Genomic DNA, 121201 nt, shown 5'->3' with positions numbered 1-121201 from the left:
TTAACATCTATCCACTTACAGAAGTCAGAAGGCTAGGAATCATCCCTATCTCCTTTTTCCTCCCTCCCATATCCAATCCATCAACAAATTCAGTTACTTTTATCCCCCCAAAATATCTCTAATCTGTCTTTCCAAGACAATCACTCCAACCCTGCAAAACAATTCTAACAGATCTTACCTCTTCTACTCTCACCAGCCTCATTCATTCTCCACATAAAAGCCAGGGCAATCTTTAAGTGATGTAAGTCAGATTGTATCACTCTCTGCTTAAAAGACCTCCACAACTTTCCATGACATTGAATAAAATCTAAGTTTTTTTTATCACTCTGTATCTTTGTATCCATTAGGTACTCATGGCTCACTGCCTAGAGGTTGAGATCTTGTCGTGGACCTAATAAAAAACAAGAGGAAAAAAAGAAGTAGCTCCAAAAAACTTTTTTTTTTCTGTCCAGTCTTTTAATGGAGAAGGCAATGGCACCCCACTCCAGTACTCTTGCCTGGAAAATCCCATGGGCAGAGGAGCCTGGTAGGTATCTGCAGTCCATGGGATCGCTAAGAGTCGGACACGACTGAGTGACTTCACTTTCACTTTTCACTTTCATGCTTTGGAGAAGGAAATGGCAACCCATTCCAGTGTTCTCGCCTGGAGAATCCCAGGGACAGAGGAGCCTGGTGGGCTGCCATCTCTGGGATTGCACAGAGTCGGACACAACTAAAGTGACTTAGCAGTAGCAGTAGCAGTCTTTTAATTCACTTATATATTTAAAATGTATGTGTGTAAATATATATATACATATATATATAAACAGAATATTTAAATTTGGAATCATATCATAACTATCTTAAAACTTAATTTTATATCCTATGTCATTTTTCAATGAAAAATCTTTAATGAAAATTTTTTAATCTTTGAAAGGATATTATTAATAATGGACAAAGTTGTAGTGTGAAGAGGCATAATTTATTTAGTCATTCTCATATGATGAATGTTTGCAGAGTTTTCGCTGAGTCTTGGGGTTACCATTCTCATGTGTAAACCTTTTATAGCATAGGCTGCAGTCCATGGGGTCGCCAAGAGTCGGACACGACTGAGCAACTTCACTTTCACTTTCCACTTTCATGCATTGGAGAAGGAAATGGCAACCCACTCCAGTGTTCTTGCCTGGAGAATCCCATGGATGGAGAAGCCTGGTAGGCTGCAGTCCATGGGGTCGCACAGAGTCGGACACGACTGAAGCGACTTAGCAGCAGCAGCAGCAGCTGATTTTTCTTATAAAAGGTTTCTAGAAGTGGAATTATTGGGTAAATAAGTATGAATATTTTTGTGGTTCTTGATGGATCTTGCAAAACTACTTTTCAAAAGTGCTCATTTGCTTGACAACTGACCCTCTGGACTGTCTGGAGATTTGGCAGTGTGTTCATCACGTTGCAGAACAAACACCTGTCTTTCTACCTGGCTTACGGTGGATACTGTGAGCCCACGGCCACCTTCTCCTGTGTGGCCCTCCTAACAGACCCCTACAAGCACAGTTCACACAGTACTTGTTTCTCAGAGCCAGCAATCTAAAGGGCTAGGTGCTCTCAAAAGAAATGCAGCCGCATGAGGTGACTTGGTCCCGGTCAGTTCCATGAAGGGCTCCAGAGAAGACTGCAGAACCAAGAACCAGGAGGTGCTCCAAAGAGCTCAAATTTGAATAAACACTGCATGCTCAGTCCCTCAGTGGTGTCCAACTCTTTGCAACCCCATGGCCTGTAGGCCACCAGGCTCCTCTGTCCATGGGATTTCCTAGGCAAGGATACTGGAGTGGGTTGCCATTTCCTTCTCCACAAAATACTTTGTAAGTCAAAATTAATGAATCTCTGTGACTACATGATATATGTCAATTAATCCTAAATTTCATCTCAACCTTTATGAAGTTACTTATATATTCTATTTTACTGAGGAATGTAGGTACATCTTAATTTCTTGCTTATAATGTGGAGTGGGTCTGCAAAGACAGGAGTTTGTGTTGTGTCTGACTCTTAGCCCGCCAGACTCCTCTGTTCACGGAGATGCTTCAGAAAAGAATACTGGAGTGTGTAGCCTATCCCTTCTCCAAGGGATCTTCTGACCCAGGAATCAAACCAGAGTCTCCTACATTGCAGGGAGATTCTTTACCAGCTGAGTTACCAGGAAGAGCCTACTGTGTTCTAAGTTGGCTCTCATTTAGGGCCTTTATATGAAGTCCTGCACATCCACATCTGTGGATGCTGCCTGGAGAGGATGCTGCCTCTCCAGGATCTCCATAGAGTCACTCCTAGTTGCTTGCTAAACTCTGCCAGCCAGGCTTGCAAATACCTAGAACATACCAAAATCTACACTGCTGTTCCCTTTTCTCCCATCCCCTCTCCTGACTGGCTCCTTCTCCTCCATTAGTTCTCAAATTAAATGTAACCTCTTCAAAGGGATCTTTCAAACCAGTCCATCTAAAATAGGTACACGCTCCCTGCCTCCAACTTTCATATTTTCTGTTTGCCTTATTTCCTCCATAACACTGCTATCTGCAGTTTATTTTGTCTGCTCATTCTATATTTCCCATTAGACTAATGAGCTCCAGTAAGGCAGAACACATATGACTTGTTTTCTGTGGTATCTTTAGGACCTGATCCTGTGACTGGCCCAAAGCAGATTTCAATAAATTGCCAATGAATGAATAAATGAATGAGAACTTATTCTTCAAGGGAGGAGGAGGACCAAGCAAGGAAGATTTGTCTTGGACTCCAACTTGAGATGCTGGAGGCACTCATCCTTCTTTGTTCTAGGCACACCCAGATAGGTTTAAAAAGGAACATTGGGGGTTTTCCCCAAAAGAAGTTTTCATGAAAGCTCTTGTAACTTAGTAACTTAAGCTCTTGGCTTGGCGTTGGGGGGGGGGGGGGGGGGGGGTGGTATGGTGCGGGGCGGGGTGAGGGGGAGTGAAAGTGGCTCAGTGGAGTCCGACTCTTTGTGATCCCATGGACTAGCCTGCCAGGTCCCTCTGTCCATGGAATTCTCCAGGCCAGAATACAGGAGTGCGTAACCGTTCCCTTCTCCAGGGGATCTCCCCACGGCATCAAATCCAGGTCTCCTGCATTGCAGCCGAATTCTTTACCGTCTGAACCACCAGGGGGTGGGGGGCGTGGATTTAAAACCCGGCTTAAAACTAGGTTAAAAGGAAAGGAAATCGTTTGGAACAGATGTGCGGTTCACCAGATTGGGGCTCTTCATTTTGCATCCTCCCCTCCCGTTTCTGGGCTTCCCAGATGGCGCTAGTGTTACCACTAGCCGAACGCCAATGCAGGAGACTTGAGAGACGCCAGTTCGATCCCTGGTTCGTGAAGATCACCTGGAAAGGTAAATGGCAACCCACTCCAGTATTCTTGCCTGGAGAATTCCATGAACAGAGGAGCCTGGCGAGCCACAGAGCATGGGGTCGCAGAGTCTGACGCGACTTAGCACGCACGCACTCCCGTTTCTAACGGCTCCACCCCTTCCTGTGGCAACGAGTGGCTTTGGCTTAGGGTCTGGCACCAAAGACCCACTTCGTCCTCGTTGATTATTCATGAAGTGGGTGGATCTGTGTGTGTGTTGGGGGGGGGGTCCTTAATATTTATAAGGGGGCGGAGTCTCCTTTCTGAGGGAGCTCAGGGAGGGTTCTAAAATATTCCTCACGGAGGACGGCACTATGGGGTCCGGGGGCGGGGCCTTCTTCCCGCTGGGGCTCCTGGGAGGATTCTAAAATATTCTCGAGGCCAAGGGGGCGCCTGCGAGACTGGAACGCAGCTTCGGAGCCGACGGGAGCTGGACGTTCCCTCTTTCTGGCGACAAAACCTTGAGGAAATTTTCTTTTCTAAATATTAAGAAATTTGAGGAGGTGGGGCAGAACGACCAAGTCCCATTTTCCTGTGATCCTTTAGCCGGAAAACTGTCAAAATCTGTGGTAAAAAAAATTTTTTTCCCCAATAATTTCTAGAGATAAGTTTCATCTTTCCATGGACTGGAGACAGTCAAAAATGCATCCCAGTGTGGTTTGACTCTTAAATTGGAAAGTTTTTCTTTTATGGCCTCTCTGGTTTACCTCTTTGAAGATATTTTGAGCTTATTCCGGAGCACGGGGGGATGGGTCTCTTCAAAGGGTTTTCTTATGTTAAAACAAAATAGAAATCCTGCTGAATTGCTATTGGAAGGTTTTCTCAGAGAAGAGGGAGAAAAGTTCATCCAAGAGGTACTTAAAGCCTTTCAAACGTGGGCAAAAGTAGTGAGACGGAACAGGGCATTGAAACGTCATCGTATTACGATTATTTGGGTTCGTGATTCTCATTCTCTAGAGGGCTGAGAGGAAACCAGAAATTATTTGGGATTACACCTTTAGGATTATCAGGAAGTCTTGTTATCTACCCTGGAACGTTCAGGTCTGACTGAGAAAAAGAAGGAATTGTAAGAGGAGACTTTAGTTTTAGCAGGATTTAGATCACTGTATTTTAACTTCTCTCAGAGGTTTAAAAATATATAGTGTGTGGTTGACACACTAAAGCCCCCCAGGTTTTAGGTGTCAGTGAGTTTCTGAAGAGCCCGCAGGCTCCCACCCAAGTCCCAGGTTACACAGTGCTCAGAGAAACAGAACAAAACCTAGGCCAGGTGTATATTTTACTATAATGAAAAATGTTCTTAAATGCCTACTGTGAGAAGTTAAAAACAATCTTATGGGGAGGAGGGAGGATGGTTCAGGATGGGGAACACATGTATACCTTTGGCGGATTCATTTTGATATTTGGCAGAACTAATACAATTATGTAAAGTTTAAAAATAAAATTATTAAAATAAAAAAAAAGTACCTCCATCCTCCCCCCCAAAAAAAAATAATCTTATGGATTGAATAAATTAATATTCTTTCATTTGGTGAAATCCCATGCAGTCCTTTTAAAAATATATGCTTGTAGAAATATAACTATTGGTATGGAAAGAAATGACAATTTTAATTACAACTGAAAAGGATTACAAAATAGTGTGAACAGTGATTTCCTCTGTTTTTGTAAAAAAGAAACATGGAAAACTCTAGAATGTTATGAGCCAAAGGGCTTGATTTTGTGCTAAAAACCAAATGAATTTAATTTTCTTCTTTTTGTTTTGCTGTATTTTGTAAAAATTTTTGACAGTGCATGTTACTTGTGTAATTTTAATGATTATTTAAAAATATCTACTAGCAAAGCACTATGTAGGGTATAGTTTTAAGGGAAATTCACAATATACTTTTCACTAAGCACTAAATTTCTTGGCCACATTTTCAATTATACAGCTGATTTTAAATTGATGTAAATTGACACGAAACCTTTTAGATGAATAAGTAGCAATGTGATTTTTTAGCAATTTTGTGCCAAAAGGAGAAAATGCATTTTGGTCAGATATATTTGTAACTCTTTGATGAAATGTCTTAGTTGTTTCTTCAGAAATAAGGAGCCCTAGATTGGAGTTATAGTTATGCATGTGTACATATGCATGTACATATTTACATATTTACAAAAGAGTGTTTTCTGAATAGGAAAAGGAAAGACACAAAGTCACTGTGTGTGATAACATTTTTTAAAAAGAATTATTGTTTAGTGTAAGTGAATTACTAGTAACTTCAATAAAATTCTTTCTATGAAATGTTTAGTTTGAAATAAGTTATGTAGATCCTTCCTAAGACTTGTCAGTTCAGTCGCTTAGTCGTGTCCAATCTTTGCAACGCCATGGACTGCAGCACGCCAGGCTTCCCTGTCCATCACCAACTCCTAGAGCTTACTCAAACACGTGTCCATCGGGTCAATGATGCTATCCAACCATCTCATCTTCTGTCATCCCCTTCTCCCACCTTCAATCTTTCCCAGCATCAGGGTCTTTTCCAATGAGTCAGTTCTTCGCATCAGGTGGCCAAAGTATTGAAGTTTCATTATAAGCTGCTATTAAACAAAAGTGGAATTGAGGGAAAATTATTAATTTATTCTAGTCTTATTAATTTTATAAAACTTTGATTTCATCACACATAGTGAATCATAATGAAACCATCTTAATCTGTTAGAGCTAGTCAGTTTTAAAAAGCTACAAACTAAAGTCTGTTTTTTAATCTGTCTTTATTGTTTCCAACAAAAGAACATGTCAGTATTGTTTTTAAAAAATAGAAAAAGTTTTAATTCTACATTAATACTTTGAATTTTTTAAGAATTAAAGTAAAAACAACATACTAATTGACAAATATTGAATGGATTGAAATTATAATTTTTGTGTTAATTTTTTTGCTTTTTGAAAATGTCACATTTCTTTTCTTAGAATACATTTCATCTAAATACATATCTCATTTTCTACTAAAACTCTGTCTGAAATATCTGGCTAAGAGGGAAAAGATTTTTAAATATTTCATATTATGCTGGAATGAATAAATAGACTCTACTGGTTGGAATGCCCTATATTGGGCATCACATAAAAAGTTCTGTAACTATAGAGAGATAACTATTACCCATCAAAATATGAATCTTTCTATTTAAAGAAACAACATCGCTTCATCAATATAATTTCCTTTTTTCTTTGTCTCTTGTGCTTTTGTTTTCTAATCAGAGTAAATTCATGAGATAAGGAAGAGGATGACGTCTAGAGTAAATACCAGTTTCACTTTGATTCCTAACCAGAAATATAGACGTAGTAGTCGTCGATCCAGCTGTTTTTCCAACACCTTTGACTCAGATTCTCAGCCCTTATCAACGCTTGGAAATTTTAAAGCCTTGCCATTGGAAATATTCCAAATAATTCTAAAATATTTGTCAGGTGAGGTTTGGCGACTATAAGTAGGCAACATGGACACTGGAATATTTTATTTTCCCCAAGAAGTAGTTTTGTCATCTTAGACCCCGCTAGAATGTTAATGGTGTTCAGTTCAGTCTCTCAGTCATGTCCAACTCTCTGCAATCCCATGGACTGCAGCATACCAGGCCTCCCTGTCCGTGTTCACATTTAGTTTACTTTTTAAAATTTCATCATTGTTAGGTAAGTGGTACTCGGATAAAATATGACACTCAAACTCCTTAAAGTATGCTTCTAATTATGACATGGTAATTTGAGTGTTACATCCCCAAATGTTTCTAATTCATTGAGAACTAGATTTCAAACAATTTTAAGATTTTTCCCTTTTCCCCACTTTAATTATTTATTTTTAGTAGTATTATTAATAGTAGTATTATTTAGTAGTATTATTAATGAGCTAACTTGTAAGTTCATAGACTGCTAATAGTGATGTTCTTGTATTTAAGCCATTTACATATATGTATATGTGTATATTTCTTTTGATAGTGAAGGATATCAGCATGCTAAGCATGGTGTCCAAAACAGTCAGCCAGCACATTATTAATTATATCTCAACCTCATCAGGAAGCAAAAGACTTTTACTACAGGATTTTCATGACCTTGAGCTGCCTGACAGAGAAGACACCGCTATAGTGGAACACTACAGATCTCTAGGTAATTTATGTAATATAATGAGAATTGTAACAGATAAAGAACTATACTTAATTAAGGGGGTTTTAATCATGCAATTCTGTAAGGCCTGTGGGAAATGGAATACTTCCTATTTCCATGACACTTTTACTCTTCCAGTGTGAGGACTTTCCCTTAGCAGCAATCCTTTTGTTTATTGTTTAGTCGCTCAGTTGTGTCCAACTCTTTGCGACCCTGTGGACACCAGGGGTCCTGTCTTTCAGAATCTCCCGGAGTTTTCTCAAAGTCTTGTTGATGCCATCCAACCATCTCATCCTCTGTCACCCTCTTCTCCTGCTGCCCTAAGTCTTTCCCAGCCTCAGGGTCTTTTCCAGTGAGTCGGCTCTTCACATCAGGTGGCCAAAGGATTGGAGCTTCAGCTTCAGTGTCAGTCCTTCCAATGAATATTCTGGGTTGATTTCCTTTAGGATTGACTGGTTTGATCTCCTTGCTGTCCAAGGAACTCTCGGTAGTCTTCTCCAGCACCACAAATTCAAAGCATCATTTCTTTGGTGCTCAGACTTCTTTATGGTCCAGTCTCACATCCCTGCGTGACTACTGGAGAAACCATAGTTTTGACTGTACAGACCTTTGTTAGCAAAGTGATGTCTCTGATTTTTAATACACTGTCTAGATTTGTCATAACTTTTCTTCCAAGGAGCAAGCATCTCTTAATTTCATGACTGCAGTCATCATCCACAGTGATTTTGGAGCACAAGAAAAGAAAGTCTGTCACTGTTTGCACTTTTTCCCCATCTATTTGCCATGAAGTGATGGGACTGGATGCCGCGATCTTCATTTTTTGAATGTTGAGTTTTAAGTTAGCTTTTTCAATTTCCTTTTTCACCTTGATCAAGAAACTTGATCAATTCCTGTTCGCTTTCTGCCACTGGGGTGGTGTCATCTGCATATCTGAGATTATTGATATTTCTCCCAGCAGTCATGATTCCAGCATGGGGTTCATCCAGCCCAGCATTTCACATGATGCATATAAGTTAAATAAGCAGGTGATAGTATACAACCTTGTACTCCTTTTTGAATTTTGAACCATTCCGTTGTTTCATGTCCAGTTCTAACTGTTGCTTTTTTTCCTGCATACAGATTTCTCAGGAGATGGGTAAGGTGGTCTCGTATTCCCGTCTCTTTCAGAATTTTCCAGTTTGTTATGATCCACACAGTCAAAGGCTCTAGTGCAGTCAGTGCAGAAGCAGATGTTTTCCTGAATTCCCTTGTTTTCTCTATCATCCAGCAAATGATGACAATTTGATCTCTGGTGCCTCTGCCTTTTCTAAACCCAGCTTGTACATCTAGATGTTCTCGGTTCACATACTGTTGAAGCCTAGCTTGAAGGATTTTGAGCATAACCCTGCTAGCATGTGAAATGAGTGTGATTGTTAGGTAGTTTGAACATTCTTTGGCATTGCCCTTCTTTGGGACTGGAATGGAAACTGACCTTTTCCAGTCCAGTGGCCACTGTTGAGTTTCCAAATTTGCTGGCATATTGAGTGCAGCACTTTAACAGTATTATCTTTTAGGATTTGAAATAGCTCAACTGGAATTCCGTCACCTCCACTAGCTTTGTTTGTGGTAATGCTTCCTAAGGCCTACTTGACTTCACACTTCAGGATATCTGGCTCTAGGTGAATGGTCACACCATTGTGGTCATCCGAGTCTTTAAGACCTTTTTTGTACAGTTCTTCTGTGTATGCTTGCCACCTCTTCTGGATCTCTTCTTCTTCTTTTAGGTCCATACCGTTTCTGTCCTTTATTATGCCTTCTTTACATGAAATGTTCCCTTGGTATCTCTAGTTTGCTTGAAGAGACTAGTATTTCCCATTCTATTGTTTTCCTCTATTTCTTCACATTGTTCATTTAAGAAGACTTTCTTATCTCTCCTTGCTATTCTTTGGAACTCTGCATTCAGATGCGTGTATCTTTTCTTTTCTCCTTTGCCTTTCACTTCTCTTCTTTTTTCAGCTATTTGTAAGGCCTTCTCAGACCACAGTCCTTTACATTATCTTTAAAGATGAGAATGCACTTTAAAGTGTCTGTCCTTGTGACTTCATGTGGACACAATGTCATCGAAGCTTATCATCTGGTGGCTTACCAGTTTAGGAAATTGATGTATTTCTATGCTTTACTTTGTGTGGATATGATGAGTTTTATCTCTGTATTTCTTTTCCTTTTCAACCATAATCTAGTTCTTAAAACATAAAATAAATTTAAATATATTATTGTGGAAAATCACTTATTCTGTTATCAGAAACAATGGTTTCCTCTCTTAAGGATGCTATGCATTTACTAATAAATCATTATGCTATTATTAAATTAACTTTAGCAAAGGAAGTTGTGGACGGTTTCTTCCCTAGATTTGTAATCGTTTATATCTTTCATCCCATTCATTGATTTCATTCTTCCTGAGAATGAGAAGAAAATTCTAATTTTGACTTGACTTAATGACACCAGTTTAATTATGAAGCTACCTGTAGTTAATCAAAACATGGCAATGAAACAAAATATCTGATGTTGAGAGTAAGTTAAGTGAATATTACCTTTTAGTATCCCAAGGATGCCTAGTTTTCAAATAGTGAAATAAGACTGCATAGATGTGAAATACATCAAACTGTATTTGATAAGTATACTTAATAAGACTAAATGAAAAGTATGTGATCTAGTTACAATGTTATTGCTTTCAGTACTTATGATTAAGCTTAGTAAAGCTTGCAAATGAATACATCAATTACTTTTTGCCACTTATTGTAAATATCTTTTTTCAAACATCATCAGTTGTGGAGGAAGTGGTTCTTGGGAAAAGCTTATTCTTTAGTTTAATTAGAAAGAATTTTTTTCTCTCTGATCAGGCTCAATTGCATAAACAAACAAAAAGCATTAAGACAATTATGTGGATAATTCAGTTAAAAATACAGATATGTGTTGATCTTTAAAGGTAGCTTTTAAATGTGGTTTTATTCATGTAATGATTTCAACCTTCCATTTAAATTTGGTGCAGACAGCTAGCTTATGACTGATTCTTTAGATAAATGTTTGATGTACTTACCATTTCCTCACATTGCCATTCCTGTGTTCTTGTTTTCCGACATTAAAATAACATTTTCACAATTCTGCATTCTGAGGTTTATACATTTTAATTTGCTGCTTCATACAAAACAGAGCAGATGGCCAGTGTGAAAAGAACAGTACATCTGATCTATTTTAGTGAGAAGAAATTAAAGAAGTTGGTCTCTAAAGGATATAACAGAGCACCTGTGTTAAAAAATAAATAAGTCAACTGGCATTGGTTTTTATGAGAAATTGCAACCCTTAAAAATAGGCATTCTGCATTTAAAAAAGCAACCAGCATGCAATTAGAGTTTACAGTTCCCCGGCTATGATATGCCTTGAGACTGGATGCCAGAACATGAAAGGAAAAGAACTCAGCCCGAAAGCCAAACACTGAAAATGTCTTTTTATGTACAAAAATAAGAAGAGTTTATCTTTAAAATGCAATCCTGGTAATGTGTTGCCCAAACATAGCAACTTCTAAAAATAAGTTCAATTCCCATAGATTCTAAAGAATTATATAGTTTTTTGTATTATGTAAAAAAGTAAATGCAGAGAAGATGAAGACTAAAGAAAGTCATGATATTCAGGTATGCATTTTCTTACCATATGTCTTATTTTTAGTTTGAGGATATTTGCCCTTATAGGAATGTTAACAATATATTGCCATTTTAGGAGAACAGAACACTTAAAGTTTGAGAAAACAAATTATACACTTCCTGTCACTGTAGTTCAAGTTACATAGCTCACTGGGAAATTAAAGGCTTTTAAAAAAAATATGTAAACACAAAATTCTATACATTCTTAACATGTGAGCCCCATAAAAGGATATCTTTAAAGAAATAAATAAATATTTCATCCAAACTGGATACTTTCTGTGAGGGAAAAAAGCCTTCTAATCTCTGAAATTTCAAGTACTTATGACTAAGTTTTGTACAGTATTTGGAGAAAAGAATACAAAATCTCTTCTCTCACTCTTTCCATTAGCAATTCTTAAAACATTTTCCCTTGTGGACATGAGGCTAATTTTAAGAGATACCAGGAAAAAAAAAGAGATACTGGAAAATGTTTTCTATGGAATAAAGACAGTAGAGTTTCCCAATTGTGTTTTGTATTTGGTTATTGTTGTCTTTTGGGGGGCTTCCCTTGTAGCTCAGTGGGTAAAGAATCTGTCGGCAGTGCAAGAGACCTCCCTTGGAGAAGGAAATGGCAACCCACTCCAGTATTCTTTCCTGGAGAATCCCATGGACAGAGGAGTCTGGCAGGCTACAGTCCATGGAGTCCACCATTGTTATCTTTTTAAATTGAAATACTTTCTTAAATCTATTCTATAGCACCAATTTCACAGTTTTTTGTAAGATTTCATGTCATAGCCTCTTGGGTGAATACCAGAATCATCCTTGGTAAACACATGTATTACAAGCGTTGTGCACCCTTCCTCCCAAACTTCCCCTTAAAAACACTGGTATCAGCTCACAGTCCGTTAAGGTACATCTCACTTTCAGGAAACATTATGCTGTGAGTTATAGATATTCTTAAGTTAATTACATTGTTGTTGTTTTCTTTCATGTGTCTCTTTACTTTCTCAGGTCTACTATTTAAAAGATGTACATTGCTGCTACCCACAAAGGAAAGACTAAAGTACATTCACAAGATACTTGCAGATGTAAGATCATACTTCTAAAATAGTTCACAATCTTGATTTCCAGTAAAGATGTTTTATTATTAATGTCTTATACTTGTTTTAAATCTGTATTTATTTTTATGGAATTTCATGAATTAGTACTAAAAATTGATTGATGATAATTAATACTTTACCAAGTACTCAGATTATAAAACACCAAAATGTAGTATAGGAGTATTTTCACTCAAGTTTATTAGGTTTATCAAAGTAGTAAAAGTATTTTTACCTCGTGGGAATTCTGAAGATGTTTTAAAGTGATGATGTAGATATTTTATTAAAATGGAAATAATTTCCAAGTGTTAACATTTTACTGTTTAAATATTAAAAGCATTTTAAATATATAAAATGACAAACCTTTTATGACAATTTATGATTTGGAAATGTGTATTAATGTGTTAGGGCATAATCTCTGTTAGACATTGAGTTTTATTATATAAGTCCAAATATATATCTACTATTGCTGATTCAGTTTTACACTCAATAGTATGCAAACTGTTTCCACTGGCTTTTTTCATGTCAGTGTTTGCATTAAGTTCAGCCTCTAGGTTATTGCAGCAACTTCCAAGATGATCTTCCTACCATTCATTTCTTCACTCCCCAAGACATTCTGTATGCTGAATCACTTTCATCAATTTAATTTTCTTGCTTAAAAATCTTCCAGTGGTTACTCAATTTCATCACAATAAGGTCCAAAGTCCACAGGTGGTATTTAGGTTCTCCTTGACAGGGGCTTCCCTGGTGGCTTAGAGGGTAAAGCATCTGCCTGCAATGTGGGAGACCCGGGTTCAATCCCTGAGTTGGAAAGATCCTCTGGAGAAAGATCCTCTGGAGAAGGAAACGGCAACCCACTCCAGTACTCTCAGCCTCCTGGGAGGCTGCAGTCCATGGGGTGGCAAAGAGTCGGACACGACTGAGCGACTTCACTTTGACAGTGCAAGCTTAATTCCTACTATCTTGAGCCTGACTAAGCTGCTCATATCTTTCTTTCCAAATGAACCTTTTTTATTTTTATCTCTATACAATTTTCCCTTTATTGTTTCCTCACCAATACTATCTATTCATTATATTTGAATCCCACTCAAAGACATTACTTGTTTTACATCCTTCATAAGCTTTTTAAATCATTCTCAGAATGATCCTTTCCCTGATTTCATCATGTCTGATATGTGTATTTGGTCATTGCAGCACTTATACATATTCTAACCTGAAATGTAAAAATAACTTCAGGTATGTATATTGGCCTAAATAAATTGTGAGCTCCTTGAGGCAGAGACTTTGTTCTATACTTCTTTCATAATCCTCCACCTATGTAACGTGATACTAATCAGTTATATAGTGTTTTAGTTATTTTCAGTTAAGATTGAAAAAGGTCATTACATATTTCCACTTAATTTGAATGTCAGATCATTGTACAGTTGCACTGAAAAGGAGGAATTAATAGTTGTTCTCTTTATAGGTTTCCTGTTTTAAATTCAATGGATGTGCAGCTCCTTTGCAATGTGTAGGATTGCTATGTTATGGCATATTTTTACAGGTACATTTTTTATTTACTGAAAGAAGAAAAGGAATTCTTTTTGAACTGTTAATAAGTAGAGTATGTAATCTGTCTATAAAATAATAAAAGTGATAATAATCTAAAAAGAAAACAAAATAACATTGTAAAGGTTTGAGAATGTGTTAATATGTTTGCCACCTCAGGTTTTCTTCTTGGATTTCTCACTAGTAAGAAATGTTTAACATTTATATGCTCTATACCAATGTCCTTGAAGTTTCCAGCCAATTGTAATGACTGGAAATATTGTGGGGTACAGAGTGTGGATGTGTAATGAATTTTAAGTCTTGGGCTAGTTATTGGGATGTGATTTTAGAAATCAACTGTATTTTAAAAATTGTGACTATAGGAAATGATAGATACAACTGATTTTAGTATGGGGCTTCCCAAGTGGTGCTTGTGGTAAAGAACCTGCCTGCTGAAGCAGGAGACAAAAAAGACCCAGGTTCGATCCCTGGGTTGGGAAGTTCCCCTAGAGAAGGACATGATAATCTGCTCCAGTATTCTTGTGTGGAGAATACCATGGATAGAGATGCTTGGCAGGCTATAGTCCATGGGATTTCAGAGTCGGATATGGAGTGCAACACCTCAGGCTTCGTTGTCCTTCACTATCTCCTGGAGTTTGCTCAAATTTCTGTCCATTAAGACAGTGATGCTATCTAACCATCTCATCCTCTGCCACCCCCTTCTCCTTTTGCTTTCTCAGCATCAGGATCTTTTCCAATGAGTCGGCTCTTCGCATCAAGTAGTCAAAGTATTGGAGCTTCAACATCAGTCCTTCTGATGAATATTCAGGGTTGATTTCCTTTAGGATTTATTGGTTTGATCTCCTTGAAGTCCAGGGGACTCTCAAGAGTCTTTGCCAGCACCATAATTGAAAGCATCAATTCTTTGACGCTCAGCTTTCTTTCTGGTCCAACTCTCACATCCATACATGATTCTTGGAAAAACCATAGCTTTGACCATGTGGACCTTTGTCAGCAAAGTGATGTCACAGCTTTTTCATACGCTCTCTAGGTTTTTCATAGTTTTATTTCCAAGGAGCAAGCATCTTTTAATTTCATAGTTGCAGTCATTGTCCGCAGTGACTTCGGAAAAGAAAATCTGTCACTGTTTCCACTTTTCCTCATCTATTTGCCATGAAGTAATGGAACCGGATGTCATGATCTTCTTTTTTTACAATGTTGAGTTTCAGGCCAGCTTTTCACTCTCCTCTTTTGCCCTCATCAAAAGGCTCTTTAGTTCCTCTTCACTTTCTGCCATTAGAGTGGTATCATCTGCTTATCTGAGGATGTTGATATTTCTTCCAGCAATCTTAATTCCAGGTTGGGATTTATCCAGCCTGGTATTTCAAATGATGTACTCTGCATAGAAGTTAAATAAACAAGATAACAATATACAGTCTTTATATATATATATATATATATATATATATATATATATACAGGCTGTATATACAATATACAGTCATACTCCTTTCCCAATTTTGAAGCAGTCTGTTGTTTCATGTCTGGTTCTAACTGTTGGTTCTTGACCTGCATACAGTTTTCTCAGGAAGTAGGTAAGGTGATCTGGTATTCCCATTTCTTTCAGAATTTTCCACAGTTTGTTGTGATCCACTTAGTGTAGTTAGTGAAACAGAAGTAGATGTTTTTCTGGAATTTCCTTGTTTTCTCTGTGATCCAGCGAATGTTGGCAGTTTGGTCTCTGGTTCCTCTGCCTTTTCTAAACCCAGCCTGTATACCTGGAATTTCTCGGTTCACGTACTGCTGAAGCCTAGCTTGAAGGATTTGGAGCATAACCTTGCTAGCATGTGAAATGAGTACGATTGTTAGGTAGTTTGAACATTATTTGGCATTGCCCTTCTTTGGGACTGGAATGGAAACTGACCTTTTCCAGTCCTGTGGCCACTGCTCAGTTTTCCAAATTTGCTGGAATTTTGAATGCAGTACTTTAACAGCATCAACTTTTAGGATTTGAAATAGCTCAACTGGAATTCCATCACCTCCACTAGCTTTGTAGCAATGCTTCCTAAGGCCCACTTGACTTCACACTTCAGGATGTCTGGCTCTAGGTGAGTGACCACACCATCTGGTTATGTGAGTCATTTATACCTTTTTTGTATAGTTTTTTGTATTCTTGCCACCTCTTCTTAATCTCTTCTGCTTCTCTTCGATCCTTACCATTTCTGTCCTTTATTGTGCCTATCCTTGCATGAAATGTTCCTTGATATCTCCAATTTTCTTGAAGTGATATCTAGTCTTTCCAGTTCTACTGTTGTCCTTTATTACTTTGTACTGTTCACTTAAGAAGACTTTCTTATCTCTCCTGGCTATTCTCTGGAACTCTGCATTCATTTGGGTATATCTTTCCCCTTGTCCCATGCCTTTCGCTTCTCTTCTTTTCTCAGCTATTTGTAAAGCCACCTCAATCACTTTGCCTTCTTGCATTTCTTTTTCTTTGGAATGGTTTTGGTTACCACCCCCTGTACAATATTACAAACCTCTATCCATAGTTCTTCAGGAACTCTGTCTCCCAGATCTAATCCCTTGAATCTGTTCATCACCTCCACTGTATAGTCGTAAGGGATTGATTTAAATTCTACTGTAGTCTGAAACTAAGTCACGGTATGGTTGTGAGTCAGGTATCTAAAGTGCTCTAGGGTTTGGGCCTTTCTTTGTTATTTTCCTCATAACTGTCAGAGGTCAGGATTCAATACCATTTAGTTCTCTGAAAAGAGACTCTCAGTGCAACCACAAAGAAATTGGATTTTGGAGCATTTCTAGGTTTCGTTTAATATAAAATTTCCTATGAATTTTAACAGTCCCATACTGGATAAAAATTGCACATCACCCTGATTTTGTGCTGCAACAGCTGATGGTCATAAGGCAATAGTGACTTATGTTTTGATTTGATGGTTTGAATATCTGCAATGTTTCCTTTATTTTATCACTCTCAGACCTTAACCGCAGGTTGGGATGAACTCGAGTGCCATCGTGTTTATAATTTCTTATGTGAGCTGACTCATCTGTCCCGCAAGATGCAGACAGTGGTCTGCAGCAAACCAGGTAAAGAACTAAAATTCAGAGATGACATTATACGGAGATTAAAATAGAAAAAAATAACATAGTTCTAAAGTGTATTTTTTTTTGTTTGTTTGTTTTCAAGTAATTCCAGCAGAAAGCTTCCCTTTTTATTCCTATTATATAGCAATCTAAATCAACAAGAAAAGAACTTCCTAAAAAAATTATGAACACTAATTTAATTAAACAGTAACTTTTAAAAACCAAAGACAAACAATATGACACACACTGTTTTGGTAAAAAACTGAGAAACAGAATATTAACCAAGAATATTAAACAAAAACAACAACTTTTAGTCCCCCATCCCCTGTTCCTATATCAACTAAAGATTCTTAACTTAAAGCACTTGGATATTCTTGGAAAGTAATATTAAAATGCACAATAACATTTCTGCATTACATTTTCATAGTATTAGAAGAATAGTAAATGCATATTCTTTTATTCAAAATATGGAAATCTGAAATATTAAAACAAATTTGACAAAATTATAATTGGTTTGTGCTGGGTTTTACCTAGTTTTAACACAAATAGTGATTTTTATTACGTACCACATATATTTGAGGGCATAAGAAATATATTTTTCTTGATTGTACAAAATGCTTCACAGCAAAAAGCTTAAATACAACTCTCTAGGAACACTTCCATGTTCTTATCAATGACCATAAAGTGAAGAGAGGATATTTCAAGTTTCTGAGTGTCAGTGTAGGGGAAAGTGGGATGGAAGGTGACTGACATCCACAGTTAGGTGACTGGCAAGGTCATCTAATTAGGAGGCTGCAGAGTTGTGGATGGAACCCAGGATTTTCTTATCTAAAAATGCTGCAGATTCGTTTACTCAAGAAGAAGGGGCTGCTGCTGCTGCTGCTAAGTTGCTTCAGTCGTGTCCAACTCTGTGCAACCCCATTGACGGAAGCCCACCAGGCTCCCCCGTCCCCGGGATTCTCCAGGCAAGAACACTGGAGTGGGTTGCCATTTCCTTTTCCAATGCATGAAAGTGAAAAGTGAAAGGGAAGTCGCTCAGTAGTGTCCGACTCTTAGGACCACATGGACTGCAGCCCACCAGGCTCCTCCGTCCATGGGATTTTCCAGGCAAGAGTACTGGAGTGGGGTGCCATTGCCTTCTCCTAAAGTGTATTTTAAAATAAACTGCAGTGTTTACTTGTAGAAAGAGGACAAAGAGATGTAAGGGAATGATAAACACTAAATCAAATAGTGAGGCAGAAGTGGCCTGTAATTACAGAAAGAGATGAGCTCAGAGGGTCTTCAACCATATTAATAATATTTTATTCCTTAAACTGGTGGAGGATACAAAGGTGTTCATTATAATATTCTTTAAACCTTTATATATACCTGAAATATATCATTTTTAAAAATTAAAAGAAATCTATAATTTAGCACTGTCACTCTGAGAAACTCCCACAGTGTGCACAAGGCGACATGTATAAGAATGAGCATTACAGGGAAGACTGCCAACAACCTAATGCCTGTTGTCAAGAGAATGGATAAATGAATTGTGGCATATTTACACAATTAAAATGAGTTAACTAGAGCCATGTGTATTTTTAATATGGATAAATCTCAAAATATAATTTGAGAGAAAAGCCTACCAAACAATACTTTTAATATGGTACCATTTATATACATATTAAAAACATGTAAAATAGTTCTATATATTCTTTATGGTTATATACATATGTAAAAAAATATAAGAACATAGTTGGGAGGTATGATAGTTAATTTTGTGTGTCAACTTCAATAGTCCATGGTACCCAGATATTTAATCAAACATTATTCTAGATGTTTGAAATTATTCTTTAGATAAGATTGACATTTAACTCAGTAGACTTTGAGTAAAGCAGATTATCCTCCATAATGTGGGTGGGCCTCATCCAATCACTTGAAGGCTTTAATAGAAAATGACTCTTCTCCCCAAACAAGAAAGAATTCTGCCAGCAGACTGGACTTGAATTAGAAGTCCCCACCTTGTTGGAGCCTGCCAGCCTACCCTGTAGATTATGGACTTGACAAGCTTCAGTGATCTGCATAAGCAAGACAAATCCTATGTGTATATACACATCCTGCTACTTTTGTTTCTCTAGAAAGCACTGATTAATACAGCAGGAACAAAACCCAATTCAAGATGGTGATTATCTCTAGGGAAGAAGGGAATTGGGACTGATAAACAAGAAGTTTTAACTGTATGAATAATGTTTTTTTTTTAATTCTGAAGCAAATATAACAAAAAGATTTGACAAAACTAGATGGTCAGTATACAGTGTTTGTTATAGTATCTCTGTTTTTCTGTCAGCTTGAAATATTTCATTATGAAACAAATCATGGCAGAATTTTTTAAGGCAGATATAGAAGCCCAGTGAAACAATAGCAAAATTAATTTATCATGTCCTTCTCTTGATCAGAAAGCTTTATTAGTTCCTGAAATCTTCCCTGGTAGTTCAGCAGGTAAAGAATCTGTTTGCAGTGCAGGAGACTTCGGTTTGATTCCTGGGTCAGGAAGATCCCCTGGAGAAAGGGTAGCTGTTTCTCCAGTAGTGGGAATACTACCCACTCCAGTATTCTTGGGTTTCCCTGGTGGCTCAGTTGGTAAAGAGTCCTCCTGCAATGCGGGAGACCTGGGTTTAATCCCTGGGTTGGGAAGATCCCTTGGAGGAGGGCATGGCAACCCACTCCAGTATTCTTACCTGGAGAATCACCACGGACAGAGGAGCCTGGTGGGCTGCAGTCCAAGGGGTTGCAAAGAATCGGACACAACTGAGGAACTAAGCACACTAAGCAATTGATATCTTCAAAATAAAGTCCAAACTATCCTGCTCTTCATATACTAATCCCAACCTACCTTTCCAAACTTACTGCCTACTACTCTCTGTATCAGTTTGACACAGGGATATTGCTCTGTATCACAGATTCCTCTTACACATTTCTACCTCATACCTTTCATTCATTCTCTTTTTCCTGAAATGCCATGTCTCCTTTTCATCCTTTAAGACCCAGTTTACTTGATCTTCCCTGATCTCCTTAGACCTGCAGTAATCTCTCTCCTCTAAACTTCTGAGCTACTTGACACTTGACTTAACACATCAAGAAATACTTATTTACACATGGCCTTGGTGTGAGGGCTTCCCTGGTGGCTCAGAAGCGTCTGCCCGCAATGTGGGAGACCCTGGTTTGATCCCTGGGTCGGGAAGATCCCTTGGAGAAGGAAGTGATCCCCTAGAGAAGGAAATGGCAACCCACTCCAGTACTCTTGCCTGGAGAATCCCATGGAGGCAGGAGCCTGGTAGGCTACAGCCGACGGGGTCGCAAAGAGCCGGACACGACTGAGTGACTTCACTTTCACTTTTTTTTTTTTTGGTGTGTTGGTAGACTTACCATTTACACTTATGTCCAAGTAAGTAGATCATAAGTAGTATAAGAATATAAAATGTAAAGTGGTGTCACCACCATGGAAAACAGTTTGGTCATTCCTCAAAAAACTAAATGTAGAGTTATATATGGCCCAGTAATTCCACTCCTAGGCACCTAACTAAGGAAATTGAGAGCAGGAACTTGAACAAATACTTGTACAACAGAATTCACTGAAACATTATTTTCAATGGCCAAAACCAGGAAACAACCCAAGTGTTCATCAATAGATGAATGGATAGACAAAATGAGGCATATATATACAGTGGAATATTATTCAGTCATAAAAAGGAGTGAAGTTTATGGCCACACCATGTGGCTTGCAGGATCTTAGTTCCCTTACCAGAGATCGAACCTGGGCCCCAGCAGTGGAAGCACAGAATCCTAACCATTGGACCACCAGGGAATTCACAGGAGTGAAGTTTTGATATAGGCCACAACATGGATGACCTTTGAAAACACATGCTAAGTGAAATAAGTCAGACGCAAAAGGACAAATATTGTATGGTTCCACTTCTGTGAGGCACCTAGAACAGGCAAATTCATAATAACAGAAAGTAGACTAGAGGATACCTGGGACTGGGGGGAGAGAGGGGAATGGAGAGTGATTGCTTAATGGTCACAGAGTTTCTGTTTGAGGTGAGAATAAGTTTTAGATAGGGTAAGAGTGATAACAGTTGAACAACATTATGATTGTAATTGATGCCACTGAATTTTATACTTTAAAAATGGATAAAATAGCAAATTTTAGATTATATATATTTTACCACAATTTAAGAAAATAATGTAATATATCAAAAACTGTTGAATTATATATACTAAATTATATACATTAAAGTTATATGGTATGTAAATTATATGTATATTCCAATAAAGTTGTTTTTAAAAATACATGAGATACCATTTTATACCCATTTGGATGGCTAGAACCAAAACATCAGATAGCAATTGTTGGTAAGTGTGTGGGGCAATTGGAGCCCTGATACACTGCTGGCCAGAATGCAAAATGGTACAACCACTTTGGAAAACAACCTGGCAGTTCTTCAAATGATTAAGTATAGAGTTACCATATGACCAAGCAATCTTATTCCTAGGTATATCCTCTAGAGAAACATATTCATACAGAAGCTTGTAAATGAATGTTAATAGCAACATTATTCATAATAGCCAAAAGGTAGAGACAACCATCAATGGATGAATAAACAAAATGTGGCATATCTATACAATGGAATATTATCTGGCTATAACAAAGCATGAAGTATTGATACATGCTATAATGTGGATGAACCTTGGAAACATGCTTTGGAAAGAAGCCAGTCACAAAATACCATCTACTATATAACTTCATTCAAATCAAAGTTCAGAATAGGGAAATCTATAGAGACAGAAAGTAGTGGTTAGTGCTGTGGGTGATAAAGGACAGAGGGATGGGAGAGGTATAGTTAAAAGAGCAGGGCTTCTTTTTGAGGTAATGATGATGTTCTAAAATTAACTTGGTGATAGCTGCATATATCTATGAATATATTGAAAAATGGTTGAACTGTATATCCTTTAAATTGGTAAGTGTTATGGTATGTAAATTGTATCCCAGTAAAGTTGTTTTAAAAAGTAGTTCCTTGATAATCTAAAATTTTTAGAGTAAATGAAGTAACATTCTCAGTACAAAGCATGTTAATGATGTATGTCTTTGATCTATACAATTATGCATATCAATCTAAGAAGAATGCTTTACAATTTGTCTTCATAGGAAGCGCCCGAAAACTGGAATTAAGGATCAGACTATTCTGTAGGAATGTACTGCTTGATCACTGGACCCATCGAAGTGATTCTGCGTTTTGGTTGACATGTATATTGAAACCATGGCCAATGGTGAATCAGGCAAGATTACTGTATATCATCTTCGGACCTATATCTCCTCAAGATGGTGAGCATCTATTTCTTAGGGATGTATGTTTCAAAGCTGGTTAATTACTTTTACTTTAGGAAACATCATTTTATACCTGCTTAGTTTCATCATTCTTTTTTTTTTTGGATATCATTAGTTATTATAAAAGAGAACCATGGAAATTATTTACATGATGAAAGATTTCAGAACTTCAGTGGAATGGGCAGCTTCACATGATGCCATTTCAATTTCAGTCAACATATTTCCCAAGAATGTGACCACTGTAAATAAGAAATAGTCCTGGTTGTCTGGAACTACTTTGGTGCCTCCATATTCTGGGAAAACTTTTATCTCCAACTTTAATGCTAACTGGTTGAATCTGTCCACCCTTTCCCTTAGAGCCGGATCCAGCAGCTACCACCATTGCTTGCAATACTTTTCCTTGTGATTTTTCTGGAAGCATAATGCCTCCTTTGGTTATAGTTTCGGCTACACTTCTTTCAACTAATACATGACTCCAGCTGCCATAGTTCATACTGTGCTCTCACGCCGCAGCCACAAGGAGAGACCTCTCATCATTCTTAATAACGAAAGTGGATACAACTCTATACTACATTACACTACATTTGCTTGGATGAATATATTTCTTTTGTTCACACAGCATTATGTCAGGACTTAACCAGTTTAAAGTGTGTTGCGTAGCAGCGGGAAGCCAATCTGCAATCAAATTTTGTTTGTGTGTATAATTCAGAAAAAAAATTGGTCATAGGTAAACAATAAAAAATTGACTGGATTATTCAGTTTTGATATAAGTGTCTGGAAGATTCTGAAATACAGCATGCTCTCTTTTTGGAAGGTTATCACTAGGTTTTATTTCATTTTAGTAAGATTTTTGTCAATTGTGTAATTTCTGTTATGGATAACATTATCTTTGAACCATAAACAGTGTTTTGCTTGGTGAAACTACCTTTTCTTTACTTCATTTAGCTATTGTTGCTGTGCTTCATTGCATCAGTAAGAGACATTAAAATTTATACTGTTATCAGAATTTACCTTTCATTATGAAAGTAGCATGTATAAGTAATGGATTTCATTATGCAATCCAATTTCCTTTTTAAATAATCCATATAATCTTTATCAGAGAAGCAACTGTTCTGTCATAGCCTAGTTTTTGTTTCAATTATCATTCAGGACAGGTGGTTTGGCAGAAAATGATAGAAGGACCTACAGATGAATCCTGTCTGAAAGGTTTGGCTGAAGCCATTAAATTACTATATGACACAGGCACCAAAGAATGGACAGCAGATGATGTTATCAGTCTTGTAGATGAACTATCAGGTAAAAAAAAAAAAAATTTACCGCATAGAGTAATAGAAACATATTATTAGAATACAGTTATAAAATTGTAAGGACATAAAGCAATTAAAAAAATTTTTTTTAAGTTATACATACAACTCAATTGGAAACAAATGACTTATTATCAGAAATCACTTTTTGATTTTTGAAGAGAATGCATATAATCAATTTACTTTCCTTCGGTTTTCCTTGTCAATTTTATAGATATTATTCATTGTTGTTGTTATTTGAAAGTTTCATTATTTTATTAGCTTCAGTTCAGTTCAGTTCAGTCGCTCAGTCGTGTCCAACTCTTTGCGACCCCATGAATCGCAGCATGCCAGGCCTCCCTGTCCATCACCAACTCCTGGAGTTCACTCAGACTCACGTCCATCGAGTCAGTGATGCCATCCAGCCATCTCATCCTCTGTCGTCCCCTTCTCCTCCTGCCCCCAATCCCTCCCAGCATCAGAGGGATTTCTTTTCCAATTGACACTTTTCCAATGAGTCAACTCGTTGCATGAGGTGGCCAAAGTACTGGAGTTTCAGCTTCAGCATCATTCCCTCCAGAGAAATCCCAGAGCTGATCTCCTTCAGAATGGACTGGTTGGATCTTAGTTATTCCCATTTTGCAAGTTCTCAGAAACACCTCCTAATGTTGCATAAGAGGAAAGCCCTCAAGAAAAAAAAAAAAAAAGAGGAAAGCCCTCTCCATTTGGTACAGGAGAGATGAAACAATGTTTCCCATTCCTGCATCATCCTTTAGATTTTTAAAGTTCTCAAGATTTCTTTTCCCAAGATTAGACCACTTTGTCTGTTGACCTTTGTGGGAGAAATGCTTTGACTATATAACTAGTACATTTGTGAGAGTCACTGTGACTTGGCAATAATCTCTTTTGCCTCGTAAAGGCTGTAACTGGAAAACTAAAGCATTTTCTCCAAGATTCTCCTTTGACACTAACTGTATTTCCAATAAAGTGATATAATATTACATGTATTTAATGATCTTTACTATAGCTATTATGTAATATCTCATTAAATACTGTTTTTCCTTTAATAAAAGTGGTTCCTCGTGAGTGGCTTCTGGAGAATAATGCACGTCTCCTAATCCTAAGTGGGAACAATATCTGTTTCACTTTCATGGCTAGTAAAGCTGTGAATGGACGCACCATTGAACTGGCAAAGCTGATAGTCTTTTTGGCTTTGGTAAGTAAAAAATAAGTTTTTTCTAGCAAGTTGTTTAACGTTATAGCTGACCTACCAAGAAACTGCCATGAAGGAACTGAAATATGTACAAAACATTTTGAAAAAATAAGTATTTAAGTATATTTTTATATATACTTAAAAATTTTTAATTTATATAAAAACTATCATATTTGGAGACATTCCTTATATTAACCTCTCCCCATATCTCATATCAGGATTGTCATTATACAGCTCTGCCAAGTTATATCCTTTTTTTCCCCTTAGATTCCATTAAAAAAAAAATAAAGCACCCTATATAATTTGCTCCAGGATATTTCCTGGGCATCAGGGAGAGAATGTGGAAGTGAGTGGTGGTAGAAGTGAAACAAGATTTGTAATTGCTGAAGCTGGAGAATGGATACTAAGGGTTTATAATACTATTCTCTTTACTTTTATATAGTTAAAATGTTTTTTAAAATAAAACATTAAAAAATATATTTAATGTCCATTCATTTAACACAAATTGAGTGTTTACTATGGGCCATACACTGTGTGAGATTTTAGGACTATGGAAATTAGTAGAACAAATCCCTGACCAAAGCTGCTCACAGTCTTTTAAGAGGTATCAAAGTATGTATAAATAAATTCAGTGTGGGAACTTCCTGGTGGTCCAGTAATTAGGACTTAGCACTGTCACTGCCTCGGCCTGGGTTCAGTCCCTGGTCAGGGAACTAGATCCCATGCGCCGCAACAAAGCTCTGGCACAACTAAATAAGTAAATAATTATTTCTTAAAAGATGTGAAAATATGAAGAAAGCTACCAAATTAACTGTATTCTCAATGTAAATATTTATTTTAATAAGCAGATGTCCTAAAAAAAGAGAGAGAATTGGAATTGCATGGCTGTCTTCAGGGAACTATAAGCAGCTCAGTATGATTTCTGAAGGGGAAAATGTGCAGAAGAGGAGGAGGTGGTGGGTTTAGATAAGAAGGGAGGGGCCAGGCAGGGAGGGGCCTGGCAGACCTGCGGAGCCTGAACCACAGCAGCCACATTGCGGACATGTTTTAGGAAGCAGGGCGACACTGTCAGTTTTACTTCTTGGAAGGTGACTTTGGTCTCACTTTAGCAAAAGGAACGGAGAGGAAGCCATTAGGGGTGGAGAAGCCTTCTCTGGTTAACATCTCAACTCTGATCACTAATTTTCTCTAAATCGCCTCAGACTTGTCTTCTGTTTATCTTCATTTACCACTGGTGTTCTTAAGCCACTATCTTTGTGAGGTAATTGTCTCCCTAAATAGGGAAACTCTTTGAAATCCAGAACTGTGTCACTTACTTCTTTCACAATGTCTTATACAGTGATTTATACATAATAAGTAGTCAATAAATCTCTCCTGTCAGATTAACATTATTTGGTTATATTATTATATAGTTTATTTTCATGCTGTACGTTATTTGGCTACGTGAACAATTTGCCATTTAGAATGTTAGTAAATCAACCTTTTTCCTTTCAGTCAGTTTTAGCTAAAAACATGTAATCCTCATTTTATTTATGTTTTAAATAAGAGCGAAATATTCCTTCTAGTCTCAAGATGGAAAGTTAATAGCATCATAGAGTTCTCTTGCCTATTGAAATTGCCTGTTTGTCTGTCACCTTCATTGGATCCCTTGAATATACAGGCCTTGTGTTTATGGTTTGCCATAGTATCCCCAGCTCTTAGCATGTGCTCAATGAATACTTACTGAATAAATGAGTAAATGAGCAGGAGCCTTTTTTTTTCATATGTTTAATAATTGGCGTTTGTTTGGCCGTGTGGCATGTGGGATCTTAGTTCCCCAGCCAGGGATAGAACTCATACCCCCTGTAGTGGAAGCACAGAGTCTTAACCACTGAACCACCAGGGAATTCCCAGTAATTGTTTTCAATATTATTTTTTTGCATTAACAGTATCCTATAATAATCTTGAACCAGGCTTTTATTTACTTCATGCTTTTTTCCCCATAAAATTTGTACCATTTGAAAGCAAAGGAGTATTAGATATTAGAGCATTTGCCATTTATAGACTCAACATACTAGGTTATTAAATTATGTTAAACTTATAAACAGTTATTGTTAGTACTATTTTCAAATTCTACAACTTTCTTCACATGAAAATTTACCACAATCGTTTGTATGTCTAAACCAGGTATCTGAGAAAGAACTATACTGCATGGATTGGGCAGTTAAAATGATGCAAAAAGTCTGTAAAGTCTTTAGCACTCCAGTGGAAAGAAATAACTTCCTGCAGAGTGTGGCAGATGCATTTGCATGTGCTATAATGGAAATGCTACAGTTAGTTATGTCTGGTGAGTATACACATAGATGGTACACAAGTGTGAGTGAAATGCATGTTAGTCTTCCCTTAAGACAAATATAATTCTGTGTAGACCTTTATTTCTAAGCAAAGAATAGAAAAATCAGTCATTGTTAGTTTTTTCATGAGATATATTTAGTTTCTAGTATTGTCACTTTTAAAATCTGGTATTGGTTTTAATGGAAAACATAAAGTTGAAGAGTCTGCTCTGAAAGGAACCAATATAATTCTGCACAGCAAGAAATCTTAACCTGTTTACTTGGCCAACTATTATAACCATCATAATAATATCCTTTATTTGTATAGTTTGCACATTATATTATTTCACAGTTTTATTAGGTGGCAAACATGATAATTAACCCTAATTTGCCAAGGATAAAACTAAGGCTTAGAGAAATCACCTGACTTGCCCAAGGTCATGAAGTTAGAAGCAATAAAATATGGACCAGCATATTTTTTTTCTGATTTCTAGTTCAGTGCTCTTAATGTAATTCCATGATTTCAGTTGTTAACATCTAACTTAATGAAAATCACTAACTAGTCTTCTGTTACACAGTATTAGGGATAATATGTATGTTTTGAATAAATCATATATTTAGAAACTTAACTGTCATTTTCTTTTCTCTATGTCTGTTCCTGTGTATGGCATAGGAGATGGTGATGACGACGACAGAAGCTTTATGAATTTATTCCATCTTGTGCAGGCTCAGGCTAGCTTCCATAAAGAGGTCCTGTATTTGACCATGAATGTTCTCCCTTCCTAAATACTCAGAATCTTTGCAGTTAGAGAATACCTCACTGAACTAACGATTAGAAGAGTGTTACTTTTCCACACTCAAAGAATAGCATCCTTGGGACTTTTTATCACCTAAGTAACATAAGAATTTAAAAGCTGCATAAAACTCTAGAAGCAACTGCTTAAATCATTATTAATATAAAAATTACAGGCAAACCCAAGAATGTTTTGAGATTTCTCTAGAAAACAAGCTGTGCCTCTCAAGCTAAATGCAACATTAGTGTTCCAAAGCAAGAGAAAATTCTGTTACATAATTAGAGCACACCCAAATAGTGTGTCTATGTTCATTTTGCTTAGATTGTATAGACATAGCCTAGGATGTTTATGATTTGCAGTATGATGTTTTGGATTGTGCAGATATAAATCATATTTTTTTTTTTACCACCTCTTTGCATAGGATTACAGAGAACATTCAAGAAACTTCCCTGGTGGCTCAGAGGTTAAAGCGTCTGCCTCCAATGTGGGAGACCCGAGTTAGAGCCCTGGGTCGGGAAGATCCCCTGGAGAAGGAAATGGCAACCCACTCTAGTATTCTTGCCTGGAGAATCCCATGGATGGAGGAGCCTGGTAGGCTACAGTCCACTGGGTCGCAAAGAGTCAGACACGACTTCACTTTCACTTTCACTTTCACAGAGAACATTGTGTTTTTTGGATCAAAAACCAAAGGAAGTATGTTTCTGTGTATATACAGATCCATACATGTATGTGTATATATACATGTGTGTGTGTGTGTATACCACATACACACACATGCGCAAACACACATATAAGTCCTTCTTTAAGACAAATAATCTAAAAAAGTCTATAAATAGAGGAAGGTATACAGAGGAGCCTGGAAGGCTGCAGTCCATGGGGTCACTGAGGGTCGGATCACTTTTCACTTTCATGCATTGGAGAAGGAAATGGCAACCCACTCCAGTGTTCTTGCCTGGAGAATCCCAGGGATGGGAGAGCCTGGTGCGCTGCCGTCTATGGGGTCTCACAGAGTCGGACACGACTGAAGCGACTTAGCAGCAGCAGCAGCAGCATATATTATCTTAACACAATCAAATCATCTTTTATTCTTTCCTGGGGATTTGAGTAAAATACTGCAAGTAAGGGAAAATATAAAGTGAAAGAAAGTAGCTATTCTGCTCCTAAAGCTTTTCTCCTTATTTTAAATACTAGGACTTGATGGTTCCAACATGAATGGTTCCAGCAATCCATGAGAGAGTGAGGTTTATCTTCACTCAAGTAAATGGATTCCAAGAAGCTCCAGGACTATTTCAGTTTGACTAGTATCTGCAACCATCACTCTTACTATTAAAATAGAAAAAATAGTGCCCAATGAGCTGAAATAATGCTGGAGCCCTCTTGGATCTCCCATTTTCTTCTCCTTGGGTTTGATCACTTTACTTCTGCTGAAGATACACCCTTTCCCACTGGACTCCTCAGAGGCTGACTTTCTTTTCCTGAGCCCTTGACATTTTAAATCATCTCTGGAACTGATGAAGGAAAGAAAAACTAGAAGATATGGAAATTACCCACAGAATTGGGATAGAAATTGTGGGAAATTCTCAAGTTCGACAAGAGGGTTAAGAGGTTTAATAGGGTTGAGAATGAGTGAAAATTGTTGAGAAAATATGAATTGTAACAAGATTTTACTACACTTTAATAGCAAAAAGACTTACCTTTATTTTGAGGGGTCAGAAATTAACTGCCTTTCTTTGATGGCTTGTCCAACTAATTCCATCAGTAGCAGGAATTTTTTTCTCCAGAGTCTAGTATTTGTATATTTATGCACAAAGTTCTTTCTTTTATCCTGATTTCATTTTCTTCTTTTCAATTTAAGGATTCACCCCCCCCCCAAAAAAAAGGATTCACCCACAACTAAATTATGAGGATTAAAAGTTGTCAGATACCAGAATATAAAAATAACACTTTAATTAGCTTTTTTTCCCCCTTCTCTCACTCTTTTTTCCATACGTGCTTTGGAAAGCCTAATCCATTTCTTAATCAAACACTGGTGATTCCAAATTGAGAATACTAGATTATATGGGGGAAAAAAGAAAAAAAATTTTAAGTAAAAATTTTCATATAAATAGTGAATATTTTAAATATTTCCTAGATGGATGTTAAGTTCATTGCCTTAGAGAAAGAAATTTAACATTGTGAAATTGCTTTGATTTCTTGAATTATCCAAGTCTCCACAGCAGTTATTTTCAGCATGTTTACAAAAGAATAATGGTTTAATTTAAAATATTTTTTTTAATCTGGACTGTGAATTGTGTTATACACTTCACCTGACGTGATTGCTGCAGCAAATTTTTTTTAGCTCACATTATTTTGTTATTCTTAATAATTGTGAGATTATTATCTCATCCTCCCCAGAAATTTGGAACATAAGAAAATCTGATTCATTCTTTGGATACAGTAAATAAATGATATCATCTTGTTACCAATAAAAAGTAAACTGAAAATTCTTCATTTGATTATTAATAGATAATCTTTGAGACCAAAATTGCAGTTTCCTCAACTTGGCAGTTTTTTTGCTGAATACATTTGTCATCAGCAATGAAATGTGATATCAAATTTTAAAGTGGGAAATTAACTTTCAAAAGTATATATTATTATCAATAGTATTGATGATTAAGTGATGGTAGAGGCAATCATATCACCACAAAAAGGGAGCATTTGCAAAATGAATAGCCTAAAAACAGTGGGCAACTGTCCACTTCTAACCCACTCTAGAACAGTCATGATAAAATAATGATGTAAATTGTCAACAGGTCAGATAATTTATCCTGTACCTGGGTTTCTAGCTTTTTTCCTCTTTTGATAATGGTTTCCTCAGTCTTTTTTGAGCTTGATTTACAGGATGGTTTTTATTTCCACTAGAAGACAAGCTTAACAACACATCATCATATTTATCTTTACTATGCCACCTCATGCGAAGAGTTGACTCATTGGAAAAGACTCTGATGCTGGGAGGGATTGGGGGCAGGAGGAGAAGGGGACGACAGAGGATGAGATGGCTGGATGGCATCACTGACTCGATGGACGTGAGTCTCAGTGAACTCCGGGAGTTGGTGATGGACAGGGAGGCCTGGCGTGCTGCGATTCATGGGGTCGCAAAGAGTCGGACACGACTGAGCGACTGATCTGATCTGATCTGATTGTTTCTAAACATAGACATCATACCACATAGCACTAATAACAATCTAATGACACTCATTTTCTTAGAGACTAAAGTTTATATCTTGTGAGAAATACTCTGTGCCTTATGAAACTATAGAACTTTTATCATTAATACCTTTTTAGATAATTCCTTCTCATGCTGTGCTGACCCCTCAACTTTATCATCTTCACAGTGTAGTACATACTGTACTTGGGAAGCTCAAGCAATTGTTTTATGAGGTGGCTCTCCATAAGATGAACAGTTGGCACATGATTTTATACTTTATCCATCCCTTCATGGCTTACTTGGTGCTTCCAGTTCTTCTATTAATAACAAAATATTTTATTGCCAGGATAATTATTCACCTTTGGAGATTACAGCAAGCATGAGGTGCCCAGTAAAAGGTGTAACTGGAAAAACCACATTATGTCAATAAAAAGCAAACATGAGCCTCTTTGTGTGATGATTACTCAAGAGTTAATTGCCTAACTACCCCACTCCAGTACTCTTGCCTGGAAATCCCATGGATGGAGGAGCCTGGTAGGCTGCAGTCCATGGGGTCGCTAAGTCGGACATGACTGAGCAACTTCACTTTCACCTTTCGCTTTCATGCATTGGAAAATGGCAACCCACTCCAGTGTTCTTGCCTGGAGAATCCCAGGGACAGGGGAGCCTGGTGGGCTGCCGTCTATGGGTCGCACAGAGTTGGACACGACTGAAGTGATTTAGCATAGCATAGCAATTGCCTAAGTGAATAATACTCAATTATATGATTACAGATTTGCATGTCAATATTGTAAAGGATAAAAACACAATGCTCCCACAAAAACTTCTTCCGTTATTTGATACCATACTAGCAATAGGACTCCTTTACCAGTTCCACTAGCAGGCAGCTCTGAAACCTGTAAGAGATCAGGTGATGGACATATGCTCCTTGGCTTATTGAGACATCACTAACAGGAAAGATGACCCGAAAGACAGCTGTATTGGACAATCTTTCCTACGTTAAAAAAAAAGTCCCAGAGGACTAAGAACACATTTTTTTCATCAAGAAAGCAAATACAACTCCAGAAAATTCCTCAACTAACTAGACTTAAAAAAAAGTTTATCCCTTGAAAATTTTTTACATTTAAAAAGATTAATAATTATAGATTTTCTAAGATCACTGCTTTCTTAAAGGTGCACAAAATTGAAAAATATTCATTGTTAAAGTATTTATGGTGAACTGTCTTTGATACATATTTGCTAAATTTTATTTGTTATTTATTAATGTTAATAAAATACAATTAGAAACATTTCTAACTTGTTCAGAGTTTGTCTTTATGCAAACCACTGAGCATGTAATGCCTTTAAAATTTTTTTTGTATTTTAAAATAAATGTTTTAAGTTGATGTATAACATATAAATTACAGATGTACAATATAATGATTCACAAATTTTAAAGATTATACTCCATTTATAGTTATTATAAAATATTTGTTATGTAATTCCTTTAAATTATTTCATGTGGAAGAACTTATTTTAATTTAAGCTGTTAATTACAGCTCTACCATGATCAAAAAACTAAATGTTTTAATACAAAATAATGCTTCAATTAGCTATATACTATATGTGTTTTATGCTTAATATTTGTGTATAAATTCATTTATTAGCAACAACTCAAATTGAATAATAAATCTATAAGCAGAACAGTATTCTATACTATTTGCTGTTTAATTCACTCCCAAGCAATTGATATTTCCAGTTACTGCTAAAATACTACAGTTGCAGTTGTCATAGTTTAATACCAGTTTCAAACAACAAAATATGTGATTATTGTGCATTACCTGCAATTTCCTCTTACAGTGTTTTTTAAAACAAAGAAGTTCTTAAATATTTCTAAAAAATGTGTCTGCCTTGGCAGTTGTTTTTAGTTTATAATGGAAATTGTGTCAATGATTTTTTTCTGTCTCTCCCTTTATATATGACTTTGATTTTATTTTTACTTAAAATATATGGAAGCAAAGCTAACTTAGAAAAGGCCATTCTAGGCTTAAACATTTGGTCTGTGATAAAGCCAAGCATACAGTTTACAAAGACAATTTTCCCACTTTATGCTTAAGTACTTATAATTTTCCCACTTTATGCTTAAGTACTTTATTAAGGGAAATTCTCAATTCTAAGTGAAGTGAAGTGAAGTGAAGTCACTCAGTCGTGTCCGACTCTTTGCGACCCCATGGACTGTAGCCTACCAGGCTCCTCCCTCCATGGGATTCTCCAGGCAAGAGTACTGGAGTGGCTTGCCATTTCCTTCTCCAGGGGATCTTCCTGACCCAGGGATCGAACCCAAGCTTTACGCATTTCAGGCAGAGGCTTTAACCTCTGAGCCACCAGGGAAGCCATTATCATTTCTAAAAGATAATGTAAAGTTAAAATGATGCTTTTTAAAAATTCAGTTTTGTTTATTTTTGGCTGTGCTGGGTCTTGGTTCCTAAGTGGGCTTTTTCTCTAGTTGCAGCACGTGAGGGGCCATGCTTTGTTGAAGTGCACAGGCTTCTCATTGCAGTGGCTTCTCTGTTGTGGAGCATGGGCTTTATGGTGTAAGGTCTTCAGTAGTTGGGGTGTGTGGGCTCAGTAGTTGTGGTTCCCAGGCTCCAGAGCACAAGCTCAATATTGTGGCGCATAAGCCTGGTTGCTCCTTGGCACGTGGGATCTTCTCGGACCAGGGATCAAACCCATGTCCTTGCACTGGCAGGCAGATTCTTTACCTCTGAGCTCCCAGGGAAGCCCGAAAGTGATACTTTTAAGGGATTTTAAAGTTTGAACAATGCTAATTTTAAGCCTTTTAAAAGAAGACAAATTTTCTGAGGTTTAATAAATCATGTCATGCCAAGTTTCAAATTCAGAAAGTTTGGATTGGATTTCTTATAAAAAATACCCAATGAGTTTTAGGTAGTTCCAACTTAGTAACATTTATTAATGTCTTCCTATTGTTTAACTGTTTCCTAAAATATGTTCTTTCTCTTAACATAAAATACATTATTTTCCACTTGAACCCCTTATTTTTTTTAGTCAAGAAAACAAGTATTAATATAATGATTCTTAGCCAATTAATTTTATGCCAATTTTATACCAATTAATTTTTTAAGTTATCTGCATTATTTAGAGATGTTTTTACTACATTGATATGTAGTAAATGTTCAACCCCATTTTTATAGGACATGATTGCCCTGTGGCACAGATTTATAAGATCTAAAGAAAACCTTATATTACAAAAGTAATTTTTGCAGGGTTTTATTATTTTAGGATGACGATACACAAATAATTTAAATGTGAAATTTAGGAAACTTTTACCGAAATGAGCACAGGAGAACTCAAGTTATAAACTGACATAGCATGGATATAGGCACAAAGTCATAAAATTTCTTCCAAAATGTAATTATTTATTTTTTAAAACCATAATATTTTGCAAGTTATTGAAAATATGATCTGTCTGTATATTGTGCCCAATATCACTGGTGTATAACTGAAATTGGCTGACTGTTTTCACTGAATTGATTAGTCATATCAACTGTGTATGGCCTTCCCAGGTGGCCCTCGTGGTAAAGAACCTGCCTGCCAATGCAGGAGACATAAGAGACGCGGGTTTGATCCCTGAGTTGGGAAGACCCCTGGAGAAGGGCATGGCAACCCACTCCAGTATTCTTGCCTGGAGAATCCCCACAGACAGAGGAGTCTGGCAGGTTATAGCCCATAGGGTTGCAAGGATTCTGACACAACTGAAACGATATGGATACAGACTGAATAGCCTTGACCTCATAAAAGACTTAAGAGGGAGCCTGGTTAGAGACTATATATATACCATGAAGATCTACATTACCATAATTAACTGTGTAACTTGGACCACTCCAAAATATTGACACTTGCCCTACTTACCTACGAAAGGACCTAGAGCTGCTCTCTTGACTTGAAGTACAAAGTTTAGTTTGAAACACATGTTATGCCAGAGTTGGAGGAATGTTTTAGTGGGAAATGTTACATCAAGGACTCCAGATAACTGAAGATCATCTCTGAACATATTAATGTTTGGAGCCATGCTTCCCCCATTAGTATATCTCTCAGCTTACCTCATTTGGCTACATACCACCCCATATTGTACTTGTTAATATTCCTTAAAGAGCTTAGGCAAATTATCGCTGATATATGTTTGGGGTAAATAAATATTTTCATTTTCTCCTCATAATGTGGCTGTTGGTACCCAAAAAGAGTTTTTCAGGTGAGTTTTCATTATAAAATGTCATTTGGGGAGAGCAGAAAAGCAGACTTCTGGTAAACTATAAAAGAGTTTGTTTTGTGGGAATTCTATTCTCAAACAAAGATGGAATTTCCATCCTAGAATTATAGAATTTTGAAATGGAAGAGCTCATAAACGATTTTCCGGTCCAGCTGTTTATCAGAATAATCTGAAGCCCAAAGGTTAAGTGGGCTTCCCTGGTGGCTCAGCTGGTAAAGAATCTGCCGGCAATTTGGGAGACCTGGGCTCAGTCTCTGGGCTGGGAAGATCCCCTGCAGAAGAAAATGGCTACCCACTCCAGTATTCTGGCCTGGGCTGTATACTCCATGGGGTTGCAAAGAGTCAGACACTGAGCGACTTTGACTTTCAAAGGTTAAGTGACATATTGAAGATCACATAATTTGTTGCTTAGACAAGTTCCTAGAACGGTGTTTTTTCTTGGCCAGATGTTGTGACGTATATTATACTTCCTCGATTTTCTTTTTAAAACGTGGAAATTGAACATAATGTTATAAATAAAACTATTAGGCTAATCTCTCTCCTTGTTCATTTATAAGCCAGAAAGAAAAATCAAATGTAGAACAATCATGACAGATTTTTCAAAGAAATAGACACCACAGATTTGGGGCCCAACTCTACTCTGGACCCTCAAATAATATGGTTTCTTCAACCCTACTTGGACAGAGAAATGTTAAAAGTTTTTTGCTTTTGTTTTTTGAGAAAGAGAACATTTGGCAATACAAAAAAGAAACAAAAAAACACATTTATTTGAGGGTAAGAGAAAAGTTTTTCCCAAATAACACGTGTAGCCATTTTGTTTCAATAATTTATAATTCAGGTATGCAGAAAGAATGACTGTATAACTGTTGCTCTCTTTAAATGAGAAGCTGGAGCCCAAGGGGCATGGAATGGGGAAGATAAATCTTAGAAACTCAAATGACAAGTTCCTTCTACAGAGTGAGACACGGAAACCGCACAAACCCAGATTGTGCAATCTTGAAAGACAGTGAGTGATAAAGCAACTACTTCATAGATGAAGATAGACAACATGCTCTTGGACTTAAAAGGGACACCCTTCATGTGAGCAAGAAAAGAACATAATTTAGCTTAATATGAAGTTGCAATTAAGACCTAAGGGAAGGCTATCAAATAAATTTTTGAGGAGTTCTCCATGGTAACTTTAATGAGTCTACATTTTAGCTCTTTCTTAACATCCTCCATCTACAGCTTAAATGCACGCTGCAGTTGCCAGCCATGCCTGTGAATTCCTGATGTCCCAGCTGAGTGCTTCTGCCTCTGAACTCTAAAAAGCCCCTTGCTTGACAGGGGTTAACCATATCCGGAAAGCTTTAGAAGAGGTCTGCTGGGCAGCAGGATTACTGTCGATAAGAGGCCTCTTGTTGGACTGGAATCCAGGAGCTGTGGGAAACCCAGAAAAAGCAAGGCTCAGATGGGAATACAAAGGTATCAGCTCCTGACATTGGGAGTTCCTCTCTCCGCCAAACCCCAGAGTCAGGGAAGACTTGACATCTCCCCCAAATCCCACTCTCAAGTAAATTTCATTTGCTATCTCATCCTCAAGTTAGAATGAGTTACTAGTTAATTAATTAATGCAATTATGCAAGCATAATTGTAAGCCACTCTACTGACATATAAAGATGTTTTTAACCTTTAATTACCAGGAGAAAATGGAGAAAGTGGAGTTTGAGCACCTAACTTGAAGAAAAAACTAGGAAATAATAGTCCCTCCCACCATGCACACCACTCCCAACCCATTCTACCTAAAAAATCCTTTGATTGTGGGCTTTATTTTTATTTTAAAAATCATTATTTTAAATTAGGTCTTAAAGAAAGAAGTTGGCATTTCTTATTCTTTTCAGAGTGGTCTGGGAAATGCTACATCAATACATCTGAGAAAAAAAAATAGGAAAACAAGATCCCTTGTAATTTTGTTTTTGAATCAATACCCGAAATAATGACCAGAAAAAAAAATCTACCGGTGCGTCAGCAAGCAGGATGCTCGGCCAGTCAGCTTCATCCTTCCCCCCTGAGCTGTGGGCTCCACGCCGCCGTTTCGGGTCCCTAGAGCAGATAGATAATGTAGGACAGAATGACCAGGCCTATGATGGCAAAGAACATCAGGATGAAAATATCCAGCATTGTGGAGTCCTTGGCCGAGGACGCCTCTGGATTCCGGGGAAATGTGAGCACGGAGACTGCAGCCAGTGGAGAGAAATGGCTCCCCCTTCCCTCTACAGCTTAGCCCTCCTTTCCCCCTCCCCCTCCCAGTGCCTGAGACTAAGGGATACTGCGGCTCCATCGGCAGCTTACTACCCGCCCCCGCTCCCCCTTCCTTCGCCAACCAATCAGAAAGCTTGGGAGCGGGTAACCAAGGAACTGCTCGATTTAGACCAGGCAGAAATGAAGAGGCTCAATTTCTCTCCAGGAACCCAATCCTACCCTTTGTATCTAAATGGAGTCTGAATATTATGGAAGTAGGGAAGAGATCTGACCTGTATCCAGGTGCCCAAGGAATATCTCCTGAGTGCTTTTCTTCTTACTTTTTCCTCTCATGAATCCTTGGCAAAGGAACTCAAAATGATGGTTGGGGGCTGGGTGGGCCATTGGCACGTTGTAAAGTCAGGTTATGGAGGGACAAGGACAAAGGTCTCAAGTGTGTTTCAGATGGCATCTCAGGGGGATGGAGCTGAGACTTACGGGATTCCTATATTATGTCAGATATTGCACTCGTGGTGTAATTTCAACCTCCCTGCAAGTCTTGTATAGATGAGGCTCAGAGATGATCAGTAACCTGCCTAATGTTTCATTGGAAAGGCCAGAGACCAATTCAAAATTAGGCTTGTCCACTCCGGAATCCACATTCTTCTCTCGCCCCAGACTGGCCCACCCTGGTAATCTGAAATCCCCCCTCAGGCCCACCTGGGCTTCTCAGCTTGCAACATTTTGCACAGATCCTTCCTATTACAGTGTGAGCATCAGAGGCCTCTCCTTGAACCTTTCCTTATCTCTTTATGGTCATTTCCCACATCCTTATCCTCTCTTATATCCTCCTCAGAGCTCATTGCAGTGTTATACCCAGAGAGGGCACTACAGAACTCTGGGTCAGGCCCATTCCCCATGCAGTTAAGTGTTTAGAAATGCAACTCAAGTGACTTTTCTTATTGAAGTAGAGTTGATTCACAAATTTGTGTTAATTTCTGCTGTATAGCAAAGTGATTCAGTTGTACATATATAACTTTTTCATATTTTTCAAGTGGCTTTTTCTGAGGGGAAAGGAGAATTGATGTTTCATAGTTTAAGCTGGGTGGTGGGTAGTTATGCCTTCTTGTTTTTATTATGCCTTTTGCCTTATTTCCTATTAAATTAAAAAAACAAAAGCAAATTCCCTGTGACACCTCTGAGGCCTAGTGCCCTTGGCTCCACCCTAACTAGATCCTTTGAGGGGCACAGGATGAGGGCAGCAGCAGCCCCTTCATCATGCTAAGCCTCAGGAACTTAGGCTGGTTTAGAAGGGAGTCAGGAAACTGCTCGTGTGGGTTTGCACAGGGAGGCAGGGCAAGAGCTTCCTGTGAGTTGGGAGTGGAGACTTGGCACTGGTTCCCTCCCAAGCAGACTGTCCCGAAAAGGGGAATGAATGAAGCCTCCTGGGGAGAGGGGGCTACAGCTCTGCAGCAAACAGGAGGCAGGCCAATGGAGGCACGATTTGCCAACTCATTGCCTGCTACTGGGGACACATTAAGCCGCCCGTGGTGTCAGAGGGGGAGCAGGTGTCAGTACCATCTGTAATTATCCCACCCAGCGCTGCCTCAGCTGCTCAGAGCAGCCGTGTCATCTCCTGATCACAAAGGCTCTCGTTTTGGGGAAAGCCCTTTTCCTCTCCACCCTGCTGCTATCCTGAATCCAGGGGAAGCCTGAATTCTGTACCCGGAGTGAAGAACACCCCTCTCCACAAGGCCGCAGCAAGAGGCTGGCTGGTGGCCCCGACCTGTGGACAAAGGATCTGGATTCCTTCTCTGCCACCTCCTTTTCCCAACCCGGCAGAAAAGGGGAGGCGGGCTGCCTGACCTTGTCTAAGTTCAGACCCAACGCACCTGGAGCAAAGAACTGAGCCTGGGAGATACCGGGAGGCAAAGCGTGTGGGTGCCAGGCTCCTGTCAAGGTCATGGCAGGAAGCCAGGAGCATCACATTGGGGTCCTAAGACCTCCAGTCCTGCCACTAGCTGGTGTGACTCCCACCAAACCACTGCCTTTCTGGGCTTCAGGGAACCCCATCTGTAAGATGGATATCAAGCAGTTACTTCTTTTATAGGGCTGTTCATAAAGTCAAAGGGGAAAAAAAGTGTGTCTAAAATGCCCCCAAGGAGACAGGACACACACACACACACCACCTCAGGACCAGAGAGAGCAAGCCAAGTCCGCAGGTAAAAATTATACTTTTATTTGAGTCACCAGGAGAAAGATTCACTTGTGGTCCAAGTCAAATGTTCAGAATCATAACAGGCCAGAAAGATTTGATCCCAAGCACAAGCCCACGAGGGAGGGGACCAAAACAGACCAAGAAAAGACGACCACCCCATATAAAAAGATGAACGGACGGCTTCACACACACACACACACGCACACACACACACAGATGAAATGTTTGGACAGAGGCAAATTTCACGTGATCATTTCTATTTCTTTTTAAATACAGGTTTGTGGGGTGGTATTTTTTTTTTCCAGCTATTAAAAAAAAAGGCCCAAAAGTGCATATGTGAGGGGGAAAAGGCAGAAATTAAGCAATAAAGTAGTTTTCCCTGGAGGGACATGAGGAAGAAAACAGGAAGCAATATTGAGAGAATTCACTTTTCTCAGCACTGGGCTTCTTGCATTTTATTATTGGTCCGCTAAAGTTATATTCACATTCTAGCTTTGTTGCATCTTCTTTCCTGGGATTAGATTGGCAAAAAAAAAAAAAAACCCTCTGTGAACTGTAGGAAAAACCAGGGACTCGGCCCAGCCCTCAGGTTCTGTGCTCTGCTAGGGATGGATGATTGTGGAAAGGAATAAGGACTCTCAGCAGCCCCTAGGTCCCTCAGCACCAGTGTGATAGTCCCTCCTCTCTCTGGGGGTGTGTAAGAAAAGGTCCCCTATTTTTAGGATGGAAGGAACCAAGGGTTGGCAGCAAGATTCCAGTGGCTGGCTTGCCTTGTTTTGGAAGAAAAATTAGGCTGAATGAAAACAGGCTACTTGTTGCTCCCCAGCCCTCCTCCCAGCCTCTCACTTCCCTGCCAACCACAGGTTCTCCAACAGGATATGTCTCTCTGACCTTTGGTTCCAGAATCCACATTGTGCTTTGAGATTAAGAGGAAATAGAATGGACTAGCATCTGCCCACGGCTCCCAAAATTGTTCCTTCTCTGCTTCCGTCATCCCCCACACTGCCCAATATAAGACTCTCCACCCGCCCTCACCATGGCTGTGGCCAAGGAGGGAAAGGGATTGGTCAGGCAGAGGCTCAAGCCTCTGATCTGGGGTAAATATTCCCAAGGCAACTCACAAGCAGTGAGGACTAGATGTTAAACGTGCCTGCAGGCCCCTCCCTCTCCTGCAAGGCACAAGGATGCAAAGATATCAACCGTAGGGCCTGAGTCAGTGGACTTGGGGTAAAGATGGGAGGGGGAGACCCAGAAGGGTGACAGGAAAGCCCAGAGATGAATAAAATCAGGCAAGGGTGGTCATAGCCACCCACGAGTGAAGAAGGGACTTGGAGATAGCACCATCTTTCCCTTCCTCAACCTGGGTCTGTGCTTCCAGTTTTATAAGCCCTGGGACCCTCTCCCTTCACTTCAAGGAGGCCTTAGGTAAATGAGCGAGCTGGGGGCAGGGGAGGGGGCTGGGAGTGGGCAGGAAGAGGGGAGAACACTGCGTAGGTGACACAGGTCCCCCAGCTCCCTATTCTACAGCCCAGGACACAGAGATGGGGGAAAAGTATCTGCCTGGAGTCATGAAGTCTTTCCTCTCCCCCCTCCGCCAGCAAGCTACAGGCCCCAATATCAGCCCCCACCAAGTACACACCCCCTCCTCACTTCTGCACTTTGGAAAGGGGGGGTGGTGGGCTTCCTCCATTCAGGGATAGAAGGAAAGGAGGGATTCTCATTCCAAAGAAAACAGAAGGAACTTCTCTCCCTCAAGGACCTCCCCTCTGTGTACCCTCCAGAAAGCCCGCACCCTGCCTGCTTCTCTCATGCTCGCACTCACACTCGCCCGTCACAGACATCTGCAGACACCCCCTCCTTCCCCTTCAGGGAAGTCGTGGAGATACAGAGCGGGCTGTGGCTTCGCACAGTCCAGTCCCCCTGGGGTCAGATCAGGTGGTGTGGGATAGGGGGAGGCCATGGAAGGCCCCAAGCTGCCTTCCCAGGAGGATCAGCCCGTCTAACCAGGTCTCAGGGGCTGGGCTGCACGGCCGAGAGGCCTGAGGCTTCCTTGCCCCATCTTTCAGGAGGAGGCAAGCCAGGGACCCCGGAGACTCACTGGGAGGGAGAGAAAAGGGCTGCAAAGAGAACACCCCGTTCCCCTCTTTCCTGCAGCTGTCCCTAAAGCAGAAAGGTGAGACCCGGACCCAAGCCGAGCTTCCAGCTCCTTGCCCATACCAGGCCCGGTTGAGCAGGAGAGTGAAATCACAGTGTGAAAAGGAACCATGTGGGGAAGGATGAATGAATACCAAAGCAGGAACTTTACCCGCCTCTGTCAACCTTGAGCGGGAAGAGGGTGGTGAGGGGCCCTCTCGGAGGGCCGGCAGCCCCATCTCTGAGAAGCAGAGGCAGAGCCCATCTCACTGGCACAACAGGAGCACCCTCCCCACCCCCATCCCCATCCCAGGGCACGGACAGCGGGGTCCCACTCCTGGGAATGTGTGGAGCCCCTCCTCTGGGAGTCCTGGGGGTCTGGGGCTCACCCCAGTCCTGGAATGTTTGGATGTATGAGGAGGTGGGTAGGAGGGGCTGAGGGGGCAGAAAAGAGAGAAGGCAGAGGCCTGGGAGCCAACGGGTCACCCACCCAGACCGTCCCCACAGGCCTTGGCCTCCCACAGAGCGGTTCACACGTGTTCCATCCAGAGAGAAAACCAAGAAGTTGGTCAAGGGGAAAACCTGCCAGAAGGGGAGCCGCGAAAGTGGCAGAACAAGGCTTCGGTTGGCAAAAGAAGCTGGAAGAGGGGGAGGAAAAACAAGCTGTCGCAGAATTTAAAAAACAGAGACACCGAAGGGTGGACAGGTCACGCCCAGGACAGACGCGATGCTGTGGAATGCACTGAAGACGGATGGGGCGGGCGGTGCCCGGCGGGCTCAGATGGCCTCCACGTAGTTGGCTGGCAGCATCCCCGTGTCACCGGTGCGCTCCACGGTCCCGTACATCCAGCCGTCGTCGATCTGCTGCACGTTGACAATGGTGTCCCCATCTTGGAAGGAGACCTCGTCCTCGTCGGCAGCACTGTAGTCGTACACAGCACGGTACCGCTTCTGCAGGGGTGGGGGCGCGGTCAGTCAGGGGTGCCTACCTCTCTGGGACCCCAGAGCAGAGGGGACCAGGAGCCGGGAGACAAGGACGGGCTAGGCTCTGCCTCAAGTTTTCTCACCTCTGTGTCACACTTTCTGAGAGCGATCACCTTATTAACACTACTGCATCTGGCACCTCCTAAGGGCCAGACACAAACAGGTATGGAGGTTACAGGACCTCCACCCTGTCTCTCGGAACAGGAATGCTGAACTGTCCTGTGGACACCATGCTGGGTTGAGTTTAAAAGGATGACTTGCCCTGCGTGCTATTATCTGTATTATTATAAACACCAGTCTTTGTTTTTTCTTTTTAAGCTGTTGATGAATTTGTTTCTTAAGTTCAGGATAAAGACCAACTCCTGGGAGAAAAAACTCCAGGTGATACAAGAAGTACCTGTCAGGTCCCACCTTCCAACCTCAGCCAAAGTCTCGTGTTTAAACCCCAAGCTCTAGGAAATGTCCAATAAAAACACATGAAATCCAACTGTCATCTTGGAAGCAGGCAAGATTCTAAAGTCCTCTGACCATCACTGCCCTTGACACTGACTTGTCTCTGGGAGTCAGCTTAGTCTTTAGGGTCCCCCAGGCTAGGTTCTGGGATCTGTTTGGGTCCAAGGCTGGATGAATCCATTAGAAATCTCCAGAATCTGCCCCAGCACCCCACCCCACCTCCAATACCCTGTTCAGACCTTCTGTTTCCACTCCCCTGGTCTGCCTCCTCCCACTGTTCATCTACTGTGATCTCAGGGGGAGCTTTCCAAAATGCAAACCTGATGAAGTTACTTCCTGGCTTTAAACCCTTCAGAGGCCCCTTATCCTATTTAGCACAAAACTTCCCAATCCCCTCCAACCCAGCAGAAACCAGCTTCATCAGCCCTGAAGAGTATGGAGTAAGAGATTACAACGCTCCAGGCTTCTTATCCTGCTTTCCAGATGAGGAAATACAGGTTCTAAGAAAGTAACCTAATTCCTGCAGAATTGATCCATAACCTCTCCCAATCCAGTGCTCTTCATGTACTACTTTTATAACCAGAAAAATAAATATTAGAAACCACCACCAAATAAAAAAGAGGTCACAATCCTCATGGAATGACTGAAGTGACCTCGGTCCTTACCACCAACTGTGCCTTTAATCTCTTGGGCCAAGTCACCACCATCTACGCCTGCATCCTGTAACAGCCACCCAACTCATCTCCCTGCTTCCACCCTCAACTTTTTATTGCTGCTTCTCAACACAGCTGCTGAAGCCAGCTTTTAAAACACAAAAAAGCCCTTACTCTGCACAGCTTGCCAGTCATGATGGCCTCCTGGCAGCCTGAAAGACAAAGTTGTAGTCGCTCAGTCATGTCCGACTCTTTGCGACCTCAGGGACCGTAGCATGCCAGGCTCCTCTGTTCATGGAATTCTCCAGGCAAGAATACTGGAGTGGGTAGCCGTTCCCTTCCAGGGAATCTTTCCAACCCAGGGATTGAACCTAGGTCTCCTGCATCGAGGACAGATTCTTTACTGTCTTAGCCACCAAGGAAGCCTGAAGCCTACAAGTCCCTGTATGATCAGACCTCATCCCTCTCCAGTCACCTTGGCTTTCCCACTGATCTTTGAACTCTCCTAGAACACTCCTGCCTCAGGGCCTTCACACTTGCTGTTCTTCTCCACTACTCATTCCTTTACTGATCCCTTTGCTGCCCCCACCCCTTCTCACCGTGCTGTCTTTTTCTTTATCTATGACCTTTTGCCACATACCTACTTATCTATTCATGTTTGTCTCCCTGACTGGAATGTAAGTTCCAAGAGGGCAGGAAGGTGAACTTTTACTCAGATCAAATCCTTTCTGTCCAGAACATGCTCAGTAAGTATTTGAAGCACTGGCTGGTCTATCGGGAACCTTAGCCTTCAGATGACCTCTCAGACTGCGTTCCTTCCCTCACTTGTGCCTCACTCGAGGCACCAGCAGGTCTCTTATCTCAGGCTACTTTATTTCTCTGAGAATTGTCCCGCCTGAGTTTTTCTTCCTAAAGGTTGTCCAACAGAACAAAACAAAACAAAAAAAGGGTGTCCAAGAAGGGACGTCTTTTCTAAAGGGACGTCCAGGAAGCCTTCCCTAGGCTCACCCCACCTCCCACACCTCCCTCCGCCAGGGCCACTCACCCCGCCGCCGCCTGGGGCGCTGCGCTGTATGGACGCTGGGGCTGCAGGCTCCTTGTAGCCACCATAGGACTGGGATGCCGGCTGCTGCTGGGGCTGCTGGTACACTGGAAGCCAGCAGGAGACAGGCTCAGGACCTGTCCTGCCAAACCCAGAGCCTCCCAGAGCCGCCCCCTTCTTCCATGAGACCACGTCATGTACTTCCAACTCCGCAAGCTTGCTCAACCCCCACTTCCCAAGGGCTTCTGTCTGTGTGCACACACGCTGCTGTCACGCCCCAGTGGCACCTTCCCCGTCACAGCAGGAGGCCAGCACAGCCCTGACCCTGGTGTTCATGCCCTGGGTAGGGACGGGACCTGGGGTGGGTGTGGGTGTGGGTGTGTGTGTGTACTCGAGGCTTCCCTCTCACCTCCTCCTGTGTGTGTGTGTTTCATGCCCTGGGTAGGGATGTGTGTGTTTGTGTGTGTGTGTGTGTGTGTGCATGCCCTGGGTAGGGATGGGACTTGGGGTGTGTGTGTTTATGCCCTGGGTAGGGATGTGTGTGTGTGTGTGTTCATGCCCTGGGTAGGGATGGGACCTGGTGTGTGTGCGCATATGTGCATGTGTGTGCGTTCATGCCCTTGCTGGGACGGGACTCGTGTGTGTGTGTGTGTGTGTGTGTGTGTGTGTGTGTGTGTGTTCATGCCCTGGGTAGGGATGGGACCTGGTGTGTGTGCGCGTATGTGCATGTGTGTGCGTTCATGCCCTTGCTGGGACGGGACTCGTGTGTGTGTGTGTGTGTGTGTGTGTGTGTGTGTGTGTGTGTGTGTGTGTGTTCATGCCCTGGGTAGGGATGGGACCTGGTGTGTGTGCGCGTATGTGCATGTGTGTGCGTTCATGCCCTTGCTGGGACGGGACTCGTTTGTGTGTGTGTGTGTGTGTGTGTGTGTGTGTGTGTGTGTGTGTGTACTCGAGGCTTCCCTCTCACCTCCTCCCCACCTTGCCTCAGGTCCTTGGTCCCCACAGCCCTCCCACTCACCTGGGGTGCTGGCGGGGATGTGGTGAGGCTGCTGCTGCTCCTGGGGCCGCCGGTAGCTGCTCTCCTGGGGATCTCGGCGCTCGCACTCCAGACCCTCACCACCACTGGGACCCATGCGACTCTTCTCAAACTCCTCGTGGTATTTTATCTGCAGGGACAGAAAGCACTGGGTGAAGGACCCACAGCAAACCAACCAAAGCTCCCCTTTTCCGTTGCCACTCAAGATCCTGGGACGGGAGAGACTCCTGCAGGACTCCAGGCAAAGAGAGCCAGGTTCTCAACAGGGGTGTACCGCGACGTGCCCTCAGACAAGCACTTAACCTCTCCAAGCCTTGTTTCCTCCTTACAGAAGTGAGCATCAGGATCTCCCCTCAGGGGTTGCTGGAGGATGCGAAGAGATGACGGATGTAAAAGGGCCACGTCAGCTAAAGTGTTAGTGCCTCAATTGTGTCTGACTCTTTGCAACCCGATGGACTGTAGCCTGCCGGGCTCCTCTGTCCATGGGATTTTCCCAGCAAGAATACTGGAGTGGGTTGCCATTCCCCTCAGAAGGGAATGAATGTTAAATGAAAGCACCAGACAAATGTAAGCTGTCAGTTTTATGTCCCTGTGGCAGGGCTGGAGCTGCCCCGCTTCCACCCTGGCCCATAGCAGTGACTATGGGCTTACAGAGCAGGTTTACAGAGCATCTGCTAGGTGCCAGGCACTACGCCAGGCGTTCTGCATCACAGGCTCATTTTACCATGTCAGCACCTATACGGGGGTACAGTATAGTCCCCGTATAACAGATAAGAAGGAGACTAAAGCACTGACAAGCAACACGAGTTACCCATGCTCACAGAGATTTCAGAGCCCGTGTTCTTAACCAGCAGGCGATTCTGCCTCTTGTGGGCATGACCTCATAAAGCTCCGCTGAGGACCCCAGCTTGCAGGACAAGAAATGTCCGGCCCTCTCCAAGGGTATGTCAGTATCTGGAAGATGAAGTCCTTCTCTCCTTGGGTTAAAAAATGGGCAAAAAGAGACCTGAAGAAGCCACACACCCAAGGTCTTCACCAAGGACCACCAGGACCCAGAATTGTGTTCTTAAAGTCTGGTCTTCAGACTATCTGCTGAACGCAGGTTCCAGGACCTTCCATAGAATCTACAATATCAGGGCTGGGGTTTTGGAATATGCACCTTTATTTTTTTTTCTTTTTTTGGAGGGAATATGCACTTCTAAGGGACTTCCCAGGTGGTGCTAGTGGTAAAGAACCCACCTGCTAACTCAGGAGACATGGGTTCGATCCCTGGGTTGGGAAGATCCCCTGGAGGATGGCATGGCAACCCACTCCAGTATTCTTGCCTGGAGAAATCCCACGGACAGAGGGGCCTGGCGGGCTACAGTCCATAGAGTAGGTATACAATCCATAGCACAAAGAGTCAGACATGACTGAAGAGACTTAGCATGCACAGACACATGCACTTCTAAAAGCTTCCCGAGGTGAGTCTGAGTCTTGAAGGCTCAAGTTTGAGAACCAGTGGTCTGGAGCAGAGGTTGGCAAACTCAGGTCCATGAGCCCACAGCCCATTTGCTCATGGTCTGCATATGAGCTAAGAACGGGTACTACGTTTAGTAATGTTTGAAGCCTGTGCGGAGAGTTAAAAGGAATAAGATTGGTAACACATGAAATTTCTATGAAATTCAAATTTCAGTGTCCAGAAATAAAGTTCTCCTAGAACAGTCACACCCATTCATCTCCCTATTATCTCTGGCTGCTCTCACGCTGTCGCTACAGAGCTGAGTAGCTTTGACAGGCCCTTTGGCCCACAAAGCCTAAAACATTTACTCTCTGGAGCTCTACAGAAAAAGTCTGCTGTCCCTTCTTTGCTCAAATATTCCTGTTGGTAATATCTGTTTCAGCACAATCCTCCCAAATTGCACCTATTGTATAAATTACACAGAAGTACCACTTTATGGGAAATAGATGGGGAAACAGTGGAAACAGTGTCACTTTATTTTTCTGGGCTCCAAAATCACTGCAGATGGTGACTGCAGCTATGAAATTAAAAGACACTTACTCCTTGGAAGGAAAGTTATGTCCAACCTAGATAGCATATTCAACAGCAGAGACATTATTTTGCCAACAAAGGTCCGACTAGTCAAGGCTATGGTTTTTCCTGTGGTCATGTATGGATGTGAGAGTTGGACTGTGAAGAAGGCTGAGCGCTGAAGAATTGATGCTTTTGAACTGTGGTGTTGGAGAAGACTCTTGAGAGTCCCTTGGACTGCAAGGAGATCCAACCAGTCCATTCTGAAGGAGATCAGTCCTGGGATTTCTTTGGAGGGAATGATGCTGAAACTGAAACTCCAGTACTTTGGCCACCTCATGCGAAGAGCTGACTCTTTGGAAAAGACTCTGATGCTGGAAGGGATTGGGGCAGGAGGAGAAGGGGACGACAGAAGATGAGATGGCTGGATGGCATCACTGACTCGATGGACGTGAGTCTCAGTGAACTCCAGGAGTTGGTGATGGACAGGGAGGCCTGGCATGCTGCGATTCATGGGGTCGCAAAGAGTCAGACATGACTGAGCGACTGAACTGAACTGAACTGAACCACTTTACACCCATGAAATGTCTATACACATTTGTGTGTAAAACGTACAAATATGAAAAAAACAAAAGATGAAAAAGAACCAGAGTCAGGAGTTCTAGGATTTTCTGCCTGCATTCCCAGTGGCAACATGCCCACATCCCACCTTGAGGACCTACTGACTTTTCAGAGAGGAAATTTAGGGGGAAGAAAGCAAGCAACCGAGGAGAGGTGGGAGGTCCATGGTTAGCGCTCTGGAAGCGCTGGGCTGGGGCTGGTGGAGGAGGTGGGACAGTCCCCCCGCCTCCCCCGCAGAGGAAACTCAGAAAGGGGGACACAGAAAACTGGTCTGGTCCTGAGCAGACCCAGGCCTGAATTCTCTCCAGACCTCAGACCACCACCCGCCTGGAGGCTGGCTCTCACTTCCTGTTCACTAGGATCCTGCCCTGTGCTGCTCCCAGTGGAAAAGGGGGTGGGGTGAGGGGGACAGGGTATGGAGGGGGCAAAGCCTGTCCTGCCTCCAGGAGCAGAAGGAACCTGCAATTCTGTGCCCTGAAGTCCCTGCCTGATCCAGCTGTCCGAGCCCAGGTGCTCCCATGGCCCACCCCTTCTCACTTTCTTTGCTTTCTCAAATCCGCTTTATAAGGTGGGCAAGAGCTAAAACTCAGCCAGAAGCAGCCGGGCTACAGGTCTGCAGGGGTGATCAACTGGGCCCACCCACATCTCCCTGCTGCTCTTCCGCTGTTGAATGATGGTGACTTGCTGCAGCCCGGGCTGAGAGAACAGGTCGGGCAGCAGCATAGCTTGGGATGGGCCGGTGGGGAGGTAGGGAGTGCCTCACTTAGGGCTTTGGGTCAGCATGAGCCCCCCTCCTCCTCTCACCCCTTTCCATCATGCCAAGCAAGGACCCACACCCAAAGAGCAAAATAAACTGAGCCAGTTCCGGAAGGGGAGACAGCTGGCCCTGGTCAGACTGAAAACCCATCGGATCCCCAAACTCCCATGAAGTAGAACACCGAGGGGTGAAGGTCAAAGGCCAGCGTCCTGCTCTCAGATCCCTAAGACAAGGGCAAAGGTGAGAGTCTCTCTTGAGCCCACTCAGTGAGCCCCCCTCCTCTGGCAAGGAGTCGGGGGGCGTGGGGGCAAGGAGAGGCCTCTAGGCTCTCAAGGCAACTGCCCTTCTGACTTCTGTCCTGGGGGTGGGAAAGGTTAGCTTTCCGTGTTTACTTTCTGGTAATGAAAAGAGGCCTGACCCTGGGAGCCGGTGACCACGGGGAGGCAGACAGAGGCCTGCCCCGGGCCCTGAGGGAGCCAGGACGTGGGCTGAGGGGCAGGCCCCCGCTACCCTGGTTGACAGCCCACTTCTTGGGCTGCGGCTCTGTCTGTATTAGTGAAGGGGTGACTCTTGGAGGAAGAAGCATGTCTGGGTCCCATCCCCCGTCACGTTGTAGACTCAGTCCTTCATGGAGGACTGCACGTCCCTCCCACACCTCACCCCTAGAGTCACGAGCCATTCACTTGCTCATGTGAACTTGGAAGAGTCCTATCCCCTATGGGCCTGGATTTCCTCATCTTAAAAAGAGGCCATGGCACCATCTGCTCCCACGTGGTCCTAAGGCTTCCAACTACCTCTAGGAACCTAGCCAAATCCTAGAACTGAAAGCAAGTGTGGACGTGTGTTCGTTTCCGCAAGAGGCTGATGGGATCCATCTTGCTCCTTAAAAAGCCACTCTACGCAGGGCCAGCTGATCCAGGTGGACACAGCAGTGGCAGCCTGAACACAGGAGAACCCTTCCCACCACCGATACAGGAACCACCTGCTCACTGTAATGACCTTGACTCAGCTCTTCACATTGAGTTCTCTGCATATAATCTCCCTTGGCCTTGACAATAATCACCCTTTAAAAAAAGTCCCATAGGTGCACTTTAATTTCCATTTTACAGAAGTCAAGTGACTTTCATTAGTCAGGCCTGCAGCTGCTGATACAAGGACAAAGCCACAGCTGGACGGGTCCTTTCCTGGGACAGGGTGACCACACGCCCAAGTCTGCCCCTGGTCCCAGTTCATGTCTTCCTGAACAAATATGAGTAGCACTCCCTTTCGCTTTCAAAAGGGATGATAATCACAAGGTCACCCTAACTTCGAGAGAAGGGGCGCCAGGCACTGAAGTCAGGAGCGGCAGCGCAGAACGGAAGCGGACCGAGAAAAGCGGGGCTGCAGCCCTTCCGCCCGGGGGCCACCTGATAAAATCTCGGTCCTCTCAACTTCCTCTCCCTCCCCTGCGCAGGAAACAAGGAAACTGTTATTACTTTGCTGATCGACCTAATAGCTTGAGAAGCAAAGAGGCACCTTAAAGGGTATGAGCATATCCAAAAGGGAAATAAAGACTTATCAGAGGCCAAGGCCCTGGTGGAGCTCAGTCCCAGGCTCAGCAAAGTTCCAGTCGTCTAAGTGCCCTGAAAAGGGGTCACCTAAGCTCAGAAACGTCAGCAGAGGCCCAGCCAAAACCTGTCCTGGGACCCCACAGAAGGACGCCTGGAGATCCAAGTGCACGGAGGTGCAGGGATCCAGGCCCCGGAGGACCCTCCCCACTCATCCAGGGCCCTGCCAGCCAGGACTCCAGGATGACTCATTGAGGGTCCATTCCAAAGCTACGGAAAACACATTTTCTCTGCCAGCTGATGGTCTGTTTTCTGAACCCGTGTTCTCCTTCCTGATTGTGGTGGAAAACCAAGGTCTGACTCCACATTTGCTCCCACATGATTCCACATCACAGCCAAGAAGGGAATATCAGGCTCTGGATGGAATAATCAACTCACCAGCCAAGGTCTGGTTTTTCTAACAATGTTTCCATTTGTTGCGGGCCTCTGTGGTGCCCTTATATGCATTACTCATTTCCTTTTCTCAGCCAGCCCAAGAACAATGTATTATGATCATCCCCATTTTTCAGACAGGGAAACCAAGGTTCAGGAGGTAGGTAAGAGGTGCATAAATGAGTCCTACCATCCAGCTCTTTAGTTCTCAACCACCAAGTAATGCTGTGTTCCCCATGAGAGACTAACACTATTTTGTTTTTAAAACAAATGTAAATCTGTGCTCGACTTCATTACTAATCAGAAAAATGCAAGTTAAAACCATGAGATACTACTACTGCTCACAATGAGAATGGCTAAATTGAACAAGTCTAAGGATGCAGAGCAGTGGAAACTCTCACCAGTGCTGGCGAGACGGTAAATCCATAGCCCTGCTTGAATAGTATTTCAGCGTCATCTGGTAAGGCTGAGGGGACACAGCCTCCAAGATCCAGCAACTGCCCTCCATGTTAACGCTAGGAAATACGTAGGAAGTTGTCCACAGCCACGGAAGCAATCCAAATGCCACCAACCCCAGAATCAACAAAATGTGGGATAAGCACTTTAAGCAGAATACAAGGCAACAACAGAAAAGAATAAACTGCAGCGTCATGATGCTTTAAACCCAGTGCTGCCCCAAGGATATGACACACAAGAAAAAGTTAACCGAATCACTTTTCTGTACACCTGAAACTAACACATTGTAAACCAACTATACTTCAGTTTTAAAAAAAGAAATATTACATACTTAAAAAAAAAAAGCATACAGGGTTTCCAACAAGCCCGTCTCCAGCCATTTGACTCTGGGGCTAGAATTTTCTTTGACTTTACTACTGATTGGGCCCAAACTATAAGGATCTGAAGGGTTTCCCAGGTGGTGCTGGTGGCAAAGAACCCACCCACCAATGCGGGAGTCAGAAGAGACATGGATTCGATCCCTGGGTCAGGAAGATCCCCGGGAGAAGGGCATGGCAACCCACTCCAGTATTCATGCCTACAGAATCCTATGGACAGAGGAGCCTGGTGGGCCACAGTCCACAGGGTCACAAAGAGTCAGGCACGACTAAAGCGACTTAGCATGTATGCATGCCTGCATAAGGCCCGAAGCTAATTTAAGAAATATGAGCTGCTAATTATTTCTGACTGTGAGAAATGCAAAAGATTTCTGCCTGTAGCAAGGCTATCTCCAAAGCTTATGGTTTTACAGTCCTGTAGGACATTCACCAGTTCAGCAGCTAATGGCAGAACACTAACCAGTTCTATATCTAATTATATCCAGTGCTTTCTTTCACAGACTAGGCCTCACCTCTGCCTGTCAGATGCTCCCAGCTGGTTCCTCATAATTAAGTTAATTATATGATAGGTACTCACTACATGAGAGTTATGTCTGTTTTTTGAACACTTTGAAAGCTCTATTTTGACAGGGGGCTGTCATGCTCTGCTTCCTGCCTTGCATGGTGAACACACACACAGGTGTTTGTGTGATATACTTTACAGAAAAAGGAAAAGTTAAAAAGACCCAAAACTGTATACAGGAAATCTATATATGAGGAAATATGTACGTAAATGAAAACTTGCCTACTTGAAGGCAGGGGCTCCTAGTAAAGGGACTTAGCAACTAAAAGTCCTTCTGTCTAGGACGTCCCTGTTGGTCCAGTGGTTAAGAATCCGCCTGCCAATGCGGGGGACACAGGTTTGATCTCTGGTCTGGGAAGATCCCACGTGCTGTGGGGCAACTAAGCCCGTGCCTAGAGTCCCTGCTCCGCAACAGAAGCCACCGCAACAGGAAGCCCGCACACGGCAACTGGAGAGCAGCACACTGCAGCTAGAGAAGGCCCATGAGCGGCAACCAAGACCCAGCACAGCCCAAAAAAAAGAGAGGCTCCCATCCTTACAGCCATCAGAGCCGGTGCCCAAAGGCCAGGTTAATATTGGGTTGGCCAAAAAGTTTGTTCGATTCTGTCCATAACATCCTATGGAAAACCCCGAATGAACTTTTTGGTCAACTCAGTATAACCGAATCACTTTGCTATATGGCAGTAACGAACACAACATAGAAAGCCAACTATACTTCAACTAAAAAAAAGTCAATCACGCACGACAGAGGCCTAACTTACTAGCACTTTGCCTCCCAAGTTTCCACACATTTTTAGTTCTAGACACAGGCCCAACTTTTCAGCCCAACTTTAGTCCCTGTCCCCTTTTTCACCACCATATAGAAAGCAAAGTCTACCTTTAAATTAACAGCAATGGACAATATTTATCTCAGACTAAGTGCTTGACATTTTCCTCACACATGAGGAGGCGTCTGACGATAACCCGGGAAATGAGTGACCAGCTCATACAGGAACACTATTTTGGATACAAAACAGAAGGTGTGGCTCTAGACATCATCGTTCCCAAAACTCCTCTGGAGGAAGGACAATTTAATAACGTGGTTTAAAGTTCCCTAGGGGTTCTGGATGTAGCCAGGACTGGCACCTTTGGTGAAGCTCTTTTCAGATTCTCTTGGTGATGATTCTCACACTGCAGGGAACTCAGGAAACGTGTTAAAAACGCTGGTTCTTGAAAAAAGAAATTTTATTTTGTATCATTTTTAATTTTGTATCTGTATGAGATGATCCGCTCAACTTATTGTGATAATCATTTCATGATGGAGGTAAATCCAATCATTATGCTGGACACCTTACATGTATATAGAGCAGCATGTCAATTACAGCTCAATAAAAATGGAAGAAAAGATAAAAAAACAACAAGAATAATTTAAAAAATAAAATGCTAGTTCCTGAGACTTTCTTGGTGCTCCAGTAGTGAAGACACCGTATTCCCAATGCAGGGGACTCAGGTTCGATTCCTGGTCAGGGAACTAGATCCCACATCCCACAACTAAGACCAAGCATAGCCAAATAAATAAACATTAAAAAAGATGCTAGTTCCTAAAAATGAGATAAAATTAATGCAGTTTCTGGGCTCTGCTCCCAGGCAGTCCCAGGAGGAGGCCTCTGAGGCTGCATTTTCTTTTTTTTTTTTGCATTTTCTTTTTTTTAGCCTGTATCTTCAATCAACCTTTTCAAGTAATTGAAGTACAGCTGTTTGGAAGCCCACAGCTGACAGACTAAGGGCATTTGCCAAAACCAAGGGTCTTCCAGCTCTGTGGTCGTGTGTCACAGGTTCCAGCTAAAGCTGCAAACGCAGAACCAGGTCAGGCATCAGTCACCTCCCCACCTCAGAAAGGGGACAATCAGCTCATTGCAGGCCTATGGGTACTGATAAGATGGTATCTGCCCAGGTGTGGGTGTCTTGGCCAGAGTGAGTTGTTACCAGGGCTCCTCAGACACTAACACCTCCAATGACTAGTTGGGGGGGAGGTTGGGGAGTACAGGTGCAATAGGCAGGGTGTGGAGTATTCTGGAAGCTTTCCAGAAAAGCAGGCAAGGATGACTGGGCTTGCCTCCCCCTTCTAAAAGCCACAGGCTGGAAACAATGAGTGAATGTGCTGGGGGGTTGTGGTTGTAGGAAGGGAGCAGGTGTCCAGATAACAGTCTTCACAAGGAAAGGCCAGAGGCTAAAGTCTCAAGAGTCCAGTTTTCTGTATCTTCCTTCCTTGTTAACCGAGGTTTCCCCTCCCTCCTGTTTTCCATGAGGACAGCTGAGACCCATACTTTCTTCCCACTTTCTTCTGGGCACAACCTGCAGGGAAGCTCTCGGGTTGGGACCAGGCCCTAGCTAATAAAGAAGCAATTGAGACAGGCTTGTTTGAGGGGAAGAGGGGATTACAGCTGTCAGAGGCATCTTAGCCCAAGGGAAGCACTCCATTTCCTCAAGCCACGACTTTCAAGCTGCGGGTCAACAATACAATTGCGAAACCCGGCACCTTTAACAAACTAAAATAGAACAGAAAATATCCGAATGCCCTTTAAGTGGAAGAGCACTCTTTCCTGAAAGTTTTGGTTCTGTTTCTCTTAAATAAATCAGCAAGCCTGTTCAGTGGGCCACAACATGAAATGTATTTCATACTGCAGGCTGCTGATCAAAGTTTAAGAGCCAAAGTCTCAGGCATGGCCACTTCTGATGGCTTGGGTCCTGGCTTCTGACATCTACCTGAGCCACAGCGAGTCGACCCTAACAATGGTCCAACTTACTTCCAGGAGTGCCTGATCAAGGAGGTCTGAGGGCTGGATGCCGGATAGACCACCCAAAACTCAAGGCCCCTGAAGCTTCTGTCCCCAGTCCCTCAGCCCAGAGTGACACCAGGCAACCTGCCAACCCCTCCTGAACCAGACCTGAAGACACCTGCTTGCCCAGTCCTTTATGGGACTCTGTGCAACACAGGCCATGTCCATGCCTGTGGCTCACAGCGGTGCCCCCGCATTGCCCAAAGCCCCCTAAGCAGCCTCCCCACAAGCCCAGAGCTGCACAGGCTGCTAGTCTGTGGCTCCGCCAAACAGGAAACTGAGGCCTGTCCCCTGCCACAGGTGCCATAAGGGGCGTTGACCCACTGCCCACTCTGCACACCAGCCCTGCCATGGCTAGACACTGGTGACCACCCTGGACCTGGGAGGGCCAGGCCAAGGGGTGCAGAGCCAGCGAGCAAAACCCAACTGGGGTTTTTACACAGGAAGGAAGAACAAGCCGAGGTGGGGGAGGAGGCTGAAGAAGGGCGGAAATGACTGCAATGTCAGCACCCAGAGGCAGTCGATGGGGAGGCCAGCCCCTCCCCACCCCTGCCACCCAGTTCTGACCTTTGTGCTCAGACAAAACAGCTAGTCCGGACCCTGGCCCTCACCATAGCCAGCAGGGAGGGGGGGAAATTTCAGAGAGAGTGGGGGATGAGGGGGGGTGATTGAGCACAAAGGCCCTCCCCAAAAGTCTAGTTCTTTCAAGGTGGAAATATTATGTGGGCAGAGGGTATCAAAGGGGCAATCTGGGGGTACACAGAGGAAAGGCATCTTGGGAACCCCAAACCCTTCCCTTCCCTCGGCTCAAGCAGGCACCAGCCAGGCCTGCTGAGGAAAGCAGGGGTGGCACAGAACTGGCCTCATGCACAACTGCCAAGCAGGCGGGGAGGAGACGAGACGGGAGCGCCAGGGTCAGGGTAGTACCCGCGGAGCAGGGGACCTTACATTACTGATCTGGTCCTGGGTCTTCTTGATTCTCTGGAGCTCAGGCGTGTCTGCCACCACGCTGAAGCCTTTGCCCTTGTTCTTCTCAAACTCCTCCTTGTAGCGTACCTGGAGGACCAAGGTGGTAGAGACGGATCAGAGTCGAGGCAGGGGGAGCAGAAAGGGCTCCAGCCTGCAGCAACCAGCCAGGAGAGACCCTGACCAGAAACCCCCCTGCAGTGACATCCACTCCCACCTCCCAACTCCAGGCAGAAACCGTGGCCAAAAAGTATCAGACCAATGATAATAAACTATTACTATGTATTCATATTTGGTGTATCCTGAGTGCCAAGAGCTTTACATGAACTGTCATTTAAGTCTTGCTATAGACTATCGTTAGTTCCATTTTACAGACAAGGAAACCTGAGCCACAGAAAGGGAAAGTCACCTGCCCAAGCTCACACAGCTTAGCAGCACAAGTTCAGAGCCAATAGGATGAACTTTCATCTGCCTGACTCTGAACCTTCACCACGGCCCATCCTGCCTGATGGTGAGAGAAAGAAGGTTCTTTCCAAGGACTGCCCCAGCCCTCACCCTGGCCAGGATGTGGTCCTACCCGCTGAGAGCCTGGGGGAGTTTCTGAGTGAGGGCTGTGCCAAGGGACAAAGTTGGTGCCCAGAAAGGAGGGCGGTAAGACAGCCACTCAGAAGACTCAATCAATGAGCCTTTGAGAGGCCCCGGTGGCTGCCTGGAGCCTGCCAACCTGGCTTTTGAGGTCAGCACCACAGGAGGGGATGAAATGGGTGGGGGACAGATAGCATGTCAGGCTTCCAAGAGCCAAGAAAGACCTCTACCACCCCCTCCAATGCCCCTCTCTTCTGAGTATTCCATGGAAACCTGAGTACTAGAGGGACTTAAGTCAGACATTCAGAAAGGACGTCCCAAGCACTAAAGGAACTGAAATATGAAAACTGTCCTCCCCTGGGGGTTTTGAAGAACAGAATGGAGGCTGGAAATGGCCCTGGGACAGGGACCTATTCCTCCGGCTTTCAGAGTCTTTACTGTCCACCTCGGCAGCAGCTGTTCCAAAGCCCACCAGCTGCCTGGACTTTTTCCATGCAGGCTGCACTGTCCTGGAGGCAGGTCAGCCCAGGACACAAGGCCTAGGACCTTGGGAATTTCCAGGCCTCTCCCAGGCATGGAGTCATCTGGCCTCAGGGCTGAGCTGCACCGTGACCCGACTGACAACACGCACCTGTCAGTTCCTCTGCACCCCCCAGGGGTCAGGGTCCCTGTCTGTCTCCAGAGCCCCAGCTCACCCATCCAACAAGGGCTTCTTGTTCCTAAAAGGTTCCAGAACCTCCTTTGTTCTGACCCAGACTGAAATAAAGGCCTGGATGTGCTAGGTCCCCTCAGACTGGAAGTTAACACAGTGGGTTCAGGTACCAACCCACCCCAAGGGCCTAGAACTGCCCCACAGCAGCTCTTTCAAGAAGGCCTGGGCCAGCACAGCAACTCTTAGTGGTAGGGGTGGGTTGGGGGGGAGACCCTTCTGGAAGCAGGCATCAAGAAAGGTAAAGCACTGAGAGTCAAAAATGCGTCGCTCCAGATGCAGAGGCCCCAGATCTAAGACCTCTGGCCTTGATTTCCTCACCTGTAAGAGGACTGTCCATAATGGAGAGGGGGCTTCCTACCACCCAGTAAGAGCAAAGAGCCCGTGGGAGTTGGTATGAACACAGGCTGTCTCCCACTTGCTGACTGATCTTGGGCAACTGATTTAACCTCTCGGGCCTCAGTGTCCACATCTGTAAAATGGGGATCATGACACACCCATTCTAATCAAAGATACAGGTGGCTTTAAAGCAACAAACACATATGAAGCACATGCTGAGTCGCTCAGTCGTGTCCGACTCTGTGTGACCCTGTGGACAGAGCCCACCAGGCTCCTCCGTCCACAGGATTCTCCAGGCGAGAACACTGGAGTGGGGTGCTATTTGGCAGCGTTCAGTGTGCAAGGATGAGGGTTAAGTGTAAAGGTGCTTTGTCGAGTGCTGAACAAACACTAGTCCCTGACTCCTTCCTCCACTTCCTGGCCCTCTGGAGGGTCAGGCCCCTAATCCAGGGGAATAATTGTCATGGCAACACTACAATGACATCAGCTGGTTCCCAGGCTCAGGAACTGCCTCTCCCTCCCTGCCGGGGAGGAATAATTCATTTCACTCCTGGCACAGGCAGCCCAGAGAGGGCGGGGCTGGAAGGAGCAGGGGGCAAGAAAGGACAGAGGCCTGTGCTCAGCACTACTTTGCTGTGTGTTCCTGGGCAAGTTGGGCCCCCTCTCTGGGTCTCCTGAGAGTGGCCAGCCGCTGATCAATAAAAGCCCTCCTGGTTCTGGAGTTTCTGACCATATTTAAGCACCTGCCCCTGACTATGGAAAATCAAGGTGGGGAAGATTCTCTGGCCATCTGGAGCTGGAGTAGGTGGCAGAGTTTTGTGAAAGTCAAGGAACCAGAAGTCTGGGGAGGGCCCCACATGGAACCTCGCTCATCACCCAAGCTGAAGTGCTTGCCCTCCTCGGGGATGGCTCACCAGGATGTGACAGGGGGCTCTGAGCGGGGAAATGACCTGCCCAAGGTCACTCAACCTGCCTTGTCGGTTCAACTCAGGAGTCCTGTCTGAATGCTTCCTGCCTGGGCCTCCAACCCTGGACACTCCCAAGGTAGAGAGGGGAGTGAGGCCTGAACAACCAGGACCTAAGAAATTCCACTTTTCATATATAGATTTATTAATTATTCTCCCAGATTCTAGCTTGTTCATCACTTACCATAGCAAATAGTAGATACAAACAGAGGTTTGTTGGGTAAATAATGAACGAATTGAATGCAGAAATAAAATCTCCAAACAGGCAGCATAAGTTGAAAAACAACTGCCTTGCTGACCCAGTGTAAGAGGAAAGATCACGACTTAAAAATACATATATGGAAAAAAAATGATACCAACAAGTCCTACTTATTATGTACCTACCATGTGCTAAACCCACATACTATGTAACCCACCCACTTCTAACAAAAAAAGAAATTGTTTTAAGAGTAAACACACAGAGATGGGGAGGAGAGCTAATGAGAAAGGTCAGTCTGGAAGCAGTCATCAAAAGGTCTAATACTCCTCAGCTTTATCATATCCAAGTTCCATCTCCTTTCCTTTCCAGGAGAATAGCGCTGGAATAATACTGAGTGCTGACTGTATGCCAGGAACCATTCTAAATACCTAATATATACTAACATCCTCACAATAACCTTTGGAGAGAGGTAATTCGTACTTTACAGATAAAGGCAGTAAGGTTCAGAGAGGTTAAATAACTGGTCCAAGGTCACTGAGCTAATGAGGGCAGATCCAGGATTTGGCCTTCAACTGGCTCGGGTATGAGTGACGCAGGCATGCTGCCTACCCTGCAGGTTATAAGATTCAAGGTAAGAGAGTGGGAACTTTGCACACAACAGGGCAGGGCACAGGGCTTTGGTACAATCTCCTGTCCCCTGCGGCATGTGCCCCGTGGCATTTCCCAAGCACAGCACCAAGGATGATGAGGGTAGAATTAAAGACATCTTTTCCTTTCACTTTTGTCTTCGCTCAGAGGGCCACACAGACAGCCCCAGCTCAGCCCCACCCCAAAGCTGCTGCCTCTACTAGTCCTGGGGCTGGGGTGGGAGAGATGCCCTGCAGGGGTAGAGGGGTGAAGGGCCGCTAGGCCCTCGCCACTAGGGCTCTGCCTCAGCCAGGCCTGGACAGGCCCACCCAGAGGGTCATTTGTGGTCAGCCCTGTGGTTACCCGCCCCCACAAGGGAGGCTCCAGGTGTCCCAGACACCACAAGTACCACTTTGGAAACCAATCTAGAAATAGGAAAACAAAGTTGAAATAGCACAGGCAACTTCCCAGAGACAGAGGAGACAGAGACACCAACGCAGGCCCAGGAAGGAGCCTGGAAAGAGATGGGAGGCTGGCCCCTGGTGGGTGGGGCGGGCTAGATAGGGAGGCTCCCACTTCCCTTCCCGACACAGTGGCCTGCCCAGCCCTCAAGGCCCACCCTGCCCCCACAGCGGCCACAGGAACCAGAACTGTCATGGCCCACGGCCCCAGCCAGGCCCACTTAGCCCTTCCAAGCCTTAGAGCCATGGGCCCAGCCCTCAACATCTAGGCAACTGGTCCCCATTTTACCAGGCAAGAAAAGAACACTGAGAGGCAAAGGGGTGAGACTGAGACCCCACAGCCTGGGGAAGCAGCAGACAGAACCAGACTTGCAAAGAGGACAGTACCCCTCTTCTAGCCCCAGCCCTCAAGAGCCCAACTGCAGGAGATTAGAGCAGTGGCCTCAATGCAAAGCCTCAGCTCACACCCCTCACAGCAGCTCCTCACCTCCCTCTCTACCCCACAGCCTGGCTCTACGCAGCTCAGAGCAGGTCTGCAGGACCAAAAGCCCTCATCAGAATCGCCAGGGCTGCCCAAATGCAACTCCCTGGGCCCGGCCCAGAAGTGGCAACCAAAACCCCCTTGGGTGGGGCCGTGAACTCTGCATTCTAAACGCCACCCTCATCCCCTGCACCATCCCCCCAGAAGGCTGATGCATCCTGGGCATTAGTGCGCACAGCTGGGCGCCACAGCAGGCTGCAGAGGGGTTGAGAGCAAAGGGCTCGACTTCTGTCAGGGAGCTGGCTCTGCGTGGCCTCTAACCTGTGTCCCCACCTGTAGCAAGGGGACAAGAGTCCCTCCATCATCAGGTGGTTTTGACGACTGAATGAGGTCAGGCCCGACCCCCGTGATGACCCATGAAGAGTGACTGGCCTTCTCATGACCTCCCCACCCTCTCAAGAATCAGGAACCCTGGGAACATGCAGTGGGCCAGGCCCCTGGGAGACAGGGTGGGTCTGGAGGTGGGCAGGGGGTGCTTCCTCCTGCAGGCCCCGCCCCTCAGGGATTGAGTTCCACAGGCAGAAAGAGCTCCAGCCCAGCTTTTTGTGGGACTGATAAAGGCTGAGGGAATTAGCAGGGTTTGAATTTCTCCTCCTGAGAGTAGGTGTGTGTGGGGGGTGTACGTGTGTCCTTGCTTCTGCCTGAGTGTGTACACACACTCCCACACTCCTCTCATGTTCTGGGGTGAGTACAGGTCACCCCACAATGCTCTGACCTGCTCTCCCCATGAAGCCCCTTCTATCCGCGACAGGATGGGGAGTCCCTAAGGCGGTTGTCAGGGCCTGGCCAGGGGATTCCCTGTGCAAATCAGGCCCAGGCCCGAGTGCCATCTCAAGCCTTCTTCCTGCCAGCTGAGCCACCCAGCCCTCCTCAGTCAGGCGGGCTCTGGTACCCACATTAGCCCCTACAGTGACTTCAGCTTTCACACCACAGCAGGGGCAGAGCCTGAGCTGGTAGATGTGAGCTGTGCTAAGGGCCAAATTAGCTTCCCCTACTTGCCCCCAGGTGGCTCAGTGGTAAAGAATCCGACTGCTGATGCAGGAGACATGGATTCCATCCCAGGGGTCAGGAAAATCCCTTGGAGAAGGAAATAGCAACCCACTCCGGCCTTCTTGCCTAGGAAATTCCACGGACAGGGGAGCCTGGCAGGCTACAATCCATGGGGTCGCAAAGAGTTGGACACGACCTAGCACTGTGCACCTGCTCTCCCATCACGGTGGGATACACAGGAGGCCTGAACCCCTGGCTCACAGGGCTGCATGAGGTCAAGGTCACTGTATTCGGGAGTGAAAAAAACAGAGCCTGGATCCTCCAAGCTCACTGAGAGTGTGTGTCAACAGGCAAAGTCCAGTGCCTCTCAGAGCCTTGGTTCCCTGTCTCTGACGCCTGCAGTCAAGTCAAGGATAAATGAGGTGAAGTAACAGAAGTGTTTGCTAACCTATAAAAGTTCCCACCAACAGGAGGAACTATCGTTTTTATTATCAAAGTAAAGATAGTTCTCCTTAGGGAGTTGGGTGGAAAACTGGAAAGAATACAAGTCTCAGACAAACTGGCATTCAAAGTCATTAGCACCTATTTCCTCTTCCGTAAAGTGAGAGGGATCCTGCCAACTGCACAGAACTATTGTGAGGCATGAACGCTAACACACCCAGAACACCAAGCACTCCATACATTAGCTACTAATACAGTTATAACCACTACTGCTACTTGTGTGATTTCAGCAACCCCTTACTGTCTCTGAGCCTCAGTTCCCCATCTGTACAATGGGAAAACAGCACCTTCCTTGCAGGTTGCTGGGAGGATTAAATGAGAGAATGTGGGTAAAGCCTTTGCCATTCCAGGGCTAGTTCTCCTTCATGTGACCAACTGGGGGACAAGGAGCCAGAGAATTCACATCAAGATCAGGCAGCAGGCGCCCCACCTGGAAGGATCAGGAGGGATTCCCCCGAGGCCCAGGTAGATCCTCCAAGACGTTTTCCTGGCCCTGGGCACCCTGCCCACTTGGTTACATTCCCCAAGAGTTCTTTGCTAAAACCCCGCCCTGTCCCACCCTACAGTCCGGGCCAAGCTTGTTCTGGAAGCCCTCTCAGACCCCCAGACAGGGTAAATCATTCTGATTGAAAGGTTCTGGACCTTTTGCTTATTCCTCAGTGGCCCCTAAAGCCCCAGCTCTCTCTCCCTGGTGCAGGAACCCCGTCCTCCCCTACTGCAGTGGCAAGCAGGGCTCCCTCTGAGAAGGGGCTCAGGAAAATCAGACCAAGGAGACATGGGCACGACAGGCCCCTGGGGCAAGGCTCCCTTAGCAGCCTGCCCTAGGACAGGTAGAAGAGGGCTGGGGACATGGCTAGAGGATAGACTGTGTAACTTCACTCTCCCTGGTCACTTCCTGACCAGGGATCAAACACGTGTCCCCTGCGGTGGAAGGGCTGAGTCTTAACCACTGGCAGCCATCCCAAGGACCTTCCTTTCGGGGTGGGTATGAAAGGCTGGGAGGGAGAGGGGACCAGCTTCCTGGAGGAGGTGGGCTTTAGGGGCCTCCCACAAAATTCCTGATGCAGAAAGAATCTGAAACCCACACCCCTCCAACCCACTTTAGGTAGGGGGTGGGAGGACACACTCTTGCCCACTTCGCTGATCAGGTCAGGAAACATGAAGTAACTGGGGGTGGGGGCAGGGAGACTAGACAAGTGCTTGGATTTCAGCACCTTGCTGAGCAACCACAGAAGGAAGGAGCTCTTGCCAAATCCAGGGGTGGCCCCGCCCCCCCCAGGCCAGGCCCCAGCTCTAGCCCCACTCCCTCACCTGACTCTGCAGCTCACTCTGTTGCTTGAGGCGGAGGTTTTCCGGGGTGTCAGCCACCATGGTGAAGGACTGCTTGGGGTAGTGTCTGCAGGACAGAAAACAACACAATAGGGTTCATCCTGGGCAGGAGGCTGGGAACTTCTGGGCTTTTCACCCCCTTATCCTTGGGAGGCCCCTGCCCCAGCATCAGGACCACAGTGCCCACCACCCATGGCTGCAGGGAGGCAAGTGTTTCTCAGCCTGGGCTGAACTGGGAAGATAGATCAGGTCTGAATGATGGTCACCAAGAACCCCACAGGAGGCCATGGAGTTTCAGATCACCCAAATAATCCATGTCTACTGTGCAGGGAGGTCAAGGGGGCCAGGCACTCAGGAGGGGAGAAGATGCTCACGGGCTCAGGACAAGGCTTTCGGCTGAGACCAGAAATGGAGACCAATGAAGCAGACGAAAGGTGGGATGGAGAAGGAGACAGAAGGGGAAAGCGACATGCATATGCAGGGGGCTTCTGGAAAGGCAGTGAGAGAGAAAAAAGGCATCAGTGTTTCAAAGGGCAAATGAGGTCCAACTTAACCAGAGAGCAGCTGAGAGATCTGCTTGAGGCCAGAGAAGAAGTCACCATGTGACAGATAACAACACTGTAACAACAGTTGATGTTCCCTGTGCTAAGGGTGTCCATGCCCTAGTTCACCAAATTCTTAAAACCACCCTATTGTCTCCCTTTTGACAGATGGGAGACAGCAGCTTGGAAAGGATACAGCGTGGCCAAGGCACAGGGCTAGTAAGTGGAGGCATCCAGATTTGTTCCCAAACCATGTCTCAGGACCCAGCACCCTGAACCCAACCCTCCAATCTCCAGACACAGGCCAGACCAGGGTCTTCTCCCCCAGGAGGAGGCCTGGCTTGGAGGTGGCAGTAGCCAGGGCAGCCCTCAGAGCCAAGCCTGCCAGGACCTCCAGGGCCATCCAGTTCAACCCCCTCATTTCCTCAAGAAGAAGATCGTATGCTGGCACCGGGCACTTAGCTGACTTCATGATTATTTATCACATCAGTTGACTGTCTTTTCTCCACTAGTTCTCTGAGGTGAGAGGGTTCTCAGTGTTTCTTCTTCACGGACTTATCCAAAACTCCCCAAACAGAATCTGGTGTTCAGTAAATATCTGTTGAATAAACGAATGTCCTACACTAGCTGTTGAAGCTGGGCCAGGATTAGAACTCAGGTCTCCTCCATCCCCAACCCCCACCCCAGGTCTCCTAGAAAACTAGCTAGAGAGGCAGCCCCGAGTCACTGTGGTCTGTGTGGAGGTGTTGGTATGCGAAAGGGCTGGGGGTCCACAGAGGCCCCCATGATTTCAGGGAGTGGTGGGTGGCTTCTCCAAGCAGGAGCCAAGGGCGGGCCATTCTCAGCCCTGGCTGACCACACCTCACCTCAACTGTGACCACTGGCTGGTGCCCGACTCACAGGCTGACCCCAGGTAAGCAATGGATCGCCCACTTCCAGCCACCCAGGTCGGCTGGCGTGCTGTGAACTGGTCACCAGCTGCCCTCCTACCTCTGTGTGTTTCAACAAGCCTGGCATGTTCTCCAGCCGCCCGCCTCAATCCTGAGCCAAAGCTATCAGTAATCACACAACTTCCCCGTGTCAAGGGCAGATTCAGGTGCTAGAGAACTCAACTAAAAGGGAGAGGAGCAGTGGCTAGAAGGAGCCCAGCCCTGCCACTGTCTTGCAGGGTGACTCTGGCCAATCTTTTTTCCCCTGTGAGCTAGTTTCACCATCTTGGACCTAGAATCACAGCAAGGTGATTTCACCTGTGCCCCATTTTACCAGGCAGATCCAGGTATAAAATGCCCCAACTCCTAGCCTCCACTGCCCACCTGAGTCCAGCCCAGCCCGTGGCTCCCTGAGCAGAGGGAAGAGCAAGAAAAGAGACTAAAAAAAGCAAATACAGGTGCCTGCAGCTGGCAGCAGAAGTCTTCCGTGGATGAAGGTGGGGCTAAAGCTGTAGACCCAGTCCCGGGTTTGGCCCAGCTCCACGAAGCGAGGGCCACCCACAGTGGAGAAGCTCCATTCAAAATTCCTGAGTTCCAGGGGAAGGGAGGATCTGTTCCCGGAGCGCAGAAGGAGACCAGCAGGAGGGATCTAAGTAAGATCTCTAGCAGGACCGGCAAGAGATCTGAGGTTGCCTGAGGGAGGCTTTGGAGAGGACCCTCCCACCAAGTCAGAGCCATTATGATAGCATCAAGGGCTGGTGGTGTCGTGAGGAGAGTGTCTATAAGTGGAGGCTCATGAGCATAGGAGGAAGGTCAGGTCCAGAAGCAGGGGGCTGGAGAAGACCTTCAGGGTGGCTCTGGCCCAGAACTTAAAGGGTCAGTTCAGAGAAGATGGTATAATTAGCATTTGATGGGAAAGGGTGTCTGGCAGGCTCAGAAAACACATATGCATAGGAGCCAGTCTGCCAACCCGCGGTTTCCCATTTGCCTGAAGGTACAGGGTTAAAATGGGAGTGCCGGGTCCAGCGGTCCAAGGTCAGCCAGACACATACACCTGACGTGCCTCCACTCTGCAATTCTGTGGCTCCTGCATGCTCTGTTATTCCTCACACACGGTGAACATATAGACAGGCCTCTGCAATGCTCATCTCCTAGACACCAAGGCCAGCAGGTCCACGTTCACACATCTACAATCCACCAGAAGGGTCTCAGGAGACCCCTCACCATGTAGCGGGTGCCTGCACAGATGGGGCTGGCAGGTATTTCATTCTCTCTTGGGAGCCATCATGACCCCAAGATCTCAATGCCCCCACCCAGGGCCAGAACACTAATCCCATCAGAAGGGAAGGGGGGACCAGCCTGGATGTCATCAACTCAGCTCAGTCTGGAAGGAGGAGGGGGATTTTAAACATCAGATTAAGATAGATTAAAGGGGGGCTCTGGAGCCACCGATCTCTTACCCCTGCCTCCTAAACCCCGACCCCAGGTCAGAAAAAGGGAGGCAGACCTAAGTATGGACTATATTCCTCTTGCTGGGTCAACCCTGTCCCCTCCTCACAGCCCCCAACCCTGGCGAGACAACTCTGCCTTTCCCGTCCCCTGCTCACTGCGCTTCGGGTTCCCATGGCAACCTCATCCTCAGCTCCAGGCAGCAGAGCGGTTGAGAGCAGGCAGACAGAGCGGGTCTGTGGGGGTGGGGGAAGAGACACAGACAGCCAGGGTATCCTCAACTGCAGAGGAACCCGTGAGGGCAAAACCAGGAGGCTGTGTCTGCGGGATACTTGTAGACAGTTCAGATGAGGAAGACGTGAGCCTTGGGTTTGCTTTCAGGGCAGGACACAAGAAGGCCAGGGCTGTGCCCCTCCCCCACCAGCACAACTGTCTTCCAAGAGGGCTACAACTGATGTGACTTCCTCCCAGAAACAATTAATTGCTGGGGATTCTACCTTTCCCTCCCTCTCCATCTTCAGATTGAAGCTCCCCCACCCTTCATTACTACCCTCAGATCCCAGTCAAGATGAATGGATATATGTGTATCCCAATGTAGGCGCTAGGGCAGACGAGAGGTCCCCCACCCCAGCTAATGACCCCACTGGTACCGCAGCCCCAACAACAGACTGGGCCCACAGTGAGGGAACGAGGGGCCAGGGTGGGGAGAACCGGGCCTCCCAACCCTGGCCTGGAGCTGAGTCCAGAGCACAGCTGTTCTTTGTCCCTTCTGTGGGCCAGCCTGCACCCGGCCCCTTGTTAATCATTCCCAGTGGCAGGCCCTCTGCTGATGCCCCTCCCCACCCTTGATGGCAGTATCAGCTGCTCTGGGAAAAAGAGGCATGGAGAGAGCCCACTAAGACAGGAAGCCTGGGGGTGGAGGGTGCAGGGAAAGGGATCTAGCATTCATGAGGGCAAGAACAGAGTTGAGCAAGATAACCAGGCACCTGGCAGCAGCCCTGGCCTCTGGGAGAAGTTAGAGTCACATAATTGGGGGCAGGAGGAGAAGGGGACGACAGAGGATGAGATGGCTGGATGGCATCACCGACTTGATGGACATGAGTTTGAGTGAACTCCGGGAGTTGGTGATGGACAGGGAGGCCTGGCGTTGCGATTCATGGGGTCGCAGAGAGTCAGACAGGACTGAGGGACAGAACTGAACTGAACTGAAAGTTACTTCAGGATACATTGTATCCTGTGCACATTCTCTCCTGAAACCTGCCACAAGGCTTTGGGCTAGAAAAGGCAGGCATTATCACTGTGCCCATTTGACAGATAAAGAAACTGAGACTCACTGTCAAGGACAGAGATCTGGCCCAATGCACTCTCCCCAGTTCCACACACGTCCGGGCAGCTAAGGGTAGACTGACTTCCCTCCCCCAGGTGAACACCAGCCTACTCCTAGTTCTGGGGAAAGAAATGCTTGGTTGGGTGGGTGGAGAACTTCCTCTTTTAAAGCCAACCAGTTTCCAAGCGTGGCTATTCTAAGAGAACCGTCTGGGGTCTCTCAGCCACCTCCTGCCTGAAGCCACCTACTCCTGACATTTCTAAAGCAGGTCCAGACAGTGACCTGGGTAGGGGTGCGGGCGGTGCAGGAGAAGTGGGGGCTCCTCCCAGAGGACCTCTGAGTCACCTTCCTGCTTGAAGGGACTGCAGGGGCTCCTGCAACGGGCTTACTGGTGACAGGGATCACTTGCAGGGCAAAGCCATGTCCCTAGTCCCACCATCAGCTGTGTTCCAGATACAGAACAAGAATAGACCAGTATCCTGGAAGCCCAGTACCCTCTTTCGACAGGCAGCCTTGCCCCTTTCAGCCTTGGATCCCTTCAAAAACCACAGCTTTTTGTTCAAGGAGGAACAAAAATACAGCAACAAAAGCAACAAGGAGCCTTTGGTTTCACCAAAAGGGGGAAAAAAAAAACAACAACCCACAGCCCTGACATCCTGCCTCTGGAAGGAGCTACTGATCCCCCTGCTGGGAACACTGCCCATGGGCGGTCAGGGAGGACTCGCCTCTAACCCTGTTTTTCACCAGTCCCCCAGGCCTAAGGGGCCAAAATGGTGGGGATAGGAAGCAACAAGGAGGCATTGTCTGACCAGAGGAAAAAAATGAGCAGCCAAAATGATGGAGGCTAGACAAGAACTGACCAGCCCTCAGGGGTCGTAGATAAAATGAAAAATCAAAATCGATGACGACAAAGAGAAATGATCATGTCAAGTCAGGAAAGGCATGGAAACACTGGGTTTCAGCTTCCTCATCTATAAAATGGGCTGTTAGGAAGCAAAGATCCCTGAGGTTTCCTGAGGCCCTGACATCTGAGTGTAAGGAGCTGGAAGGTGACAGTGAGGTGGGGACTGCCTAGAGGTTACTATGGGTGCTCCTTTGAACTCCCCCCGCCACCCACCGACCCCGCAAACATAGCGCACACACCCCTTCCTACTCCCTTCTCCTGGTCTTGTTTTTCCCAGTTAGAGGCAGAGAACTCTGGGGAGGCGGAAAAGCCCCAGGCCCCAGTCCTGGATGTGCCTGCCACTGCCCGATCCCCAGCTAACTAGACCCCAGAGATGACTTCAAGCCCCACCAGCACAGGTCCCACCTCACGCCCTGACGCCTGGGGTATGGAGCAGGACCGCAGTCTCTTGTTCCCTAGAACCAGGGACACCCCCACCCTCCTCAGCCCTCAGCCCACAGCTCAAGGCAACTGAAGGACAATCCCAGAAAGATACAACGGAGCATTCCCCCTTTCTTCCCCAGCCCCTGTCCACCCTCCACTTAACACCCTAGAAGCTGGTCCCCCAGGCCTGCAACTGCCTCAGGCCGGCAGCCTCCATTGATTCATGGGCTCCAAGGAGGAAGAACAGGAACATTCCTCCCCACCCCCGCCCAGCCCCACCCCACCCAGCCCCACCCCGACCTCCAGGCTCCTCAATTATTTGCCCGGAGATAAGACAAAGGACCAGGTTTGTAATTGTGACCAGATCTGCCCCACTTTCAGAAAAAGTAGTTTACAAAACAAATCATTGAGGGCATAAATTGAGGGCATACATATTCCTCTAACCAATGGAACAGGCTCACCCCACCTACCTAGATGCTTCAAGAAAGAATTATACAAACGCAGGCCTGCTTCCCTCTACCTTGCCATAGCAGTGCTGGTTGCCAATGGCCTGGGAAGTGTGAACACAAACGCGGCCTATTCAGTCCGATTCCCTGGCGCTTACCCCCACAGCCGGCGGCATGTGTCTGGTTATCCAGAGGCACGTGTGTGAATGCACAGCTTTGGGGGGTCCACTACCACCCAGAAGGCCGGCTGTGGGCTCTGGCCTGTGTTCTCTCCCCAGCCTCACCCCAGACAAGTCTGGTGCAAAGAGAAAATACAAGAGGCCTTTCTGCTGCTTTCAGTCACTTTCCAGAACTTCAATCTCAGTCTTCAGAACTCACCAGGGAGAAACAGACAGTGTTCTTTCTCTTGCCCACCCTCCTGCAAGATCCTGGCTCAGGGACTAACCAGAGAACGCAGAGGCCCCCTTGCACACCAACTCACATATACCCTCCCTGGGTGGGCTCAACTCCCTGGCAAAGGGCCCAGGCCAGGAGCGTTCACTTGCCCCTCTGGGTCTTGAGCAGGAAGTGCTGAAAAGCCAGGCCTGAGTGTCACACAGCAAGGCCAGGCTGGGAATTGGGGCACAGCTATATCCTAGAAACCCCGAGACTGGGGAACCTGAATGTCACTGGTGGATGGGGTCAGAGGCAGGAAGAAAACAGGAAGGGATGAGAGTGAACACTCAGCACAGTGCCCGACACAGCACAGTTGTTCAATAAAACTGGTCTAGGCTCCAGCATCCTTGAGCGGGAATTCTGAACCATGGGATAACCGAGGCCCAGACAAGTCCAGAGTGCGCCCCAAACAAGCTGGGCCTGCATCTGAGATATCCCAGAATCCCACGTCTGGCTCACTGGCACAGACCAGCCGCTCAGACTCTGGCTTAGGGAGTGTGGCTGCCTCGGGCAAGCTGCTGCCATAGCTCTCATGAAACACAGCTGGGTCACAAATTCCCCAAGTCTTTGGCCCCTCATCCCGGGTCCTTCCCAGGTAACATCCTAGCTGGGTCAAAGGTCAGCCGGGCAGGGAAGAATAAGAGCTGTAAAGGCTGGGGGAACAGAGAGGGGTCAAGCTGCTGCTCTGGCTGGAGGCCAGGAGAGGCAGGTGAATCTCACCTTGGGCAGGTGGGAAGCAGCATCTGGGAGGGGTGTGTCATCTCCCGCCTTCCCTAGAGCTCCCCGATAACCCAAGCCCTACAGGAGGTCCCCACCCCTACTGGCTGCAGCCTCTTAGAAGAAGGTGAAAAAAGTAAGCTGGGACTTTTTGGCACTACGCTGAGAACACACAGAGAAAACAAGGACAAGCCTCTGATTTCTTTCTCCAACTCCCAGAGCTCGCTGAATTCTAGGCTACCAGAGTCTTAGGAAGAGACAGGAAGACGCCTCAGTCCCTGCTGCCCACTGAGTTTTGGGCTCCGCCAGACTCCTGCCTTGAGGAGCAGAGGCTCAGAAGCTGCCCCCAAAAGGAGTCTCGTGCCCAGAAACTAGCCTGAAGTGGGCCAGCAATCAAGGGGTTAACTGCCCCAGCCTCTGGCTTTGCTGCACCCCACCCTACTCCCCAACAGAGGGAGGAAGTGGCAGAGAATCAGGGTTTGTGAGAGCCTTTAAGAATTTGAAGAATGTCCCATTTCCCTTGGGGGGAGGATGGGAGGGGTCGGCAGGGGAAAGAGGACCAGTAGAGCTAATAGAGAAGGGGCAGCGGAAGGAGGAGCCAGGACCTAGCTGTGACCCTCGCTCTAGCCCAGGCAGTCTCCCCAGCGTCCCAGTCCCTCCCAGAAGGGAGGAGGTTCATGGTGCTGCTTGGGCTTGAGATTTTATCGGTTTTCCCAGCACCTGGCACAGGTTGGCATCTAGCAGCTGGCAGGCAGTAAGTGCCTGATGCAGGCTCCAGCCAAGGAGATGAGGCTGTAGTGTGAGCAGGGAGGGGAAGACAGGAAGGGGGAGTTGTTGTTCAGTTGCTAAGTCATGTCCGCTTCCTTGTCCTTCACTATCTCCCGAAAGGGGGAGACAGCCATTCAAAGGGCTTTAAGATCCCAACTCCTTTTAGACAAATCCCAAAGTTCCCCTCCTACGTGAACTTCAGCTGTAGAAAGCCTCCAGGCTGAGAATTTAAAAAGGTAAAAAACAAAAAAAGGACTCGGACCTCCCTGGTGGTCCAGTGGCTAAGACTCTGTGCTCCCAAATCAGGGGTCTCGGGGTTCAATCCCTGGTCAGGGAACTAGATCCCACATGTTGCAACCAGATGTGCCACATGTGCCACAACTAAAGATTCTGCTTGCCACAACTAAGACCCAGCATAGCCAGATACATAAGTATAGAAATAGTTCTTTTATAAAGGGACTCAAGTCAGAGCCTAAATTTTTTTGAATGCTGACCTTGCAGCCTACTTAAGTGACTTGACCTTCCAAAGCTCCCTACAGAGCAGCAAGGTTGTGAAGTCCTACATGAGCCTGGACCTGCACGTGATCAACTCGAAGGCACTGCATTCTCTGAAACTGCATGGGATGGGACAGGATATCTCCCTGGGATGGGAGACCCCACCTCGACCCACCTCCCCACAGCAGGCCAGAGCAAACTCCACTGGAAAAGACACGAAGTTCTCTGCCTCCCTCAGCAGGCAGGGAAGAGCTCTGCCTAGGGTCAGGCCACGCCCTTCATGCTGCTCCCCAGTCTCAAGAAATGACAGTCAGGGGGGCCCCCGGGCCAGGGCCTAGATTCTCTGGTAGGGACAGGGCAGGGGAGAGGTGACAAGTCAGCTGCCTCCATGGACAGAAATGTGGAAGGCGATGCGGAGAACACGGCCAGAAACAGGACTTTTTCTTAAAAGACCACGTGGATCCCTCTCTTGCAGCAGGGTGCGGTGGAGAGAATAAGCTTGCTTATACGGGGACTGAACCAGCGTCTCGCTAGTCATTCATCTTGGGAAAGCCCCTTCCCTTCCTCAAACCTCAGTTTCCTGCTCTGTAAACTGGGCATATTAACAGTCCTGACTATCATCCAGCCGTGGTGAGGAGGACTCAACATGGTTAAAACGTGCGGAGCAGAGTGTGGAAGTGTTGGGCCCTGGCACCTTGTGGGTGTTAGAACAGAAGGAAGCTCTGAAAGTGAAAGTGGAGTCGCTCAGTTGTGTCCGACTCTCTGCAACCCCATGGACTGCAGCCTGTCAGGCTCCTCCATCCATGGGATTTTCCAGGCAAGACTACTGGAGTGGGCCGCCATTTCCTTCTCCAGGGGATCTTCCTGACCCAGGGATAGAACCCAGGTGTCCTGCATTGCAGACAGGCGCTTTACCATCTGAGCCACCAGGGAAGCCCTAAATGCCCGCCCAACAGCCCCTGCCCAAGGCGGACTCACGCGTTGCAGTAGGGCTTCTTCTCGTAGCCCTTGTAGTTCTTCATGTTGAGGGTCATCTTGCAGGTCTCGCAGTGGAAGCATGCTTTATGCCAGAACTGGGGGCAGAGGCAGAGGGAGGACACTGTCAGATAAGCAGGATTTAGGAAGGGGGCTCGGGCCCCAGGAAGGAGCACTCCATCCCTGGGACTAGAACAGACACCCCGCTGCAGAAGTGAGCCAAGGACATCTCAGGTCACAGGCTCCAACAGCTGATGACACCTTCCCCTGTCCCACAGGTGCTGTCAGCAGGAGAAGAAGGGCAGACCCCAGAGTGAGTGGGGAAACCCCCCCCCACCGCCCACACCCCTGAAGATTGGCTCCACCTCCCCCAGACCACCCCGGCAGCCTGCCTGCCTGAGCAGGAGAAGCCTCATTGCTTATGCAAAGCCGCACCAGGCGTTGCTAAGAAGCGGCTGCTGCTGAACATTGAGGGGCAGCGCCTCAGCCTAGACAAGGCCAAGGGGGACAGGAGGGCCCAGCCTCCATGTACCCAGGCCTTCCCACACCACAGCAGACACGCTTGGGCCTGGGTAAGGCCCAGCTCCAATGTCTCCTCGTCCTGAGGGACCCATGCCCAGAGTGTGGGTGAGTGTCCCCAGGCTCTAGCCAGCACACCCACACCACTTCCCTCCCCCAACCGTCTCCCACCCCCCAGCTGGTCTCCCTTGGAGGCAATAGAGCTTTGCTTGGAGGTGGATCCCCCACCTGCACAGTGGGCATCACAGCCCCACCCTGGCTAGCTGGGTGACCTCGGTCAGGACCCACACCTCTGAGCCACTTCTGTGTCTGCAGAATGGAAACCTTAATACCCATCTCTCTTGGGACTGTTGAGGTTTAAATGAAAAATCACCTATAAAACCCTCAGCACAGCACCTGGCACCTCTAAGTACTCAGATGTCAGGTGCTGGGTGCGGCAGGGGTGACCCTCAGCTGAGGGGGCTGGGCAGAAGGTGTGTGAGTGCTGGGGTGCAGGCGGGACTCTACTGTGCCCAACCACAGCTAGAAGACCTGTGAGTGAGACTGAGTGACCAGGAACCCCCCAGCAAAGGCCAGGGACCCAGAACAGAGCGAGGATCAATCCAGGGCCGCCAAGGGACGGGAACAGAGTCAAAGACCATGAGGGCAGGGGAACTGATGTAACAGAGGTGACCCCATCCCGAGAAACGCTGAAGCTCGAGAAAACCCAGGCAGATGAGAGACTTGCCCCTGGCACCTGGCAGCCCAGGACGAGGCCCGGGGGTTAGCACCTACCCGGAGCCCAGCTTCCAGGGCCCCAGAATCCGGGCTGTCGGGGTGACCCAGCTGGCCTTTCTGTGCCCCCTTTCCCAGCAGCCAAGGGACATCCTCCTGATTCCTCAGAGAAAGAGGCCAGAAGCCAGGGAAGGGCACAGGGAGACTTTCGAGGTACCCAGCAAATGCCTGGTTTTTGGCCACCTATCAAGAAATTCCCCTGAGGCAGTGCTTTTCAAATGTATTTCCCAGCCAAGAGGTGCTTCTGGGCCACTTGGGAGAAAGGGACAGAAAAAAGGGTTAAGAGCTTGGGATACCACCTCCCTCACCCTGGCCTGGGTTGAGCAGAGCCCACAGGGTAATTGTGTGTTGGGGGGTGGGGGGGTAATCACCTTCTAATAGGGTACTTTTCCTATCAAGGAGACCCAAAGGCCTCTTCAGGAGTGGAATAGTGACCAAAGGAACAGGAGAACCGCTCTTTGGGAAGAAGGCCAGGGGAAGTCTGGAAGCAAAGAGGAGGCCGGTGAAGCTGGGCTCCCAACCCAACCTGGGCCAATCCCACAGCCCAGCCCGACGCCTCTCAATGCGAAACCCCAGTGCAGACAGCCCACTGGAATCCTAGAACAGAGTGGTCCCTGCCCCCCACCAGCCCCCAAAGTGAAAGCCCCTCTCCCTCCCGCAATGCCTGGGAGGCGCTGGCAGACTGCCCCAGCTCTGTCACCACCCAGTCTGCTGGCCTCTGCCTGCTTAGCCGCACATGCCCCTGCCTGGGCCCCCGCCTCCCCCCACCCCCGCAGGGGCCTGCCAGGAAAAACATTCTCTGGAATCCAGACCATGACCCACTTTCACACACACATAGGCAGGAATCCGCACTGTCCTGGGCCTGGGGACCTCCAGAGGTGCCCCCCGATTGACCTGGGGGAGACAAAGGGAGGGACACAGACACGTCCACCCTAGCTCACAGTCAGGTACCCACCCTGGAGCCAACCCCCTTGGGGCTGAGTATACTGACCAGGCTGGGGTACAAGGCCAGCAGCCAATCCAGGGGTTCTACAAGACACCCCCTGCCGCCAGCTACCACTGGAAGGAATGGGAGCCCCATACAAGGGAACAGTGCCCATTTCTATCTATAGCTCTTCCCCACCTCACCTCCAGACACCCCTTGCTCTCAGCTAGACACGTTAGAGGCTAGGGAGTGGTTATCTGTTCTCTTACAGGAGGACCAGGAACAAAATAATGAAAAGGAGGGGACTGAATGTCTTCAGGGTAACTACAGAACTCCGTCCGTGCACCTGTAAAGTGGAACTAAAACCCTGGTCCCAGGGAAGTGCTGGGAGGAGGTGACACAGCCTCACTTCCCTCCCCTCTCTGGAGGAGGGCACCAAGAAAGGTTCAAGAAAATCAGCAGCTTCCACCACTGTGTCCTTTTGGAGACAGGAGAGTGAGGGGAATGAGGGGCAGAAAATGGCAAGTCATTCAATAGCCCCCGTGGGCCAGGCAGACCCAAGGAGACCCCAAATGAAAAGACACCCATCCCTGTCTCAGTCAGGTCTGGTAACGGACACAGTCAGAGAAACATGTCAGTAACACCCCACAGTGACCCTCTGTCTGCCTCTTTTCCCTGCCCCAGGAGCCCTGCCGCAGAGCAGGAGTCCCCTCTTCCTTACAGGCCACAGGTAAGGTTTCAGAGCAGCATTCCTGGGACTTAAGGAGCAGTTACCTCTAAACATGCAACTTGAATCCTCCCCACTGTCCTGGAAGTCCACGGCTTCCCTGTTCACCAAAACCTAGTTCTCTGGGTACCCGTTAGGAGCCTCTTGGCCCATGTCCCAGGCTCCAGCATCAGCCTCCACTGTCCCTGGCCTGGAGCTCCAAAGCTGCAACCCACTCCACAGAAAGGCAAACTGAGGCTGCTGGGGGCAGAAGCAAGATCCCCTGCACTTGGGTGAGGTTGGGGTCAGCCCTCTCTCTCTAGAGTCACCGGAGACGTGGGGGGAGAAGCTGCTCACAGCTCTGGGGGTGGGGGGTGTGGTGAACTTCAGGTCGCTGTGCCTGCTGCCTGGGATCTTGCCCACTCCACCCTCTCCACCCGCGTGCCCTATGACTCAGGGCTAGAGTATGAGACCTCTCCCTCCCTTCCCGTCACCTAGAGTTACAGTTTCTCACTCCTCCAGGGGCAACGGTAGCCCCACCCTGGCCTGCCCTGGCCCGGTCACCAGCCTAGCTCAGCTGGCCACCTGGAGGCTGGCTTAAAGGCAGAGACCATGGCTGCACCTCCCCAGATTCCCAGGGAGTATTATTCCTGGTTCAAGAGCTCAGGCCTCGAGCATTCCACAGGCCAGGGTCAGGAAGGGGAGGGCCCACTACAAACATTAGGGAGATAGTATAAATTAAAGTACTTTTTTGCAAACACAACAGGCAGAAGAGCTGAGCACCAAGAACTTTAGAGCTGAATTCCAACTCGGGCTGTGGGGAGTGAACCGCATGACCTGTCTGGGCCTCTGCTTACGGGCGCCATAATTTACAGGAGCCATGGCATCTGCTCTGTGAGGCTCGCGGGAAGACTGAGCCTGGCACATTCCAAGGAGTCTATGCAGGGACGGTCATGGGATGACTGTGGGGTGCTCTTAGCTAGGAAACGAGGCACCAAGGCTACAGGCCTTTTCCCCTCTTCTGTGTCCAGTCCGGTTTCCTTCTACCTTGCTGCCACCTGGGGGGTGAGGGGGAGAGTACTTAAGACAACCAGAGGCAGAGAGCCCTCCCAATGGGGGAGTCCAGGGGACTCGGCCCACCAATCCTCTACCCTCCTCAATGCCTCCATCTGTATTCAGGAGCTAGGCAAAAGCAAGCCAGGCCAGGGGGACACAGAGAGTCCCCATGTTAATGCCTCCCAGTGTGATCTAGGACCAAACTCCAAGTCTGTCAAAAGGTAGAGGACACTGTGAGACACAGCCTCTCTCCCTCCGCAGAAGCCCTGCAGCAGCCGAGAGGGCCCCGCACCAAGTAGGTGCTTAATATTCATTGAATGAATGAGCAAGCGACATCACCCTGTTTCTTCCCCAACTCTAATCCCATAAGTTGGGGAAACAAATCTCGACCTCAAACACCGTGGCCAGCCATACACATTTATTCAGCACGAGGACACGCTGGGTAATGCAGGTTGATGGTAGGGTGGCCATCAGAGGTGATGTGGCCTTTACTCACCTAAGCCTTTGGGAGATAGGCTCAGGGAGGAGGAAAGGCTAACACCAAGGACGTAGCTTGTGCTCTGGGTCATGTCGGGTCCTAGGGAAATTGCAGTGAAACAGGTGAGTCTAATTTGACTCTCTCCTGTTGTAAATGGGTTGTCTTGGGAAGGTGGTTAGCAACTGTGTCTATGGGACTGAACGTCCCTCCTCAGGCGTCAAGGTCCCCATTCCAAGTGCCTGCCCTTACTGCCTGGAGGGCGTTGGGAGGAACCAGTCTAATACCTGGATATTCCAGGCCTCCTGCTCAGTGCAGGGGTGACATCTCCCCAGGGAAACCTCCAGTAGGGAGAGATCTAAGAAGAGGAACCGCCATGTCTCACTTCCCAGGGCACCCTCCACCTGAATGTCCTCTTCTAGAAAGGGGAAGAAAACAGCTGGGGAGGATGCCTTAAAGGGGCTGCACCCTCCCTCAGACACCAAAGGTTTTTACAGGGAAAGCCAGGTATGGGGCTGGACAGAGTTCCCCAGAAAAGGAGAGGGGGCACAGCCTATACCACATCCCCTTCCGGGCGCTGTAACAGGCACTTGAGTGCACTTCCCCACCTTTGAGGAAATGACATCATCATACCCATCTGACAGACTGTGAACACTGAGGCCTAGAGCCATTCACAGAGCTGGTGGTGAGCAGACCTGGAACTAGGACCAAGTGTTCCAACGCCCAGGCTAGCAGTCATTCCAGCAGATACTGCTTCTGCCTTATGTGGGTGGAAAGTGGCCATTGCCTCTTCCCAATTCATGACTGTGCAGAAGGGGAGCACAAGGAACTCAAGACGCAGAGGCCAAAATCCCTCCCACCAGGGAAGAGCAGAAACACCAGTGTGCAAGGCCAGAGAGCTCTCAGCTCCTGCCCCCAGGCTCAAGTCCTGCCCTCCCGCATGGTCTTTGGGAAGGTCAGCACCCACATTCATTGCACCATAACATGGCCTTTCTCTCCTCCTGCCCAGCCAGGCCCAGGAGAGAAGACCGAAACAGCAGCGGCCCCGCATGACCCCTTCCTCCAAGAGCAGTATCAAAATGATCTCAGAACCGTGGAACCCCACCCCCTCACCCTGACTCAGAGGCCAAAGGCTACTGAGGAAGCGCCAACCCTAAGGAGGGGAAAGACAAAAGAATCCAAGGGACGACCCTTTCCCCCCTCACAAAAAATACCTGACTCCAGGTGGGCCCTGCACCCTCTTCCATCCCATGCCCCCCAATCCCTGGCCAGACCAGATGGGAAGGAGGGAATCTGTGGGCAAGGGGCCAGCTTTAGGAAGTGAATGAAAGGTATGATGAAGAAGTGGACAAAATCCTAGAGGCCTCTCCTCCAGACCGAGGAGGGGATGAGAGGGAAGGTGGATTGCCTTAGCATCTTAGTGAGATTAAAAGAGGTCCGGATCCTACCCCAAACTGCAGGAAATACCCAGTTCCACTCTCCGCCCCCCTTCAAAAAGTATAATGGCAACCAGATGAACGAGTCTAGCATGATGGGGGGGGGGGGGGAGACGCCTAAGGGCCCCCAGGGGACAGTGAATTTCCAGAAGGCCACGTTCCCTTCCCCCCAACACCTCCCCCCTTTTCTTGGCTCCCCCTGAACTCAGCCAACCCCACCCTCCATTGGGGAAACCTGCTCTGAAAAGTTAGCTCTTTGTTCTACAGGGTGGACTCAGCCTCTGAACACAATTTCAGATCTCAGTGAAGCAACCCCCACCCACCCTACTCCAGCAAGCGACCCCGCCCGGGTCCCGCTGGGCGGACCAACGCTGGGAGTTGGCTTCTAATTTGAGGTGGGGGCTGGGAAGCTATGGAGGACGCCGGCTAGCCCATTAACCGCTGAACCACCAAGAGGGCTGCAGGTCGTCCAAAAAACGGGCTCTCGCAATGGGGCTCGGGTCCTTATCCGAAGGCCAGTTCCCCAGACGCAACACTTGCCCGCTGACGGCCCCCACCCTCCAGTCTCCAGGCCAGGAAGCCGGGCCAGTAGCCGCCGAAGAGAACCGCTTAGCAGGGGCCCCCAACCTCTGCCCCGCCCCCCCGCCGCCCCCTCCCCCAGCGCCCAGCGCTTCCGCCTACTTGGCGCTCGGCGAGGCGGGGAGAGGGAGCGGCCGTCTGCTCTCACTCTCCGGGCCCTAGGGGGCGGGACTGCACCCCTAACCTTCCCTCACTCCCCCCACCCCCACTCCGGAGCCCGGCTTCTCCATCCCGGGGCGCCGAGCCCACTCCTCTCCAGTAGTGGCTGCCCGCCACGCGTGGACTCCTTTCCTCGCCCCGGGTCTCCTGGTTTCCAGACTGGGGTCCGTCCCTCACACCCCATGACACCACCCACCTTCCCTCCTCCCGCGATCGCGGTAACGGGGGCGGCAGAGACCCAGCCCCGCTCTCCTCCTCCGATCTGGAGCTCGGGGATTGCAAAGACGCGTCTCCCAATCCCGAGTCTCACCTTATCCAGACAGTTCACCTTCTCCGTGGGATACACGATCTTGCAGCACCGAGCGCAGTTAGGATTCATGGCTCCGGGAAAGGCTGGGGCGAGGACGCCCGAGCTCGCGCGCGTTCTCTTTCCCCGGAACGAGCTGGCGGGAGACGGCCGCGGCCTCAACTGCACAGGCGACAGCGACGGCGGCTTGAGCTAGGGAACTGGCCTCCGCCCCCGCCCTCCTTCCCCTAATAAACACAGCGGGGAGGAGGGGCTGTACCGGGGCGGGGACGCGCCGCGGGCGCGGGCAGGGGCACGCGCGGCAAGGCGCGCTCTCCCGGCGACGTGGGACTGCGCGGGGGCGGGTTCCAGGGAGGACTGTGCGCCCAGCGGTACGCGCCTAGGTGAGCTCGCAGGCAGAAAGGGCCCTGGAATGCGCCCGGAGGCCAGGCGCGGACATGCGACCTTGCCCAGGGCCCTTCCGCCGCTGGAGGCGGGGCGGGGGCGATCTGGTGGCACATCTGGGCACCTGGGCTGCAGGGCGGGCGAACCGCTCGCAACTGTCCAGGGTGGGGTTCGAACCCACTCGAACACCCAACCAGATTCGCCAGATTTGGGGACTTCCTTTGTACCCGTCGGTACCTGGCGAGAAATCCGCGGATCAACGGGAACCCCCCTGCCCCGCCCCTAGAATGTTAGCCAAGCCCTGCAACATCCTCTCCCACAATTTGTAGGGCGGAACCCGTCCCTCCCTCCAGGACTCAGTTCCTCGCAGACCGGGTTAGTTCTTCCGTCCCCGCGCCTCTGCCGTGCAGCTTTTCTGTAGTTCCCCGAATCCAGCGAGCTTCTGCTTTGCGCTTGATCCCATTTTCTCTTGCGTTTCTTTCTCCTTACCCTTACTGTTCACCTTTGGTGTAGCAGTGTCTTAACACCCAAAAGAGCCGCATCCAAGCCAAGGCGCGGCGTGGGGGTATAGCTCAGTGGTAGAGCATTTGACTGCAGATCAAGAGGTCCCTGGTTCAAATCCGGGTGCCCCCTCGGCGATTTTCCCCCTAATTTTTGTCTAGTATAATTCTTCTTGATTCATATTTTAACCTCGGGTCCTAGGTTAGAGAAATAGAGAAAAGCTATTTAAAAATTCCTTCCTCATTCTCCAACCTTAACGGAAGGCTTTCGGTTTTCGTACTCAGCAGCAGGAGGGGGTAGGTACAGGCACAAATCACGTACAAAAACTTCAGGTCCCCACGACCCATGCCGGAGGTACTGGGATTTCTGTGGTCACCGGCGGCAGCCTCAGTCGTGTAAGGCGGTTCCAGGCGCTGGTTCAGGAGGCAAGACTCCCCCAACTTGGTGTTTCATTTTGGGTAGGGGTGGGTCTGGAGAAGAAAACCCACAGACACAGATTTTCTCCAACTTCAACTTTCTTTATTACCGGTGACAAGCGCGTGCCCTAAGCACCTCTCCTTATTGCTCATAACACCAGCACAGTGAAAGCAGTTTGAGAATGTGGAAATGGTCAATGCGGACCCAAAATCTCATTTTAATTTACAAAAATAAAGTTACCTCCTGATATAAACTGATATAAACTAATGTAGTGGTTCTCAAACTTGAGTGTGTGTCAGAATTAAATAGGGAGCTCCTTAAAACACTACCCCTCCAACTACAGTTTCTGAAACTCTTGGCCCGGAGTGGGACCCCAAGAATTTGCATTCTTAACAAATTCCCAGGGAGTGTTGATGCTGCTGGATCACACTTTGAGGACCACTGAGCAAATAATACAACGCCATTAAGTCTCATAATCTACAGATGGGGACAGATAACTGTCCACTGCGTGACTGGCCGTTATCACTGTTGGGTCCAAGGAAAAAGATCAGGAAGCAAGAGCGACCCTCTCGACTAGGTTTTGCCCAAAAAAAGGAAAAAGAAAGGATAGTGGGAGAGGCATGCTTCTTGAGTCAGGGGGAATTTGTGGTATTTTAAACTCGGAATTTGGTTGTGTCATCCCGCAGGGCCCCAGGGGAATACTACTCGAATATTTTTTCCCCCAAGGCTCCCATTACTGTCTGGAGAAGAAAGTGGCAATCCACTCCAGTGTTCGTGCCTGGGAAATCCCATAGACTGAGGAGCAGTCCTTGGGGTGGCAAACAGTGGGACACCACTGAGTGACTGAGCATGCATTACTGTGAGACAAGTCGTGAAGCTGGACATGGTGATTAAGCAGAGCTGCTGTGCCGGTCAGAAGGTGATGGCACCCCACTCCAGTACTCTCGCCTGGAAAATCCCATGGATAGAGGAGCCTGGTAGGCTGCAGTCCATGGGGTCCTGAAGAGTCGGACACAACTGAGCGACTTCACTTTCACTTTTCACTTTCATGCATCGGAGAAGGAAATGGCAACCCACTCCAGTGTTCTTGCCTGGAGAATCCCAGGGACGGTGGAGCCTGGTGGGCTGCCGTCTATGGGGTCACACAGAGTCGGACACGACTAAAGTGACTTAGCAGCAGCAGCAGCTGTGCTGGTCAAAGCTCAGAGGTGAGAAATAGCTAATTTTTCACCCTGTTCCTGGACACCAGGCCTCAAACTCCACCTGTAGGTTTATCAGGCCAAAACCCTGCCTTTGAGCTAATATAAAGAAGACGAAAGCCGTCCACTTTTCATCTTAAATCTGTGCTGTGACTTCGCCACTATTATGAACTAGGCAAAATAATATTGCCCCGCCCAGGCATTCCATTTCTTCCCCTCCAAAGAAACTATGATTAACATTAAACCAGTAAGTCTTGAAGGATCTCAAACTGGAAAGGTCTCAGCCTTCTTTCTACCTACTGAGAGTACAGGTAAATGGGCTTCTTGGCCCTGAGTCAGAGTGCTCACCGGAAAAGTGGTGGTCATTCCTGTGTGACTTTTAGGCGTCTCTCTCTACTTCTCAAGGTTAAGAGTATTTTCTGAGAATCTCCAGAAAGCTTTGGATTCAGAACACACCTTTGATTTTGTGTTAACTTGTGACTGTGAAAAATGGAAAATCAGGGAAGGGGGCACCCGGATTTGAACCGGGGACCTCTTGATCTGCAGTCAAATGCTCTACCACTGAGCTATACCCCCTCTACTGGCAGTATTCTGGCAAATGCTTTTTACATCCATTCCAGACTTTTTTTTTTTCCTGAAAATTCTTTTTCCAAAATCAGTTCCTTCTTGCTACAAGATATTGAATAGTAATAACAAGGACAACATTAAAAGACCTAGTAAAAACATGGGATTTTGAAAATATGTGAACTTTTGTCTTTTCTAAGTTCAATTCTTTATCCACGATCCCAAGTCATCTCTTCACCCTAAGAAGTCAGAGAAGAGCTTCTTGCAAAACTGAGTAAGGCATCCTTTCTCCTGGTCTCTCTAAAAAGAATGCAAGCACCAGCTGAAGAGAAATGTCCACTGAGAGACTTTCCCTGGCTGTGTTCTCTAGTGGTCCCTCTCTGTTTTTAGAAAACAACTACTTTGTGCCCCATGGTAGGTGCAGAGCATGCTTTCAATAGAGAGGTACAAAGGTTCTCATTCTCACTGACTTGAAAATCAAATGGAGACAGAATAGAAACAAGAGCACAAGTGAAAAAACGCATAAGGAAAAGGACTAAAATAAAAGACAAGATATGTGTTAGGGAGGTACGAGCGGGTATTTCAAGACGCATAGTCAGGGAAAAGTTTTCTTCACAGGTGATTTTGGAGTTAAGACGTGGATGACATGAAAGAGACAGCCATTTGCCCATCTGATGGGAGTGAGCATTCCAGTTAAAGGGATTGGCTGCTGCATTGGTCCTAGGGATGAAAGTATAATTCTAAAAGATGCATGCACCCCTATGTTCATAGCAGCACTATTCACAATAGCCAAGACATGGGAACAACCTAAATGTCCATAGACTGGATAAAGAAGATGTGGTACATATATACAATGGAATACTGCTGCTGCTGCTGCTAAGTGGCTTCAGTCGCGTCCGACTCTGTGGAACCCCATAGACGGCAGCCCACCAGGCTCCCCCGTCTCTGGGATTCTCCAGGCAAGAACACTGGAGTGGGTTGCCATTGCCTTCTCCAATGCAGGAAAGTGAAAAGTGAAAGTGGAGTCGCTCAGTCGCGTCCGACTCTTAGCGACCCCACGGACTGCGGCCCACCAGGCTCCTCCATCCATGGGATTTTCCAGACAAGAGTACTGGAGTGGGGTGCCATTGCCTTCTCCAACAATGGAATACTAAGCAGTCATAAAAAAAGATTGAAATAATGCCATTTGCAACACTGTGGCTGGACCTAGAGATTATCATACTAAGAAAGGTCAGAAAGAGAAAGACAAATACCATATAATATTACTTGTTTGTGGAATCTAAAATATGACACAAATGAATGTATCCAGGAAACAGAGACAGACTCACAGACATAGAGAACAGGCTCGCGGTTGCCATGGGGCTGGGGAGCAATGGCTTGTGAGTTTGGGATTAGCAGATGCAGACTATTATATAGAGAATGAATAAAGAATAAAGCCCTACTGTATAGCACAGGGAACTATATTCAGTATCCTGTAATAAACCATAATTGAAAACTATAAAAATATATATATATATATAAATATATACAGCTGAATTACTTTGCTGTATACCTGAAACTAATGCAACATTGTAAATTAACTACGCGTTTTGTGCATGTTAGTCACTCAGTGGTGTCCGACTCTGCGACCCCACGGACTGTAGCTGACCAGGCTTCTCTGTCCACGGAATTTAATAAAATTTTTTTTTAAAAAGAATGACTCAAAAAAATAAAAATAAAAAAGAATGACTCTTCTTTTTTGACTTCACTGTCTGGGTGCATGTGATTTCCTGAGATAAAGAACATTGAGAAAGGAGTAAATTTACCAAAAAAAAAAAAAAAAAAATCCTCAAGAGTTTCTTTTTAAAACTCTGAAACAAAGGTAATAAAGTACAGCCCCCTAGTCTCATAGACTTCACATTCTAGTATAAGGTCAATATGCTAAGTCTGAGGTGTCCGACAGACATTTAAGAGGAAATTTAAGTATGCAGCTGGAGATCCCGTTATTTCTGAAGTTCAGAAACATGTCTGGATTTGAAATGTGATGTGAAGAGTTGTCAGTATATAGCTGGTAGCTGGTGAAAAGTCAGTCCCAGAAGTGTGCTAGATTCGACTCACACCGGCTTGTGAGAACCAATTGTTAAATTTTCCAGAATTTTTAAAGCCAGTTGATTTCACTTGAAATTAGCAGATGGGTGTTTTTACACTATGAGAATTGGCAAATCCTACAAATCAGGTCCTGGGCAGTTATTAGCCTTTTATCAGCACAATCCTACTTCTGACTAGTTCTGATGTTCTCCAAAAAGGAAGAGGCCAGCATCCTCTGAGGAGTAAAGATAAGATGTAGAAGGTTTGAGAATGGAGAACGTGTGTGAAATAATCATTTTAGAGAGTGAGAAAGTGAATCTAGCCAGTCAATGGTGGAGGAGTAATAGACATAGAGCCTGTTTCAGGTTGGTAGTGTGGTTCAGACTTCTGAGCACTCCTCTAACAACATTCTACTGCTTGGGTGCAAGCTTGGTGTAATGCCATAGTTGAGTTGAATGAATTAGAGTTTAATGAGTTGAGTTTAATGAGGTTTTGCTGATAGGTACCACCAGGGTTTGTAGTGAATCAGGCACTCTGCCAACTACTGTGAGGAATACAAAAGGGAAAGCAACATGATCCTACCCTCCAGGAACTTAGTCTATCGGAGAAACAAGATACAGATGCCAAGGGGGGGAAATTCCGGACAGTTGAGAAAGTAAATGTAGAGAGTAACAGAACTGTGAGGAAAGCTTGTTGATAATGAACAAGAAATGAAGTCAACGACTTTCTTAATATTTGGTAGTGAAAAAGGAAAACTGGACAGGTGATCATAGCTAAAGGGAGGATTTTCCAACCTAGGGGAAATCTATTGATGTTTGAAGAAGCAAAGCGAGCGGAACAGACTCAAGATGCTGGAGATACCTTGGGAAAGACAAGGGAAGCACTTCCTTCCGTGCGCAAAGCATAGGCTGGGGATTCAGTACAACTTGGGATACAGGCAGGGAGGATAGAAATTAGACTTAAAGAATTCCCAGATGTCAGAGGTATAAGAGGTTGTAATTGTTGGAGGAGAGAAATCTCATTGCACACCACAGTGTGTCTGGCCGGACTGGACTTCGTCCTTCCATCCTTCCCTCTTACCTTTCGGGTCCGTTTCGGTCCAGATTGCTTTTTCTTTTGGTCTTTAGGCATCAACCTGGGAAACCTGAAAGAGTTAGTCATACATATCAAACTATTGTTAATCACCAAGGCACCGTCTGCTCCCCAAAACACTACAAATAAACTGTAATCTTCTTTCCACCAGCAGAGGGGGTATAGCTCAGGGGTAGAGCATTTGACTGCAGATCAAGAGGTCCCCGGTTCAAATCCGGGTGCCCCCTTGCGTCCTCACTTTTAAACCCTTATCCACTTCAACATGATAGGTAGCAAATATTTGGTCATTTGTCAGTGTTTTCTGGGAATACGAAACTGGTCTACAGACATCTGTGGATTTCACATTCTAAAAAGGTCAACACCCAAATAAAGGAATTTCCGGTCCACCCAACGGGTTCCAATCTGAGTTTGGAAGTTGAATTCTTCCACGTCTGCCTGTGAGACCCTTTCCACATAGGGAAAAAAAATTTACTTCGCACTTCCTTACCTGTTTCATTCTTGTCCATTCATGTGTACAGCTTTCCAGAGGCTACATGATGTCACAACAGACTAAATGTGGAAACATGAAAATCCAGATGTCTTTCATTTAGCCAGATATCAAAGAAATTTCTAAAGGAACGTAAAGTGAAGCCACTCGTCTCATTATTTTTAAAATTTAAGTACAATTGTTTTTAAGCATATGTATTTTCTCAGCATTCAAAAAATGAAAAGCATGGCATCCGATGGCAAATTCTTCATGGCAAATAGATGGGGAAACAATGGAAACAGTGACAGACTTTATTTTCTTGGGCTCCAAAATCACTGCAGATGGTGACTGCAGCCACCAAATTAAAAGACACTTTTTCCTTGGAAGAAAAACTGTGACAAACCTAGACAGCATATTCAAAAGCAGAGACATTACTCTTCCAACAAAGGTCTGTCTAGTCAAAGCTGTGGTTTTCCAGTAGTCATGTATGGATATGAGAGTTGGACTATAAATACAGCTGAGCGCGCTTTTGAACTGTGGTGTTAGAGAAGACTCTTGAGAGTCCCTTGGACTGCAAGGAGATCCAACCAGGCAGTCCTAAAGGAAATCAGTCCTGAGTATTCATTGGAAGGACTGATGCTGAAGCTGAAGCTACAAATATTTTGGCCACCTGACTCATTGGAAAAGACCCTGATGCTGGGAAAGATTGAAGGCAGGAGGAGAAGGGGACGACAGAGGATGAGATGGTTGGATGGTATCATGGACGCAATGGACATGAGTTTGAGTAGGCTCCAGGAATTGGTGATGGACAGGGAAGCCTGGCATGCTGCAGTCCATGGGGTTGCCAAGAATCGGACATGACTAAACAACTGAACTTAACTGATTTTAACAGGTAATGGATCATCTTAAATATTTCACAATTTAAATTTCTAATCTGGTGACTGTCAGTAGATAGATATAATTATACAAACAAAACCTTTTTGGAGTCCTCAGTAATTTAAGAATGTAAAGGATATTCAGATGAAAATATTTGAGAACCAATGCTCTAAGTAACCAACCAAGACAACTGGCAGAATAGCAAATAATACAGGCAGAAAAGCAAAATTTCTGGAAAAATTGATTTTGGTTTTGGATGTGTTAATCTGAAGTGCCTGTGGAGGTGTCCCTATCACTGTTTCCATATACTAGCTAGAGCTAAGCAGAAATGTCTTAGGCTGAGATACAGAATTGGGAGTATAGGCTGAGATACAGAATTGGGAGTACTCTTGCCTGGAAAATCCCGTGGACAGAGAAGCATGGAAGCCTGCAGTCCATGGGGTAGTGAAGAGTCGGGCACGACTGAGCGAATTCACTTTCACTTTTCACTTTCATGCATTGGAGAAGGAAATGGCAACCCACTCCAGTGTTCTTGCCTGGAGAATCCCAGGGTCAGGGGAGCCTGGTGGGCTGCCGTCTATGGGGTCACACAGAGTCAGACATGACTGAAATGACTTAGAAGCGGCAGCAGCTTATTGATAGTAATGGAAGGTATTGGGTGGTGTGATAACTCAGAGAAATATACTGAGAAGGGGCAATGAGTAAGGAGAGAGAAATATAGCATAGTGGCTTAGAGCCTGTACTTTGGAATCAGTCAGATTCAGGACACCATTCCATCTCTACCTTTCATGATTTGTTTGATCTTGGACAAAAACACTTAACCTTTCTATTTCCTAGTTTCCTCATCTGTAAAATGAGATTAATAATACCTAAGTCACACGGTTGTGGGGAGGATTCAAGAAGTCACATTCCTATAAAATGGTTAACTCAATGATTAGTATTTAAGAACACTCCATAAATAGTAACTTCTATTATTACTAGCATCTTGGAAACCGTAGGTGAAGAGGGTTAAGAAGATGGGACCGGTCCCAGTGTGCAACAATGTGAGGTCAAGTAAGATAAAGACTGAGGAGTGTCCTTGGATTGCGGAAAGAGTAGGTCACGGGGACGTTCTAGTATAATTTATCAGTATACATAATTTGTAGTATAATTTCAGTCATATAGTGAGGAAATAAACTAGATTACAGGGGTTCAAGGAATGTGTGCACTCAGGAAGTAAAGAAATAGAGACAGATCATTTTGCAGCTCTGATTTTTATGGACCAATGAAACTATCCCAGAGATGGCGGTGTTGAGGTGGTGAAAAGTTGATGTAGGATGTAAAGGAACATTTTTAACAACAAAAAGGATGAAGACGATAATCCTTTAAATTGAGCAAATGTAGCTTTATGAGAAACACAGTATTTTCCAAATATTTCTAATTTTGCCATAGAAGACTGAAAATTCCTTCATGCCAGGATGCTGACATATGGAAACCATTGAGGTAGACTTCATTTGTTCAGCAATCATTTGCCACGTATTTATTGAGTCAGGCCCTATGCTGAATGCTGGGGATATACTGTTGAACAACAACAAAAAAACATGAACTCAGCTTTTACTGGAACGTATAGACTAACTGTGGGGGTGGGAAGTCATTCAACAAAGTCATGAAATACATATTTAAGAACTGAAATAAATAGTATGATGGAAAAATACCTCTTAAGAGAAGTCAGAGTAAAATTTCTCTAAGAAAAAGATATTTAAGCTGAGATCTGTAAAAATCAATAGATGTAAAAATGTAACACTTTACATGGTGTAAAAATACACAATGAGGGTAGTCAGGCTAGAGTATGCCAAGCATGTGTGAGGCTTATGGCTATTCAGGAGCATATATGGTATCTGGGACAAAAAGGCCAACTCCGCAGAGTGAGAGAGAACATGGTGCAAGATGAGGTTAGGAGGTAGAACAATGCTAGATCAGGGCCCAGTAGGCCATGATATGGATTTTAACTTTCATTCTGAGAGTACAGAAACCACTGGAGGATTTTCAGGAGAGTGACATAGTAATATTTACATTCTGAAAAATTATTTCTGGCCATTATATGAAGACTGAGTGGATGGATGAGGGAGAAATAGAGGCCAAGAGACCTATTGTGGAGCTTCAGTAGTTTAGGCAAGAGATGGAGGTGGCTTGGACCAGAGTGTTAGTAGAGGAGATAGAAGTGGATAGACTTCAGAGACACTGAGAAGGCAGACTGAAAAAACTTGGGCAGGAATCCCAGAGGCACACCTATGGTGGTTCCATTTATCAAGAGAGGCAAAAATGATAATGAAACCATATACTCAGAAACACATGGAATTCGGCTAAGTGGAGAGAGAGAAACTGGTAGCTAGAGAAACTGGCAGGAGCAAGTGAAGGATTTAAGAGTGAGAAGGATGATTTATAAATGGATAGATTTAGAGACCTCTTAATGTTGAAGTGCTCCAGAGGTTAGCCCATGATCTCTTTTATTTACACTTTCTTCTTTTTGAATTCATCCACTATCATGGCTTTACTTATATGCTGACAACTCCCAAATTTCTATCTCCCTCTTTCTGGAACTCCAGGCTAATACGTCCAACCTGCTATTGAAATTTCTCTCTTTTGGTCTAACAGACATCTAACTCAACATCTTCAAAACTGAACTGCTATTCTTACCCCCAAAGCTGTTCCTCTCACAGCTTTCCCCATCTCAGTTGATGGCAACTTGCTCAGACCTCAAGCTTTGGAAACATTTTCTCCTCTTTCTCTTCATCCCACATTTTGTTGGCTCTATCTCCAAACATATCCAGAATCTGATCACATTACAGTACTTCTACTGCTACCATTCTGGTCCAAACCACCACCATTTTTCTTTTGAGTTATTGCAAGAGCTTCCCAAATAGGTCTTCTTACTTGTATCTTTGTGTTCCCTCCCACAGTCTAGTCTCAATTAGAGTGATCCTTCTGACATATTAGTCAAATCATTTCCCTCCTCTGCTTACAACTTAATGATTTCCAATTCAGTCTGTAAATGTCAAAGTCCACAGTGATGTACAGAGCCCTACATGATCCAGTTCCATTACTTCTGACCTTCATTCTATTGCTTTTCACTTCACTTACTCTGTCCAGTCATTCCTGGCTTCCTTGCTGGTCCTCACATTGTTCAGGCACAATCCCACCTTAGAGTCTTTCATTGGTTGAGGACTCTGTCTGGACTGCTCTTCTTAGACAATCAAATTGCTAACGCCCTCATCTCAAAATCTTTGCCCTAATGTCAACTTCTTCCATAAAGCCCACACTGACCATTCTATTTTGAACTGCAATTTGCCCCTCTTCCCACTTCCAGATTCTTACTTTTTTTCTACTTTTGTTTTCATAGTATTTATCAGCATCTAACATACTATATGCTGCCATTATTACGTCTAAGGATTCGCTCAGTCGTGTCCGACTCTTTGCGTTCCCGTGGACTGTAGCCCACCAGGCTCCTCCGTCCATGGGATTCTCCAGGCAAGAGTACTGGAGTGGGTTGCCATTTCCTTTTCCAATTACGTCTATGGTTCTGTATCTAATACCCACCTTCATCACCACCCTGACTGGATGTAACTTTCATAAGGGCAAGAATGATTTGTTTTGTTCTGACGTAGTCTAGCCTGTGCCCAGGATAGAATCTGGAATCAGTAGTCTTTTAATATTTGAATGAATGCATCGACAGGAAGAAGCCTGAAGAATGGGAAAGCCTGAGGCAGTGAAAAGAATGATGAATATAGCAAGACATAGAAAATACAAGTGGGGTTGGGACCAAGCACACACAATATGGAGTTATCTGTAGCCCTATAATGGCACCTCTCAGTTGTATCACAGCCTAATGAAACCATTTCCAGCTCTTTAGCCCTTGCCCTCAACGCCCGTGCGTTCTCTGGGGCCATTTAATCATTTCTGAATCTCTAGTGTCCATCTAAGTCCCTGGCACATAGTGTTCAGAAAAGGGGTCCGATCAATTAAACCAATGTTTCTGTGTCCCAAACAACTACTCCCAAGCTCCTATTGAAAGTACTCTGGGGTATCATTCATTCCGCAGCCTTCAACCCCCAACACCGCTCACTTTGTATCGCGAGCTCTAGGTGACGTCCCGCATTTATTACGTAATAAGACAGCGCCCTGGGGAAAGAGGCGGATTGAGCAAACTCCGGGTCACGTGCCAAGATTGGGCGGGGCGTCGGAGTTCATATCCCAGTGTCCTTTGTATCTACTTCCTTTTTGTCCCTTTCCGGCCTTCAAGATGTCGAAGCGAGGTGAGCTTTTGACTTTGGAAGATCCTTCGCCATCTGTTGCGCTGTGGCAGCTGGCCTTGCCGGCAGCGGCGGCCGTGGGCAGCTGGGGCGATTTGCTATGCGCGAGGCCCGAGAGGGCTTGGAGGGTTCATCGGGAGAGCACCGGGAGAGCCCCTGAAAGTGACGGGGGCCGGCTGGAGGGTTGAGTTGGCAGGATCCAGTCGTGACTCTAGGTCGAACTCTGCGGGTTCACTCCGCGTCACCGCTGCAGTAACGGGATTGGAGTTGGACTGACTTAAGCCCCAGTGTGGGCGCCTTGTGCAGTCTCCCACCCTGCAGGAAGAATTGAGTGGTGCAAAAGTTGGATCGAGAATTGAGTCTTCCGGGCCAGTTAATCTCAGTCTAATGTCGTCGTAGTGAGGACTTGGCTGTTGGCCTTGAGAACTGTGTGGCACATGGGGCAGGGAGTGTGTGGATTCCTAAAGAGAACGAATCTACAGTGTGCCGTTTCCCAAAGCATACGCGAGTGAACTTCTACTTTAAGCATGTGAAAGGGACTTCGAACCGTGACTGGGCAGTGACCTCCTGTTTCCCTTCCTACTTACAGGACGTGGTGGGTCCTCTGGTGCGAAATTCCGGATTTCCTTGGGTCTTCCGGTTGGAGCCGTGATTAACTGTGCTGACAACACAGGTGAGACCTTCGGCTGCCCCCTGCCATACTCACCCTTTTAAAAGCACTCAGTGGGCCTTTTGCTGATGACCCGCTGAGCCGTCAAGAAAGGGCAGAGTGAAAACACCGCTTTTGGGTGAAGCGGCAGCTTGTTGTGTTGTTTTGCTTCAATCGGTGGTGTGACAGGGTGTTCCACCTAGTGGGGACTATCTGCTTGGGAGTGTAAGTGGAGGAGGTGGTGTTGGAAAATAGCAGCACTGCCTGATTGGCCTTCAAAAGTAGTCTCCATGTTTGTTTACATTCTTTTATAGGAGCCAAAAATCTATATATCATCTCTGTGAAGGGGATCAAGGGACGATTGAATAGACTTCCTGCTGCTGGTGTGGGTGACATGGTGATGGCCACAGTCAAGAAAGGCAAACCAGAGCTCAGAAAGAAGGGTGAGTAGAGAGATGGAATTCTCCTTTTGGTCTATGGACAGTTGAAAGATTTCTCTCATTATTGGAAAAATGGAACAGTAATTTTGCCATTCTCAGGGCCTCTTAAAGCTTGATCTAGTTAACAGTAGTTAACAGACTTGTCTCACATACCTACACTAAAGAGCCATGTCCTACTGGGATTTACAGTCCATCCACACATGATTCCTTCTCAAGCTGTCTCCTTTTAGTTCTTGTTTTTTTGTTTCAACTTATATTCCTTCCTTTGTGCCTCCGATTCTTGCTGTGTCCCCTATCTGGAATATTCTAATTCTAGTCGTCGTCTGCTCATTTCCTTCTTGACACCTCTCCTTACCCCATTCTCTCCCCTTTCCCAAATAACCTTGAATCCAGGTGGTAATTTTTGTATGTGACATTTAGGGTTGTCTCTTCTGTGAGAGCAGATAATTGTCTTTAGTTAGTTGCTGATTACTTGGCTACAGACTAGGTGGTACCAGATGAGAGTTAAGCCTTAAGACCTGAATCACCCCAGGCAAGTTTCTTTTCAGGAACTAATTTGAAAGGGAGTGATGATACATATGGCAAAGGAAATGGCAGCCCACTCCAGTATTCTTGCCTGGAAAATTCTGTGGACGGTGGAGCCTTGTAGGCTGCTGTCCATGGGGTCGCAAAGAGTTGGACACGACTGAGCAACTTAACTTTTCACTTTCTAATGATACATAGATAAGATTAACTCAGAGTTGCGACTGAACAAAAAGTTCAGTATGGTTACTTCTAAATCTCTTCTGATAGAAACTGAAACCTGAGGCTGCTCATTGCCTAATTGTGGACCACCCCAAAAAGTTTTCCCACTACATGTATGGATTAGGGGTTGGGGCTGAGACAGTGCTGAATTGTCTGCCTTTACAGCTTCTGATATTCAATGCACTGACTTTCTAGCTCTGTTGACCTTCAGTATGCACTTGGGGACTTGATAGGCAAGGAATAACCATTGCAGTTAAGCACTGATAAAGCAGTGTGTTGATCAGGGTTAGCATGCAACTGGACAGGCTGTCCTCCTAGAACACGTGCTGGGTCTGGTCTGTGGCCTGGGAACCTGTCAGGGAAGGGCAGAGCAGTTGTCCATCACTGTGGGTGAGATGGCAGCAGGGCATGCTGTCTGTCTCAATCAGTTGTGGGACAGACCAGAACACTTCTTGTTTTAAAGCTAGGTCTGACTTTCCAACTCTATTACTTTATTCTTCGGGCCTTGTTTCTTCTAAATGATACTGTTAGCCCTTGAACAGCATGGGTTTGAACTGCACGGGTGCACTTAAACACAGATTTTTTTCCCACTAAATATATATTACTGTCACACAACCTGAGGTTGAATCAGCAGATACAGAGGGTCAACTAAAAGTTACAGGTGGGTTTTAGACTACACATTATAACACGCAGAAATGTGAGAAAGGACAGGACTGGAAATCCAGAATCCTGAATTCATATGACCTTATTTATTAGATTCATTTGTGAGAATTGCTAAATACATAAGCGTCCAATGGAGAGTCTCAGTCAGCATTACCTGTCACTCAGTGTGTATCCCATTGTTAAAAATTCAAAAGACTGTCTGAACATAGTACTTGCTTCAAGGATAGCCTAAAAAATCCCCTATTTCCAGTCTCATCTTAAAATATGGGGCTTCCCTGGTAGCTCAGTCGGTAAAGAATCTGCCTGCAGGGCAGGACACCCCGGTTTGATCCCTGGGTCAGGAAGATTCCCTGGTGAAGGAAATGGCAACCCACGCCAGTATTCTTGCCTGGAAAGTCCTATGGACAGAGGAATCTGTTCGGCTACAGTCAGGGTCGCACAAGTAGGACACAACTTAGCGACTAAACCACCACATCTTACATATAGAAATTTTAACTATTATCCCTAGTTTGCAAGAGGAAAGCTTAAATATCATAAGATTGCATGACCTGTTCAAGGTCTCCAAACTACTGTCAGTCAAGATTTGAATTCAGGTCTGTCTGACTCTAGTAAGTGAAGTCAATGCTTTAAATATCTGGGAAATATTCACTTTAGAGCAGGTAGGTTTTAAAAAGTTACTTATGACCCTGGAAAGCAGTTTCTCAAAAAGTTAAACCTAGAGTTAATTAAATAAGAAATACAAGTTGAATTTCTGTTAAGCAACTCTTAGGCCTCCAAGAGATAATCATTTTTTTGTATTTTGTTGTATGTTCTATCTTCCATTGTAAGTAAGACCATTTCCTTCCCATAACTCATTCTTGCTTCACAGATGATTGTCTTGGATATAAAAAATTATAGAAATGTATAATCATTTAAAGTGATTGTGTTCTGTGCATGTGCCCTGAGATATTTAGGTTAATTCCAAGGTTGCCTATTAAAACATGTACCTTGCAGTTAAAATGGCATAAAGTGCTAATTTTATATCAAAGTTTGTACTTGGAGGTCCTGATAGAAATGAGGATGGAATATTGTGTAATGAGGAGTTACTAGCTTGGCCTCTCTAGTATGAGGAAGGTCCGTTTCTCAATACTATGACATTGGGATCTTAACAGTACCTACCTCTTGGGTGAAGTAGGGAAATGTATAGAATGTGCTTAACAAGTTTCCTGTTGGTATGTTGCTGATCTGTACTCCCAGAGTACAGATTCATGCTTGTAAGGAAATGCTTATAGTTTGAACTTAGAAGTAAGGTCTTTCCTTAAGGGGTGATGGATATTTATTCTCTTTTGCACTTGATTTTAGGAAATGTAAAAGCTAATGAGGACGCATTCTGTCCAAATGGGGAATGTTGGGAAGCTAGACAAGGTGTAAACCGCTTTTCTCATGGTGACATTGGTACTTGACAGGTTTAATGACAACTGTTTTTTTTCCCCTCGCAGTACATCCAGCGGTGGTAATTCGACAACGAAAGTCATACCGGAGAAAAGATGGTGTGTTTCTTTACTTTGAAGATAATGCAGGGGTCATAGTAAACAATAAAGGCGAGATGAAAGGTAAGAAAGAATCCATGTCTTTGTTCAGCTTTTGAGATTTGATGATTCAACTCAAGAAGTGTGCAAGGAAAGGACCCTTTGAGCTTGTGTCGCTTCATTCTTTTATGCAGGTTCCGCCATCACAGGACCAGTTGCAAAGGAATGTGCAGACTTGTGGCCCAGGATTGCATCCAACGCTGGCAGCATTGCATGATTCTTTGGTGTATTTGTAAAAAAAATAAAAATTATTTGCTCCCAATGCTTGCCCTCCTGTTTGTTTCTACATGTTACTCTTGATACCACCTAATCCTTACCTGAATTTTTTAGTTCTTAAATTATAGATGATATATACTGTTTGTTAGCCCAGGTAACTGCCCTGCAATTAGAAAGCTATTTGAGATAAGGTAGAATGTATGGTCAGATCCTGGACACTCATGGACTTCAAGGAATGATGTGAATAGGGACACCCTTTGGGGTACACACGTATATAATGTGCACTTTGCAGTTACAGGTTTTCTTTGGGTAAATTGGTACATGAATGCATTTATATTTATAAAACCTAACACGTGGTAATTGTTCTCATGAAAGATGACTAAGTTGTTAATATCTACAAGTCTTTTTTTTTTTTTTGCTATCAAAACTATTTCGACAGCATACATCTTCCAAACCCTAGCTTGAGAATAAAAGATGATAGAATGTTAACACAGCAGGCTAATACCCTTTTTCCTCCCCCAAGCCATGAGAGTTGATTTAGGTAACATTCATGGAGAAGGCAGTGGTAACCCACTCCAGTACTCTTGCCTGGAAAATCCCATGGACGGAGGACCTTGGTAGGCTGCAGTCCATGAGGTCACGAAGAGTCAGACACGGCTGAGACTTCACCTTCATGCATTGGAGAAGGAAATGGCAACCCACTGCAGTGTTCTTGCCTGGAGAATCCCAGGGACGGGGAAGCCTGGTGGGCTGCTGTCTATGGGGTCGCACAGAGTCGGACATGACTGAAGCAACTTAGCAGCAGCAGCAGGGCTTGAGAAATGAGCGCTCGGCTGGTTTGGATCAGTAGTCTGGCCTAAAGATGTTGGAAGAGGATTTTTACACTAGTTTGTGTTCATGTATCTAGCAGAGTTTGTACAGTAGATCTGTCTCCCCTACCCCATCCTCCAGACTGGTGAATTTCAAGTGTTTAATGTGACATGAAGCCCCCAGGTACTCCCAAGAAACTGACTGCCAATACAGGAGATCAGGGTGGGGAAGATTCCCTTGGAGGAGGAAATGGCAACCCACTCCAATATTGTTTGGAAAATTCCATGGACACAGGAGCCTGACGGGCCACAGTCCATGGGGTTGCAGAGAGCCAAGACATGACAGTGTCAAAAGCTATAGACTTCTATGATTTCACATTTGACTTAATGTAAGACTTGCCTATCCTAGTATAAAAAGATTAAACATGCTAAGTTGATACATCAGGACCATTGATTATGTACAAGTATGTGGTGGGTTAGTTGGGAAGTGATGTCCGAATCTTAGGACCCCATGGACTGTATCCTGCCAGGCTTTGTCCATGGGATTCTCCAGGCAAGAATACCGGAGCTGGTTGCCATTTCCTTCTCCAAGGGATCTTCCTGACCCAGGGATCGAATCCTGGTTTCCTTCACTGCAGGCTGATTCTTTACCAACTCAGCTAAACAGGTATAATGCAAACTTTTTCTAATTAATACATGTGCTTTTGTACAATAAACAGGCTTCCCTTGTAGCTCACTGGGTAAAAATCTGCCTGCAATGCAGGAGACCCAGGTTCTACCCTGGGTTGGGAAGATCTCCTGGAGAAAGAAATGGCAACCCACTCCAGTATTCTTGCCTGGAGAATCCCATGGACAGAGGAGCTTGGCAAGATACAGTCCGCGGGGGTTACAGCAGTCAGACCTGACTTAGCAATGAAACAATCACCACAATAAACTGGTAACATAAAAGAATTCCTGAATTTGTTGCCTCATTTGTGAATAGCACCTCAGTTCATAGGAGCAGAGGAATTTCTAAAGGCCCTTTGTAAAGCATCTATATAAAGGGAAATTGGGGAAGTAAACTAGAAAGAAAAATCCCTTTAACAATAATTGGAGAAAATGATTGTTCATGTTTTGCTATATCCTATTATATACACAAAATTAACCAGAGGGGAAAAGTATGGTAATATGTGTCAACTTACTGTTTTGATGGGTTTTTTAATTTATCAGGAGGAGATATATTAGCTGATGAATTGGGTAGGGAGGGGAGAAGTGATTTAAGTGGATATACTGGAAGTCAGGAGGTAAGTTCTGGTTCTGGATCTGCCACTAAATGAATTAGGAAATATCCCAACATTGCCGAACTTCAACTTCAGTTCAGTTGCTCAGTCATGTCCGACTCTGTGACCCCATGAATCGCAGCATGCCAGGCCTCCCTGTCCATCACCAACTCCCAGAGTTTACCCAAACTCATGTCCATCGATGATCCAGCCATCTCATCCTCTGTCATCCCCTTCTCCTCCCGCCCCCAATCCCTCCCAGCATCAGGGTCTTTTCCAATGAGTCAACTCTTCCCATGAGGTGGCCAAAGTATTGGAGTTTCAGCTTCAACATCAGTCCTTCCAATGAACACCCAGGACTGATCTCCTTTAGGATGGACTGGTTGGATCTCCTTGCAGTCCAAGGGACTCTCAAGAGTCTTCTCCAACACCACAGTTCAAAAGCATCAATTCTTTGGTGCTCAGCTTTCTTTATAGTCTGACTCTCACATCCATACATGACCACTGGAAAAACCATAGCCTTGACTAGACAGACCTTTGTTGGCAAAGTAATGTCTCTGCTTTTGAATATGCTATCTAGGTTGGTCATAACTTTCCTTCCAAGGAGTAAGCATCTTTTAATTTCATGGTTGCAGTCACCATCTGCAGTGATTTTGGAGCCCAGAAAAATAAAGTCTGACACTGTTTCCACTGTTTCCCCATCTATTTGCCATGAAGTGATGGGACCGGATGCCATGATCTTAGTTTTCTGAATGTTGAGCTTTAAGCCAACTTTTTCACTCTCCTCTTTCACTTTCATCAAGAGGCTTTTTAGTTCCTCTTCACTTTCTACCATAAGGGTGGTGTCAACCTACTGTTCTGTAAAATTCGAGTTGGAAGTAGATGCTGTCTGAACTGATCCATTCAGGGTTCAGGCTTTTCAAAGGAACTGGGTTTGGTAAATGTATATAACAACGTGGGAGCAGAGAACCTTGCTCTTAAAAGGAGCACGGGGAGTTGGGACCGACTGCGCTCACAGCCACATTCAGTCATCCCCCTTCTCTTCAATCTCTGAATCCTCTTGCATAGTTCCCTCCTAGACATCCCTCACCTCGGGACCATGCAAGCAACTACCCCCACATCCCTGTGAGGCTACCCCGTAGGATGGGGACAATCGGGTTTGTGTCCCCTACTGTGACGCCTACGTGATGTTTAATTCCACGTCACAATGTGCCGGGGAGCCTCCACCTAGGACACTCCGCTTCTGCCAGAAAAGCCCTCGGAGGCTGCGGTGGTCTGAATGGCGCACCTTTGCGCGTGTCCTCTGCGGCGGGAGAAGGGGTTCATTCTGGATGGGGTGGCGGTGAGCACCATGGCCCGCTCCTACGAGCACCTGAGGCCCAAGCTCTGGTCGGCGATTCCGCCCTACAACGCGCAGCAGGACTGCCACTCCCGCCGGTACTTCCGGAGCCGCGTGGTTCCGCCGATCCTGCGGGAGACTGATCAGGTACCCGAGCCCCGCGTAGGACCCGGCTATCTGCGTCCGCAGAGCTTGGCCCAGGTGGCGGGCTGACTTCCCAGATCCGGGCGTCTCATGCCAGCGCCCTCACCACCACGGAGGCTGCCGGATTTGCACCCTCTCAGCTTTCTGGATGAAACTCCAGAATTGCTGGAGGCAGGAGACAGGTGTTGAGCACGAACTTACTGAGCTCACCTTCCATGCCTGAATTTGAGAATGATCTCATTTCAGATCTCTGCGAGCCTCTGCCAAAGAAATTGGGTTCGTTGTCCTTTTTGGCGTCACGGATTCACCCTTTGGGGTGATCTCACGCCGCAGATTCTCAAAGCCCGACCCCGCGAGGCCCACTAGGCGAGGTGCCCTCGGTCCGGTGACGTAATGCGACCTTCTTTGAACAGATTGAAAGGAAACCTCCCAACTTACCCAGCCCTCGCTTCTACTCAGTTGCACATCCCCCTTACAGGGATCAAAGATTCTGAGGCTATTACAGGCTGACGGCTCCAATTTTTTCAACCCTTTTGCTTCCAGTATTTGTGACTATTAATACATATCAGTGATACGGGGAGAGGAGGACTGAATGCGGGTTATTCTGTGAACACGTCTTGGAGTTTCAGTGGTCCCGGGTGGTTGTGTGCTCATGTGCGTTCGTTCGGTACAGGCACACGGACTCACATAGGTGTGTTCCATATTTGGGTGTGTTCACTGGCTACTCATGTAATATTTATAACACAAGGAAACAGAAAATGGGGGAAAACTCCAGAACTTAAAAGTTGAAAAATAATATGATGTACACACTTTTGAAACTTTCTATGTTCCATTTTGTAAGTTTTCTTTAGTCGTCACAACCACCGTTTGTGGTAGGTGGTATTTTCATTTAAATGAAGATCGTGTTTACTGAAATTTGCCAGACCCTTTATTTGAGGTCAGTTTATGTCTCACTTCAACCTCAAAGTACTGTTGAGGAAACTGAGCTCCAAAAAAGCTGTGTCTTTGACCTAAGGTCTTGTTAGGGGCAGAACTGGAATTAGAACCAGTTTTCCCTGATGTTTCAGACAGTAAAGAATCTGCCTGTGATGTGGGAGACCTGGGTTCAATCCCTGGGTTGGGAAGACCCCTGGAGAAGGGAATGGCTACCCCCCTCCAGTATTCTTACCTGGAGAATTTCATGGATAGAGGAGTCTGGCAGCCTACAGGCTGCTGCTGCTGCCTGCATCACTTCAGTCGTGTCTGACTCTGTGTGACCCCATAGACGGCAGCCTACCAGGCTCCCCCGTCCCTGGGATTCTCCAGGCAATAACACTGGAGTGGGTTGCCATTTCCTTCTCCAATGCATGAAAGTGAAAAGTGAAAGGGAAGTCTCTCAGTTGTGTCCAACTCTTCGAGACTCCATGGACTGCAGCCTACCAGGCTCCTCTGTCCATGGGATTTTCCAGGCAAGAGTACTGGAGTGGGGTGCCATTTCCTTCTCCAGGCTACAGGCTATGGGTTCCCAAAGAGTTGGATAGGACTGAGCGACTAACACTTATACTTTCTCTGGCATTAGACACTGAGCCTATAACTACCAAACTACAACGCATCTCACTGAAAGGCAATAGGTCACTAAGTATATTTAATCTGTCTGGCCCTTTTACCCCTGGGCTGTGACCTCTCCCTCCCCCAACAAGACAGGAGGCAGGGGTTGGACTGTGCTTTTATCGGCATCATGGCTGACAGTCTTCTGCATTTTCTCTCTCACTCTCAGGATCATGGCGGTACAGGAAGGGATGGTTGGATAGTGGATTATTTCCACATCTTCGGGCAAGGACAGAGATACCTCAACAGGAGAAACTGGGCAGGGGCAGGCAAGTGCCACCTCCCTTTCGAATCTCATCATGATCTCACCTGGGAAGAGTGGTGTGCCTTCCACAGTGAGAGAAACTGGGTCCTAAAGAGACCTGGAAGGGAAAGAGACCCAGCGACTGACTGCATCCTCCAGTTTTCTTCTCATGCATGAGCAGATTGTGTTACAGTGCTCCCTGATAGTTAGTTATTGAGCACCCACTGTATATCAGGTGCTTTTTATCCTCAGAATATCCTTAAGTTACAGCCAGGGAAATTGAGTTTTAGAGAGTTAAAATGATTTGTTAAGAAAGGTTGGAGTTCCATGGTAGCTCAGTGGTAAAGAATCTGCCTGCCGATACAGAAGATATGGGTTCAATCCCTGCTTTGGGAAGATCCCCTGGAGGAGGAAATGGCAAACCACTCCAGTATTTTTGCCTGGGAAATCCCATGGACAGAGGAGCCTGGCAGGCTATAGTCTATGGGGTCGCAAGAGTCAGACATGACTTAGCAATTACACCACCACCAACACCAAGAAGGGCTGAGCTGAGATTCAAATTACACTATTTCCAAGGGAAGCCTGTGTTCTCATTGCTCCCAGAGCAGACTGTGTCCTCCTCACTCTCCAGGCCCAATTTAGCAGCAGTAGGAAAAGTGAGCGTTGAGAGCTGTTTTTCTGGCAGGGTAAGCCCTCCTCCTACCCCACCTAGTCACATGATCCCTCGCACCATTGGCCAAATTGAGCTCATCTGTTTTCTCCAGATGGGTCAGATACAAGGGTGAAATCTTCTCAGTTCTCCAGGGTGCAAGGCAAGTTCAGCCGAGCCCAGAAGCTTCTGGCCCTTCTTCTCCCAGCACATATCATCCATGCTCCCTCTGCATGCTATCCCTAGTATGAGGATTGGTTTCCAGGATTCCATCTGTCTCTTCCACCTCATCCACCCTTGGCTCTTCAGGACTCAGGGTTCAGCAGGGACGTGGGAGCACAGTGACTATAACTGAGTGAGCCTCCTATGCCAGCCCAATGGGAGTAGGGAAAACAAGAAAGGGCTGAATATAGGCTCAGGCCTCTCTCTCTGTCCCCCAAGGGCATTCTCTCCAGCAAGTGACCGGGCATGACCACTATAATACCAATCTGAAAGCAATCCAGGGGTTCAATGGTCGGTTTGGCTATCGCCGGAACACTCCAGCCCTTCGCCACTGCCCATCTGTCTTTGGAGAGATCACCAGGTTCCCTCTCTTTTAACAGCAGCTCTTCTCTTCATGCTCCTCCACCTGAATTTCTAAAACAGATGTGTATATGAACTCTCAGTGTTATTTTATAATAAAACTTTTGTGTAAGTGCCTCAGTGTGCTGTTTCATCCCTGAGACTGGGGGAGGGGGAAAGCTAGTTTCTCCACCCTCAGCTTCTCTACCCTGTGGAGGAGGTGGGAGCGGAAAGTGCCCTTAAACTCTGTGTAAATAGATTGCCAGACTTGAGAGGAGAAGCCTCTGGCCTCCCCTATATAAGGAGGAAGCACACTACTTAAGCCCTCAGAAACCCTTTCCCAGGCATCAGGAGGGCCCAGGTCAGAAGCTACCTACTGTATCCATCAAGAACAGAGCAGGCAACGTGGCCACAGGGATTGTTGGTTGTCCTGAGGAGTTTCTGATTTTTCTGGATCATCCATCCAAAAGAACTGATGTTTTCCTCCTCCTTCCCACCCTCAACTCCTCACGAGGCAGGGGATGAACAGGGTGATATCTGGAGCTGAGGATCATGACACAGTAATATGGTGTTTGTGGAAGCTTTCTCTATCAATGCTATATCACTTTCCTTTTCAGCTAGTTTCCAGCGTGTCAGTTTTCAAGTGCTCCCACCCCTTTTATTGGTGGCCAAGAAAAAAGCCAAACCAGATTACAGATACAAAGGGAGTGGAGCTTTGGAATACAAAGCTTGCAGGAATTCTACAGTGGGTGGAAACTGTTTGTATTGAGTCACCATAAGTAGACAAGGAAGACACCACCCATAGGCTCTGGGGGTATAGCTCAGGGGTAGAGCATTTGACTGCAGATCAAGAGGTCCCCGGTTCAAATCCGGGTGCCCCCTTCCTGCTTTACCATTTTACTTCCATTAAATGCTTCACTCCCAGCCCCAGGATGACTAGAGGAGGAAGATAAGAACTCCCAAGGGATTCTTGTCCAGATGAACTAGTTACTCTCATATTCCAAACAATGAGGATAAATCCCTGGAGGATTCCACAGGTCTTCAATTAAGACAAAGCCCCTGAGGAAATTCTTAGATCTGAGAGCTGTGATTACAATTTATCGATATGATGTGTGACAGAATAAAGATAAAGATGTTGGTATAACATATATAGTTGAGGGCTTACTACACACAAGTCTGCGGTGAATTAAAGGATGAAAGAGGGCAGCTGTCCTCAGGGAACTTTGGTAACAGGACCTTTGTAACAACTTTTACAAACAACTTTCCTGAACTTTTCTAACAGGAAGAAGGACACAACTTTTGAGAGAATGACATAGCCTACGGACACAACATAAACTGATTAGAATCAAATGGGACCAAGATGGCAGACAAGTCTAGTCCTTGATCCTCGATCAGAAGTGAAATGACACACCCAGAGGTGCCATGACAGTTCCAAGACACTGTTAGAAGACCAAGGAATGGGCAGTGGCCCAAATCCTGGAACCTTCCCCAAAAGAGTTGGAATAATCCTCCCACTCAATTAGCATACAAAATTACCCAGCCTATAAAAACCAACTACACCACATATCATGGCCACACCTGCCTTCTGCGATGGCCCTCCCTCTGTCTGTGGAGTGTGTTTCTCTCTGAATCTGAATAAATCCATTTCTTACCTATCATTTTGTCTCTCATGGAATTCTTTCTGTGATGAGACATCAAGAACCTGAGCTTTATTAGGCCCTGAAACGAGATACCATAATCTTGTCTGGGTTCAAGTCCCAAGCAGGGTTTTGACTGGGTTCGAGTCCCAATCTATGGTAAAGGGTTTCACTTTCAGTCTAATGGAAGTTCACACATTTGCACCTAGCCATTTAGAGCAAGAGCATTTTATTGCTCAAGAAAGAGATAGCTTTTAAAAAGACCCACCACATAGGGAACTTATTCAGTTCTCTGTAATAATACTCTGTAATAATCTATATGGGGAAAGAATGTATAACTGATTCACTTTGCTGCACAGCAGAAATTAACACAACATTGTAAATCAACTATACTCCAATAAAATAAAAAATAAAAAGACCTACCCACTTTTTCTAGATACAATTTAGAAATCCAGCTCAGTTATATACCTAGAAGTGTCTGCTGCTGGTACCACCAACCCTAGACATTCGTCACTGTGCTGTGGATATTGTTCCAGCTGCACCGACATCTCCACAACAGTTTCTCAAGTTTGACAATGCCAAGTGGAAGCATTTGATTGGCTGAGCCCTGGTCTGACACGTTTGTCGTTTTCCTCCATGAATGGGAGAAGTGTGTGTTAATTGCTCAGCCATGTCCAACTCCTTGCAACCCCATGGACTGTAGCCCGCCAGGCTCCTCTGTCCATGGGATTCTACAGGAAAGAACACTGGAGTGGGTTGCCATTTCCTTTTTCAATGAAGGGGAGATGATGGTCTTATCTCACCAAGTCTGACAACATGAGGTATTACCCCAGAATTGGAGGGGTGTTTGGGTATAAAAGCAAATGTATCATGACCATACATTTTTTTTTCCTCTATGAAGAAACCACTGTAAGAAGAGAGCATCAGATCAGATCAGTCGCTCAGTCGTGTCTCACTCTTTGCGACCCCATGAATCGCAGCACACCAGACCTCCCTGTCCATCACCAACTCCCGAAGTTCACTGAGACTCATGTCCATCGAGTCAGTGATGCCATCCAGCCATCTCATCCTCTGTCGTCCCCTTCTCCTCTTGCCCCCAATCCCTCCCAGCATCAGAGTCTTTTCCAATGAGCCAACTCTTCGCATGAGGTGACCAAAGTACTGGAGTTTCAGCTTCAGCATCATTCCCTCCAAAGAAATCCCTGGGCTGATCTCCTTCAGAATGGACTGGTTGGATCTCCTTGCAGTCCAAGGGACTCTCAAGAGTCTTCTCCAACACCACAGTTCAAAAGCATCAATTCTTCAGCGCTCAGCCTTCTTCACAGTCCAACTCTCACATCCATACATGACCACAGGAAAAACCATAGCCTTGACTAGACGGACCTTTGTTGGCAAAGTAATGTCTCTGCTTTTGAATATGCTATCTAGGTTGGTCATAACTTTCCTTCCAAGGAGTAAGCGTCTTGTAATTTCATGGCTGCAGTCACCATCTGTAGTGATTTTGGAGCCCAGAAAAATAAAGTCTGACACTGTTTCCACTGTTTCCCCATCTATTTGCCATGAAGTGATGGGACTGGATGCCACGATCTTCGTTTTCTGAATGTTGAACTTTAAGCCAACTTTTTCACTCTCCACTTTCACCTTCATCAAGAGGCTTTTTAGTTCCTCTTCACTTTCTGCCATAAGGGTGGTGTCATCTGCGTATCTGAGGTTATTGATATTTCTCCTGGCAATCTTGATTCCAGCTTGTGTTTCTTCCAGTCCAGCGTTTCTCATGATGTACTCTGCATATAAGTTAAATAAACAGGGTGACAATATACAGCCTTGATGAACTCCTTTTCCTATTTGGAACCATTCTGTTGTTCCATGTCCAGTTCTAACTGTTGCTTCCTGACCTGCATACAAATTTCTCAAGAGGCAGATCAGGTGGTCTGGTATTCCCATCTCTTTCAGAATTTTCCACAGTTTATTGTGATCCACACAGTCAAAGGCTTTGGCATAGTCAATAAAGCAGAAATAGATGTTTTTCTGGAACTCTCTTGCTTTTTCCATGATCCAGCGGATGTTGGCAATCTGATCTCTGGTTCCTCTGCCTTTTTTAAAACCAGCTTGAACATCAGGAAGTTCACGGTTCACATATTGCTGAAGCCTGGCTTGGAGAATTTTGAGCATTACTTTACTAGCGTGTGAGATGAATGCAATTGTGCGGTAGTTTGAGCATTCTTTGGCATTGCCTTTCTTTGGGATTGGAATGAAAACTGACCTTTTCCAGTCCTGTGGCCACTGCTGAGTTTTCCAAATTTGCTGGCATATTGAGTGCAGCACTTTCACAGCCTTTCAGGATTTGGAATAGCTCAACTGGAATTCCATCACCTCCACTAGCTTTGTTCATAGTGATGCTTTCTAAGGCCCACTTGACTTCACATTCCAGGATGTCTGGCTTTAGGTGAGTGATCACACCATCGTGATTATCTGGGTTGTGAAGATCTTTTTTGTACAGTTCTTCTGTATATTCTTGCTATCTCTTCTTAATATCTTCTGCTTCTGTTAGGTCCATACCATTTCTGTCCTTTATTGAGCCCATCTTTGCATGAAATGTTCCCTTGGTATCTCTGATTTTCTTGAAGAGATCCCTAGTCTTTCCCATTCTGTTGTTTTCCTCTATTTCTTTGCATTGATCGCTGAGGAAGGCTTTCTTATCTCTTCTTGTTATTCTTTGCAACTCTGCATTCAGATGTTTATATCTTTCCTTTTCTCCTTTGCTTTTCACTTGTCTTCTTTTCACAGCTATTTGTAAGGCCTCCCCAGACAGCCATTTTGCTTTTTTGCATTTCTTTTCCATGGGGATGGTCTTGATCCCTGTCTCCTGTACAATGTCATGAACCTCATTCCATAGTTCATCAGGCACTCTAGCTATCAGATCTAGGCCCTTAAATCTATTTCTCACTTCCACTGTATAATCATAAGGGATTTGATTTAGGTCATACCTGAATGGTCTAGTGGTTTTCCCTACTTTCTTCAATTTAAGTCTGAATTTGGCAATAAGGAGTTCATGGTCTGAGCCACAGTCAGCTCCTGGTCTTGTTTTTGCTGACTGTATAGAGCTTCTCCATCTTTGGCTGCAAAGAATATAATCAATCTGATTTCGGTGTTGACCATCTGGTGATGTCCATGTATAGAGTCTTCTCTTGTGTTGTTGGAAGAGGGTGTTTGTTATGACCAGTGCATTTTCTTGGCAAAACTCTATCAGTCTTTGCCCTGCTTCATTCCGTATTCCAAGGCCAAATTTGCCTGTTACTCCAGGTGTTTCTTGACTTCCTACTTTTGCATTCCAATCCCCTATAATGAAAAGGACATCTTTTTTTGGGTGTTAGTTCTAAAAGGTCTTGTAGGTCTTCATAGAACCGTTCAACTTCAGCTTCTTCAGCATTACTGGTTGGGGCATAGACTTGGATTACTGTGATATTGAATGGTTTGCCTTGGAAATGAACAGAGATCATTCTGTCGTTTTTGAGATTGCATCCAAGTACTGCATTTTGGACTCTTTTGTTGACCATGATGGCCACTCCATGATAAGTTATAAATTTCAGTCCTGGCAGCTAAGGGTTTGCTTTCTCATACCCCTTTATTTCCTATTTGTTAAAATTAATTAAAAATTTTGTATTAAATCGTGTTCACATTTTATCATGATCATGTAAATACTATTGACTATTTGTCAGTTATATATACTGTGATAGCATTTTCTTTCTTGAAAACTTTTCTGAAGAAAATTACCTCATTATCTCACTTGTGTATTTTTCTTTGTGCCTGTTGAACAATTTGAACTTCAACAGTCTCAGGGTGCAATTACACGCTTGGCCAAACCTACCAAATTAATTTTTCAAGGAAGTTCTGACAGCCTGTATCCTTCTGTTTCAGGCTGTTTAGACCTGCCATCCAGCTTGGGGTGCCTTGCAAATTCCTAATCCTTCTCCTCTAGGCTGGATTCTTTGTTTCCTGGGTACTGTTTTCCTTTTCTTAGTTTCCTTCTTTGTATGGTCAAAAATAACCCCCAGGAGCTTCCTAAGAAAGAATATATGGGAGGCAAAAAGTCCTGGTGTGTTTGAAAATATATTTATTTTACCTAAACACTTGAGAGATAGTTTGAGAATAAAATTATTATTGAGAATTTTTTTTCAGAAGTTTGCAAATAACTGTCTTCTAGCATCTCTTGGTAGATTTGATGGCGTTCTTATTTCTATATGTGAATGCTTTCTGTCTATAAAAATCTTAGAATCTTTGTTCCTGATGTTCTGAAGTTTTTCAATGATGTACTTGGTGATTCCTTTCAATCTAGAGACTTAATATTAAATGTTATTATTATTTTAAAATTTTTTATTTTTTATATTTCTTTTTATTTGTTTATTTATTTGGCTGTGCCAGGTCTGATCTTCAATCTTCATTGCAGGATACGGTAGTTGCATCATGTGGAATCCAGTTCCATGACCTGGGCCTCCTGCATTGTGAGCCTGGAGTCTTAACAGCTGGACCACCAGGGAAGTACCAAATTTTATTATTTCTTTGATACTTTGTTCTCTTTCATTTGCTCACTGGGGAAATTATCTTTTCTCTCTTACTGTTCCTTTGTCTCACCACCCCCCGCCCTGCCCCCCGCCCGACTCATTTGTCTTTTTGTCATACTTTCTAGGAGATTTACTCATATTATCTGACAATGTTAGCTTTTTGATTTTAGTTTTCTCATGGTTCCAATTGGTCCTTTGTTATTACATCCTGTTCTAGTTTTATGGATACTGGTTAGTGTCTTGTTTCTTTAAAATCAAGGGTATGCCTCTTACACTGTTGGTGGGAATGCAAACTAGTACAGCCACTATGGAGAACAGTGTGGAGATTCCTTAAAAAACTGGAAATAGAACTGCCTTATGACCCAGCAATCCCACTGCTGGGCATACACACTGAGGAAACCAGAATTGAAAGAGACACGTGTACCCCAGTGTTCATCGCAGCACTGCTTATAATAGCCAGGACATGGAAGCAACCTAGATGTCCATCAGCAGATGAATGGATAAGAAAGCTGTGGTACATATACACAATGGAATATTACCCAGCCATTAAAAAGAATACATTTGAATCAGTTCTAATAAGGTGGATGAAACTGGAGCCTATTATACAGAGTGAAGTAAGCCAGAAAGAAAAACACCAATACAGTATACTAACGCATATATATGGAATTTAGAAAGATGGTAACAATAACCCTGTATACGAGACAGCAAAAGAGACACTGATGTATAGAACAGTCTTTTGGACTCTGTGGGAGAGGGAGAGGGTGGGATGATTTGGGAGAATGGCATTGAAACATGTATAATATCATATATGAAACAAGTCGCCAGTCCAGGTTTGATGCATGATACTGGATGCTTGGAGCTGGGGCACTGGGACGACCCAGAGGGATGGTATGGGGAGGGAGGAGGGAGGAGGGTTCAGGATGGGGAACACGTGTATACCTGTGACGGATTCATGTTGATATATGGCAAAACCAATACAATATTGTAAAGTTAAAAATAAAATAAAATAAAAGAAGTATACAGATAAGCAGAAAAAATAAAAAATAAAATAAAATCAAGGCTATGGTTTTTCCAGGGGTCATGTATGGATGTGAGAGGTGGACTGTAAAGAAGGCTGAGCACTGAAGAATTGATGCTTTTGAACTGTGGTGTTGGAGAAGACTCTTGAGAGTCCCTTAGACTGCAAGGAGATCCAACCAGTCCATCCTAAAGGAGATCAGTCCTGGGTGTTCATTGGAAGGAATGATGTTGAAGCTGAAACTCCAATACTTTGGCCACCTCATGTGAAGAGCTGACTCATTTGAAAAGACCCTGATGCTGGGAAAGATTGAGGGCAAGAGGAGAAGGGGACGACAGAGGATGAGATGGTTGGATGGCATCACCGACTCGATGGACATGGGTTTGGGTAGACTCTGGGAGTTGGTGATGGACAGGGAGGTCTGGCGTGCTGCAGTTCATGGGTTCGCAAAGAGTCGGACATGACTGAGCGACCGAACTGAACTGAACTGAGGTATTCTTCTTCTCCAGGAAGTGTTTATTTTTCCCTTAAAGTCCTTTCTTCTGCTGTTTCTTTTGGTTTGGGATTCTTGTGCTGAGAGCATTCACCAATTAACTCCATAGGATAAAGGCTACTGGAAACTCTGTGTTCTTGGGTAGGGCTTGCTGACTGGTGAACTTACTTGTGAGAAACCCAATGCTGAGCAGTTTTTTCATTTGGGAACTTCCAAATGTCTGTATCTGTGGATCACTATCCCCTACATTCCTCAGTTCATTTAGTTTCTCCATAGAAAAATTCTGAGATCTCCGGCCTAGAATAAACACACTAATGCTATCATTTTGGGAGTAGGACAGGGAGGAAGAAGGGAATTAGTGATCCTGTTTTTTAATAAGCAGACATTCAATTAATCCCCACCGCAGATTCTGAAAGCCCTTGGCAATCCAACTGGAAGTAGAGGAGTCTCTCAGGTTCAGTCGCTTCAACAAATCTTTCACCTGTGGGACTGGAAATTCAGAGATTAAAAATCTCAACTGCTCCTTATACAGACTTTCACCAAAATTCCCTATTTGCAGCCCACCTGGTGGTGCCGAGTTCCTAGTTTTCCCAGGGTTCCTCAACTATCAGTTCTCTTCTCGATTCCTCTCCAGCTCTCCCTCTTGGAACCCGCGTTTCACTTTCTGTATGTATGGATTTGACTACTCTAGTGCCTCATACAAGTGGAATCAAACAGTATTTGTCTTTTGTGTCTGACTTATTTCACTTAGCATAAAGTGAAGATTCAAGATTCCTCCACGTTGTAGCAGGTGTCATAATGTTAGGAGAAACACGGACTGAAACCATCTACCCTGGCCAGGCACCGTAGTAACCATTTGCATGATTTATTCTACAACAGGAGATTTTGGAAGGAACATGAAATTAACAAGCCACCACCAACTGAAAAAATTTGGGAAAGGTCAAAAGGAGATGTGCGGGGAGCGAGCTCCGCCCCTGGCAAAGGTCATGAGGAAGGAGGCTTGGCATACAAGGCGGGATCAAGCCTCAGGAGTCTCCCTGGGAATTCTCGAGCATCTACCCCCAAAACCAGAGTCTGCCTACTTTCTGCTTTGTGCTTTCACCTACACCTCTGACTTTACGGGGGGCTGTCCCCCACTACCTCTCTCTGAAAAAAGAGTTAGCTTACAGCTCCAGTTAATAATTCCTGGGTGTGACAGTGTTTCAACCTACAAACTCCTTTGGAAGTCCTCTAGCCTGCCTGAATAGGTTTTTTCCGGCAACATGTGATTGTTCAGAGCCTCCCAACTGTGAGAGGCAGGAGATGTTCTAAACTGTCTAAACACAGATTCCTTTGAGCAGTTAAAAGATTGATTAGAAATTGTATTGGTGAAGGGTTTTTCACTTGTTGGGCCAATGTTTGCTGCTAAGTCTCCATATCCCTTACCTGCTGTGTCCCTGGCAGTGTATTGATTAATATAATTGGTGTAAATAGTAGCTTTAATGTTTGTAACCTGGGACCCTTGAGTTAATTATTTTTCTTGTTATAGCCCACCACACCTTTGCTCTGTAGGAATGCAACTTTATCTAATGCTTTTTGGAGGCTGGCGCCTGACTTTAGAATAATCACCTTTAGAGAAAAATAAGTTTCTTAAAATGTTAACAGGCCTCCGGGCCAGAAGATGATGCAAATCACCTAAACTTTTGCATATGATAAGTTTGCAGGAAGAAAGCCTGGCTTACTGCATGACTCTACCCCTTCCCCCATTATCCTCTATGCATAACTTATGGTATAAAAACTACTTTGGAAAATAAAGTGCGGGCCTTGTTCACCGAAACTTGGTCTCACCATGTCGTTCTTTCTCTTACCTTCTGGCTGAATTATTCAGCCTCTTTTTTCCACTGAATTTCCTCACTGAGCTATCCTTATTTCAGCCTCTTTTCTCCACTGAATTTCCTCACTGAGCTATCCTTATTCTATTACTCTTTATATCCTTAATTAAAGTTTAATTAAGCAGTTGTTTCCTGATCCTCGCTGATGCCGTCCCCGCTTCGAATTCCCTGGATCCACCAGGGCTGGACCCCGGCAGAGATGCCACATTGTCCTACCATCCTCCCAGAATCCTCCTGGTTGGAATCTGTCTTGGCTGACCAATGTGTGTGCCACCAGGATGGAAGGACCCTGAGTCAGAATGATTGGCCAGAGACAACCTGGAAGCTTATCCCCTTGCCATAAACCTGAGACAGAGAGCCACACGGCAGAGCAATCTTCCTGGGTTCCCTTACCTTCCTGCTCTCTGCCTGGGCATCCCATCCCAGTAAAGTCTCTTGCTTTGTCAGCAAGTGTGCCTCTGTGGACAGTTCATTTGAGACTAGAAGGGGTCCTCCTTCCTGCAACAAGAATTTCATTTCTTTCTAAGGCTAAATTTATATATACATATATATAATATATAGCAATATATTAACATATAATAATTATTATATATACATACATTATATTATATTGCATTGTAATATATTATAATATATAATATATATATATATATATACTCAGAAGGGGAATTGATGGGTCATATGATAATAATTCTATATATAATTTTTTGAGGAACTGCCATATATTCAGAGATATTTTTGAATTATTTATACCTAGTGGGACCCAGACCTCCACACTTGTTTCTTTATCTTACAGGTCATTAATATATATGTAATATAATAAAATAAATATATAATATATATTTAATATATATTATATAAATATAATATATACATATATAATTTTAAATAAAAATATAAATATATAGAGAAAATATATAAATAATATATTATATATTATATAATTTATCATTATTGTGATATTATATTATAATATATTATATATTATTATATATGATATTATATATATTTTTAATAAAAATATATAAATATACACAGAGAATATAGATAATATATTATATACTATATTTTTATATATTATGATATTATATTATAATATATTATATATTATTATTATATATGGTATTATATATATATATATATATATATATATATATATGGCTTCCCAGGTGGCTCAGTGGTAAAGAACTCGTCTGTCAGTGCAGGAGATGCAGGAGACATGAGTTCTATCCTTGGGTCGGGAAGATCCCCTGGAGGAGGAAATGGCAACCCACAACAGTATTCTTGCCTGGAAATCCTATGGACAGAGGAGCCTAGTGGGCTACAGTCCATGGAGTTGCAAAGAGTTGGATGAGACTGAGTGCGCACACACACAAACACACACACACACACATGATATGGTACAGGGGCTTCCCTGGTAGCTCAGATGGTAAACAGTCTGCCTGCAATATACACAATTCGTATGTATGTGTGTATTTATATTTTGTATATATATATATTTTTTTTGTTTATCCATCCATCAGTGGACACTTGCATTGCATTGCTTTCAGCTATTGGCTACTGTGTATAATACTACTATGAACAGAATGAACAGAATATACAAATATTTGTTTGAGTGCCTACATTAGTTTCTTTGGAGCATATACTCAGAGGTGGAATTGCTGCATCATATGATAATTCTATATATAATTTTTTGAGGAACTGCCATATACCCAGTTATTTTTGAACTATTTATACCTAGTGGGACCCAGGCCTCCACACTTGTTTCTTTATCTTACAGGTCATTTTAATATGCTTTCAAAATGTAGTGTACTGCCAGAGTCAACACTTAGGTTTCAGCTTCCTCTTTTCTGCTAAATCATAGCCCCCACCATCACCACTTTCCATGTTCAAAAACTGACCCAGCTCTTCTCTTCCCTTTTCAGTTCTCTTTTTTCCATGTCAAGTTATATATGTTATTGTTTTGGCAGAGTTTTGGGAGGGAATGAAGCTAAATACACATGTTCCGTGTTTGTTTCTCATGCTAAATTCTTTTTTTTTGGAAAGAGGTGCTGTGCTGCGTGGCAAGTGGGATCTTAGTTCTCTAACCAGGGATTGAACTCAAACTGCCTGCAGCAGAAGCATGGAGTCTTAACCACTGGACCTCCAGGGAAATCCCAATAATTATATTTACATGGATTTTATTTATTTTTGGCTGTGCTGCGTCCTGTTGTTGAGCGGGCTTTTCTGTAGCTGTGGCTAGTGGGAGCCACTCTTGTTGTAAAGCGTGGGCTCTAGGGTGTGAGGGCTTCAGTAGTTGTGGCTCATGGGTTTAGCTGATTTGCAGCGTATGGGATCTTCCTGGATCAGGGATTGAACCCTGCATTGGCAGGCAGATTCTTTAACACTGAGCCACCAGGGAAGCCCTATATTTATTTTTAAATGTGTATAAATGTGGCCCGTCTCTTGAGTTGGAATTTCTTAGGAGCAAGAGCTTTGCTGTGCTTGCTCTCTGTAGTGGCCAGGAGTCCTCTTCCATTCTCACAGTCACTCGTTTGCTCATGTAATCACAATACAGAATGCCTACTACATGCTCGATACACACTGGTTGCTCCTTATAGGACGGCAATCGTTAGGCAAACAACAGACATAACTCTACCAACATACACACTGGGTCGAATGAAAGCTGTCTTCTCAGTTTCCTGCCCTTTTTGTTGTGTCTCTGTTTTGATAGACACATGCTAGGACTATAATCAAAGTTGCTTTCAACATACCTAGCCACCTCCACCTTTTTACACTAGTAATTAAAAGGCCACCCTTTTAATTAAGTCTTGCAACACTTAACAGAATTTGGACTTATTACAGCACAAGTAGAACATTTCATTGCCCAGCACGAGCCCTAACTTCAAATCCTCCTGCTCCCTATGCAATCACTACACCTTTTTTTGTCTCTTAATAGTTTCCTAGAAACCCGGTAGCTTTGAGTCCAATTCTACCCAGTGTTGCTGAGAAAGTTTTTGAGAAAGTTCAGCTGAAACAAAACTTAATTAAACATCAGAGTGTGGAAGAAGGGACTTCTTCCCTCCTTTTGCTCTCCTTTCACTGGCTGATGGCCACGTGCTGGTGGGGGTCAGAACTCCGTGATGGAGTATTTCAGCACAAAGCAGCTGGCTCCTGTTTCAATTCAGTTTTTTTCCACAAAAACCCCTCCCTTTCTAAGAGACACCTTAAACCCACCTGGCATCACTTTTACAGGCTTGTTTGTAGAGTGATAACCGAAAAGCTTAGATATCCCTTCCTGTGCCACTTAGTAAGAATTGCTTCAGTGGATGGACCAGGTGCCACACACTCAGTGCTATACTTTGACTTTGAATCTTGCCCCTCAGTTTGCCCCAAGGGTGGGGTGGGTACTACAGGTATATGCAGTTTGACAATAACTGGTCAACGTGTCACAAAAACATCTGAACCACAGAGTGAAAAAATTACCTTTTTTTCAATTCTTTTTTGTTCCTGAGTAACTTAAGTGAAAAATTGTATGAGATCATCTCTCTAATGAGAGACCTAAAAGAAAGGTCACTTCTGAAACCTATATTTTTTTAATCAATGAGAGTAGATGTAAATATCTAGCTAGTGTTTAATAATATTGCATTTGGCTTTTCATTCTGTTTATTGCAAGTGATACTGATTTTCTTTTTTTTAATGACAGCCTTATTGATATAAATATATATGATACAATGTACCTATCAAACACACACAATTTAATGGTTTTAGTATATTCAGAGTTGTGCAACCCTCACCACAATCAACTGTAGAACCTTTTATCATCCCCAAAAGAAACCCCATATCCATTAGTAATCACTCCCCGTTTCCTCCAATCTATCCATCTGCAGATAACCACAGATCCACTTTTTGTCTCCACGCGTGCATACGTGCTAAGTTGCTTCAGTCGTGTCTGACTAACTTTGCAACCCTATGGACTGTCCATGGGGTTGCAAGAGTCAGACACAGTAACTAAACAACCACCACCATGGACTGTAGCCCACCAGGCTCCTCTGTCCATGGGATTCTCCAGGCAAGAATACTGGAGCATGCTGACATGCCCTCCTCCAGGCTCTTCTGCCCATTAGAGGTCAAAGCACGGTTATATATGGTTTTGAGACTGAGGGATGTAACATTGACAGTTTACACAATCCAGGTCTACAGGTACAATGCAAGCAGTGGGTGAGTCACGAGTCACAGGATTAAGAAGGAAGGTTATCTCCTGAGGAGTTATGACCTTTGATGAGATTAAGAAGGAACGTTATCTCTAAGGATATCGTTATCTCTAGTTAATGCAGAGGCACAATACCCACTAAAGGGGAGGGAGGAGGACCAGATGGACAAAGAAAATTTTTATGTTTAAACTTTTCTTGTCTTCTTGTTTTGTTGTTTGTTGGCCACGCTGAATGTAGCGTATATATGTGGGATCTTAGTTCCCCAACTAGGGATCAAATCTGTACCTCCCGCAGAGGAAGCAGAGTCTTAACCACTGGACTGCCAGAGAAGTCCCCCAGTTTTTCTTGTCTTGTTATAAAATGTGAGTTTTATTTCAGCGCTATGAATATTCATATATAACTTTTTGTATGGATATATGTTTTCATTTAACCTATGTATATATATTGAAGAGTGGAATGCTGTGTCATTTGGTGACTATGTTTAACCTTTTGAGTACCCACTAGACTGTTTCCAAAGGGTTGATTTTCCTTTACAGCTATGAGAACTAATAAGTGAATTTAGCAAGGTTGTAAAATATAAGGTTAATGTACAAAAATTATGTTTTTATATATGAAAACAAGTTTCTCCTACTCACAGACTCAGTTCTAACCACCAAATGTGTGAGAGTTTTTCTCACATCAAGTAACTCTCTGGTTCTCTGTGGATATCAACTGGGTGTCCAACATTAAATTTTTTTCCCTTTTTTTTTTGACTGTAACCATTCTAGTGGGGCTGACATGGTTTCTCCCTGTATTATTTTATTTTATTTTTTAATTGCACCACATAGCATGTGGGACCTTAGTTTTGTAGCCAGGGATTGAACCCGAATCCCTTGCATTGGAAGCATGGAGTCTTAACCACTGGACCACCAGTGAAGTCCCCAACATTCAATTTAATTCAGTTCTGATACTTTCTACCTAGAGTCAGCATCCATAGGATGAAGGACTCAGTCTCATTCGAGTGTCCCCCCACCCCTGAAACTTCAGGTACCAAATGCAAGTCCAGGTTGTCACCTGTACTTCTGACCAACCAGCTATGTATCATTGGTTCCCATACTTCTTCAGTACCACAGTTTGCTAGAACAGCTCACGGAACTCAGGGAAACAGTTTACTTACTGTTAGTCGCTTACTTATGTCCACTTCCTTGCGACCCCATGGACTCTAGCCCACCAGGCTCCTCTGTCCATGGGATTCTCCAGGCAAGAATACTGGAGTGGGTAACCATTCCCTTCTCCAGGGGATCTTCCCGACCCAGGGATCAAACCAGGGTCTCCTGCATTGCAGGCAGATTTTTTACCATCTAAACCAGTGGGGGATCCTCCAGGCAAGAATACTGGAATGGGTTGCCTGGAGAATCCCCACGGACAGAGGAGCCTGGCGGACTAGAGTCCATGGTGTCACAAAGAGTCAGACATGACTGAGCGACTAAGCACATAAAAGGACACAACTGAGAAAGAGCCAAATGGAAGAGAAGCATAAGGAAGGTATGTGGGAAGGAGCCTGAGGCTTCCATGACCTTTCTGGATGGGCTGCCCTCCCAGCATCTCCATGTGTTCACCAACCAGGAAGCTCTGGAATCCTTTCAGTTAAGAGTTTATTTTAAATGGACACTTCATTATGTAGGTCTGTCCGCTGCTGATTAACTCAAACTCCAGTCTTTTTCCTCTCCCATGCAGTCAGCAGGTGGGGCTCAAATATCCAACCCTGTAGTCTCAAGGTTGTTTCCCCTGGCAACCAGCTATCCTGTAGTAATAGGCGGGTTGAAAGAGGCTTGTTATGAATAACAAAAGATGTCCCTTTCATCTTTATTGCTCTTATCCCTTAGGCAATTAGAAGTGGATTAAGAGCTCCTGCTAAGAGATGAATACCAAATATTTCATTTCTTATTTCATCACAATATCACAATTTTGTTGTTCTTCAGTCGTTCAGTCTTGTCTTACTCTTTGTGACCCCATCCGTGGACTGCAGCGCTCCAGGCTTCCCTGCCCTTCACCATCTTCACCCTGCCCTTCACAAATGTATACCAATATTGGGCTTCCCAGGGGGTGCTGTGGTAAAGAACTTACCTGCCAATGCAGGTTAGTGGTAAGAGACAAGAGTTTTATCTCTGGGTCAGGAAGATGCCCTGAAGGAGGGCATGGCAATCCACTCCAGTGTTCTTGCCTGGAGAATCCCATGGACAGAGGAGCCTGGCGGACTACAGTCCATAGGGTCACAAAGAGTTGGACACGACTGCAGAGACTTAGTACACACCCACCCATTGAATCACTCTGTTGTGCACCGCAATTTAAATAGTGTTACAGGTCAATTATACTTCAAAAACAAACAAATAGACTAGTAAAAAAGAGATCAAATTTGTGGTTACTGGAGGTAGCCTGTGGTGGGTAGGGTGGGGGAACTGGATGAAGGTAGTCGAAAGGTATGAATTTCCAGTTATAAAATAAACAAGTACCAGGGATGTAATGTGGTTGTTCAATTGCTTAGTCATGTCCGACTCTTTCCGACCCCATGGACTGCAACACACAAGGCTGTTCTGTCCTTCACCATTGCTGGGAGTTTTCTCAGATTCATGTCCATTGAGTCGGTGATGCCATCTAAACATCTCATCCTCTGCTGCCCCACTGTCCTTTTCCTTCAGTCTTTCCCAGCATCAGGGTTCTTTTCCAGCGGGTTGGCTCTTTACATCAAATGGCCAGTGTACTGGAGTTTCAGCCTCAGCATCAGTCCTTCTAATAAATATTTAGGGCTGATTTCCTTTAGAATTAGCTGGTTTGATCATCTTGCCATCCATGGGATTCTCAAGAGTCTTCTCTAGCACCACAATTCAAAAGCATCAATTCTTTGGTGCTCAGCCTTCTTTATGGTCTAACTCTTACATCCATACATGAGTACTGGGAAAATCCTAGTTTTGACTATATGCATCTTTATCAACTTCCCTGGTGGCTCAGATGGTCAAGAATCTGCCTGCAATGCAAGAGTTTGATCCCTGGGTCAGGAAGATCCCCTGGAAAAGGGGATGGCTGCCTACTCCAGCATTCTTGTCTGGGGAATGGACAGGGGAGCCTGGTGGGCTACAGTTCATGGGTTGCAAAGAGTTGGACATAACTGAGCAAATTTCACCTTTGTCGGCAAAGTGATGTCTCTACTTTTTAATATGCTGTCTAGTTTTGCCATAGCTTTCCTTCCCAGGAGCAGCATCTTTTAATTTTATAGCTGTAGTCACCATCTGCAGTGATTGTGGAGCCCAGGAAAATAAAATCTGTCCCTGATTCCACTTACTCCTCTTCTATTTGCCATAATATGATGGGACTGGATGCCATGATTTTCGTTTTTTTAACATCGAGTTTCAAGCCAGCTTTTTCACTCTTCTCTTTCACCTTCATCAAGAAGCTCTTTAGTTCCTCTTCACTTTCTGCCATTAGAGTGGTATCAGCTGTGTATTTGAAGTTGTTGGTATTTCTTCCCACAATCTTGATTCCAGCCTGTGATTCATCCAGCACAGCATTTTGCATGATGTATTCTGCATATAGGGCTTCCCTGCTGGCTCAGATGGTGAAGAATCTGCCTGCAATGCAGGAGACCTGGGTTCGATCCCTGGGTTGCAACAATCCCCTGGAGAAGAGAACGGCAACCCACTCCAGTATTCTTGCCTGGAGAATTCCATGGACAGAGAAGCCTGGTGAACTACAGTCCATGGGGTCGTAAAGAATCAGACATGACTGAGTGACTAACACACACACACACACATTCTGCATATAAGTTAAACAAGCAGGGTGACAATATACAGCCTTGTTATACTTCTTTCCAAATTTTGAACCATGAGTTGTTCCCTGTCCATTTTTAACCATTGCTTCTTGATTGGCATACAGGTTTCTCAGGAGACAGGTAAGATGGTCTGATACTCCCATCTCTTTAAGAATTTTCTACAATTTGTTGTGATCCACACGAAGGCTTTAGTATAGTCAATGAAACAGAAGTAGATGTTTTTCTGGAATTCCCTTGCTTTTTACATGATCCAACGAATGTTAGCAATTTGATCTCTGGTTTCTCTGCTTTTTCTAAACTTAGCTTGTACATCTGGAAGTTCTGGGTTCACATATTGTTGAAGCCTAGCTTGAAGGATTTTGAGCATAATCTTGCTAGCATGTGAAATGAGAGTAACTGATGGTAGCTTAACATGATTAATATAATTAACACTGTCAGATGTTATATATGAAACTTCTTAGGAGAGTAAATCCTTAGAGTTCTCATCACAGGGAAAATTTTCCTCTTTCTTTTATTTTGCTTCTATATCAGAGGATAGATGTTGGCAAAAAAAGAATAAAGGTGAAAAAAATGTATTCATGAGAAAGACAAATTCTGCTCAGTTAATAAAGGATATAGAGGTAAATACATCTATAAATATTTGTTGTGAATTTACTATGTGCCAGCAGTGAGATCACACCTTAGTTGGGAAGACAGAAAATAAATAAATGCA

General features: G+C 45.1%; 4 protein-coding genes, 1 long non-coding RNA gene and 5 other non-coding genes across 11 annotated transcripts; 7 read left to right on the top strand and 3 right to left on the bottom strand.

The window, feature by feature from the left end:
- Positions 1-3778: 3778 nt before the first annotated feature.
- Positions 3779-32208, top strand: FBXO47 (F-box protein 47). Of its 2 annotated transcripts, XM_019982415.2 has the most exons (11): positions 3779-3959; positions 6611-6817; positions 7340-7507; positions 12172-12248; positions 13723-13800; positions 16778-16886; positions 22069-22245; positions 23398-23544; positions 24605-24747; positions 26911-27070; positions 27730-32208. In XM_019982415.2, the coding sequence occupies exons 2-11, from the start codon at positions 6637-6639 to the stop codon at positions 27840-27842; spliced, it is 1353 nt and encodes a 450-aa protein (XP_019837974.2). In that variant the 5' UTR covers positions 3779-3959; positions 6611-6636; the 3' UTR covers positions 27843-32208. The 2 variants fall into 2 exon arrangements, with proteins under 2 accessions (XP_019837974.2, XP_019837976.2); XM_019982417.2 differs by lacking the exon at positions 23398-23544.
- Positions 32209-36034: 3826 nt separating this feature from the next.
- Positions 36035-37569, bottom strand: LOC109573428 (uncharacterized). Its single transcript, XR_002182913.2, has 2 exons — positions 37302-37569; positions 36035-36723 (listed from the first exon to the last, which is right to left on the bottom strand). It is a non-coding gene; the product is annotated as an uncharacterized lncRNA (long non-coding RNA).
- Positions 37570-39739: 2170 nt separating this feature from the next.
- Positions 39740-80423, bottom strand: LASP1 (LIM and SH3 protein 1). The gene is made up of 7 exons (XM_019981562.2): positions 80187-80423; positions 73251-73345; positions 63820-63904; positions 56574-56681; positions 46026-46173; positions 45011-45114; positions 39740-42826 (listed from the first exon to the last, which is right to left on the bottom strand). The coding sequence occupies exons 1-7, from the start codon at positions 80253-80255 to the stop codon at positions 42653-42655; spliced, it is 783 nt and encodes a 260-aa protein (XP_019837121.1). The 5' UTR covers positions 80256-80423; the 3' UTR covers positions 39740-42652.
- Positions 80424-81128: 705 nt separating this feature from the next.
- Positions 81129-81200, top strand: TRNAC-GCA (transfer RNA cysteine (anticodon GCA)). The gene has a single exon. It is a non-coding gene; the product is annotated as a tRNA-Cys (tRNA).
- Positions 81201-83188: 1988 nt separating this feature from the next.
- TRNAC-GCA (transfer RNA cysteine (anticodon GCA)) lies at positions 83189-83260 on the bottom strand. Its single transcript has one exon. It is a non-coding gene; the product is annotated as a tRNA-Cys (tRNA).
- A 3302-nt stretch (positions 83261-86562) lies between these two features.
- Positions 86563-86634, top strand: TRNAC-GCA (transfer RNA cysteine (anticodon GCA)). The gene has a single exon. It is a non-coding gene; the product is annotated as a tRNA-Cys (tRNA).
- A 5274-nt stretch (positions 86635-91908) lies between these two features.
- On the top strand, positions 91909-96364 carry RPL23 (ribosomal protein L23). The gene is made up of 5 exons (XM_019982392.2): positions 91909-92041; positions 92628-92711; positions 93002-93130; positions 96013-96126; positions 96237-96364. The coding sequence occupies exons 1-5, from the start codon at positions 92029-92031 to the stop codon at positions 96317-96319; spliced, it is 423 nt and encodes a 140-aa protein (XP_019837951.1). The 5' UTR covers positions 91909-92028; the 3' UTR covers positions 96320-96364.
- Positions 92743-92878, top strand: LOC139177853 (small nucleolar RNA SNORA21). The gene has a single exon (XR_011562319.1). It is a non-coding gene; the product is annotated as a small nucleolar RNA SNORA21 (small nucleolar RNA).
- A 2776-nt stretch (positions 96365-99140) lies between the features above and the next one.
- Positions 99141-103063, top strand: SPMAP1 (sperm microtubule associated protein 1). Its single transcript, XM_019980701.2, has 3 exons — positions 99141-99872; positions 101626-101725; positions 102791-103063. Exons 1-3 carry the CDS (start codon positions 99666-99668, stop codon positions 102946-102948), a joined length of 465 nt encoding a protein of 154 aa, XP_019836260.1. The 5' UTR covers positions 99141-99665; the 3' UTR covers positions 102949-103063.
- A 657-nt stretch (positions 103064-103720) lies between these two features.
- On the top strand, positions 103721-103792 carry TRNAC-GCA (transfer RNA cysteine (anticodon GCA)). The gene has a single exon. It is a non-coding gene; the product is annotated as a tRNA-Cys (tRNA).
- Positions 103793-121201: the final 17409 nt, after the last annotated feature.

This window comes from Bos indicus, chromosome 19, assembly GCF_029378745.1.
Source record: "Bos indicus isolate NIAB-ARS_2022 breed Sahiwal x Tharparkar chromosome 19, NIAB-ARS_B.indTharparkar_mat_pri_1.0, whole genome shotgun sequence".
Classification (NCBI taxonomy): Eukaryota; Metazoa; Chordata; class Mammalia; order Artiodactyla; family Bovidae; genus Bos; species Bos indicus.
The sequence above is the reverse complement of the archived record's forward strand: the minus strand, read 5'-3'. Positions and strand labels throughout refer to the sequence as shown.

What these genes read in the sequence shown, in the direction of transcription:
- RPL23 (XM_019982392.2), top strand. An exon ending in TAACTGTGCTGACAACACAG is followed by an intron (nt 92,712 to 93,001) that starts GTGAGACCTTCG and finishes ATTCTTTTATAG; the next exon opens with GAGCCAAAAATCTATATATC. An exon ending in CAATAAAGGCGAGATGAAAG is followed by an intron (nt 96,127 to 96,236) that starts GTAAGAAAGAAT and finishes TCTTTTATGCAG; the next exon opens with GTTCCGCCATCACAGGACCA.
- LASP1 (XM_019981562.2), bottom strand. Translation starts at nt 80,255, where the DNA reads ATGAATCCTAACTGCGCTCGGTGCTGCAAGATCGTGTATCCCACGGAG. An exon ending in AGGTGAACTGTCTGGATAAG is followed by an intron (nt 73,346 to 80,186) that starts GTGAGACTCGGG and finishes CTCTGCCCCCAG; the next exon opens with TTCTGGCATAAAGCATGCTT. An exon ending in AAGAAGCCCTACTGCAACGC is followed by an intron (nt 63,905 to 73,250) that starts GTGAGTCCGCCT and finishes TCTGTCCTGCAG; the next exon opens with ACACTACCCCAAGCAGTCCT.
- SPMAP1 (XM_019980701.2), top strand. Translation starts at nt 99,666, where the DNA reads ATGGCGCACCTTTGCGCGTGTCCTCTGCGGCGGGAGAAGGGGTTCATT. An exon ending in TCCTGCGGGAGACTGATCAG is followed by an intron (nt 99,873 to 101,625) that starts GTACCCGAGCCC and finishes TCTCACTCTCAG; the next exon opens with GATCATGGCGGTACAGGAAG. An exon ending in GAGAAACTGGGCAGGGGCAG is followed by an intron (nt 101,726 to 102,790) that starts GCAAGTGCCACC and finishes CTGTCCCCCAAG; the next exon opens with GGCATTCTCTCCAGCAAGTG.
- FBXO47 (XM_019982415.2), top strand. Translation starts at nt 6,637, where the DNA reads ATGACGTCTAGAGTAAATACCAGTTTCACTTTGATTCCTAACCAGAAA. An exon ending in TCTTGTAGATGAACTATCAG is followed by an intron (nt 23,545 to 24,604) that starts GTAAAAAAAAAA and finishes CTTTAATAAAAG; the next exon opens with TGGTTCCTCGTGAGTGGCTT. An exon ending in GCTACAGTTAGTTATGTCTG is followed by an intron (nt 27,071 to 27,729) that starts GTGAGTATACAC and finishes TGTATGGCATAG; the next exon opens with GAGATGGTGATGACGACGAC.